The sequence below is a fragment of the Micromys minutus genome, assembly GCF_963924665.1.
Source record: "Micromys minutus genome assembly, chromosome: 6".
NCBI lineage: Eukaryota > Metazoa > Chordata > Mammalia > Rodentia > Muridae > Micromys > Micromys minutus.
The window spans coordinates 57,467,261-57,595,167 of NC_137975.1; the positions used below are offsets into that span (position 1 = coordinate 57,467,261).

Sequence of the window (127,907 nt, forward strand, 5' to 3'; positions counted from 1 at the left end):
CACCGACTGGTGGAAGTTTAGTCTTCTCAAGTGAGATTTTTGTCTCCCGCTCTAGCTGCATTCCGCCCCCCAACCTTACGGTTTTGAAGCTGAGGGCCTAAGAGACTGCCCTGCCACCTAAGCCCTAGCCTAAGACTTGTGGATAGCCGAGGGCATCTGCTCAGTGATAGCACATCTGCTCAGGTGGAACCAGTGTCTGGGTCTCATCTGCAACACCTGGAAAAAAAATGCAATTTCCTTGGATGCTTGATTGTTCTTATGTGCTGTTTCCTCCCCCCCCCTTTTTTTTTAAAAATTACTATTCTCTCTTATATTACATCCTGATCACAGTTTCCCCTTCAAGTCCTGTCCCTCCAACCCCTCTCTCCCCCCGACCCACGCCACCTCAGTTTCCCCTTAGAAAATAACAAGCCTCCCAGGTATACCAGTTGAACACCTCATAACAAGTAGTAAGACCCTCACATCAAGGCTGGATGAGGCAACCCAGTAGAAGGAAAAGGGTCCCAAAAGCAGGCAAGAGAGAGTCAGAGGCAGCCCCACTCCCACTGTCAAAAGACCCCCAAGAACAACAGGCTAAACAACTATAACTCACATGTGCATGTGTGTGTGTGTGTGTGTGTGTGTGTGTGTGTGTAGAGGACCTAGCTCAGACCCATGCAGGTTCCTGATTGATGCTTCAGTCTCTATGAGCACCTATGAGTCCTGTTTAGTTGATTCTGTGGGCTGTGTTCTTGTGGAGTTCTCCACATCACAGGCTCCTCCAATCCTTCCTTTCTGTCTCCTGTAGGATTCCCCGAGGTCCGCCTAATGTTTAACTGTGGGTCCCTGCATCTGTTCCCAGCTCTTGCTGGATGAAGCCTCTCTAAGAATGACTGTGCTGGGTTCAGGTCTACAAGTACAGTAGAACACCCTCAGGAATCTTTTCCTTGACCTTTTTCTTCTTTATTTTTCCATGTTTGCTTCTATCCTAGGTCCCCGGGCTATCCAGACAGTGTCAGGGTTGGGCCTCCTCTCATGGTCTGGGTCTCAAACTGGACCAGTCGTTGTTTGGCCACCCCTATGAGTTCTGTGCATTATGTGAAGCTGTTTTTGATTCCAAGTTTCTGTATGCATATACCTAAAGTGACATGATAAATGTCTTTATCCTTCTAATCACGAGGTCCCCACCCCTCAAAGAGCAGAAGAAAGCACTTGGTTTGTTATTCCTCCCGTAGTGTCCTTTACCTCATGTGCCATGCACACAAGCAGAACCACATCTTTGATGGGGAGAACAGCTCTGAGTGTCAACCTTCATGTGGTCCCCAGAGTGTGTGATCAGGCCATCAAAGCCATGTAAGCCAAGGTGGGGCACGATCGGGAAATGGTTTATCTGTAATCTGAGGGTTTCGAGGGATCAGTAACCCTTTGAGTCACCCATTTCTCATTCTCTGGGGCAGAAATGATGAAGGTGGCATGGCTCAGCTCAGACATTGAGACGTGGTTAGGATGGTAGCAGGAGATTGTAGCAAGAAACCTTAGCACCAGCCGTCATACTTATTCCCAATCACACGGGAATTATGTCCACTTTTCATAATGGAAGAGTGAGGCTCACAGAAGTTAGAAAATCCCCTGAGGTTATACAAACGGCCAGTACTGAGTTGTAATGAGAACCGAGCTCTGCCTGGCAGAAGATACTGAGGTTTGTCTGTGCTCTTTCTCCCCACCCCTCTTTCGGTTTAGTTTAGAGTCTCACTAAAACTCTCTCCTTATCCCCAGTTTAACAAATGAGGCCATCTATCCAGCCCTCTGTGTGCACCAAATCCCAGAAAGAAGGGATGAGTTATATATATACTCTGATTTCTTCTAAGGACTCTTACTCATTCACAAATGAAGAAAAGACAACTTTGGGAAGTTTTGGTCAAAGTTCATAAATGACCCGATCCACAGGTCCTGGGTATGACTCCTTTCCCCACCAGTGAGAGATGGCGATGTTCACCAGCTCTCTGCGACTATAAACACATGCCTGCAGTAATAAGCTTAAAAAGATGAAAGGTTTGCTTTGGGTTCGTGTTGAAGGTCTTGGTTCACAGCTGGCTGTCTCTAGTGCTTTAGAGGTGTAGTAAGGCATATTGGTGGGTGCTTAGCAGAAGAGGCCTGTCCACTTCCTGGCAGGCAAGTGGTGGGGTACATGGATTAATATCGGATGTCTTCCTCGGCCACTCTCTACCTTTGTCTTTTCTTTTTTGAGACAAGATCTCTCGGTGACCTGGAACGACCAGTTCAGCTAGCCTGGCTGGCCAGTGAGCCGCTCCTAGCATGGGTGGGTGTGACAGGCACAGACCATCACACTGGGCTTTTTATTTGGGTCTAGGGATTTAGATTAGGGGTCTTCTGTCTGTGCAGTAAGCACTCTACCCACTCAGTCATCTCTTAGCTCTATGTGTCTTTATTACTAATGATGTTCAAGTGCACGATGGCCAGAGTTTACCATTGTAAAAGCCCGAGGGGTGTGGTGGTCTTCTTATAATCATAGGATTCAGGAGGAGACAGGGTATCCGTAGAATAAGCCAGCTAGCTGGACTATACTAATCAACAGCACCAGGCTCAGTGCAAGACTTAAAAGTTAAAGAGGATTACAGTCAAGCAATGACAGTCAACCTCTCACAACCAAATTCACACAGACACACACACACACACACAGACACACAGACACACACACACACACACACAAACCACACACACACATACACACACATACCATACACACACACATGAAGTAAAAAGAAATTATTTCTTAGAGTTTTATTGAATTCCATCTTAGAAGTCTGAAGTCCAATTTTGTAGGCACTCAAATTGACTGGAGTTAAAATTCAGAAGCTAAAAACTTGATTTAGCTTTGACCATCATATCCAAAGCTTTGCAATTAACTAAGGTGGTTGTGGTATGTATGTATGTATGTATGTATATATGTATGTATGTATTTATTTATTTATAATATACATCAGGTCTCTCTTTGTAATCATGGCTGTTCTGAAGCTCACTATATAGACCAGGCTGGCTTTGAACTCACAAAGACCCACCTGCTTCTGCTACCCAGGTGTGCACCACCATGCCCAGATAATTCTATATATCATTTGAAATTATTCCTCACAATCAATTCTTTTCCCCCTTTAAGTTGCTTCTGTCAGGTACATTGTCACAGTGACAGGAAAATGAGATAATGCTGTCCTCATTCCACGACTCCCCGTAGGCAACTAAGGGGCTTTCTGTCTACTTCAGAGGAGGAAACGACCCAGCTTCCTTCAGAGAAGCAAGCTCACTGTATGGATGCTTGCTGGAAATAGACATCAGGGGTCTTTGCAGCTGTACTCAGGATGACCTTGAAGGGCAATGAAGGAAATCCTTCACATGGGCAGATTGAAAAGAGCTGCACTTTGAGTGGACAGGGGACGTGACCTGAGTCTAGAACAGACTCCTACTCATCAATGTAGAAGACTTGACTGGTTAGGGATGTGGAAGAAGTACTACTGGAAGACTGGGGATGAATAGGTCTCATGAACACGAATCATGAACACCTTTGTGGCTCATGCCTTTCATTCCAGAAAGCTTCCACCACAAAAGAGATACTAAAGCAACTCAGCAGGACACCGGCCAGTTATGGCTGTGGGTCACCAAAGTGCTGGCATGTGGTCACTGAGTGAAAGGGCTAGCATAGCAGACATGAAGGTCACCTAGGAGCCCAGGGGCACAGAGTCCCACCTACCTAGGCTGAATTGTACATCACTACAATTCCAGCTCAGGAGCGATTCTCTGAAGTATTGTCTCATGCATGCTGCAGGTAGCAAGGTCACAGAGGCATGGCTACTCAAGCCTGATGTGGTCTGGACATTAGACACAGAGCTTTGGGCTTGGTATCTGCCTGAGGTTTCAGTCTTGCTTTACCCAACCCTTCTGTGATCTACTTCATCCCCAACCCCTTTTAGAATAACTTGGTTTTTTCTCCCTCTGTATTTCATATTGCCAGCATGACACTTTAAATAATTACATTTATTTAGTTAGTTATTAGGTGGAGTGTGTGTTTGTGTGTGTGTGGTATGTATGTGTGTGTGCATGTGTATGTGTGGTATATATATGTGTGTTTGTATGTGCATGTGTGTATGTGTGTGTTTGTGCATGTGTGTATATTTGTGTGTTTGTGAATGTGTGTGTGTTTGTGCATGTGTGTGTGCATGTGTATGTGTGCATGTGTATGTGTGCATGTGTGTGTGTGTGTGTGTGTGTGTGTGTGTATGTGTTTGTATGTGTATGAAGACCAGAAATCCGAATCTGCCATCTTACTCAGTTATTCTTTATCTTATCATTTGGCACAGAGTCCGTGAATCTGGAGCTTTCAGAGTCGGCTAGCCGGGTTATCCCATGGCCTCTAGGGACACATCTGTCTCTGTTTCCTTAGCACAGGCTTCAGAGAGGAACACTATGACTTCCAGCTTTTTATGTGAAGGCTGGGGACCCTAACTCAGGTCCGCATGCTTATTCACACGTGTTACTAACTGAACTACAACCGCAGTCCCATTAGCAAGACCATTTTTCTTTTTTATGACAAAGGTAGAGGATTGGGAAATATTTAAAACTAAAGAGAAGAGAGATGGGGAGCTCTCATTTTTGCACTACCCTGGTAGTTAGGTACAAGTCGTTAAGTTGCTGTTTCTACTACAAAATGGTCTATGCAAATGGGCACGAGGCACACAAAGGGCTCTGTGGGCTGCAAGAACCCCAAATAAGTCAGATGGTGATTGAAGTGGGTAGCACCCTGAGTGACACCAAAGCTTATACCACACGTATCTTCAGTGATGGCCACCAGCTGCAATTAATTTTTTTTTAGTTCTAAAACAAATCACTATATAAAGAGCATTTAGAATGAACATATATTGAACATAACTTTTTTATTCTTCTCTCATATTTTACATCCTGACTGTAGTTTCCCCTCCCTCTTCTCCTTCCAGTCCCTCCCCCACCTTCCCTCTCCCTCCGTTTCCGATTAAATTACCTAACTGCAATTTATATCTATCTATCTATCTATCTATCTATCTATCTATCTATCTATCTATCTATCTAATTTAACTAATATTTGTACCCATAGAGATGTGTCCGTCAGGAACTGAGGTAAAAGCCTGCTTGCTCAGTCAAGTCATTTTGTCATCTTAACTATTAACAAAGTATCTATTTACAAGCCTGCTAGCTCTTCAGAAATCTTTTTTTCTATGTCATATTATTGAGCTAACCTTTCTCTTGAGCTCCTCCAAACCCAGGAGGGCTCCTCTCTCCCAGAATCCTGTTTCATCTGCATCCTGCCAGCTGCTTCTCTGTGGTTCCTAGAAGCCCAGAGAGAGAATTCCTATCTCTTATCCAGACCTTCAGTAAGGCTCTTCCGAGCTGCGAGCCAGTCCCAAAAGTGATCCAACAAAGAGCTCTCAAAGGTCCAATTGCTATAAAAGAAGTTTCTAGCTTCTCCCCTACACCCTTGGAAGGCTAAACCATGTCACCATCATGGTGAAGGACACCAAGCCAAGTTAGTAGAGCCCCCTAACCATTTCACTTCTGCAGTGGGGTAACTCGAGGCCCTCCAGTTGACTTTGCTTCAGGTCACAGAGCCAAGATCATAAGACCTCTCCCAAGCAATTTACCTTAAAATAGGCAAAAACATCCCGTCCTTTAGCATTGCTATATAAGGAGACCTTTCGAGGCACCCCCAAATCAATATCTTTTCAGGATTTCATGTTTTGCTAACAGGTTTTTCATGAACCATAACCAAATGTAATGCGACACATAATTTGTGAAACTGGCAAATTCTGGGACATTTGTGACTAAAACTTTCCACATTTGTCAATCCTGGTAAAGACCCCTTAGTGGTTCAGCATTGACCCTTCCATCATGGGCCAGATTCCTTAAGAATCTGTGTACTTTTGGGCTTCTGATTTACAAAGGAAAGAGGAACAAGAGGAGGGTTTAGGAGAGATTCATTTAGTGTCTAGGAGTAAAAGGCAGGGTTAGTCAGTAGTCAAGTAATCTTGTGTTGACCACTAGACCTTTGTACCAAGCCTCATTCAGCAAGAAAACAATGGCAAGCCCGCGTTGGGTGGGTGGAGCATCCTCTCCCTTGGACAGCTGGCTTGACCTTGAAAATGTCTTTCAGATCCATCTGGAGTTAGCTGTCCTCCTTTTAGCCTTGCTTTCTTTCTCACAAGCCACAGATGGCTCACGGGATTTAACTTTTAACATCACAGCTCTGCCCTTGGCTCATACACACCGTCTTCATTGGACATGCATCCTGAGGTCTCCTCTAGCACTCACACCAACATTAAACATGTCTTATTTTGCCTCTTTGGGAGCTCATTTTCCACTGTGAATTTTCATTGCAGAAGGCCATTTATGTCCAAGGTTTAGAATTTTGCATGCCGGACATATGCATGCATAGAGTTTAGACTCTTACAAAAATGTCTTATGCATGACAGACTAGCTGAAGTTGTAGGCCAAATTATACGTTCATCACTGGGACATTTTTATGATCTCATTGAAATGCAGAATGCAACTTCAGTCCTTTTGTCTGGGCTGCATTTTCCAAATGATCATCCTTGGCAGGCCACTTGCATATTTAAAATCACATTTTCTTCCAGTTTTGAAAAAGGTTCCAGTTTAATTTCAGGGGCTTTAAAGTTTCTTAGTCCATATTAATTATGTATATGACAGACTTCATTATACATTCATACATATATATCATATATTTTGATCTTACGTCCCATTCCACTTAGGCTAACACCCTTGGTCTTTTCCCAAGCCCATCTCTATTTTCGTATCTTTTTGTATGTGACACAATGAGTTTCAGAAGAATAGGTGAACAGCGATTTACAGGAGCATGGACACCTTAACTATTGAAGAAAATAGAAAACGCTTCTCAATTCCCAGCAACTATGAACTGCCTCTACATGCCCAGGAAGAGCCAAAGCCCCAAGAGCCTCTCTCCGCTCCATGACAGGATATTGACTATTCTAATCTTACATAGGAAAACATAGCTGCTGTGAGGTCAAGGATATAAACAGCCAGGTTATGCCCAGAAAGCAGAATTCCACAACACCCTCTTTCCAACCCTCACATTCTTCCTGTCTCATTTCCTCTGATTTTCCCTGGGCTTTAGAGGGAGTAACATAGTCCATTTTGGGGCGGGTACTCAACAGTCACTTCTTTTCAGGGCTTTGACAGACTGAGTCTCTGAAGTTAGCAGTGCCCAGTGCAGAGGCATATATAAACGTATGAACATAATATTTAGGAGTCAGCTTGATATCCACTTAGAGGAGGAACAGTAGCTTCCACACTAGGGTCTGTAACTTCCTCAACCATGGGCTTTGAAATGCTTTATTAAACTGTTCCGTAGTATGAGCTGAGAGTCAGGATGAAGAGCGTGCAGCCCAGAGAAAAAATGTCTTGCAAAAGTGATGTCTTCAGGACAAAGGGAAAGAAAGGCTTTGTTTTGGTTTCTCTCACCCCTGACACCCCCCCCCCCCGCCAGTGAAGTTCAAGGTAGGACAGAGAAGGCCTGACTGATATCAACATCTACCCATCATGCACCAGAGAGGATGGCCTTATCAGAACATCTGCCAGTGTGACCTTCAGAGAAACTGTGAGCACAGGTGAATTTCTTGACTTTTCCCCTTAACAGATATTTTCTTTCCCCTTCTTTGCTTCCTACCTCTCGTTTCCTTTCTCTTTAGAGATTTTCCTTGAACAAAAAAATAAAGGTCACTTCTATTGCAAAGAAAAGTTGAAGATCAGAATTTAGTATTTGTCTCTCTTGGAGTGTTGGTTTTTGTGTGCTCCAGGGAGGACATTTTGCTTATTTAGACATAACATTGTTGCAGAAAAGAAGGAGTCTGAAACATTTTCTTCACATCCTAATGGGGGCTGTCAGAAACCACCAGGTGGCTTGCCTCTGCACCATCTAGAAGGAAAGAAAGTCTTGGAATCTAGCATAGAGCCACATGCTGTTAAGGTGGAAAGCCTATGTATGTCCTACTATCTAGTTCAGTGTGAGATCATTTCTATTATACCCACAGCACTGGAACTTCACTGTGCTGTTCTTTAATGTGGTTTGTCCTCTCCAAAACTCAAGTTGAAATTTGGTTGTCACTGCGGTGGTGGTGGTGGTGTTGGGAGATGGGAACCTTCAGGAGGTGGTTAGACCGTTAATCATGACTAATGCCATTCTCATGGGAACAGGTTACCATCAAGTAGGTTGCCCCTCTCTGTCAGCTCCAAAAGTATCTTATTTCGTCCCCTTCCTTTTTTCCCTCTGAGTTGAAGCAACATGAAGTATTTGTGTGAAGCTTAAAACACTCTGGTGCCACTGTTTGGAATTTTCTAGCCTCCTAAATCTAGAAAGATTTAGAGAGGATTTTCATTGTGAGGTGGTAGAGAGCAGGCTGTTGAGACGAGGTCTCCAGTAGCCTAGGCTAACCTTCTGCTTATGCCTCTTAAGTGCTAGAATAACAGGCATGCATCATGACTCATGGCATAATCTCTATTATATCTTCAGGGTTTTTTATTTTTTGTTATAGCAACAGAGAATTGGGGAAGACAGGGTGCTCGGTAATTTCATCTCCTTTCTGACTAATGAAACTTTTGGGAAATAAAAGAAAAATGGAGGTTAATGTATAATTCATACTGGTGGTAAGTCTAAATCAAAAAGCATGATGGATCTAAGACATAAATGATTAGAGGTTTGTTACTTATATGTGGGGGTTGGAGTAGGGAGGAGACTCTTGTCAAGCTACTCTGTGGAGAAAGAGGCTTACTTCGACCCACTTCAGCACAGAGAGCCCACACCACCCTCTGTTCTCTTGAGAGCAGAAATATAGGCCAGTGCCCACTAGACTTAGCCCCATCAATGGCTTCTTCTTGGAGGAAGACTAGAAAGAAGGTAAAGAAGATGGCAGTTTCTATTTGATACTCCCAGTAGCTAGAATTCAATATGCAGATGCTGTCTATATCTAGACGTGTGTTTCGTACTTGAAATACTTGATTGCTAGGAATGTGGCTGCAAAGGATTGCACTTAAAGGATTATAAAATTGCTACAAATGGTTCATCACATCTAGTTGTTGAGGGCTGTGGACATGGTTCAGTGGAAGAAAACTTGCCAAGCATTTCCAAGGGCCCGAGTTCCATGCTTGGGAATAGGCCCATGCTTGTAATTCTAGAATTAGAGAGCCTGAGGCAGGAGGGATCTTGAGTTCAATACCAGCTTGGGCTTTCTGACATGACCCTACCACAACAAAAGCAGGGAAAGGGCTATATTGTCTATTTCTTTTCTTTTCCTTGGTACTGGGAGAAGGAGGGTTCTCTAAGGAGCCCTGGTTAGCCTGGTGATTACTATGTTGACCAAGCTAGCTTCTAAGTTGCTATGGCCCTCCTGATTCAGACTCCTACATGTTAGGATTACGGGCATACCGTAACATGCATGGTTTCATTCTTTAAATCCACTCCGAATTTTACACAAATATTTTAAAATTTTATTATTTTTCATGTGTATTGGTGTTTTGCCTGCACATAAATTGTGCACCATGTGTGTGCAGTCCCCACGGAAGTTAGAAGAGGGCTTCGATTCTCTGGGATTAGAGCTATACATGACTGTGAGCTTCTTTGTGGGTGCTGGGAATTAAACCTGGGTCCTCTCAGAGAGAGGTCAGTGCTTTCAGCATTGCTGACTTGAGAGAAGACTAGGAATATTCAGGATAGAATGATAGCAATTTTGGCTGCACCAGAAAATAATAGCAATGGAACTCTGGGGTGGAGAAATTCAGATTCATTGGCAGTTTATGGCCAATCACACACTCATTGAGAACACGAATGAATAAGATGGGGAGTTATGGGCAGAGCCTTGGAATGTTGATTCATTAAAAGTCTCTACTTCTTATTCTTCAACTCATTCAAGTTACCATACCTAATGATTTCCTTGGGGCTTGTGAAAAACTCCTGTACCCTTTCATAAATCCCCCCTCCTTTAAGTGATTTGTATTAAATAGAACAGCATAATTTAACATGCCTTGTCTTTGAGAAGGCTTCATTAGTATCTCCAACTTGATGTTCTAAAAGTCAAACCAAATGTATCTGCTGCTCTCACATTCTGGTGTGTGTGTGTGTGTGTGTGTGTGTGTGTGTGTGTCTGTCTGGTGTGTGTCTATGTGTGGGTCCCTGTGTGTGTGTGTCTGTGTGTCTGTATGTCTGTCTGGTGTGTGTCTATATGTGGGTCCCTGTGTGTGTGTCTGTATGCCTGTCTGGTGTGTGTCTATGTGTGGGTCTCCGTGTGTGTGTGTCTGTGTGTATGTGTCTGTCTGTGTGTGTCTGTTTGTATGTGTGTCTATGTGTGGTTCTGTGTGTGTGTGTGTGCCTGTGTGTGTGTGTATGTCTATGGATGTGGGTCTGGGTGTGTGTCTCTGTGTATGTGTGAGTGTGTGTGTGTACATGTCTGTGGAGACCAGAAGACAATTTCAGGTTTTTTCCTGATAAAAATGATACTTTATTATAATTTTTTTAGACCACAGAACTCCAGTTCAAACACACACACACACACACACACACACACACACACACACACACACACACACACATCTCTGGTATTGACTTTCATATCCCTCAAACTGGCTAACAAATTATGCCTCAGGGAATTTTTCAGTTTAACTCACACTCAACTTGGAATACCATGAGTCTGGTTTTTTCAGTGATGACAGCTGGTACATTTGCTGAAGAAATCATTTCTGCTGGCTCAACACCCAAGTGCTGTGGGCACTGTGTGGTGCTCTAGAATATGGATCTGCAGTCCACTCACTACCCTGAGGGCTTTGCTCTCTCCTCTCACTGTTCTGTTGAGTCTGTACAGGGGTTCCCTTAAATCCTGTAACAAAAAGGTATGTACTGGATAGCAGGTGGCTCAGACCAGTACCTGTGCTACATGTGAAGTCACTAAACCTATAGCTGTGGGGTTACAATTCAACATCAATATTATCCCAAAGGAAAGAAACAGATGTCTTGGCTGGCTAGGGAAAATGCTTGATTCTTTCAAAAGCTTGCCATCCACAGACGACTTTTGTTTAATTATACAGTCAAGACAATCATGAGGCAGTCTGTGTCACAACGCCCTTTCCTGTCTCCCTCCACAGAAATGGCTTCAGACTCTAGTTGTCACATCTGTGGCTTGGATCACTTGTGATTTCTGATGATGAGTTCCCAAGCTTGGTTAAGATCAACTATGTGCCTACGATGCTGAGATGGGGAGCCCACCTCAGAGGAGTGAGAAGATATCCCTTAGAATAAGCTAGGATCTGGGCCAGCTACTCTGATGCCAGCAAGAGAGAACTTGCCAATACTGAAATCCAAGTTAAGTAAGCACTACTGCTGGCTTCAAACCCACGTGCCTTCCCTCTAATCAGGAAACTGTCGTCAGGAGGGCCTGACCTGAGTAACCCAACGGTCTTCTTCATAGAATTAGGTGTTTTAGAGATAGGAAACACATTTCATGACGTCTGTTTCCAGGACAGACCACAGCCACAGAAACACTGTGCAGAGTCAGTCTGCTCCAATGTCTATCTCAAAAACAAAGGCAGCCAGCCTTCATGAGGTACTGACAGATGTTCTGCCAAAAATATTTTCCTTTTCCTAAACTTGTCTTCAAGTTCAACTATATTATACATCTCTTCTTTTCATCAGCGAAAAGATGACTTTTTTTTTTTTAAAACAAATGATGTTTATGTAGAATGAAGGAAGAATTTTGGTTGGTTGGTTTCTGTACTTCAGAACCTCGATGAAATCAAAAGCTCTGTAATGGTCTGCACATTCATGTCTTCCCGGGGTCCTTTGATCAGCTCATGTGAACTCATCAGAATCATTACCATCTTGATTTGAGGACATATTCTCATTAGTGATGAATAGCTCCTAAGTTCATCCATTTCCCCTTTTTTCTTCATTTCTTCTTTCTCTTTCCTCTTCATTTCCTGAATCTGGGCTTTCCTCTCATTCCTCTCTTCACAGTCTCTGCGTTCTTTCTCTGCTGATAGGTCCAGAAACTTCTACAATTTGGTCTTTTCTAATTGGTTTAAGATTTCATTTACTTTCTTCTCCACTGTCACAATCTGTCCTTCTGCCTGTGAAAGACGATCTGCGCTGTATCCATGTCAGCTGTTTTTTTCAGGTTAGACCGAGGCGTGTAAACCACACTAAGGTTGTTCATCTTGTAGCCTTGAATGCCATTGGCCTTCACAGGGCGGGCACAGACCATCAGAACCTCCTTGGGAATGTCTTCTATCTTCTCTCCCTTTTGTAATCATAGGTATACATGGGCCAAAGAGAGTTTGTCCCTGTGAAACCAAACATCTTCAGGCCAGCTGTACTTTATCAGATCTTCATTTTCATAATTATTCTTTCCAATGTAAATAGTGTAAGCAGATGAATTCACACTGCTGCCCCACCTTGAATTTTAATACAGGGTCTCTCGTTGACCTGAAACTCAACCAAGGAGGTGAGGTTGGCAGGTCACGTGGGTTCTGGCGACCCAGATTAGGTTCTCATACCTGTACATGGAGACTGTTACCAACTGAGCCATTTCTCTGCTCTTATTTCTCCATCGCAAATATCAGTTGCTAAGCAATACTCAAGCCATCCATTCAATGGAGACTCATTTTAAAATCAACAAGAACTTGATGATGCCTCAGCTCTGGGTCAATGTAGATTGAGTCTGAAACTCCATATACAGAGCTTAGTGTAAAAAGAAACTAAAGTTACCCAGAAAATTCTAAGAATTACCCGCAACTGGAAAAAAAACCTAGCATGTGACATACTTCATGCCCTGTCATTCTCAATAAAATAAGGCAAAATTCATTCTTTGCCATACACCTTGCCTGCCAATGGTTTCAACTTCAAGAATATCAAACACAGAAACATAATGATGTAGTCTTGTGGGGTCATCAATTGCTGAAGACATCCACTCTAATGAGGAAGGCTGATATCTATCTATCTATCTATCTATCTATCTATCTATCTATCTATCTATCTATCTGATAGATGTGAAATCTGTACCATTTGCTCAAGTTTGGTGTTCACCAAAATTTGCTCTGAAAAAAATACACTCTCCTCCCTCCCCCACCCTCAACAGGGTTTCTCTGTGTAGCTTTGGCTGTCCTGGAACTTGCTCTTGTCCTGGCCTTGAACTCAGAGATTGACATTTTGCTCCTGCACTGGGATTAAAGGTGTGAGCCAAACCCACCAGACTATATACTCTAGTTTTAAAAGCCTGGCTAGTCCCTTAACTCCTTCCTCTTCTTGTTTATATATTCTCTGCTCCACTACAGACACAATGTCTCTTCTGAGGTAGTTAGTCAATATGTACAGCATCTTCATTCAGATGCTGTGGTCTCAAACAGAAATCCTAGTTCGTACCCTCCTCATAACTACAGACTAGCCTCTACTCAGCTGCTCCTACTCAGGGAGCAACAACATCTCAAAAAAAAAAAATCACCATGGGCTGTGGAGATGGCTCAGCACTTAGGAACATTGGCTGCTCTTCCAGAGGACACAGGTTCCCTTCTCAGCTCCCACTTGGCAGCTCCCAGCCTTCTGTACCTCTAGTTCCAAGGAATCCAACACTCCTTTCTAGCCTCTGAAGACATGTGGTATACATAGATAAACATGCAAGAAAAAAACACACACACATGAAAAATGCAAAAAAAAGTGTGTATGCATGTGGGATGTGCATCTGAGTGTAGCCATGGAAACCAGTGGTGTCAGATCTCCATGGAGCTTGAGTTATAGGCCATTGTGAGCTTCCCTACATGGGTTCTAGAAATTGAACTTGAGTCCTGTGGAAGAGCAGAAAGCTCTCTTCAACACATGCCATCTCTCTGGCTCCAGAAGCATCTTTCATTTGTGAGTCAGGCAAAAAAACAAAACAAAACAAAAGAGTCAGAATTGATTCTTCTATTTTCCTTACACAAGCATCCTATGTAACCCAGAGAAGCAAGTGACTGTGGAATGTAGTGTGTGTGTGTGTGTGTGTGTGTGTGTGTGTGTGTGTGTGTGGTGCTAGGTTAAGAACTTGGGCCTCAAAGATGCTAGTCAAGCTCTCTCTCACTGAACTACACCCCCAGCCCTTGCTGGTTGTGCTGTAAAAACAGAGCCTCAAATGGCTACCACTCAGCATCTCCCAGATGCATCAGATTCTATTGTGACTCTTGTAGTTAGGCAACTGGGATAGTCTTACTGCATTCTTCCATAGCCTTCTTCTACCTGAGCCTCCCAAAACAGAGTAAAACCCAGACTCCTGGCCTACCTATAAGCCTTGAGACAATTTAGTCCTGTGCAAATCCCAACCTGCATCTCTCACCCACGTGCCTGGCTTTTCTACTCCCATAGACCTGTTCTTGCAATATTTGTTATGGTGATCTCTTTAGCTTGGAGGTGCTCTTCCCACAGAGAAGAGTATTTTGTATTCTACATCAGAGTATGATGTCTCCAATGAGCATTTATCCAACCTACTATACAGTACCTCCATTTTGTTTTTAAGAGGAATCTCATGTATCCCAGGCTGGCCTTGAACTCATTATGCAGTTGAGGATGACTGACTCAACATTGCATTTGTAATCCTAGACCTAGGCCAGCTTTTACTCAGGTCTCTCTCCAAGAGTTCCTTTGTCTACAGGGATTGTGCTACTGTGCCTAGTTTTATGAAGCGCTGGCTATGGAATCCAAGACTTTGTACATGTGAAGCAAGCACTCTGTCCAGAGTTACATCCCCAGCCCGGAGTCGGCAGGTGTCAGTATCAAAAACAACTCTTGGTTGTATGTCTTTCTCATAAACCCAGCCCAGCTTGCCCTACCCTCTGGCTTAGCAATCAGTAACATCTTTCGTTTCTACCCAAATGCACCTTCTCTGTGTGACTTTTCCGCTTACAAGGGCAGCCTCTGCACCCAGTCTCTGGCATAATTTGCCTACTTTAATCACCTTTTTTGTGATCCATATCACCACACAACATTATACTGCCCAATCCACTTCACTGTGTCTTGTCTGTTGGCCTCAAGCCAACTGAAGTGCCCTGGTGATAACATCAGGGGTTTGTGTGTATTTTCCCTGTTTTGCTAGTACTTAAGTGCACCTGGCACATAGCAGCTACTTGATAAAGAGTAGGGTGTCACAAGGTTCCAAAAATGAGCAGAAAATATTCTATATAAACAGGTAGGCTTGTCAACGGCACGGGGAAATGGGGATCGTGGCAACGGGGATTATTTTCAGCAAATGACAGATAGATGAGACACTTAATTACAACGGTGTCCTATCAACCAGGTGTGGTGGCCAACACCTTTAATCCCAGCACTTAGGAGGCAGAGGCAGGCAGATCTCTGTGAGTAGGAGGCCAGCCTGGTCTACAATACCAGTTCCAGGACAGCCAGGGCTCTGTTAAACAGAGAACTCCTGTCTCAAAACAAGAAAAGTGCCCTTTCTGAGCTGAAGCTCTGATTTACACCTCTAATCCTTAGAGACCAGATCTTGGCTTTAGACTCCATCTTCGAGAACCCGACCTAAGGTTGAACTCGTACCAGTTTCCAGGTTACTCTCTAACAAGCCGGCCCTTGCTACGTCACTTCCTAGCAACCACCAATCAGGAGGAAAGCAGAAGTTAAGTTTATGGTTTGGTTCCCAGCACTAGCCAATTATTTTAAAGGGCAACAAAATTTCCTAACAGCCCCCCAATCAGATGTCTGCCAGGCTAGAAACCCTCTTGCTCATTTGCTTGCCTCTATAAATGCTTACTTGAAACTGGGCTCTGGGTTTCACCTTGAGGTCCTGCAGCATCAGGGTCCCTGGGGAGCCTGAGCGTGAGTAAAGAGACCCTAATGTGATTGCATCATCGGAATCGGCTCCTGGGTGGATGGTCTTTTGGGGTTCACAATGATCCCAGCTCTCAGGAGGTAGAGGCAAGAGCATCAAGAATTTAAGGTTATCTGTAGTTGCATAACAAGTTCAAGGCTAGCCTATTCACATTAAAACCTACCAGGAAAGAAAACAACAACAACAAAAAGATAGAAAGGAAGGGAGGGAGGGAGGGAAGGAGAGAAGAAGGCAGTCCTTTCTCTACCATGGATAAATTCACCCAGGCTCTGCCTTTTGTGTATCAAATAAAAAAAATATCTCATAGTGGGTTAGGCAGGGAAAATGCGGTTATCCAGCCAGAAAAGTTTTCAGCTTCTCAGAAAAAAAATGAATATCATCGATTGGGGGTTCTCGTAATATGCCATCCGGCTATGACTGATGAACAGATAGTGGGTCTGAGAGTTGAGCCCTGCCCTGTGCTGCTCCTGGGCATATAGCAGAGTTTCTGAGAGATGGCTTCTTCTCTCTGTCTTTAATCTTCTAGGTTTTGTTAGGAGGTAGTCCTCTGGCATGACTGAGAAAAATTCCATGGTTTGTTCTTGATTTCTTTTTTGGACTTGTTTCCTCAAGTTTTAACATCAGAAGTAGAAGAAGCATGGTAGAAACAGAACCAATGGACATGGACAAATTGCTCAGAACCTAGAATGAACTAGAGATTATGCGACTGCCCTCTCGGGTCTTCCTTTTTCAGGAACTGTCTCTTGTATTCAGAACACAAGGCAGGTGTGCTCTAGTCCTGTAGCCCCATATGCTCTGTAGGAGAGGAAGGTTCAGAGTCCAAGGAAACCATTTCTGAATTAAAAAAAAAAAGTATTTGCATCAGCAGGCCCAGCTGCTGATTTATGGCTGCTCCTATGCCTGCCTATCTAACTGGATTGAAGTTTTCTACCAAATCTTTTCTTTTGTTTTTAATTTAAAAAAGAGCATTACATTTTAAAAATATTTCACATATTTGCATGTTTTGTTTGCATGTATATCTGTGTACAACGTGAGTACCTGGTACCTATGCCAGCCAGAAGAGGGATACCCTTTGAGTCAAGTTACAGATGGTTGTGAGCCAAATACAACATTCTTCTTTTAAGTTGATTTTATCATACTGACAGAAAGTTGTCTAACAAAACACATCTAGTGTAGAAACCAAGCAGTTTATTCAGAAACCCTTCTAAGTGGTTCTCCAAAGAACCATTAATTCAACAGGTATCGAGTGCTAGGTCCTATGTTCAGAACTGAGACTAAAATGGTGACAGTAAACGACAGGTTCTTTTTCTAAAGCCACACAGAGCACAGCTGGAATTCTCGGGCATGCACAGATCGATGTAGGGTACAGTTTTAAGTTGGCAAATGTTTTGAGAGTGATGACATGATGTCCGGTTTGAAGGTGATGTTTGTAGACACCACCCCTCACAAGCTGGGTGACAGTGGGCATTTTATAACCACAGTAACATGTGATGTCTTTATCAGACAATGAAAACCATGGCCATGTGTCAGCCAGACATGGCTGCTGTGTGAAAGTCAGTAAGGTAAGACATTCAAAATGCATGGCACAGAGACTGTTATATAATAACCATTTATCCAATGATCGTGGTCATTTCAGTACTGCAGATATGCTAAGGCAACAGCTTAGAGAAGAGAACACCTCGAGATAATGGGATCTTATGAGATATGACTTTTTAAAAATCTAGTATATGGATTGGCACTTAAAGAGGTGTTGATCCTCATACCATATAAAGACCCAGCAAAGAAAGAGAATTACAGACCTTTCACCCCTCTGTACATAAATGCAAAGAGTCTCAGTAAAATACTTGCCAACTGAATCCAAAAACACTTTAAAATATCATCCACCTCGATCAAGTGGGCTTCATCCAAGAGATGCACAGGTGATTCAGCATATGTAAATTGTTAAGTGTAATCCACCATATAAACAAACTGAAAGAAAAGGGAAGACTATGTCATCATCTCATTAGAAACAGAAAAAGGTTTTTTTGACCAGATCCAACACACCTCCATGATAATAGTCTTGGAGAAATTGGGGATACAAGGGAAATATCTCAAGATAATAAAGGCAGTTTATAGGAAGCTCATAGCCAATGTCAACTTTAATGGAGAGGAACTCGAAGCAATTTCAGTAACTCTGAGAAAAGGAAGCAATATTCATTCACTCCACACTACTGAATATAATACTTTAAATCTTATCTAGAGCAACAAGACGAGAGGAGATCAAGAGGATACAAACTGGAAGGGAAGAAAGAAGTCAGAGCATCTTTGTCTTTACATGGTGTGACAGTATACATAAATGACTCTAAAAACTCCACTGGGAATGTCTAAGATCAAATTAATAAGTGGAATCTTGTGATGGTTTGTGTACGCTTAGCCCAGGGAGCAGCACTATTAGGAGGTGTGGCCATGTTGGAGTAGGTGTACCACTACGGGCGTGGATATACCCTTGTCTTAGCCTAGAAGCCAGTCTTCTCCTAGCTGCCTTCAGAGAAGAGATGGAACTCTCAGCTACTATAACCCTGTGTTTTCCTGGATGCTGCCATGCTCCCACATTGATGATAATGGACTGAATCTCTGAACCTGTAAGCCAGTCTCAATTAAATGTCATTCTTTATAAGAGTTGCCTTGGTCATGGTGTCTGTTCACAACAGTAAAACTAAGTCACACAACCGAAAGGTAAATACCAACTTAGCCACAAGCCCTTGGATAGACAATATTGTCCTGCCTGCAAGACAAGCTAGTACAATGGTGTCACAAAGCTTGTGGGAGTTACCAACCCATGTCTGATTTGTCTCAATACCCACTCCACGAGACAGAGCCCATGCACAACTGCTCAGGTGAACAAGAGTCTAAGAGAAGGCTGTCCAGGGTAAAACCAAATGCTACTGTTCTAAAACAAGACAAAACAAAACAACAACCACAACAAAAATATCGCTGAAACAACTCCTAATGTTGTTCTTGCTGTTCCCATAGATCAGTACCTTGCTCAGCCACCACCAGAGAAGCTTCCTCCTGCAACAAATGAGAACAAATACAGAGACTCACAGACAGACATTACACAAAGAATGAGAGACCTTGGATCCCTAGGTGGGACAGTCTCTGGATGGTTTTCCTTCAGTCTCTGTTCCATTTTTTTGTCTCTGTTCATCCCATCTGCAGACACCCCCCCCACACACTATTGCTGATGCCAAACAGTGCTTGATGACAGGAGCCTGATATGGCTGTTCCCTGAGAGGTTCTACCAGCAGCTGACCAATACAGACACAGATACTCACAGCTAACTATTGTACTGAGCCCAAGGACCCCAATGGAAGAACTAGGGGAAGGACTGAAGAAGCTGAAGGGGGTTGCATCCCAGTACGAAGGACAATATCAGCTAACGGGACCACCCAGAGCTCCCAGGAACTAAATCACCAACCAAAGAGTACACATGGAGGGAGCAGGATTCCAGCCACATATGTAGCAGAGGATGGCCTTGTCTGACAGCAATGGGAGGGGAGGAAGGCATAGGGGGATGCTAGAGGGCTGAGGCAGGTGTGGGTGAGTGGGTGGAGTAGCGCCCTCATAGAGGCAAAGCAGAGGGGGAAGAGGGAGGATGGGATGGGGGTTGGTAGAGGGGTAACTTGGAAGGGGGATATATTTTGAAATATAAATAAATATAATGATTAATAACAATAATAAAAGAATGAGAGACCTTGGGATACTCAGCCCTAAGTGGGATATTCCCCATTAAGTGCATTCCCTTGGGGCTCAGGGAACCCAGCAGAAGAGGTGGAAAGAATATAAGAGCCAGAAGGGATGGAGGACACCAAGAAAACATGATCCTCTAAATCAACATGAGCAAAACACACGTGAAGAGCGAAGCAGCATGCACCCGGCCTGCAGGCGTGTGCACCAGGTTCTTTGTGTGTTTATCATGGCTTCCGGTCTGGTGTTTCCATGGGATTTTAGAATGTGCGAATGAGGGGACTCTGATTCTTGTACCTTCTCCTGAGCTCTTTTCCTTCCATTTGTTTGGTCTAATACAACGTGTTAGTTTTTGGTACGGCTCGGCACGGCGCGGTTTGGCACAGGATCATTCTTTAGAAGCCTATTTTTTTTCTAATGAGAGACAGAAAAGGAGTTGGTCTGGAAGGGAAGGGATGGGAAAGGGAATTGGGGGGAGTAGAGGGAGGGGAGAGGGAGGGGAGACCATAATCAGGATATATTACATGATGGAAAAATTATTTTTAATAAAAGGAAAAAATTAAAGAAAAGTAATTGGGGTATAAATATGACCAAGAATTTTATACGAATGTCTGAAAATGTCATAGTGAAACAGTTCTTTGTATAATCCTATACACTAACTTTTAAAAAAAGAGTAAGCTTTGGGGTCACAGACTCTTCAAAGACAACCAAAAGAGGGAGGGAATGCATTGAGGGGTGTAGGGAGCCGTTTTTGCTGCACCCAAACATGGCGCCGACTTCCCGCCGAGAACTCAGCAAACAGAGCTGTTGCCCAGCCAAGAGACTTAATGCGCATGCACCACATAAGTCACAGCCCACTCTTGGGGCACGTGATTGAGCTACAGGAGGATGCACCAATCAGGTAGCAACACAAGTCTCTTAGGCATATATAGCAGTGCATTTTCTCCCCCACGTGAGGTGAGAGAGGAAGACGTGGAGGGATGGCGGAGAGATACCACGTGGAGAGAAGCCCAATAGGGGAGGTTGCGGGAGATCCCACGTGGAGAGAGACTCGGTAAAAGAGATTGCAGGAGGTCCCGCGTGGACAGAGACTGGACAGAGAGATCGCTCGTGGGGGACTGCGCGTGAGAGGTCGATTAGACAGTAGAACCCGATAGGGAATCCCCGGCTCAGAGAGAAGTTTCCTGCTCAAGAAGCCCCCTGCTCAAAGTGCTGTTCAATAAAGGTTATCGGCAGAAGAATCTGTTTGTTGCACGCCTGTTCCTAGCGGCGGGAAGCGTGGGTGCGTGACAGAGGGGATAGTGATTGAACAGGAAACGTAGAGGAAAAGTGGGGAAGCCATGTGAAAGAGGGAGGTCTGAGGAAAAGTGTGAAAATATCAGAAAAGTGTAGATATCAGACTAAAGAAGCTGGGGTTCATTTCAGAAATGGCGATTTTGGCCATTTCTAAGATTAGCTTGGAAGAGGGGAGAACTGTGTTCTTCGGGAAGACTTGCCTGGAAGAAATGGATGAGACTGAAGAACGTGTGAGGGTTAGCTCAGTGGCCAGGCACCTGTTGGCCCTGCTTTTGATTTCTGGAAAAAGGTAGAGGATAGCAGAATGTTTGAGTCAGTGAAGTCAGTCGGGAAGTTATCGTTGCATAGCTGTCTAGACAAAAGGTGACACAGATGTGACTTCACCTTCCCCCCCAAACCCACAGACCAGTGCTTCAGAACCCCACAATCTTTGCCTCCAGAAGTCACCAGAGTTTATCGGTTCTGGCTTGAGAAACTGAGCTATACTATGCTCCACCCTTGAGCTAGACCCAGGTCAGAGGAGGTCAGTGGCCTTTCCTGATACCTATGTGGCAATGACCTAATAGAAAGTGTGATCATGGATCTGGATCAGGGGGGTGCATCAGCCAATGCAGTACTTGCAGCAAAAGCATGAAGACCTAGGTTTGGTGTTCAGCTTCAACATCAGCAGTGCCCTGTAATCATAGTGCTGAGAAAACAGACAGGGCTTGGTAGCCAAGTAGTTGAGCAAAACTTGGCAAGTTCCAGACTCAGTAAGGGACTGGGTCTCAAACTTTGATGAAGAGTGATTGAGGAATAAATTCAACAGCAACTTGCTCTGGTCACCAAACACCTGCAAACACCTGCACACACACACACACACACACACACACACAGAATCTGTCTGCTAGTTAACATAAGCTGCAAATGACAGCAAAGTTGACGTTTGGTTTTCAGTGTGGTCACTGAGTTTGTGAGTCTGACAAGCTATTGGTCTCCCAGTACTTTATTAGGGGAGCAAATCACCAGTCAGATACCCACATCTGGAGCTCAGCATTTGCACAGAGGACAGTTCCTTTGTGCACGGTGGATTCTGGTTTTCCACAGGACCCTGTCTAGTAAAACCTAGTGGAAATTACAAGCTGAGAAATTCAGCCCCATGCCACAATAACAGGATGCACCTGTAGATTTCACAGAATTGGCTGCCGTCTTCTCTTAATGCCAATCTGAGAGAAAGACGCCTGTTTGTCTGCTGCCAAATAGGGCAGAATCTGAAGTTCCCATATCTCTGTAAATAATGGAAGTTATCAACCACAGTGACATCATCTTTCTAGTGGTCACCTGACAAAGACTGAGGCTTGCTTGCGTCCCTTCTCCACCACGCTCCCTCGTGTTGTTACCCATTTGGAATGTGTTACAGTTAACAGGGACTTGTCTGCCCCTGCCTCCCCATCTCCATGATGAGACTGCCAGCTCTCTGAAAGTAGGAATCCTTTTCTATTTATTTTTGATTACACACTCTGGCGTAGGGCCCACTTTCTAGATCCTTAACTAGTATTTTATGGAATTGAATTCTAGAAAAAAAAAAAAAGAGATACTCACAAACACATGAACCGTGTAAAGGTGACATTGTGAGCACTAACATAGACATCCAAGACTGTGTCCATGCAATAAACACTCAGTGCCCCATAGGCTGAAACCCACCCCTACCTCACCCAGAAACGCAATAAATATATAAATTATGGGTTCCCTGAGCTACTAGCCATTGTCCAAGAAAATGAAAGCCCCTTCCTTCTCAGCTCTCTCCTTTTCAACTTTCCTCTCCTCACCTTCATTTCCTCCTCTCTTTGTACCTACTCTTTCCAGTCCTCTCTCCTATCCCTCCCCTCTCTATTCTTCCTCTCTCCTCTCCCTCATCCCTCCTCTTCTTTCTTCTACCCTCCTCTCCCCTTCCCTCCTTTCTGTTCCTCTTCATCCTCATTTCTGGTTTCTTCTCATCCTCTCTGCTTTTCCTCTCTTCCCCTCCACAGCGGCCCTTTCCCCTCCTCTTCCCTCTAATTCTGAGACCAGAAATGAGCAAGGGCTCTTCAGAGAGAGGAGTGTAATGACATCGTAAGGGAGCTTTTATGCAGCATTGCTCGAGTAGGACGAGCAAGTCTGATAGTGCCAAGGATCAGTGAGCAACTGCTTCCCTTTCAAGGGCCGGTTTCTTTTTCTCCTTTAGTAGATTATGGGCAGTGATGAGGCCTTAATTTCAGAGCCCAGTGTAACAGCCTGCTTAATTGCAGGTACCCAGTTAACATGAGCTCGTGGCCTGCTTGACAGAAATGAAACGGTTTGATCTGAGTTTTCGTTCTTTCTTTCTGTAAACTTCTCCTCAAGACAGCAAGAGACAATTAATGGGCAGAAGTAATGGGGAGGAGAGAGGAGAGGGAGAGACAGACAGAAATAGAGAGACAGCGAGACAGACAGGCAGAGACAGAGAGACAGAGACAGAGAGCTCATGAGATGCTGAGCTACACTCTTCCCTCTTATGCCTGGCACACAAAGAAAGCTGTGCTGTGAATTATATAACACACCCTCAAAACCGATTCAACTCCAGAATGTATAAGAAAAAAATAATATAATTTAAAAAGAACATCTTTGAAGTGTTGGGGGAAAGGGTTACTACTGTAAAAGGAACTATAAATAATTACTGTCAGATGATTTTTAGGATTATTTATTTACTTATTTATTTTATTGAGACAGGGTTTCTCTGTGTAGCCTGGGCTGCCCTGGAACTCGTTTTGTAGACCAGGTTAACCTTGAACTCACAATTCAGAGAGCTGAACTCACAAATCTTCCCCTGGGATTAAAGGCATGTGTCACCGCCACCCCCCCCCTTTTAGGATTTTTTTACTCTCTCAATTGTGCACCCCAAATTACCCCAGTCTTTCTACTCCTCCCACCACATTTCTTTTTCCTTTTATTAATTCAGTTCCTATGCATATATACGTATGTGGAGTACACACATGTGTACATGGTTGCATGTGTGTAGGTATCTGAGTTTCTAGGTGTGTGCATGTGTGCACACAAATGTTTAACATCGGTTGTCTTCCTTGCTCACTTTCTACTTCATTTTTTGAGCCAAGTCTCTTGCTGAACCCAGAGTTGCCCTGATTCAGAGTCTAGCTAGCCTGCTTGTTCTGGGGATCCCTTTCCCATCCACCAAATGTTGGCGTTATAAGCAGCCACTGTCTGCCTTTTCCCTTGGGTTTTGGAGGTTTGTGGTCCAGTCTTCACACTTCTGTGGCCAATACTTTTTCTGTTGATTCATCTCCCAGCCCTTCAGCATCTTTTCTATAGCAGAAATAGTCTTATTCTTTGCATCTCTAATTGGTGAAGCCTTACTAACAGGTTAAACATGCCAGCGAGGCAAAGAGACAGAGATATTCTGGGAATCAGCGCTTCATATATGCTAACCAAGTATGCTATTACTGAACTATGCCCCATCCTGAACCATGTCTCAATAACTGAAAGTAATGATAAAATAATCCAACGGATACCTGTTTTTAAAGAATATTATTTAGTTTTACTTACTTATTTTTATTTTATGATCACTGTTGTTTTGCCTGTATGTACATCAGTGTGAGTGCATCAGAACCCCTGGAACTGAAATTACAGATATTTGTGAGCTGCCATGTAGGTTCTGGGGATTGAGCCTTAGTCTTTTGGAAGACCAGACAGTGCTTTTAACCACTGAGCCATCTCTCAGCTTAATTATCTTTATTTTTTATATGTATGAGTCTTTTGCACTCTCTCTTCTCTCTCTCTCTCTCTCTCTCTCTCTCTCTCTCTCTCTCTCTCTCTCTGTGTATGTGTGTGTGTGTGTGTGTGTGTGTGTGTGTGTGTGTGTGTGTGCAGTGTCCTTGGTGTAAAGAGGGAGACAGATTCCCTAGAACTAGAGTTATGGTTGTAAGCTGCTACATGGGTACTGGAAACTAAACAAAGTGCCCCAAAAGAAGCTACTAGTGCTTTTAGCCCCTGAGCCACCTTCCAGCCCCTCAGGTACCAAAACACAGTTAGAGGGAAGAAAGCAGTCCTGCCGTTCTGTGGCATGGTAGGAATAACTGTAGCCTACATCAGTAGAGTTCTTAGTAGCATTGTCTGCAATAGAAAAGAGTGAATGAAGGGACTTCACCAGCCAGGAGAACCTGCCACTGTCTGAGCACTTCTTCCTTAGCCCGTGCGTGCCTTTGGGCTTCCTTTGATACTTCATACACATTTGTTTCTTCCTCTCCTAGGCTCCTCTATGCTTTCTGGGGCTGGAAGTGTTTCTGAAGTGACCTTGACAAGGCAGGGGGCCAGGAAATGAAAGTGACAGGGATCTGACTTCTCTCCTCACCTTGCTCCCTCAGTTCAAGTCCATCTTCCTCTCCAATCTCAACTCTGATCAACACAACCCTTATGTTAGAAGTTAGTGAGAATATTAGCCCAAAAGCTCAGAATACCCAAGATACAATTCACAGACCACATGAAGCTCAAAAAGAAGGAAGACCAAAGGGCAGATGCTTCAATCCTTCTTAATCAGGGGAACAAAATACTCACAGGAGGAAACACTGAGACAAAGTGTGGAGCAGAGACTGAAGGAAAGGCCATTCAGAGACTGCTCCACCTGGGGATCCAGACTATATAGTCATCAAACTCAGACATTATTGCAGTGCCAAGAAGTGCATGCTGACAGGAGCCTGATGTAGCTGTCGCCTGAGAGGCTCTGCCAGAGCCTGACAAATACAGAGGCGGATGCTCGCAGCCAACCATGGAACTGAGAACGGGATCCTCAATGGAGAAGTTAGAGAAAAAACTGAAGGAGCTGGTAGGGTTTACAACTCCATAGGAAGAACAACAATATCAACAACCAGAGCTCCCAGAGCTCCCAGGGACTAAATCACTAACCAAGTAGTACACACGGAGGGACCTATGGTTCCAGCCACATACGTAACAGAGCGTGGCCTTGTTGAGCATCAAATGGAGGAGAGGCCCTTAGTTCTGTGAATGCTCGATGCCTCAGTGTAGGGGAATGACAGGGTGGGGAGGTAGGAGGATGTGGGTAGGTGGGGGTGCACCCTCATAGAAGCAGGGAAAGGGGGGATGGGATAGGAGGATTTCGGAGGGGGAACTGGAAAAGGAGATAACATTAGAAATGTAAATAAATAAAATACTCAATATAAAAAAAGATCATCTTCAAAGACCTTCCCATACAACGAGTATGAGAGAACTGCCTACAGGGACCATTAACTCCTTCCTGTAAGTGGAGCTAATCTGTCTCTCTACCATTCATTTAATAACCATGTGGTTCACTCAAGCTAGTAGAATTGACCTCTCTCTACTCCCAGATTCATTTTTCCCTATGCAAATACTCTGTCAGCAAGCCTCCATGTTATTTGCATTTCTAATAAACTTATCTAGGTTTTTATTATTTCATGCCTTGGGAAGTATTTTAACATCTCTCAGCCTTCATTTCTCCTGAAATTTTACTCTTCCCAGCGTACCCACAGTTCTGGCATTCCTGGGTATCTTAGTTGGGATTGCTAGTGCTGTAATGAAGCAGCATGACCAAAAGCAGCTTGGGGAGGAAAGTATTTATGTCACTCACGGTTTCATATAACAGTCCATCTTCAGATGCAACGACAGCAGGGACTCAATCAGACCAGGATCCTGGAGACAGGAGATGATGCAGAGGCCATGGAGGAGTGCTTCCTCACTTGCTCATTATGGCCACCTCAGTCTGCATTTTTTTATAGCACTCAGGACCGACAGACAAGGATGACAGCACCCATAATAACCTAGGCCCTCCCCCATACATCACTAATTAAGAAAATGCCCTACAGCCAGAGCTTATGGAGGCATTTTCTCAATTGAGGTTGTCTCCTTTCAGATAACTCCAGCTTGTGTCAAATTGACACAGAACCAGCCAGTACACTGTTCCACCCTGTTTGTACACGTCCTGTGACTTAGAGTTCACCCTTCGATGTCCTCTTCACCATCAATCCGACTGACATTTCTACCCTCACATTATTTTTAGCCTCCCGCTCAACTGTTCTTCTGGTTAGCTATCCAGTACAGATGGTACCCGCAGGACCCACTTAAAAAGGCTACATTCACCCTTCAAGGACAACACTCATGTCTTTCCTGAACAAGTCATTCATAATGTTCCCTTTGTTAAGCATCTTCTGCTCTTCTTCATCATGGTCACTGGGCAATTACTACCTTCTACTGCCAGAAAGGGCAAAGGCTCACCTCTAACCTAAGAAGAGGCAATCTGGGTCAGATATTGGGTGTCTGATATGACGTGCAGTTTCTTCTGAGAAGTACCAAACATTTCTGTTAAGAGAGTTGAGCAACTTCCTGATGTGCTGAGGCTTAGTTTTATACAGTTGACCAACTTACCACCTGTCCTGAAGGAACATTGTGACCTTTAGACAAATGTTTCTTACATTAATCTGTTGGGGTTACCTAGACTACTGCATCTTCCTTAAAAGTCTTTGCCAGGAAAGAAATATTTGAAATGTACTTGGTGGAAACTACCCATTTTCATCAGGCTTGAAACAAAACTTGGACATGCGTTCACAACCATTTGTCTGAAATGGCTTGAAATGTATGCTTGTTATATATTCACGTTCATGTGTCTTAATGCATCACAGTTGAATACCCATATGTGTTATGAAATCAGTGTTGATTTCAAAAATATATTGGATGTAGCCTGTCTCCAGAGCCCATGAGGTACCTTCATCCTAAGATCTTCAGACTCTTAAGAGTTCAATGTGCCTGTGACACTCCTGTAAATGGTCTATAGGTTTATTGATTAGATGCTGTCATGCATTTTTCCCTCAAGGGAGGAAATTAAGATGCCATCAGATCTTATTTGCAAAACAAGAAGATCTGCAACCAGGATAGAGGTAAAAAGTCATGGTGGAAGACAAGACAGCTTGGTGACACTACGGGAGAACACAAAGGGTTTTGAAAGGCCTCCAGGGAGAAGTTAGACTCAAAATCTTCCATCGCAACTGCAGACACATCTGGACAACAGTTCTTCTTCTGCATTTGTGGATCCCATCCCCTTGGAACAATAAACCGTGCATCAGAGTTATTCAAAAGCACCTTTCGAGAACTGAACCGATGCAGACCTGTTTGATTACTGACATCCTCTAAGCCTACAGCAAGCCTTGAACTCAGTACACTTCTAGGAGGGATCTAGGGTCAGGCCAATTTGGACGAAATGCCTGTCTTTGGCTAAAGGTGCCCTTCCGCACCCTCTCACGACCTTGCTTCTCAGTCTTGGTCAAGTCTTCTAGAGGAGACCCCCCCCAGAGGACTCAGCTTACAAAACCCTAAGTGAGACCACTGCCAAGAAGTGCTTGCTCACCCCCCGCCACGGCAGGGAATCCCCCCTTTCCTTGTACAGGCAAAGCACAAAAAAAGGACTCATAAGTGAAGCCCGATCCTTCTCATCAAACACTGCCCACACCTCCCAGTAATTGAACTTGAAAAAAAAAAAAAAACTGGTTTGAAAAATTACCGCAAACTATATTGTCATCAAAAAACACTTCCTAGATGAGATCACAGAAGAGAGTAGGTAGGACTACGACTTCCTGCTGAGCAGATCAGCCTAATGCTTAAATAGAACAACTCCTGGCTGTCACTGACACTGTGTAAAAGCCAAGATGACAGACCGAGAGGACTGAGCCCTTGTTCTGGCATTCTCCCAGGAGGATGCAGAAAAGACGCTGACCCAACATTCCGCAGAGAATTTCATCCAGTTCCCTCCTCGATCCTGATTCCTCAAAGATGGAGCCACACTTGCTGATATTGGGGTTTCTCTCATTCACCATAGTACCCAGCTGTCAGGCAGGTAAGAAGCCAGGAATTGCTCTGGGAATTTTGGGAAGACTAATGGAATCTTGGTAAGCCTGTATCTCCCCAGCTATACAACCAGAGGGAGCAATTAGGTGGAAAACTCTGAAGGGGGAGTTGAATCATGGGTTCTGCCTCTTGTCTGTGGTCCACCAGGACCTATTTTTGTGCCTCAATGGTCCCTAATCTATCAGCCTTTCTTATAATAGCAGGAAGGAATTTCTCATTCATATTCCCTTTTACGTTTCATTCCCAGGGATGGTTTGGTTTTGCTGTCTTGGGGAGTTTCTTGTAAATGTCATTTTATGGCAATTTCCGAAAACATAAATATCCTCATTTTCAGAGCATGACTCTCCTCTTTTCCTCTGGGTGTAGCTTCTGTATATGCACATGGTGGACATGTATGTAAATTGTGAATTCCATCATCATGGATTTTGTCAGGTATTAATTTAAGAAATAAAACCACCATAACTCAGGCATCAAACAACTCTTTTTAATTGAGGGTGAATTTCCTAATACTATTTTTTTTTCTTGCTAATCCAGGAAGAGAAATAAGGTTTGTGTGTGTGTGTGTGTGTGTGTGTGTGTGTGTGTGTACATATACATATATGATAGATAGATAAATATAGATAGATAGATAGATAGATAGATAGATAGATAGATAGATAGGTGATAGATATAGAGATAGATAGGTAGGTAGATAGATGGATAGATAGGTAGACAGACAGATAGATAGATAGATAGATAGATACATACATACATACATACATACACACACACACATACATACACAGAGACAGAGAATTGGGAATGTCTCTCTATACAGTCTTGAGTTGACTGGAATATGCCACATAAACTAGTTTGGCCTCAAACTCATAAAGATCCACCTGCTTCTGTGCACACCACCACACTAGGCTGAAAATATATTTTTTGAAAGGCTACAATTTCATGTTCTTAATTTCTAGGAATTTAGTCTCTAACGACTCCAGCACAAATGTATTAAGAAGAGTAAAATTCTGACCTATACACAAAGCTTGGTTGCTTACTTGGGGGCAAGTAGTCACATTGTGTTGGGCCATTTAGGAGCATCTTGGCTTTGGAGTTAAGATGTTTATGGTTTTACAAGGCTTTTAATGTGATTTCTTTCTCAATAGTATCTTTCTTTCCCTCAACAGTGTCTTTGCCAGGTTAGTCCAACTCAGAGCAACCGAGTCTTTGCAGTCATGCACGTTCTGTCTTGGAGGGGTTCCTTCCCAGTAACTTATTTCATGAGCTGTGGTTGACTTCATAGGGCTCATTACTTGGGAGAAATGACAGGAACACAGGTGGGAGTTTGCCTAGAGCTACAGGGGTGTGACACTGTCAGAGAAGGCCTCACAAAGGTAGTGTTCATGTTGCCCTAGAGACTGGTGAATTTCTATAAGGGAAAGATTTTAGATGAGAAGGCACATGAATGGAGACACAGATGTGCCTGAGGAGCTCTGATCGGGGAGCTCAATCTTTTTCTTTTCTGTGTTGTTGGGGATACAAATCCAAGGCCTTGAGCAAACTAAGCAAGCATTCCAACCCTGAGTTGCATTCCTAGCCCACAACTTAAAATGCTTTAACTCATTTGGTAGACAACAGAAAACTACATTAAAATGTCAGGGAATGCCGTTTATAGAGTACACTTGATGAACCAGATGTATACATTTTATTACAACTTCTAACCACTTTACAGCGTGGGTGTCATGAATCAGTAGAAGTAACCCCCAAATCAGAATATCAGTGTTGCAAGACTCACATCCCATTTGTCTTTTTTATTAAAAACAAGACCAGAGGTGACTCTGGCTGAGAATAGAAAGAGATCAGGTGCAAGGAAATATGTCAAGAGGCAATTTGGTTTCCTGTGGGAAAGAGAAAGAAATGGCTGGGCTTGTTGAGGTCATCAAGTAGCTCAGAAACTACCCCAGGGCAAGAGATAATCTCACTTCAGCTTTTTTTAACCTCCAGGAAGAATCCAGTTTAAGCAATTAATGATGCTGGAGAGATGGCCAGGATGACCCCAAGACCCAACATGGTGGCTTAGAGACATCTATAACTTCAGTTCCAGGGGGTCTCATAACTTCTTCTGGCCTCATAGGTACCACACACATGGCAAATAGACATAGATGTGGGCCAAACACACACACATACATATGTGTGTGTATATATATATATATATATATATATATATATATATATAATTTTAAGAAAGTCTAGAAAGGTAAACAAGTTTTTCTATTTCTTGGGGGCAAGGGATCTTTAATGAAATAAGACAGACTGTCAACAGATACAATTTCTAGCTGATTCATAAGGTAGAATTTTCATTCTGAAAATTTCCAAAGCCACCATTTAAAGTTGTGATGTGGTTCAGGGGATGTATTAGTCAACCTGGGTGTTTTTAGTCTCTATATCACTTGGTCTTGGGATGTGGTTAAAAGAGAATTCTCCCTCATGTTGCCAACACAGCAGCAGCTAACTGAAGCCACCTTTCTTAGAATTATGGAAATTCTGAGCTGACTCTTGATCATTTTTCATTCTAGGAATTCTGTAATCAAATCCTTATCCCTCTAGAGTCAAAAGACCAAAGGTGTGGAAACGCATTAAGTTGATACATTTATCTAACTATCCCTTCTGGTAAAGTCTACTGCCCACGCTAGAATTTCCCGTCTTCAGCTCTGTTATTAAAATGCAGGCTTCCCAGTAGCCCTTCAGCTTCTTTACCATTTTATATAGCTATTGTGGCTTTGCTCATCATCCAAGAGACTTTGGAGACATGGGGCTTGGCTAAGCATTGGGAATACTTAGTGAACCAGTCATAACATTTGTTTCTAAGGGTCTTCAACCCATGTCTGTGCTCCAGTTAGCTTTGAACATTGAACAAAACAATCATTTATTTCATTCGCTCCTGTGTCGACTGGCCATGCTCTGAAAGAACAGCTTCTCACACTCAACCCCTCCATCACTCAGTCCTTCCCAAAGGCAAGGATTTTTGCATTCATGTATGCACATGTGTGTTTGTGTGGATGTGTGTGCAAGTTAATGAGTGTGGGGACAAAAATTTAACTTTGGTATTAATCCTTGGGTGACATTTTATGCATTTGTTTTCTTATTGTTTGGAGTTTTTATTGTCGTTGTCTAGAGATAGAGTTTCTTGCTGGTCTGGGACTACATGGTTGGCTGGTCAGAAAGTTTCAAGAACCTGCCTATTTCTGCTTTCCTAGGGCTAATACTTAAGGTATGCATTGCTTTAATATATATATATATATATATATATATATATATATATATATATATATATATATATATAATTTTATTTTAGATGTATCAATGTTTTGCCCAAATATATATATATATATATATATGCACCACAAATCTGCCTGGTACCCTCAGAGATTAAAAGAGGGCATTGGATCACCTTGGACTGGAAGTTCAGATAGTTTTGAACTCCCATGTGGGTGCTGGGAAGCAAACTCAAGTCCTCTGCCTAAGCCGCAAGTGCTCTTAACCTCCGCGCTATCTTTCCAGCCGAATACTCAGCCTTTATGTGGGTGCTAGGGATTAAGAACTGAGGTCCTCATACTAATGCAGCAAGCACTTTACCTACTGAGCCATCTTTCCAGTCCTGAACACACATCACCACACACACACACACACACACACACACACACACACACACACATACTCACACACATACATACACCACACACACCACACACTACACTCATACACATACACACATACAGACAAATTTCCCCCACACTACACACTCACACAAATATACACAAACACACACACACCACCCACACATCACACACTCACACACATACACACCCCCACACACTCACCACACACACATATATACACAAACACACATACACTCACACACATACATACAATCCCCTACACCACACACTTACACACATACACACAAACACACATACATACATACACACACCACACACACACACACTACACACACACATTCATACCTTCCCATATTCACCACACACTCACACATACATACACACACACACACACACACACTCAAAAACTTTGAGAATTCTATATACTTTTGTGTAATGTCTTGTGGAAATCATTGCTGTGGTAGCAATGAACACCATGAAGACAGGCAGCAGCCCACAGTGGCTGTTCATGTTAACTGTGTTTCCTTTGTCCGGTGATGGCCATACATTTTACAAATAAAGACCAAATTCCCTTAAGAAGTAAGAGCATGCCACCAGTGGTCAGTGAAGAATAGAGTTAGGAGGCAAATAAACTTTTAAAGAAGTGTACTATGAAACAAGTTGCTTAATGTTAGAAAAAACCAAAGGCAAGACCTAGCAAGTCACAGCTTTCAGAAAATTTCTTTCTGCAACAGGAGAAGGTTGTTGCAGAGATCTTGAAATCCCCTTCCATTTCCATCATTATATGTCAAGAATTCTGGAAATTAAAAAAGACCTACACACACACACACACACACACACACACACACACACACACACACACACACACACTCCTTTTCATGCTGAAGTACTTTTGGAAACAAGAAAAGTTCCCAACTGAAGACATGTCCGGTAACATGTGGACTGAAAAGTCACCTGGTATCAGCAGACCAAAACCTGATAATTGGCTTCTAGGTTATTTCCCACTCTCAAGAGTGCAGTGCCCTGCAGTATGATTACTAATTCTGTACTGCTCAAGTTGTGGGTGTAGGGTAGAAGCACCACTGTGTTTTGGTGAAGTCTTCTCCTGTCTGTTTGCTTGCTATGGGGATTTCTTCCACCAAACTATAACCATGTTTTGCAAAGGAAGTGGGAATCTATCTCTTTCTTCTCTTAAACTTGAGACATTCCCTAAGAGAGAGAGAGAGAGAGAGAGAGAGAGAGAGAGAGAGAGAGAGAGAGTATTTAATGCATTCCTTCAAAAAGTTATAAATCCCAGACCTGAGATGCCGCTGTAGTTAAGAGTGTATACTACCCTTGTGGAGTTTGGTTCCTACTACCCATGCTTAGGAGTCTTACAGCTGCCTATTTGGATCCAGTGACCTCTTCTGGCCTGCATGTACATATAGATACATACATCAATGAGAATAATTCTTTTTTAATTTGTTATAAGCTCTTTCTCTCTAAATGGATTTCAAATAAATGCTGGACTTGAGCTTAGGCCTCTTTGTTGTTGTTGTTTTTCCTGGCTGTCCTGGAACTCACCCTGGAGACCAGGCTGGCTGCCACCTGGGAGATCACCTGTGTCTGTCTCCACTTCTGCCCAGTAAACCCAGACCGTTCGATGACTTGATTACAATATCTCTTGTATGCCTTTATCCTGATTTTCAGAAGTGATGTCTCTTTATCCAGGCAGTCATCCACTCATGCATTAGAAAGACAGGGATGGAAAAAGGTACAAATAGCCCTTGTTCTCCAACACCAAGATTAAACATCTGCTGGGTGATTCGGATCAGGAAGACTGCCAAGGGAAAGCCGACATCTGCCAACGAGTCAACATTCGGTTCCCTTCCCAACTCTGCCACATTTTCAAGGAAATCACCCCTTTGAAGGGAAAACAACAATTAAGTGATCTCTGAAAATGTTGTGTGTTTTCTACTCTAATGTTGCCCACATTTTTTGGCTACTTGATTTTATGGTCATCCTGGGCTTTGCCTTTATCAACAAGAAAACACAGGTCTCACTGGGGACTCTCTGTGGAACCATGTTTCCCAACGCCAGCTGCAATGACAGTATGCATCTGGAATGTCTGTTAAAGTAGTGGGGACTGGGACTTCTTCAGACCAGTGAAGTCAGACTCTCAGGGGAGAAGACCAATGACAATATTTTTATGTCCCTCCAAACAATGAAGATGTAGTGAGGAGTAAATCTGTCTAATACTGTAGAGAAGTAAAATAGCAGGACATGGTGTTTGTGCACAGCTGTGACCATGTTACTTGGGAGACTGGAGCGGCAAGATTGTGGATTTGAGGCCAGCACAGAGCTCCACAGTGAGATTATTTTTTAAAAAAAGAACAAACAGCAAGAGAAAGAGAAGGGGAGGGAGGGAGGGAGGGAGGGAGGGAGGGAGGAGGAAAAATACAAATGGTTCCCATGCTGGTCTAATTCCATTGCCTCGTTTTAATCCCTTGAGAATAGAGGAGCACTTCTCAAACTTTACAAGACCCCTGGGAAGTTTGCTCTAAAGCATTCTATTTGGAGAAAGATTTGGTGGATTGAAATTTAGTTCAAACAGACTCTAATATGCGATGTGCGTTGTCAGTGCATGGGCCCAGTTCTGAGCAGCAGGCTAGCATGCAACAATAAAAAAAAATGCTTACTACCTATCCACAGAGCTTGAGGCTAAACTGGGAAACAACTCCAGAGAAGACCAAATATTGATCAAAGGTTGTTCAGTCTATATAACACAGTCTATGAATGTTATAAGTGGTCAGAATATAGAGAGCAGCATACTGCCTGTGTAATTGAAGATCCTCTGAGAAGGACTTTTGGAGAACCTAGCTCTGAAGGATACTTAAGAATAACAGAATGTTAGAAGACAGTATTGTGTGATGATTCTGCTGAAGCTGTATGCATGGACCATTATCCATTTGAGGCCAACTGAAGACTGAGGAGCTGAACAGAACAACCAAGCTGATTAACTATATCGAATATATTAGATATATATGTATATATGCATATATATGTATATATGCATAGAGATGTTTGAACAAAATGAGTTTCAAGTGCATAGTGTTTCTCTGATAAAAATTAATACTTTCCCCACATAAAAAAGCTGAACATGATGGCACATGTTTGTAATCCTGTTGCTGAGAAAGCAGAGATAGGCAGATTGCTAGGGCTTACTGGTCTACCAGACAAATCAGTGAGCTCTGGGCTGATAGGAAATCGTATCTCAAGGGAAAATATGGATGGCACACACAGACACACAGACATGTAGATGTACCTACATGGACATGTACAATAATAATAATAATAATAATAATAATAATAATAATAATAATAATAATAATAAATACTTTTGCTCAGACATAAGACTTTGCATATTTCTCATCCTTCTTAAATCCTCCAGTGCCCACATGCATTAGTTGTCTCTAGTAGATTTTTTAACATGATGGATTACTGAGTAGCATTGCCAGTACCACATGACACCCTGAATATAGTCAAAGAATTTTTGAGTCTTCTACTCCTACATCTATGTTCTTAACTCCGATGCAGCCCTGTTGACGTCATACCACAAGGCCAGGATTCCACAGCTTCTAAAATGACAGCCTACTTCTACTCTGCCAGTTCACCAGGCTTTGGCCTGCAATTCTCAAGGTAGCGTCAGACATCCTACATGCAGAAGGCTTAGGCTCACATGACTGGACTACCAACAGCAAATGGTTTCATCCAAAAGGATGCTTGGCCTGCACTTTGAGCATGCTCGGTGCCAAGGAGGCCAGAATAGGGCATTGGATCCTCTGGAATTGGAATTGTGGAAGGTTTTGAGCCACTATGTGGGTGCTGGGACTTGAACTCAGCTCCTCTGCAAGAGCAACAAGCACTCTTAACTGCTGAGGTCTCCCTCCAGTTCCAGAGGAAGCATTTTAAACAGTAATGATTAACAAAAGCTTATGCTCACTGTCTATGTACAATCTCTTAGTATTGTGTTAAATCTGTACCTTTCATATCTCTCTGTTCAATTTTCAAAATAAGGTAGTTGTACTGGGCACTGTGGTCTCTGCCTTTATGTTAAACATAAACCTTGGGAAACCAAGGCAGCGGGACTAGCTAGTTTTATGCTAGCTTCCTCTACCTAGAGCAGTGTTTTCAACCCTCCTAACTCTGGCCCTCTAATACAGTTCCTCATGCTGTGGTGACCCAAACCATAAATTTATTTTTGTTGCTGCCTCATAAATGTAATCTTGCTACTTTTATGAACTGGGATCTAAATATCTGCATTTCCTGATTTTCTGAGGCAAACCATAGCTTGAGGACTGCCGACATAGAGAATTCTAAGCCAGTTAGCGCTACATAATTTGTCCCGGAAATAAAATAAAAAACAGTTCTTATTATCTTCACTTTATAGTTGACCAGTGGAGTCTTTGGTCAGTTAAATCAGTAACTGGTGTAACACAACTAGGAAATCTCTAGAATCTGAGCTTACAGTATCTTTACCCACTATCCTGAGCCATGGCCATCTTACATAGTAATTCCACAGTCTACCAGAATGGCCTATCTGTTAAATCTCTTGTATTTGTGTGTGTGTGTGTGTGTGTGTGTGTGTGTGTGTGTGTGTGTGTGTGTGTGTGTGCATATTCATATATGTACACACATGTGAGATGAGGTCAGAGGTTCCCATCCCATCTTCTTTTATCTCTTTACCTTATCTTTTTTGAGACAGAGTCTCTCAGTGAACTGATTCAGCTAGACCACTTGTTCAGAAAGCCGCAGTGGTCCCTGTCTTCCCCAGGCCCTCTGCTGGGGTGACAAACATGTATCATGCTCAGACTTTGACCCGGATGGTAGGGATCCAAGCGTGAGTCCTGCTCTCACAGGATGTTACACCCTAGCATGGCCTCAGCCTCTCTCTCTTTTTTCCCTCTCCTTTCTGAAACATGGTCTTATGTAGCCCAGGGGGGCTTAGACATTCGTGATGTGATTAAGGCCAGCCTGAAACTCCTGATTCCTCCAGCCTCACTTGCATGTGTCTAGAGTTCAAATGTTTGCCTCTCTCAGTCTGGTCGGGACCCTTCTAGGCTTAAATCCCGATTTCTCTGAATCCTTCTGTTACCTTCAAAGAGCAGCCTGGGGGGGGGTTCCTTGCATCTGATAGTGTTTCAAAGAAGCTGCTGCAGCCAAGTCTGTGCAGGTGCTGGCAAAGCAGAGGAAATTCTGAGCACTTTTGGCTGTGACTCACCATACCTTGTTCAGGAATTGCCATCTCTGCCCACAGAATCACCCACTGTTTTCTGTGTGGGACCAAAATAGATACCTCCTTCAGAAACTTTTTTTTTCTTTTGTGCTCTCAGTAATAAAAGAAAACAAAAGACAAAGATGGGTATGTGCTTCTGAGGAAGAGTAAATGTGACAGGTGAGAGAACTGCTCCTTACTTCTGTCTCTTGCTTTGCTGATGTGTCTTCTCATTAATTCGTTCACGATCTACTGAGCAACTTCTCACAAGGTGAGAGAGGCAGAGATGAAGAAGACCCAACTCTCGGCCTCCAAGAGTTCCTCTTGCTTTGCTGATGTGTCTTCTCATTAATTCGTTCACGATCTACTGAGCAACTTCTCACAAGGTGAGAGAGGCAGAGATGAATAAGACCCAACTCTCGGCCTCCAAGAGTTCATTGTTGAGGGATGAAACACTGCCCGAACTCTTGCTACCCAAGTCAATGGCTGAGACTCAAGTAAGAATACAGCTAGGCCACTGTCCACTACTCTGTAAGCTAGTAACTGCCTCCCAGGACATGTGCATTTAGAAGAGAGGGAAGGACTCAGAGGGCTGTTTTGTCAGCATGAATGGCTGGATTATGAGAATCCAACACTTTCCATTTTGAATTTAGAACAAGTTGCACAGAGGTTGTGTGTTTTGTTTGGCTCAAGAAATGTGTTGCAGGACATTTCAGGTAGGAGACACTGGGAGCCCTTCAAGGGACAGACAGGCTCAGGAGTCTTAGAGGCATGATCTATAGGCCAACTACCACATGTCTGAGTTCATGTGATATTTCTTCCTGTCCTCAACGTCTATGGCCTCTTCAAGGAAGAAAGAAAAAAGGAGAGGGAGGGAGGGCAGAAAGAATGGAACATTAATCCAATTCACACAATTAGTGAGTTTCCTTATCTTCCCTTGCCTTTTCCTCTCCTCCCTTCCCCCTCCCTATCCCTAGCCTTACCTCTTTCCCTCCCCTCCCTTTCCTTCCCCTCCCTTCCCTTCCCCTTCTCCTTCCTCTCCTTCTCTCCCCTTCCCTCCCCCGCTCTTGCCCTTCCTTTCCCTTCCCTTTCCTTCCCTTCCTCTCCCTTCTCTTCCCCTCCTCCTCTTTTCCCTTCTCCTCTCCCCTCCCCTCTCTTGCCTTCCCTTCCCCTCCCCTCCCCTGCCCTCCTGTTACCTCTTTCACGTCTGGTGGTTCTAATAATGGAACCCAGGACCTTACCATGCTAAGCTAGGTAATCATTCTACCACTGAGCTCTTGTTTTTTGAGATAAGGAGTCTAACTCAGGCTGACCTTGAACTTCCCACACAGCCCAGGATGGCCTTAAGTTCATTATCTTCCTTCCTCAGCATCCCCCAAGTGTTGGGGTTACAAAGTATATTATCACACTAGACTTTGGTTTTTGTTTTCTGTGATGCTGAGGATAGGGCCCAGGATTCAATTCACACTGGACAAACACTTTACCTCTGAGCTTGGTACCCAGTTCTTACTCTGCTGTAAAAAGAAAACCAAACCAAACAAAACAAAACAAAAATAAACAAACAAAACAAAAAAATCCACAAAAACACAAGAACACACAAACACACAAAAAAACCCAAAAACCAAACAGAAAAACAAAAAATCCAGTGCTTTAAAGATGCATTAATAAACTACAAGACTAGTATGCATAATAAAGTGACATATGAAAAAAAACCATGATGAATATATGTAAGTGAAAGTAGCCCTAAAATCAAACAGGCTCATGTCCCCAAGGAAAAGGTCGGTTTATCATGCTGCGGGTAATGGCAAAAGAAATGTTTCTAAAAGTTTCTTTTGAAGTCCCCGACATCTACACTGACGTCAGCCTCTTCCTGCCCAGCACCCTGAGAGTTTCCAGGGAGTTTTGGGGCCAGTGACTTGACACCAGGTTGTATGTTTGACACTTGCTGACTGTGGGCAGGTTGCGGTGGCTTTCCCTGCCAAGCCTGTCACTCAGCTGAGTATCACCGTGGTATGTGCTTCCTGTCCTTGTGGTAGTAACACCTCTGCTCAGAGCTTGATTTAGAACGAAAAAGAACCTTTGTAAAGAGAAAACTCCTTGAGTAAAGGAAAGTAAACCAAACTTTTAAAGAGTCTTTTTAGATTAAAAGGGCCATGTCCTCGGGCGTCTGGCTGGTACCCCTGTGGGGAGGTGTGCCTGAGGGCTTCTAGGTTTCCCTGTCTGGTCCCAGGCTTCACTTTCCCTTTCTCACTGTCTCTTCAGAGGCTACTTCTTTGAGGTAATTTTTATCTATTGATGCTGAGGAACTATTGGCCAGCGCATGTTATCTTGCTCTTTAGAGAATATAATCTCTGCCATTGCTAACGTAGGCTGTCTAGCCAGTGAGCTCAGAGGTCCGTCAGTCTCTGCTTCCCGTATCCTCCTGTGTCAGGGTTTGAGTGTGCACAGCCATACACGTTTATAGAGTGCCGGGGAAATGAACTCAGGTTCTCATGCTTTTGTGACAAACCCATGGAACCATCTCCCAGCCTTGGTTTCATATATTTTAATACACATTCATATTACAATATATATGATATATATGGTATATTATAATATATAGTATATATGATACACACACACACACACATATGGTATAAATGTTTATACCTGGGTATTGGCAGTGATCGGCATAGTTGCTCCTGGGTATCTCAGATTTTCGTGACTTTTTCTTTGTTCTCTGTTTCCCTTCTAATCTTAAATAGCTGTCCCATACCATGGTTACTGCTCTGGGCTTTTATTGTGCTTTAGTTATCTATTTGTTTATTTTAGTGATTTGTTTATTTACGTATTTTATGTATGTGCATGCTGTGGGTGTATGAAAGAAGAGGACATCAGACAAAAGAGAGCATCTGATTCCATTATAGATGGTTCTGAGCCTCTCTGTGGTAGCTGGGAACTGACTTCAGGGCCTCTCTGGGAAAGCAGCCAGAGCTCTTAACTGTTGGGCCTTCTCTCCAGCCTGTATTTGTTTGTTTGTTTACACACACACACACATTTATATATTTATAGACAGAGTCCAGCTGTGTATCCTGAACTGACTCACTATACAGATAGGCTGGCCTCTAACTCTGGTAGTCAGATTTCTCAGCCTCTTGAGTACTAGAATTACAAACGCAGGGGAAATCCCACAGATGTCCATTTGAAACTAGCCCTCATGACTACAACTTACTTCTCAGAAGGCTCCATCTTTTTTCAGAAGACTGTGGGTGGGATTTACCAATTTAGCAGAGCTCTGCTAAAAATATGACTCCTTCCCAAGAAATCAGTTTCTAAGATTTGAGGGGAAAACTGTCTTTAGTTTTCAGAGAAAAAAAAAAAAGGAATATTTCTTCCCTGCTTGTTTTTTTTTTTTTTTTCTCTCTCTCTCTCTTTCTTTTTTAATCTGATAACACTTTAATTTAAATCAAGTTGACAGTCTGTGGTAAGTCTGTGGTTAACTCTTTCAAGTGCTGAAGCTTGTTTTCAGTGACTGGAGAGGTAGAAAAAGACAGGCCCAACCGCTGTACCACTGAACCCTGAAGAGACACAGACTCCAAGACTCGACAATGTAGAGGTAGCTGCGTGTGACAGAGGGCACGTCTCAGCTCGATGTCTGTTTTTCTTTCTAAGAGCAAATTCCTACTTCCTCTAGACCTACTGTTCGTCTTCTGTGCAATTACTGCCAAGAAGGCGCAGGATTTTCTCCAAAACCTGCCTTATGGAAACAGCTTCTTTGTTGCACCCTGAGAGTGCTGGGCCTCTCGAAACAGTAGGTCAAATAACATCAGGACTCAAAGTCCCCAGTTGGTGGAATTTCCAGTTTGGGAAGGATTAGGAGGCGTGGCCTTTGAGGTTTCAAAAGATTCATGTGATACCCTAGGACTGTCTCTCTGCCTCGTGGCTGTGGACAAAGATCTAAGTTGTCAGCTGTTCTTTTCCTCTGCCATCGTGGATTCAAACTCTCTGAAACCCTTAAGCCAAATTAAATGTTTCCTTTGTAAGTCATGGTGCCCTATCACAGCAATAGAAAAGTACAGGAAGAAAGAAATGTAAGACACCCTCTGAAATAGTCTGCATTAAGCATCTGCTGCCTGTTTTGTATATTTGTGCATGAGATAACCTTTCAAACTATTGATTTATTAGGAATAGTTCTCCTCTTCCTTCAGCTTCTTTCTCTCTTTCTAAGACAAGGTGTCTCCATGTGCCTCAGGCTGGACTTGAACTTGCAATCTGGCTCATTTTCGAGTGTTTGGTGGATCCGTAGTTACACCTCCCTTTTCTTTTTTCTTTTTTTTTTTATGTGTATTATTTATTTTTATTATTTTTTAATTGAACAACTTTATTTAAAAAACAGAGATAAATGTACAGATTTTAAAAGCATTTTTGCATAAAATTATATGAATACACTTTTGTCAGTACTTGATTTTTTTAAAGGTTTGATAGTATGCATTAAAATCTTACTAGTTACAATGAGCATAAAGTACATGTAAAACAAGATGTAACCTGGAAATAGTCAAAGTTTTCTTGGTGTGTAAAGATTAAACATAATGATTTTTCATTTTTTCTTGGCCTTTGTTTTTCTTTAACTTCATATAGTCTGTGAGTTGTTTCTGGGGTGTTCAGAGCTTTCTGGGGTTAGTATCCAGTTATCAGTGACTGCATATCATGTCTGTTCTTTTGTGACTGGGTTACCTCACTCAGGATGATATTCTGTAGATGCATCTATTTTCTTAAGAATTTCATAAAGTCATTGTTTCTGATAGCTGAGTAGTATTCCATTGTGTAAATGTACCACAATTTTTGTATCCATTCATCTATTGAAGGACATCTGGGTTCTTTCCAGCTTCTGGCTATTATAAATAGGGCTGCAATGAACATTGTGGTGCATGTGTCTTTGTTGTATGTTGGAGCATCTCTGGGGTATATGCCCAGAAGTGGAATAACTGGGTCATCAGGTTGTACTATGTCCAATTTTCTGAGGAATTGCCAGATTGATTTCCAGAGTGGTTGTACCAGTTTACAACCCACCAACAGTGGAGAAATGTTCTTCTTTTTCCTCATCCTCGCCAGCATCTGCTGTCATCTGAATTTTAGATCTTAGCCATTCTGACTGGTGTGAGGTGGTACTGGTACAGAGATAGGCACGTGGATCAATGGAATAGAATAGAAGATCCAGAAATGAGCCCTCACATATATGATCACTTGATTTTTGACAAAGGAGCTGTTAACATTCAATGGAAAAAGGACAGCCTCTTTAACAAATGGTGTTGGTCCAACTGGCACTCAGCATGCAGAAGAATGAAAATAGACCCTTTCTTATCTCCTTGTACAAAGCTCAAGTGCAAGTGGATCAAAGATCTTTACATTAAACCAGGTACACTGAAACTACTAGAAGAGAAAGTAGAGAAAACCTTAGAACACATAGGCACAGGAGAAAATTTCCTGAACAGAACACCAATGGCTCGTGCTGTAAGGTCAAATATCAACAAATGGAACTTAATGAGATTGCAAAGTTTCTGTAAGGCTAAGGACACTGTCAACAAAACAAAACGGCAGGCAACAGATTGGGAAAAGATCTTTACCAACACCACATCTGATAGAGGCCTAATATCCAAGGTATACAAAGAACTCAAGAAGTTAGACACCAGAGAATCAAACAATTCTATTAAAAATGGGGTACAGAGCTAAACAAAACGTTCTCAATTGAGGAATATTGAACGGTTGAGAAACATCTAAGGAAGTGCTCAACATCCTTAGTCATCAGAGAAATGCAAATCAAAACAACCCTGAGATTCCACCTCACACCTCCCTTTTCTTCGTACTGTTGTTCTGTTCTTGCTCCTTCTAGTCCTGGCTATTTTCAGAATCTACTTGAACAGCGTTTAATTGGGTTGACATTTCCTGCTGGTTTGTGTTGTTATTGCTGTTGACCAATCCTCCTTTGCAGTTTTGATCTTCTTTAACATTGTCTCACTGTTTTTAACTTCCTTCCGTTAGTATTTAATTTGGCAGTATTTGTCCTTTAGACATGTATTTTCTTTTGGTGTTGCAAACCTCCCTGGAGGTACTGTGCTGACTGAGTACTTCAGGGCACTGCGGTTACCATTTTCATTACCATTCAGGACAGAGTACTTTACAGAATGATTTCTGAGTTCCCCTTTGATCCATGGATTTATTTAGAAGTTTACGCTTTCTTTTCTAAAATGTGAAGTTCTATTGTTGTCCGTGGGTAACATCTAATTTCATCCCACCGAGGTTAGAAAATGAATCTGTGTGGTGCTTACTCCTTGATACCTGTAGAAACCACCTCTGATACCCAGTAGGAGTTCGGTTTTTGTGATGGTTCCGTGTATGGTGAAGAGAATGTACATTTCCTATATATCGAGCGCACAGCTACATAAATATGCATGAATCAAGCTTTCTGACAATTAACAGATTTTCTTATAGATTAACCTTTTCTTATGAGTGGTCTTTGGAACCTCAGTTTGTTCTGTAGTGAGTGTTGGCCTTAATTCTAGTTGGGTTCCTTCTTGTGGTTTTTGGCTTCCTTGGCTGTATTTTATAGCATCTGATTGGTTGACCTGATTTTACTATAGGATTCTAATGAATGTGGTCTCTTTGATAGTTCAGGAGTTGTGTTAGAGGCGTTGCAGTATGTGAGATGCATTTTCTCCGGTTATTGCTGTAGACTGCGTATTATGTAACTTGGAAGAGTGTAAAGGTGATTTAAAGCAGTACCTCTCTCTTGTGTGGAGAGAGTACAATGTGTACTTCTCTCTGTTGCATACAGTGTTGAGTTTTCAGCCCTGATCTCAACCCCATGCCTCTGCATTTTGGGTCTTTCGTCTCCTTTATTATTCTTGTTGAGATGTTGCCTAAGTTTGAGCAAGACTAAGTAATGAATGGAATATGGTGTAAGTTCTCTCATCCGGGATGGAAGTATATCTTACCTCCCACCTTGTGTGTTCACAGTGCTGGGCCTGATCTTTAGCACCAACAGCAACGCCAATGGCTCAGAAGCAAATATGTTGTACAATTCTTATATGTATTTATACAACAAAACCCTATCGAAATGGTGTCTACACCACCAATGACCATAAGAAAATGAAGAGCTAATATCAAACACACAAAAGATACACAATAATGAAAATAGGATATATATATTAGGAAATATAATAGGAAAAGTCCGAGTTAGAGAATTAATAAATACAACTAGATAAAGGAGTGAGAAAAGACTAGTGAGGAAAACAAGGCAAACTTGACAAGCAACATTAAGCAAGTTGAGGCTTCCCTCTTGCTTAGGTGATACAGATGCTTCTTATCCCTGCTTCTGGTTTCAGAGTTCACTGTGTGTGCATATACATGTGTGTGGTGTATGTGTTTGATTGTGTGGTGTGTATGGTGTGTATGGTGTGTATGGTGTGTGTGTGTTTGTACATGTAGTATATGTGCATATGGTATGTGTGCATAGGGTGTGTGTGCATATGCTGTGTGTACATATGGTGTATGTAGTGTATGTGGTGTGTGTGTGTGGTGTGTGTGCATGTAATGTGCGTGATGTATGTGGTGTGTGTGGTGTATGTGATGTGGTGTATGTGTGTTTGTACATGAAGTGTGTGTACATATGGTGTGTATGTGGAGGGATGTGTATGTGGGGTGTGTGTATGTATGTGTGTGTGCATGTGGCATGTGTGATGTATATGGTTTATGGTGTGTGTGTGTGTGTGTGTGTGTGTGTGTGTGTGTGTGTGTGTGTGTTGGGGGTGGACATAGTCTTCTAGTCAAACCAGACAATATGGCACAGAGACTGAGTCCCAGCCACCTTGACAACGACACTGCAAGGCTATATTCATATCCCTGAGCTACCCTAGCAAACCCCAGGACTCTAAGGTAGGAGCCACATGGGTGTTATTCTTGGTATGTTTTGTAATGCAGCCAGAGGGGGTGTGTTAGCGGGCCCATGCTGAGGCATCCACCCCACACCCCAGTATATGACATGTCTAGTATAAAATGGAGTTTATTTGGGATAAGGGAAGGGAGTTTGGGGAAAGGAGCAGAGGCAGAGGAAGGAAGGGGACAAAGAAGGACAGAAAGAAAGGAGAGGAGGAGAAAGAAAGAAGGGAAGAGGTCTGCCAGGAACATGCTGAGGGACAGAGAGAGAGGGATGGAGAGAGAGAGGATGAGAGAGGAGAGGGAGAGGGAGAAGGAGGGGGAGGAAGAAGAAAAGGGAGGGAGAGGTCCAACAATCCTTTTTATAGCAAGCCAGGCTAGCACCTGACTATGGCTAGGTAACTGTTGGGCAGAGCCTAGAGGAAATGCTAACAGTCCTCACTGGCCAGTCTTGTCCCTGTGCCTGCGGGAATGGAAAATGCTCGTCACTGGCTAATCCTCTGACTGTCTCAGAACCTCAGAGCAGGAGACCATGGCCAAGCCAAAGCACTTAGTGCTGAGGTGCAAGTGAGGCGTCAGCACTGACTACCTCACCACCTCCTCCAAATCCCTGACCGCTACCCCTCCCCTGCTTATTAATGGAGCACCTTCAACTTCCCTTTGACTGTGACATGCACACACTTTACATCCATATAGTAGAAAGCATAGTCTACTTGCAGTTTCCTAGGTCTACAGTGAATCCTGGTGTGGCCACACACTGAATCAACCAGGAGGGAAGATAATGCCTGAAGAGCTGAGTTCAATCTTGAGGCCCACCTAGGAGATCTAGTGTTTGCAAGTTCTAATCTGACCTCCACACTCAGACTGCAGCATCTAAGCATTTGTGTGTGTACACACACGCCATAAATATATATGTAATCAGACAAAAAACAATAAAAAGAACACATGGCCAGGCATAGTGGCATATGCCTTTAATCCTTTAATGCCTTTTAGAAGGCAGAGGCAGGTGAATCTCTGAGTTTGAGGCCAGCCTGGTCTATGTAGAGATTTCTAGGACAGTCAGGGCTATATACAGAGACCATTTTTCAACACGCACACACACACACACACACACACACACACACACACACACACGTGCAACAAGCAAACAAACCCAAACCACATGTCAGACCACAATGGCACAATGGACCACATTTAAAAAAAAAAACAAAAGAACAAACACAGTAGCTTATGGTCTCCCGAAAGGTAAGGTCACGTTACAACCACAGACAGAAAAGTGAGCACTTGAATGCATGAATGCTAGTGTCCCATTTGTTCCTTCTATTTTGATCATCCGAGGACTCCTGCCGAGGGAGCAATCATCTCACAATTAAGATGAGTCTTCTGATATCAATTAAGCACCCAAGACAATCTCTCACAGATGTTTTCCGAGGCTACTGTCTTAGCTAGAATTTCATTCCTGTGAAGAGACACCATAACCCCAGCAACTCTTATAAAGAAAAGCATCTTTTTGGGACTGGCTTACAATATCAGAGGTTTAGTCCAATGTCATCACAGTGGGAAACGTGGCAGTGTGCAGCTAGGCATGGTGCTGGAAAAGGAGCTGAGAGTCTGACATGAGAGAGATCTGCAGGCACCAGAAAGAGATGTGTGTCACATTGGTCATAGCTTGGGCATACGTGACTTCAAAGTCCATCTCCAAAATGATACACTTTCTCCAGCAAGGCCACACCTCCTAATAGTGCCACTACCTCTGGGCCCTTGGGGACCAATTACATTCAAACTACCACAGTGTCTTAGGGTTTCTATTCCTGCACAAAACATGAAACCAAGAAGCAAGTTGGGAAGGAAAGGGTTTATTCAGCTTACACTTCCACATTGCTAGGCTTGCTTCCCCTGGCTTGCTCAGCTTGCTTTCTTATAGAACTCAGGACTACCAGCCCAGGGATGGTGCCACCTACAATGGGCCCTCCCCCTCAATCACTAATTGAGAAAATGCCTTACAGCTGGATCTCATGGAGGCATTTCCACAAGGGAGGCTCCTTTCTCTGTGATAACTCCAGCTTGTATCATGTTGACACACAAAACAAGTCAGTACACACAGCTACCCCTAATATGCTGACAATTTCTCACTGGTGTGCCTCCTGTGTGACAATCAATAAGGACCACCACACTAACCTACTGTATGCAAGGGGGTGCAGTAAAGAAGCTGCTAACATGATTCCTCCCATGGTATGGTTAAGGTTTATACTGTAGACATGAGAAAAAGCAGAGAGGAAAAGAAGCAGACTGACCATGGCCAGGCCAAGGGAAGCAGGAGAGAATAGCAGTGATCAGGAGATACTAAGGATAGAGACCAGAGTGTCGTAAGAGGTAAGGAAATAGAGAGAGAAAGAAAAGTGGAGAATAGTGGGTTACAAGGAGCTGGGAACAGCCTGGAAACTGTCACGGGGGAGGAGGGCTTTGAAGTGTACAACTGGTTGTTGAAATAATTATTAAGTAATAAATTGATCCTGGCCCAGGTTATTTTCCACCTCAGTGGTTTGTTTTCCCAAACAAAAGACACACACACAGGCTTTATAGTTTTGAACTCCAGTCAAGGATAACCTCACACCTGGCTTTGAGGCAGGGCCCAGGATTCTCCCCAATGGGCACCAATGTCAAAAGCCCAGAAGGACAAACCCATGTGGAGAAAGGTGTTGTCTTAGAGCATTTGGGATGCTGTTTTCATCATATTGATGACTGACAGGTCAAGGAAGCAGCCACCTGCTATTTGACTGGTACCTGGATACTTAAAGTAGAAGCAAGAACGAAATCAACCTTCTTTGCCAAGAACTTAGCATATGTTAGATGAAAGAGAGGAAAGAATGGGGCTGTTTCCAGCGGTAACTCACCAAGCCAAAGGGCTGGCTGGGCTTCACTTCAGGTTAGTTCTTTGTTTAGATGGGATTATGCAGGCGGTTGGAAGGGTAGAGAGAAGTGGCGCCGAGGGAAATGGTAGGATGCTGTTGTCACAGAGGTGGGCAGTTGCTGCATTGTATGAGTCTTGAAAGTCAGCGGAGAGGGTGTATGAACTCCAGAGTGTGGTGTCTCTTGAACGTGAAGGTCAGGAACATGTGGAACTGGCCCAGATGGTAACAGTCACTAAGGGAAGCAGGTCAGAAGGGGAAGAGTGTATGGTTTTTGTGCTCATTTCTAACTTTTTGTCTCAAGAGCATTGGAGACCCACATTCTGTCCTCTTCCCTTCCTTGTTCTCTCCTAACAACAGGTGAGTTTTCTATTTGAAACAAGTTCATGAAGGTCAGAGGGAACTGTTTTTGTTTTTTAAAGGACAGACATAAAGGCAGCCATTAGACTCCTGGCTTTCAGTTCCCACCACTGTGAGAATGTGGTTTTAGGTAGCCTGGCCTCTTGGAACCTCAGTCTTCAGCTGTGTGAAGCCGGATGAGAGTATCTTCCTTTTGTGGCCGCACAGGGAGCATTGAAAGTAACATACACAAAGCAGAGCTCAGAAATTAGATCTGTTATTACATCTTAAAGAAAAAAAACCCAAGTAGAGGGGCCTGGGTGCTCTGACTTCATAGATAAGGATCTGAGCTGAACCACAACATCAATAAACACCACCTGGTACCCAGACAGCTTAGACAGATGAGATGTCTCCCTGCAAGTGATGGCTGTCAGATGGGGAGGGTGGGGGCATCATCTTGTCTCCCAGAGGTTCTAACTCTCTGCCATGGAAGGAAGATCTCTGAACTTGGAGAACTCAGGTCTTCTCTCGGGGTTTCCCACAATTCACAGAAAGGGCACAGAAAGGACAGTTTCTTCCTCATGAATCTACCACTCTGGGCATTTGATTGAGTTAAATGGTATTCGTCGTGTTCTATGGAATTGTCTTTCACACACACACACACACACACACACACACACACACACACACACACATATACAACCACTGACTATTAAAGCCCAACCATTGATTTGGGCTGGAGACAATCCTGACATTATCTTTGGCTTTCTTATTGGATCTGATGCAGGAGGGGATGTTTCAGGCAAAAACCAGACTGTTCATCAAGTGACTCACTTGTGAGTCCTTTATAAAGCTAAGTCAATGTCTGTCTAGCAGATATGATGCTTGGTGAGTGATTTCTAATCTCCCTCTCCACTCCCCATAAACAGAAAGGTGAAAGGGACCAGGGAGAAGCAGCTCTTTCCATGGGGCCTGTGCTACGGACAAAACTACCTATCCTTGACTCTCCCATGACTCTCAAACTCTGTCCACTATCTCTTTGGGGGCCCTTCCACTTTTCTATAACTTTCATGTCACTTATCTATGGCACAGGGGTCCGACAAGTTCTCATCTTAGACACAGATGAACAGTGCTACTGTCTCCCAGCCCACAGCGTTTCTCACTCGCCCATCTTTCCTCTGGCCACCGACTAGATCCAGAGTCAAAACACAAACCACTTTGAAGGCACATTCCAAAGCATCAAGGCTCTGCCCAATGTGTACTGGAGGGCAAAGGTCCTTGAGAAGGATGTACAGACAGAAAGTAGGATGCACCAGCCAGAAGTTCCCCCTAAACCTTAGCTACCCACAGTGTGGCTGTAGACAGAAAGCATCAACACCACTAGAGAGCTTATTAGAAACAGTTTGGTCTGCATCTTCAGGTGGTTGGAATGCTTGCCCCAGTGAGCTCTCTTGTTGTCCTCCAGTAGGGGCGCTGTATTACTGATAAAAGGACCATTTGTCTTCCGAGTACGCTTCAGCTGCCAATAGGGCCGTTTAATTCAAGGGACACAGAGGAACATCAAGGCACAATTAATTACAGTTTTATTCTCTTTCTAAAAAGCTGTTAAAAAAAAGAAAACAAGGGGAAGCTTTTTATTCCCCTTGGAATAAAAAAATGGGTGGAGGCGAAGCCATCAAACCATGTAAAGAGGATGGCAGTCAGGGTAAGACGTACTGAGTCAAGTCTGTGCTCCTTGATCTCGTTACTATATGTAGAGGTCTCTTCCTGGGAGCAGAAGGGGTTGGTGAGAAAAGCACAAATGACCTCATTCCACAGCAAAGCTTTATCTCTAAAGGTTCCACAATCGCCCAAACAGCGCCACCTGCTGGGGACTAAGTGTTCATACATAGGAGCCTATGGAGCAACATCCACATTCAAACCACAAGCACCGTTCTCTCTCACCCTTCACAGTGAATCTGACATAAGATGGGTCATGTTCAACTCTGGAAGAGCTTGGTGTCCACTTCCCCAGTGTAGGTCTTTGATCCAAATCCTTGATTTAGGTTGATTAACAACTGCATTGGCTGCTTCTTTGGCCCTGTGCCTACATGAAACGCAAAACCACATCCATATACCTCGGAGTCTGAGGTAGGAGTCTCCTGGGACTCATATTCCCATATTCCAAGAATTAAAGCACAAAAGGCCTGGGGGGTGAATTTGGAAGAAGAGGTTTTGGGGGATATGCAGGAGGCAAAAGTAGAGAGTGAAGACACATATCACCTGATGTTATTTTAGACAATAAATTTGGATTCCTTTTCTGAGTTGTGTACATGGAATTCTCCTTTACGACCTCACTGAAAACCTTCTAAACAAATTATTTTTTTATTCATTTTTGGCTGTTGTGCTGATGTTTCTTTTATGACACCAGAGGGAGAAGAGCTAAGAATAACCCAAATTTACTCTTAGGGGATTAAAAGGGAAAAAATCCCCAAGGCTGCCCTTCCCATGGGCTCTTCTGCCTCAGAGTCTTTGGATATCTTCTAGAACACATTTGGAAAGGCCTTTTAGGAGGAGAGAATTATAAGCAATTCTGAGAAATATTCTTTTAGAAATGAAAAAAAATCTGTCAGGATACAAAGTTCTACAACTATCTTCATGTCCCCACATGACCTCCTTGGACATTGGACTAGTCCTTGATGACTGGAAATTTCCATGGCATAGCTGTGACTAGAAAAACACCACCGTACACCAAAGAATGCCAAATTATCCCAAAGATAACTCATCTGACCCTTTTCAAAGTTATGCATTTGGCAAACCATTTGGCTTATGGTTTGGTACCAGATTCTAAATACGATTTAGACAAATCCTTGACTATTCTCGCTGATGAGTAGTTACTCAAGAACTGCTAAGTTAATTGATTTTGTCACAGTGAAATTAGTTATAAACAAATTATTCTTAAAAGGGTTTATTTACTATCTTAATTATTTAATGTGTGTATCTGTGCCTGTGTGACTGTGTGCACATTTGTTTGTATTGGAACTTATGCCTGAGTGTTATTAAAGTCCATAAGATATTTACCTGCTCCCCTTTGCCACCCTCTGCCTATTCCTTTGAGGCAGAGTCTCTCCCTGAACCTGAGGCTCATACTTTCTCAGCTAGTCTGGAAGCTAGTATGCCCAAGCTGTTCTCCTGTCTGCGCTACCCCTTGGGGCTGCTGTTATGGGCAACATCCTGCCTGCTGCATGGGTCCTGGAATAAAAAAACTGCTCCTTGTGATTGTGGGGTATGAGCAAGAAGAGCAGCTGATCCATCTCTTCAGAACCCAAACATTCAGGTTGCGTTTTGTTTTACTAATTATTATTGTGGTTGGTGGTGGTGGTGGCGGCGGTGGTGTGTGTGTACATAAGAAGAACTGTTTATAGGGATGCTGTATGAATAGATCTGAAGCAACTTGATGAGTTTTGACAACTGTGAACAAGCATATTAACCACACTCTATGTTATTTTGGCAAAAAAAAGCTCTTTTTGCTGTCTCCTCTGAGTTGACTCCACCCACCACAAGAAACCACTGGCCTAATGTCTCTAGGTTTAATCTCTCTCATGCTCTCTCTTTCTCTCTTTTTTTAAATTTCATGTAAGTGGATCATACAGAATAACTAGCTTCTTTAGTTCTTCTTCTTTATTTGCGATTTCCCTTGTGTGTGTGTGTGGCAGGAATTCTTTCCTTTGAATGCTTGGGTGGCATTTTAAACTTATACTCTGTTCTCACAAGGATAGGTACATATGTTATTGGGTTGGTTTTGTTGTTTTAGAGACTAGGTCTGGAGTAGCCCAGGCTGGCATCAAACTCATATTCCCCTGCTTTAACTTCCCAAGATCTGGGATTATAAGTATTTCACACCCTGCCCCAACATGGGTAGCTTATTAATCAGGCTGCTAGAAGTCTGTGTCAATCTTTTTATATGTGTACATTATTTCACTACTCTGAGATAAATCCCTCAGTGTGGAGCAGACAGGCAGTGCTGGGGGCACAAACCACCAGCTGAGTTTAGTTGAAGCCCTGAAAATTATTATGAAGGTACTCATGAAATGGTAGGTGCTTTTTAAACTCACGGATTGTAAACCCACTATGCCTTAACATACCACAATGGGGCAGCTGTTCAAAGCTCTAGCCATGCCACAGGACTCCACAGGAGAAGGTGACATAGACTCTAACCAGATCAGCTACTCCCTAAGTCCCTCCCCTGTACACACACACACACACACACACACACACACACACAGCCCTAGATAAACAACTATGGCCAATCTCAGAGGCAAACGAATGGCAAGAGGGTAGTTAGATCCCAGGCTGTTTAAATAGGACAGAACAAAGGAAAGAAGGGAGCAAACATGAAGCACATATGTTGAAATCTCCTCCTCAATTTTGGCTCCTTCTCCTCAGTGAATGCTCTCTTCAGGAGCCCTATCCCGGCTCTGCATTGCCTCTGAGAGCCAGGCTGGGGTTAGCACACCCCATGGTGAGGTTTTAATCTCAGCACCCCGCTGAGCATTGACCTGCCAGAGTTCACAGGCCTGGACTCAACATCAGCACCCTGTTGGTATTTGTTCCCATGGGTCCCAGTTTGAGTTCCTGCGTGCCTGCCTGAAAGCGACCCATGCTGCATTCCTTCAGACCAGCAATGTAAAACTTCACTCCTTCGGATGGGCTGTGTAGGACTGAATCGAGTCCAACACCTCAGGGTGGAATTTCTATACACATGGGTGTATATTTAACAATATTTGAAGTATATCCTTTATTTTTTAGATTTATGTTGTGCTTATGAGTATTTTCCCCACATGAATGTATATATATCATACTCATGCCTGGTACTTACAGAGGACAGGAGACAGCGTTGGGTTACAGAGAGTTTCAAACCACAGTGTGTGTTCTAGAAACCAAATCTCCATCCTCTGCAATAGTACCAGCTCTTAATTCCTTAGCCAATTCCCATTTTTAAATACCTTAAACCAGTGATTCTCAACCTTCCTAATGCCGTGACCCTTTAACCCGGTCCCTCATGTTTTGGTGACACCCACCCAAAAAAATTGTTTAATTGCTACTTCAGAACTGTCATTTTGCTACTGTTATGAATTGGCATGTAAATATTTTTGGAGCTAGAGGCTTGCCAAATGGGTCACAACCCACAGGTTAAGAACTGCTGCCTTAAACAGTTTGCCCGAGTAATTTTATCTTGTGGTCTCAATGCTATGTAAAAGAATTCCAGCAGCTCTGGTTCCCTTCACATTTAACATTTAGTGGGGTTTTCTGTCTTCTTTATTTTTTTTTTCTTTCATTTCACCCATCCTAATGGGCAATTTCATGGTGTTTCTTTTTCTTTTAAAAATATATTTGCATGTGTATGAAGTGCATAAGCACACAGGTGTTAAGGTCAGGGAACAATGTTCAGGAGTGGGTTTTCTCCTTTCTCCTTGGATCTGTCGATTGAACTCGGGCCATCGGATTTGGTTGTCAAGCACACTAAACCTGCCCATCTCTCTCTCCAGCCCCTGCGTTTTCTTAACAGCTCAGTGGGGGCCACTTGAGTTTGTGTCCTTTTGATGATCATATGTTTCCATGGAAACACGACTCTTCAAGTGTTTGTTCTGCCGCCGAGTCGTTTGCCCTTTAGAGTTTCAATGTAGGTCTTTATTCTGGGGAGAAAGACGGTCATATATACATTATAGATAGTTTTCTCATAGTTTGCCATGCCTTCTCCATTTCCCCCTGAAATTTAGGTTAGCTTATACTTTTGTATTTTTTTTCCTTTATAAAAATTTTAATCTGGAGGCAGGAGTGGGAGGGTGGGCCCACTGAAGCTGGGGTTACAGGTGCTTGTGAGCTGCTTGGTTCAGGCAGCTGAGAACAGAACACAGATCTTCTGCACAAGCAGCAAGCATTCTCAGCCACTGAGCCATCTCTCCAGCCCTGATTTGCTATTATACTTGGTGCATGTTGTGTCCTAAGAAATCTTTTACCTATCTATAACTTCTAAAGCTGTTTGCCTTTATTTCCTTCTAGGAGCTTTACAGTTTTAATCCAATGCTTGTGTGTAAGATGTGTGTGTGTGTGTGTGTGTGTGTGTGTGTGTGTGTGTGTGTGTGTTCTTAATATGGAGGAAAAATAAGTTTTATCTACGGAAGGAATTTCTTTTCCTTTACACATTTATCCACATGACTCAAGAGTATGTATTGAGAATGTTTTTCTCTTTTTGTGGAATTGCTTTGGCAAATAGAGGGGGAGTAGTAATTAAATATTCATGGGTTTCTAGAACTTACATTCTGTTGCTGTACTTGTTTTATTCTGGTCGCTTGCTGTATTAGTGACTAGCTTTATTGATGGTCTTGGTAACAGATTTGTTAGGAGTCTACAAGCATACACTTCATTTTACAATTGTCTTAGACACTTCCAAGGAACTTTGCAAACAACTTTCCAATTTTACTAAAATGTGCATTGAACCGATGAATTGGAGGTAAGCTGACATGTTTTTTAAAAACTCAATCTTTCAACTTATAAATATTGTATGTTTCTCTATTTACGTCTCGAAAACTTTCTCAGCAGAAATACCTTTGCCATTTTCAATTCCTGTCTTCTTGCAGGTTTGGGTGAATTTATTCTTGAGTAGTTTATGATCTGTTGTGTAAATTCAATTAACTTTAGGTCTTGTTTAATTAGCTCCGTATACACTTATGACATGCGATTTGAGGTGGCCACATATGCCATTATGTAGAATTCTTGGGACTTTGATGGGAAGAGGCATTTTAGCTATGTGACATGTCCCTTCCCATGAAACTGCTTTCTGATAGTAACATAGTCATATCAGCTTTCTTATGCTCATCTCTGCATATCTTTTTCTATTCTCTCACTCAATTTATTTTGGTTTTTATATTTAAACATTTTCTTCTATAGACAGCATGCAGTTGAACCCTGCTGTTTGTTGTAGTCTGAAAGCTCCTATTTTAGAAAAAAAAACTGTTCATTTATGTTTAATGTAATCACTGGTAATGGTTTGATCTTGGCATCTGCCTTCTTGCTGTTTCCTAGCTGCCCCATTTGCATTTTTATTTCTTTATGCTTCTTCATTTTGGCTAAACAGATATATATTTAATACATATTGGAATGTTCTGTTTAATTTATTCTGTTACTGTTTTATGTGTGCTTCCAGTACTATTTCATTTTGGATGCCTTCCCTGGAAATACTTACTATTCATTTGTAATTTTCTATGTTCTATTTAGTTAGCATTGTATCATTTTAGACATGCTAGAAAAATCAAAAAAGCTAAAGGCCCATCAACATCAACTTTCTTGCCAAAGTTGTCACATGTTTAACATTTACATAGGTGTCCAGATCTATCCTGTAGGGACTGGCAAGTTGGCTCAGTGGTTAAGAATGCATACCGCTCTTCCAGAAGTTCTGAGTTTAGTTTCAGGCACCAACACTGTGCAGCTCACAGTCACCTCTGTCTCTGGAGATCTCACGCCCTCTTCTGGTCTCTAAGAGAACTGCACTCATGTGCTCACCCTCCCCAACCCCCTACCCCTCCAACACGCACAATTAAAATAAATAGAAGGCCTACCACACAGTGTTATTGTTTTATTTTAAACAATTCTTTCGAAAAAAATCTAGAACTTTCTCACAAATATATACTTACTCACACCCTTCATTGTTTCTAATAGATTCCTGTTTTTGACTAATATAACTTCCCTGGGGCTTAGCATTTCGTACTTAGCTGTATTCTTACTTTTAATGTGCAATACAAGTGTGCTAGTGGGATTTTTGTAAACCTGGAGGGAGTGGTCTAGATGCCACACTTAGGAGCTAAGCATCCAACAGCCTCCCACTCTCAGCACGTAGATCATTTAGACATCTGTGCAGTTGCTAATAGAAGCATCTGTAATACAAAGATTTCTAAGGACGTATTTTAGGTAGGGTCACTATGGCCAAAAGCAACTCGGTCAGGAGAGAGTTCACCTGGCTTAAACCTCTACTTCATCACTGAGAAAAATCAGGTCAGGAACTCAAACAAACAGAACAGAACCTTGGAGACAGGAGCTGATCCAGAGGCCATGGAGTAATGCTGCTTACTGACTTGCTCTTTATGGGTTGCTCAGCCTGCTTTCTTATAGCACCCAGACCACCAGCCCAGGGTGGTACCACACACAATGGGCTGGGTCCTCTTCTATCAATCATTGATTAAGAAAGCACACTACTGGCCTACATCTTATGGAAGTGTTTTCCCAATTGGGGTTCCCTTGTCTCAAATGACTATCCTGTGACCAACTGGTGTAAAACCCAACCAGGACAGGAACCACAGTGTGAACTTCTGAGGCAGTGGAATACATACCAATCCTTAAATATAGAGACGAAATGTGTGAGCAAGCTACTGCACAATCAAACTCATGTGTCACCAACATTCTTCTTGCCTTTGCAGAGATGTGTCTGTCTGACCCACCAGAGGTCCCCAATGCCACATTCAAAGCCCTCTCCTACAAGAATGGCACCATCCTAAACTGTGAATGCAAGAGAGGTTTCCGAAGACCAAGCGAGCTGATCTATATAGTTTGTTTAGGAAACTCCTGGAGCAACAAATGTCAGTGCACAAGCAACTGTAAGTGTCCCCTTTGTAACCTGGGTGGGAAAGGAACTAGAGATAAAAGGAGACAGACTTCAGCTCCCCCCAAAATGGTGGCCAACTCTGTGTATAACAGATTTCAAAGGCTTCTGTAACATCTACTCATCTAATGTTATTTAATGAAGTCTACTTGGTCTAGGAACTAGGCTTGCTAAGTTCTTGACTAAACCTGAGTCAATCTGATAGATTCCATGGCTGTGCTGTTGACTGAAAAAAATTCCCTCCTAGCTGAGCTGAAGGCGGTAGCACAGGTCTTTAAACCCGGCACTCAGCAGCCAGAGGCAGGTGGATCTCTGTGAGTTTGAAGCCAGCCTGGTCTATAATGTGAGCTCCAGGAAAATCAGGACCAAATAGTGAGATCTCTGTCTCATGTGTGTGTGTGTGTGTGTGTGTGTGTGTGTGTGTGTGTGTTATTAAAAAAACATTTATTCTACATTTGCTTTACTTATTTGTGAGACAGGCAGAACCTGGTTTGATTCAGAGTGTCAGGAGTATGGAGGGTCTGGAAGAGAGAAAACCTTCTTCGGGAGATTTGGGCACTGCTCTTTAAGACCAGGGAGATGATCCTTGCTTGTTTACACTGGTTTATTTGACGGTAGAAGTGACTACATACTTTTTATTCAGGGTGAGCCAGTGGGGCTTCCTCCTTTTGTGGGAAGGAATACCCAGGAAGGGAAGCTCATTGCCCAATGGCTCAGGAATACCTAGACACCTCATTAGCAAGGAGAAGAATTCCAGGTGTCTGTGCTAGGGACCCCGTGCACATGGACCTCAGTGGGGTGTCATGGTTACATATTCCAGAGCAGGTAGAAACAGGCAGGGACTGGCTCCACTCCTGCCCTTCACAATTTTGAGATTCCCAGGGTTTGAGCTCATTCAAGCTTGCCATTTCTCATGCCTGTCTGGTAACAAGGTCCCACAAGCCCTACACAAGGGAGGCCTTGTTTGTTTATCTTTGCACACCCAGCACAGATACATCCCTGGGCACCAGAGAGGTGTCCCAGGGTAAATGACCGCACAGATAGCCTTTTCTATTTCTGAGCATTTGGGAATTTATTTGCCTCATTTCTCCCAAATTCTTTAGCCCATGACAATTCAAGAGAGCAAGTTACACCTCAACCTGAAGACCAGAAAGAGCAACAAACCACAGACGTCCAGAAATCAACACAGTCTGTGCACCGAGAGAACTTTGCAGGTAAGACAACTATCCTCTACCTGGCTCCAGGGAACTGGCCTTTGGTTACACAGAAAGGATGAGCCAAAGGAGGGAGATTAGTCCTGCTCTCAGCAGGCAGGTGCAACTCATTCTCCTCCTCCCAGAATTCCATGCACGTGACAACGCTGCCAATTGTTGGCAGATACGGTGCTTAGCAGTTCATGCCACCCTTTCTGATAGTAACATAGGCTATGGTTTGGAAGCAAAGAATTCAACTCCTACAGACTCCATTCAGTTCAAAACCATGTGCTGGGAATATGTGCAATCTAGGCTCTGCCCACAGAAGAAAGCAGTTGAGTAGACCAAGGTCCCTGCCCTTACGAATCCCTCCTATTTTCTCTTAAGCACAAACCAATGAACTTCAAGCAGAACCAATGATAGAAATTTGCCTTTTACAGAACAGTTGTAAAATGGATAACCCCAGACATGTATTCACTACTTAATGGGGTGTGGACGAGTAGGCTCAATGTCTGCCCACACTTTCCTGGATGAAATGATTATACTTAAATGAAGCCACAATGTCAGGAAGAAAGAGAGATTGCTAGTGTTAGACCTGAGATTTGCAGGAAACAGTGAGCCATAAGAAGACCCCATAGTCTTATGATAAAGTTATAACCTTATAAAGAACTTTATTATATCCTGTACAATCCCATTTGAATCCATGGCTGAATGAATTGGAGAGCAGGAAGAAGTTCTTGATCACCAATGAAACTAAGACACAGAGCCTTGAAATGGGTTAGCAGAAGTCATAACAGGGTGAAGACAAGACCTCTGGTCTCTCTTTCTTCTGAGAGCTTATTTTTAACTACTTGAAATCTACTCACAGTGTCCAGTAGTGTGTGTGTGTGTGCGCGTGCGTGCGTGCATGTGTGTAAAGTCCACTCTAGAAGCATTATTGCAGTGTGATATTTTCAGCCCCTTTCCTCCCCCAGCTCCATCCTGGAATAGTGTTCTCAAATACATTTAATGTTTGTTCTGCTCTGCTGGGAACCGGTGCCAAACTCTGCAGTTACCAAAAGGTCTCTGTTGGTGGGGTGTCAATATTTGTTCTTACTCAAGAGACAATCAGATAAACTGTGTGGACTTGTACATGTCTGTGATCCTAGCATTTGGGGAGCAGAGGTGGGAGGATGAGAAGTTCAAGGCCATCCAGAACTGTATGATACCCTCTTCAGCCCCAAAACAGAGAGAGAGAGAGAGAGAGAGAGAGAGAGAGAGAGAGAGAGAGAGAAGAAGAAGAAGAAGAAGAAGAAGAAGAAGAAGAAGAAGAAGAAGAAGAAGAAGAAGAAGAAGAAGAAGAAGAAGACAAGCTGTTTCTAGCTGAGGGATGTTTTCATAAATTGTCATAGTTTAGAGTCTAAAGAAAAAGATAGACTTCAAATGGGTTCTGCCAACTGTGGTCTTTCTCGATTTAAAAATAATAATTTGTTCTGAGACTAAAGCTCAGCCCCTGTGCTGTTTTGCAAAGTGCAGTGTAACAGAAAATGGCTCAGGTCAGGAACACCCAGCTTCCTGTGGGGGAAGAGAGCTTGTATGTAGTTCTTTGGTGGATTGTTTTTGGGTACTTGGGTGTTTTGAAAATCTTGAAAGTTCTAAACCTATGAATAATTATGATCCAGAGTTTGACGGCATATATAGTTCTGCCTAATTAAATGGAGGGCCATTGGTAGGGAATTCCAAGATTAATTTAGAATAGGTCATGATCTCTGGGGCCGAAGTCCTGCCAAGCCTGGGTTCATCCCATTGAGTGTGAAGTTGCTGGGTCTAGGGGCTTGACAGGGTCAGTGTGAGTCACGCTCCAGCTGTGGTTGAATCAAAGATCACGATCCGTTTCTCTCTGTCATGATATCCTCTCAGTGGCTGCCTCCTGCAGACATTAGCTTTAACCTTGGTCAACTCCCCCAAGTCTCAGGCTGACTAACCGCCACTCAGATTTGTTCTTCCTCACGTACTCAGTTTCCGTACAGAGACATCTGTCCGTATGCTCCATCTTGCTGCGTCTCTTAGCTGAGAACCTTGCTCGCTTATCTTCCAAAAACCTTCAGGGTCTTTGTGGCGTGGGTCAAATGAAAAGCTCACCCCCACCCCGTGCTCTCAGCAAGTATCCCCTCATCACCTGCCGCCCCCACTGCCGGTCCACCTACCTATGTCTTTCTCAACTAATCAACTATCAGACCCTGGCAGGAGTGATGATCATGTGACTTTTCCTGGGGAGACCTGAACAAACAGTGATAGAGCACTGACCTCAAACTAAAAAAAAAAAAAAAAAAAAAAACTGATTCCACCCAAGTATCATGTAATGAACCAATGAATTCATTGGGCTAACTCTTGGGAGCATGGATAACTCAAATCCAGCTGCATGGTTGAAATCCCAGCATGGATGAAAACCCTTGATGACTGTATCACCAGAGCTCCTTGCAGGACTGGCAGAAGGCTCCAATAGTCTGAGTCTCTTTTCCCTCACGTATTATAACTGCTTATGTAACAGCGAAGGAAGAGGTGGTGAGGTGCCAGAGCATCTTCACATCTGTGGAGGTTTGTTTATCTTTTCTGAGTCTTAAGGAGCCTTCCTCCGTGAGGGAATATTCCAACTCAGAGGAAACAGCTGCACAACCCTGGGTTCCATGCCGTCTTACGATGCCTACATTTCTGACAGCTGGATTCTGTCAACACTTGAAGGTCCGGTGAAAGAGCGAAACAAATAAGAACCAAGGTCCAGTTTTAGCCACTAGAGTTGCTCTGGGTGCATGAGGTAACCTAGAGGCGCTCCCTGTGCCTTCCCAAACTTGCCTTCAGAATTCTCTCCCTCGTCCAGGTCACTGCAGGGAGCCTCCTCCATGGGAACATGAAGATAGCAAGAGAATCTATCATTTCATGGAAGGACAAAGAGTTCACTATGCGTGTGTTCAAGGATACAAGGCTCTACAGAGAAGTCCTGCTACCAGCGTCTGCAAGATGATGTGTGGGAAGACAGAGTGGACTCAGCCCCGGCTCACGTGTGTAGATGAACGAGTACACCATCAATTTCTGGGTAGGTTGTTCCTTTCTTGTGTCCATCCCGTTTTTTCCTCATCTGGACCAAGGTGAGACTCCACACTGCCCTGGGACCTTGGGAAAGCCCCTTGACCCTCTGGGTCTCACCTTTTAAAACACAGAACACATGAAGTCCTGAGGTCCCCTTTACTCTAAATAGAGATGGTAAAAGGCAGGGAAATGAGGCTATCTCCAGTGCTCCAAACTATACAGGATGCTGTCTCTTAGTAACAGCCTGTGTCTAGCCAAGCCTGGGCCTTCACAGCTTCTTCCCAATGGCTAAGATATGCCATAGTTCACGAGGGAAAGTTCAGCGTCCCACCCACATGTCTCTTCTTTGTATTTATGTCATGGGTACAGTGCTCCATTGTCATTACAGTCCCTTGTAAAGGTTTCCCCTGATCTTCAATGAGAAGTGAAAGTATGTAGGAAGTGGTTTGCTTTAGCATGTGTTTTCACATACCCGGTCCTGCTCACATACAACCTGCCTGCACAGAGGTCTTCAGCCATCTTTGTTTGAAATCTTCCTACTTCCATAATCAAAAGCTGCTCATATTGTCTCATGAGTTTTCCTGGTTTCTTTGCTTATTGCCATCTGTCACATTTCATGACTTGCTCCGTGGTTCTCTTGGGGTGCCCTTTGCTCCTCATAACTTGCCTCCAGTGAGTCACCCTCATGGCCAGGGCATGACAATAATATTCCTTGAAAGATGTGGAATGGCAAGACCCTGGGTGTCTGACTTAGGGCTACTATTGCTGTGATAAAACACCATGATCAAAAGCAACTTGGGGAGGAAGGGACTTATGTTTCCACATCATTATTTACAATAGAAGGAAGTCAGGAAACAGGGCAGAAACCTGGAGGCAGGAATTAATACCAGGGCCATGGAGGGGTGCTGCTTATTGACTTGCTCCTTGCAGTTTGCTCAGCCTGTTCTTATAGAACCCAGGACCAGCAGCTCGGGGTTGCCCCACCAGCAATGGGCTGAGCTCTCCCACATCAGTCAGTTATTAAGAAAATGCAGCTTAGTGTTATGGTAGCATTTTCTCAACTGAGGTTCCCTCTTCTTCAATTGCTCTAGCCTATGTCAAGTTGATGTAAAACTAGCCAGCACTCTGAGTCACCGATCACAAAGGAACTGTCAAAGTTCCATTTGGTCATGGTGGTTGTTCTCTCTCTCTCTCTATCCCCCCCCCCTCTCTCTCTCTGTGTGTGTGTGTGTGTGTGTGTGTGTGTGTGTGTGTTATTCTGACCCCATTTCCAAGTCAAGAATGGAATCTAGGGCTGAGTTCAAAGCCTGGAGAGATACTTGTCCACAGTTCCATAGATAGTCTCTGTCTGGGTTAGAATTCCCCTTTACATGCTTTTCTATGGCTCATTAACGCTATTAGTTCCCCTGGTGTGGAGCTGTCCAAGAGACATGCTCCAAGAAGGTGCCATGCCTTAGCAGGTATATCTAGGGCCAGGAGCCCCAGATGGTGGGGGGAGGAAGGCATTAGGATCTTGGTTCCAAATACATTGCTTTCTTTCTTCTGCAGCTAGTGAAGAATCTCAAGGAAGCAGGGATTCTTTTCCAGAGAGGGAGACTCCCTGTCCCATCACCACCACAGGTATGGAGAGAACTTCCACAAACAGGATTTGGCCACCAGGCAGGGGCAGACAGTGGCTATGAGTGGCTATGAGGTTCTTGAATGGCCTCTCACGAGATGAATACGAAGAGGAGGGAAAGCCAGCCCTAGTTGCTACCTTCTCCAAAGCAATATGACCATAGCAATGTGATCAACCCAAGGCAGTCTGGGAAGATGGCTCAGTTGCTAAGGTGCTTGTCATGCAAAGCATGAGGACCTGAGTTTGATCTCTCAGAGACCACGCTCAGCTTTTTAAAAAGCTATGTAAGGCAGTGATTACCTGTAATTCTAGCACTGGGGAGGCAGGGACATGATGGCCTCTGCAGCTTGCTCGCCATCAGCTAGTGTAGCTGGGCCAGTGAGCTTCAGGGTCTGTAGGGGTGTCAAAAAATAAGGTAACCAATTAAAAAGGACATCTGATGTCGACCTCTGGCCTCCATAGGCACATATGATGCATGGGCACTTGCACACATGTGTGCACACACACATGTGCACACACACAAATGTGTACACCCTCTCCACATACACACAAACACTCTAAAGAAGGAGAAACCACAAGACAGAGGTCGAGGTCTCCAGACAGACTCTGCTTACCTGGCCCCTCACATCCCTTCCCCTAATCTGAGTGACTAACCTACCAGGAAGCCCCTCCTCTCCCAGCCTCATGCAGTCCTATGCTTGCCATAAAATAAGTATCTCCTTGTCTCTCTTTTCCACAGACTCCCCACAACTCACAGAAGCAACTGCAACTATGGAGACATTGGTGCTCACAGTGGAGTACCAGGTAGCAGGTGGGCCAGGTCATTCCATTCATGGACAAATGGGGCAGCATGCCAAGACGTGGATAGTTCGGCTGGTTGAAATAACCCCTTCTTTCACGGATGTTTCTAAGAGTAGAAGATGACATTAATTGCCATCACTGCTCAGAACCTCATGCATCAGTTGTAGTATGTTGGGAGTTGTGTCAGCTACCTTTTGTGTTGCTGTGACCAAAGGCCTGACAAAACAGACAGAAGGGAAGAAAGGTTTATTCTGACTCACAGTTCCGGGATCCAGTCCATCACTATGGGGAACCCGTGACAGCAGGAGACAGAGCAGCTGATCACAGTGCATCTGTGGTCAAGAAACAGAGAAAAGGGGCCAGAGAGATGGATGGCTCAGTGGTTAAGATCACTGATTGCTCTTCCAGAGATCCTGAGTTCAAATCCCAGCAACCACCTGGTGGCTCACAACCATCTGTAATGAGGATCTGATGCCCTCTTCTGGTGTGTGTCTGAAGACGGTGACAGTGTACCCACATACATAAAATAAATAAATCTTTTTTAAAAATCAATTTAAAAAAAAAGAAAAGAATCAGAGAAAAACTAAGTATCATGGTACACACCTTTAATCCCAGCACTTGGAAGGCAGAGGCCAGTCTGGTCTGCATAGTGAATTCCAGGACAGCCAGAATGGCACAGTGAGACCCTGTTTCAAAGAGAGAGAGAGAGAGAGAGAGAGAGAGAGAGAGAGAGAGAGAGAGAGAGAAATAAAAGGGTATGCTCAGCTTACCCTCCTTTTCACAGAGCCCATGAAAGGGAGCCCCAATTTTAGAGCAGGTCTTCCTAACTCTATTTAACCTAACCTGGATAACCTCTCACAGACATGCCCAGAGATTTATCTCTAATGAGACTCTAGAACCTGTCAATCAACATAAACCAAGAGCATCATCAGAGTTAAACCATAAATCGCCCAAAAGCAGTTTCTTCCACACGTATCTTCAAGAACAATAACCCCCTCACCAAACTTCAGTAAAGGACAAAGCAAAGATCCAGGGAGAGAAAAAAATATTGTCTATAAGCACCTCAGATATTCCTGGTAGGAGGCAAAGACAGGCCCCAGAGCTGCACATCCTGGACCACTGAATACGCTTCTTGAGTCGGCATTTGGGAAGTGGGTACACTTCCAGGAGATAATCAGTGTGCTTAGGATTTCTTATCTTGTTTCAGCATTTCCTTCATGAAAGATGCTGCTAGTGAGGACTGTCCTCTGGGGCTTCCTCAGGTGGAGCTGGACTGTCCAGAGGACAAGTACCAGCCTCTTTTAAGAAATCCCCAGGGGGAGGAGGAAAGAAAGAAGACACTGTAGACCCCAGGTGTTCAGGAGGTCCTTGCCCATCTTGGGATTTTTCTCACCCGCTCTATGGACCCAACTCCCTACCCTGTGCCTCCCCAAAGCATGACCCCAACCTGAACTCCCTTTCTCTCTTGACAGTGGCCAGCTGCATCTTCCTTCTCATCAGCATCCTCCTCCTGAGTGGGCTCACCTGGCAACATAGACGGTGAGTCCAACACTGGAAGGACCTAGCACCCCAATGTCTGGTCCCTGAACCGGTAGCATAAACGTAGCCTAGAACTTGAAGCCCTACCTATAACTATAATTCCAGAGCTGAGGGAAATGCAGAGGTGGATCCCACATACCCTCTGACTAGCCAGCCTAGAGAAACTGGTGGACTCCAGGTTCATTAGGAGACCCTATTTCAAAAATAATGTGAACAGTTTCCTAAGGAACAATACTCTAGGTTGGCCTCTATCCTCTACATACATTTGCTCCATGGCACACATACCCTTACCGAACATGGATGCCCAGTTCTGAGCCGGTTACATTAGCAAACATCAGCCTGGCTCTCAGAGATCTGTGTTGTTTGAAGATTAGGAAAACCTAGACTTCCCGAATGTGCAGATAGCAAGAGTTTTAGTCATGTGTAGATATTTTCCACCTTGCTACCCATCCATCAAGGTTTACCAATGTTGCGGAACAGATCATAAAATCCTGCCCTTTCTCCAGCTCTGCCAATCCTCCACTAGAAACCAGCATGGGGGGTAGCAAGGGATGGAGAGAGGGGACAGGAACCGTGGGTAGACCAGGCTTGATGATATGGATGAAGGTTTCTGGGTATTCATGAGGCTTTCAAAACAGTTTTAGCATTTAGTGTTAAATACAGTGGAGAGCCCCGGAACAGCAAGAGCAGGGGAAGCTCTGTATTCTGTCTGTGTGTGTGTCTACCTGTCTTGGAGTTCCTTCCAGTTTTAGGCTCTAAGAATCTTGGTTAGTAATATCTACCAGGGCTCATATAATGTCTTCTTAAGGATACACAAAATTCAAGCCTTGATTTAGTAAGAAGTTTTGTGTGGGATGGAAACCAGAAATCTCTCCCACATGCACACACACAATGCAGGGTGGGGAAGACTGTGTATGGCACTACCTTCATTGCTCTCAGCACTCAAGAGCTGAAGGCAGGAAGATCATGATTTTGAGTTTGAGAGCAGTCAGGTTGCATAGGAAATCGCATGTCAGCCTCAGCTCCATGGTGAGACCTGTCTCAAAATAAAGGAAGCAATAACATGCTGAGGGATCTGTAGTTCAGTTGGTAGAGAGGGTGCTGAGCATGCTCACCAAGCCTGGGCTTGATCTCAGCACCATAAGAAACCAGGTATGGTGGCATACACCTCTAATCTCAGAACTCAGGAGGCAGAAGCAGGGAAATCCAAAACTCGAGGTCATCCTGGGCTACATGGGATCTCATAAACACACACACACACACACACACACACACACAGAGAGAGAGAGAGAGAGAGAGAGAGAGAGAGAGAGAGAGAGTGTTAGGAATGTAAAGCCATCTTGAGAAAAGCCAAATCCATCCTCATTAGAGCCAACTGTGTGAGGTGTTCTGTCTTCTGTGGGTGTGATAAAATACTCCGACAGAAGCAACCTAAGAGAGGAGGGGCTTATCTGACCTGCACGTCCAGGATGCAGTGCACCCTCTCGTGGCAGCTAAGGTGGCTGGAACCTGAAGAAGTTACTCCTATCACACCTCCATCGAAAGTAGGGAGCAATGAATTCACCTGCACACTCGTGCCCAGCTCATTTCCCCTTTCTATACAGTCTAGGCCCCAAACCCATTTAGATTGGGTCTTCCCACGTCGATTGCAGTAATGAAGACAACTCCCTACACACATGCTCACAGACAACCTAATCTAGGTAATGCCTCATTGACATTCCCTTCTAGTAACTTCAGGTTGTGTTAAATTGACAATCAAGATGTCCAGGGTGTGCCACTCCTGCCAGAGCAGGTTCTGGCAGCCCTGGTACTCTTAAATAACATGTTATATTTAATAACATACCCAATGGATGGGAATCTTATTTCATGTGGTCTACTCCTAATTTTCCTCAAATGGAACAAGAAGCAGAAGTCATTGCGGTCCAAACGAGGATACCCTATAGTTGTTGCGCTAGGAATTACTCACATCCCCGACAGCCTACCTACTTCCTTAAGGTGTTTTTCTAGAGTTGTGGGAGATAAAACATAATGTACTATACCTGTCAGTCTAGGCCCACGGTGCTTGTGAGACCTTCTTCCTGTTCAGGGTGAGCATCTACCAGGCATGGACCTTTTTGTTTGGTATCTCGAAGACGAAAACACTCAAAAACAGAGGACAGTGCTCTTTGTGAGAGGGAGAGGCAGAGACCAGCAGATTCCTGGCTGACATGGGACAACCAGCCTAGCCTTCTTGGAAAGTTCCAGGCCAGGAAGAGACCCTGTCTTAAAAGCCAGTGTAGCTGGCTCTTGGGAAATGACACTCAAGTTGTTCTCTGGCTTCCACATCCAACACACACACACACACACACACACACACACACACACACACTTCATTAGCTGTACCAACCATATTCCAAGTTCACTACAAAAATACATTCATTGAGTAGACAATTAAAGTATTGACGATTCCTGTCATTGCAAAACTAGCTAGAAACAAGATGCCTCAATTCACACCAGTCACTCAGCATGTTTAATGGCAACTCTTATTCCAGCTCAGCAGCTATTATTCCATAGGACCAAATAAGGGAAAGTCCACAACTGCCAAGTGGATGGTGCCCCCCATGGACCACAGACACGCACAACATGCCTTGCTAGTGGAAACTAATAGACTGGAAGAGAAAAAGTAAACACTGAAATGTTTTTGTGGTGCTGAGGATATAGGTCAATAGTAGAATGGTTTCTAGGCCCTGGGTTCAATCCTTAGAATAGAAGAAAAAGTAGGAAGGGAGATGAGGAGGGACGGAGGGAGGAAGGGGGGGGTGGAGATTTGTTAAAAGTCTAAGATGGAGATATGTGAACAGAAAGGACATTTAATCTACATGGGATTCAAAGACAGTTTACTTACTGAGTGGATGTCCTCTGAAGTGTCAGGCAAAAGGAGGCAGGAAACAGCTCCTGGAAGAGAAAGTTGGGGCACCCTAGGAAGTGTGAAATCATGTGGCAAAGTCTGGGAGAAGGTTGGGCTATAGGATGATGATGCTGATAGTGACAGCACCTCAGATCACCTCACCTAGGAGAGAAACAGTAACCCTGGGCTTCTGGGTGATCTGCATGCCATGGCAATGTGCTGGCAATTTGGTTGCATCATGATGGAATCAATCTGCCTGGAGGTTGATGACAGTGATACTGTAGATCTGACTGAACAGAGGCAATGAACAAAGGGGTACAGAAAAGAATTTCTCGGATTACTATGATTGGTAAACGCTGGATAAAAATGGGGAGTAAGGGAGAGGTATGAGTCTGAGAGGGGCCCTGGGTTCCTCAGATAGGAGTTCTCAAGCAATACACTCCTTGGAGGATAGCCACAAGCACAGTCCAGTAAGACCTCTACTTGCTCAGACTCATTCAGCGCTATATCTCTGCCGTCCAGCCTGGGGTTAACTGTCTTGTGAGATGACCTTTTTCTTCTTTTTCTCAAAATACTGGGTTCAATGGCCAACGCACAGAGAACAGACTGAGTGAACAGCCAGTTCTGGGCTTCTGGAAGGATGCAGAAGTCTTGAGGCTGGTTTATGTCAGGTGGGGAGGTAACGAGGTTCTGAGGTAGAATTCAAAGTTAGAATCTCAGTCAGGGTTCAAGGGAGACTGTTCAGGTCACACGGGTTTGGGCGGAGACCGTGTCGTTCTTAGTATACCGTGGCATGCGTGGCTATGACGGGGTTAATCTTCTTCCAGCAGGAAGAGTAGAAGAGACATCTAGCAAACTAGAAAAGTCAGAGCCCGAGGAAAGCTGATGGGAATCGCGAGACTCAAGCAAAAGCCGAGAAGTCAGACATTCAACTCTGAGTGTGCCTGTGTCCTTTTGATTCCCGCCCCGGTTCTAAAACTGAAGTCCCGGGACATAACGGCACACCGGGAAACAGCGACTCCATCACTAAATTGGACTCTGCCATTGAAAAATAGGCTTTAACCATTTCAACACAGCCGTTCTAAAGTCTTTGGGAGAGAGGGCCCAATGGTGCTCTGTGTGTTTTGTTTTCGTGTGTATGCGTTGATGGGGACCTGGGGTGGTGTGGTCACTTTTCATGTAACATATAATATAGGGGGAAAAAAGTAGCTTTAGGTTGACTTCATTGTTACTGCCCAGTTAGGGAAGCCCGAGTAAAGCCCAGCACTAATGTAAATACTCCCTCCTCCTCTTCCTCCTCTTCCTCTTTCCTCCTCCCCTGTCCCCACCCATCCCCCACCCATCCACTTCCCTTCTTCCTTTCCGCCCTCACAAGCTCATCCTAGCTACGAGCATGGCCGGCTCCTTTCTCAACCTCTGTTTGCCCAACTGGTTCTTCCGACCAGCCCTTAAAACTCTGGGCTGGCAACGAGAATGCTCCATTCTCAGCTCAGTTCTAGAGGGAAACCCCCTTTCCACCGAAGCTTCAGTTTGGACAGAAACTGTGACAGACCGACTTTTAGATCACATCAAAACAAAGAGGAGAAGCTGTGGGAACTTTGGAGCGTCAATATTCAGAGGACTGTGTCGAGGGTCAGTGCCCGGAGCAGAAGCAAACGTCCCGGGACATGAACTCTAGGAACCGGATGCTTTGCCTGAAGCTGGTTTCCTTGACGACTGCCGTCAACTGTACTCTCAGTTCAGCCTGTACTGACCTGATACTTGCAGGTGAACACACAAGGTGCAGGTACGGACGTGGCATGCATCATGAAAACACTGGAAAGAAACGAATACTTTCAAGTTTACGGAAGGGAGGAAGAAAGAAGGAAGCAGAGGTGGTGAGTATACAAAAGATTAACTACAGAATGGGCGTCCCAGGCATTATCAGATAATACCCCTTCCAATCCCCCAATCTAGACCACCAGACTGCAGAGCCAACCCATCTCTGAGTCAGTAAATGTACAATTTGACACAAGTTCCTGGGTGGTGTCTTTTTTTTTTTTTTTTTTTTAAGATTTATTACGGATTCAGTGTTCTGCCTGGATGTACACCTGCAGGCCAGAAGAGGGCACCAGGTCTCATTACAGATAGTTGTGAGCCAACGTGTGGTTGCTGGGAATCGAACTCAGGACCTCTGGAAGAGCAGACGGTGCTCTTAACCCCAGGCATCTTTCCAGCCCCGGGGTGGTGTCTTTATGCTGATCTCTAGATCGGCTTTGTGAGGCACTGGGCTATCCTTGTGTGCCCTCCTCTCCCACTGCTACAAAAAGCAACTGGTTTTAATGCCCAGGCTCCTGAGAGCATTCTTGTTCTATCTCTTGCATAAAATTTCCTCTCAGATGAGTCATCAGAAGTTCATATTTCACAGTGTTTTTAGGGGATTCACAAGCAGCCTACACTCTAGTTTTTGTGTCTGAAAAGGCTGGAAAATGTTATGAAAATCTTTCAAAGGACAGACAGAGCCATTTTGAGTCTTTCACAAGACCAAGTATGAGCCAGACTTCTCCTATCTATGGTCTCCCCTTTCCAAAATCTTTTGTGGGGGTGCAGCAGGGAGGAAAGTTAAGTAGAATCTGAAGCTACTAATTTTGGAAAAGAAAAAAATTGTTAATATTTTACTAAAGAGCTGTGGGTAGCAGTACACACCTGTAAGTCCAGCACTCAGGAGACTGAGGCAGGAGGATCACAGTGAGTCTGTGGTCAGCTTCACCTACATAGCAAAACCCTGCCTTACCCCTCACCCGCTTCATAAAAACAGCCTTACTTATAATTTTTATATAAAATTAATTTTTAATGTATGTGCCTGGTGCCCAGAGAGGTCAGAAGAATATGTTGAATTTCCCTAGGACAGGTGGTTATGAACTGCCATGTAGGTGCTGGGACTTAAACTCCTGTCCTCCAAAAAAAAGCAGCTAGTTAGTGCTCTTAACCACTGAGCCATGGCTACAACCCCATTAAACTGAATTTTATTGCCATTACTCATTATGGGAGATGGGGTTATGATAACAATTTTTTATAATACTAAGATATTTAACTATTTTAACTCTCCTTCACAAGTGTAGAGTGGAATTTTCTAGAAGCTATATGCATGATACCATCACTCTGGTGTTAACATATAATGGACTTATCTTGTTGCTTATAAAAGAATTAATAAATAATATCTTAAATTTTTTCTTGGTTTTAGTTTTAGATGAATAATATCAGTAGATACTATTTTACATTAAGAAAGCCTTTGGGGATCCTCAATAGTTTCGAATGGTTTTAATAATTTTTTTAACAACATAAAGAAGGTCTGACAAATGATTCTACAAAGCTGTTGTGGTTTGGAGCCCCCCCCCCCCACAGGCTCCTGTGGTCAAACACCAGTTAGCAGTGCTGCTTTGGGTTTTGGAACCTTTAAGAAGTGAGGCTTTACTTATGGAGACAGGTCACTGGCGGTGAACCTTTGAGGGTGACAGCCCAGCCTTGCTTCCAGTCTTCCTCCCTGCTGCTCCAGGAAGATACTATGTGAGGAGTTCCACAACGTGGCAGAGATGTACCCCCTCTATGCCTTACCCTCCAAAACTGTGAGGTAGATCTCACCTCTCCTTCCTATGTTATCTCTGTTGATGTTGGTGCTTGCTGCCAAGTCTGATGACTAAATTCAATCCCTGGAACCCCATGTGTTTATCATCAACAGAGATAACACAGGAAGAAGGGGTGAGCTCTACCTCACAGTTCACATGAGTCTCAGATGGTCTGGAGACTCATGTGAACATCCCAGCCAGACTCAGGTATAGCTGAGATGTGGGAATTATCAAGCATGAGATGCAAAGCAATGGAAAATGAATCCTTATGACAGAAATTTCTATGGCGCCCTATGTCTACTCTTCCCTTCTTTCCACTGTAATCAAAGCTCCATGTTTTAAAAGAACACATCTTGCTGGTGTTCTAGGTAGCTTATATTGCCAATGTGGTATAACCTGGAGACATCTGGGATGAAGGAACCTCGGGTGAAGACTCCCCTTGATCAGATTGTCCTCGCTGATGATTAGTATGGGAAGGCCTAGCCTACTGTGAGTGGCACCAGGACTTGGGTTATATAAACAAATGGGCTGAGCATGAGCAGTGAGTAAGCAGTGTTCTCCCATGGCTTCTGCTTTAGTTTCTGCTTGATTTTCCTCAATGATAGATTGTGAACTAGAAGTATGAGCTAAAGTAAGCCATTTCTTACCCAGAAACAGAAAAGTAAAACAGAACATCTCCCTCCCGAGCTAGCGACGTTTCCCAGCCTCCTTTGCAGCTACATGTGGCCATATAATTAAGTTTTGGACACAGACATAGGAGTGGAAGCAGTGTGTGTGATGTCCAGGGTGTGCCCTGAAGAGAATGTTAAGTTGCATTTCTTGTCTTAGTTCTTCTTACCAGCAGGCACGTGGCCTTGTGGTGGGAGCCAGAACAGCCCAATGGCAAGAAGCCCATTTTAAGTTTGACAAAGAGACAAAGTGGAAGAAGTCTAGACATTAGTTTGATGCCAGGGAGGAGTTGCAACATGCCTGATTGTATTGGACTGTACTTTGATCGGAAAAGCCACTTCAGTTGAGGCCGCTAGACTTTGACCTTGTTAGGACAAAATTAACCATCACTAACACCTGCACTGTTATCAGCTATGGACATGTCCTCTTCCCATACCAAAATTTTTCTTATGGTAATGTTAGCGTCAAAATTTTTTAATAGAGCCAGACAGACAGACAGGCAGACAGACAGACAGACAGACAGAGTGAATCAACATTTGACCTAGAATGAACTCAAGTGTTAAATGACTCTCTGCGTGAGAGTTCCTCTCCAGCAGGTAAGTTTCTGAGATTAAATGTATGAGTTCCTATGGAGACATTTCTATCACATGGGGTTTCTGGGTAAGACATGAATGGGAAAGAGAAAGCTTCTAGGAGTTCTTTCTTTCTTTCTTTCTTTCTTTCTTTCTTTCTTCCTTTCAATGTGAGTACATTGTTGCTGTCTTCAGACACACTATAAGAGGGCATCAGATCCCTTTACAGATAGCTGTGAGCCACCATGTGGTTTCTGGGAATTGAACTCAGGACCTCTGGAAGAGCAGTCAGTGCTCTTAACTGCTGGGCCGTCTCTCCACCCTGCTTCTGGGATTTCTAAAGCCCTTCCTCTTATTTCCATTCCACTCTTCGAGGGTGAAGGATAACATACATTTCCTCTTCTGCTGTAATATTAAGAATTTGGATGTTTTCAGTCTGGTCTCTTGACCATATGTCAAAACCTCATAGAAAGGGACCGGTGAAATGAATCAGGAAACAAAGGTGCTTGCTGCCAAATCTGATGACTAAATTCAATCTCTGAAACTCCATATGTTTAGAAATAAAGACATGACTTTATTAACCTATCCTATGAACTCCACACTCACACCATAGTACAGTTGTTTCCCCAACACTTATATATTAGAGGCAGAACTTGGGGATACAGGCTTCAAGGAGCTAAGTTGGTCTTTGGATAAACCTAATACTACTGGTGACATAGAAAAAAAAAAAACCCTCAAATCTGGTGGTTTTTTTTTTTTTTTTTTTTTTTTTTTTTTTTTTTTTTTTTTTATGAGACAGCGTCTCACCATGCAGCACAAGCTAGTCTTGAATTTACAATCTTCCTGTTTCAGCTTTCTGGCATTTCATATGTGCATCAACTTACCCAGCAATTAACTTGCTTTTCTTGGGCCTTGAACTTCCTGTGTATTGAAGAATACCCTTGAACTTCTGGTCCTTCTGTCTCTACCTCCTGCGTGCTGGGCTTACAGGCACATACCACCATGTTCCACTTACACCATGCTGGAAATAAATCACAGGGCCTAGTGCAGGTTAGGCGAGCACTCTGGCACACCAGACTTTAAAAAAAAAATCTGAGTCAGACATCAGAATATTGGAATACTCTCGGGTCCTCCCTTTTTTTTCCCCTCCAAAATTGCAGCTAGAGTTGTATGTTGTGCCCCCTATGCTGAGCAAACAGCCCAGAGAAACCTGAACTCTAGTGGTAAATGTAGATGAGGAGAACCTTTGACCCACATATATAAAGATGGAGGTTTGGAAACTCTACGTGCAGAAACTCTGTAGCTAGAATGACAGGATACTGAGTGACATTCTGTATTTCAGCTAACGAGCTAAGGAACTGGACTGTGTGCATGTCCCTTGTCACCACCTATGCATGAACTGGGGGAGTTAAAATCACCATATATTAATCTGCTGGGTTGAAAAACATCCCACCTCCTGTGTGACCAGGAAAATGGGGAAGCAAGAAACAACAGAACTGACTTCCTTCCTACCTCTTCACAGCCTCTCTGTGATGGGAAGAAGAGAGATAGATGCACAGGAAGTGGTTTGGGCCAAAGCTCCAGTCATCCTCACAAAGATGCTTTGTGAGTTGTGGTGGAGAGGCAGTTATGATCCCCAAGTCCCTGTTAAACTGGTGCCTGAGAACTTAGAACTGGCTAGCTGTGTTTTGAGACCAACCACTATGAATACAAGTCCTGCAAAATGGACTACGAAAAAACAAGGGAGAATTGGAGACGACCCTCTGATTTTTTTCTTTCCAAACAAGATCCAAGTGTTCCTACCTACTCAACTTGTAAGGCATGGTTATGTGAGGGCACAAGCAGGCATACCTCTCAGGGGAAAGTGCTCAGGGACCCTGCCATGGGCCCACAGCAAAGAAGGTCTTTAGGTAGGCACTGTCCTGGAATTGACTGGACACCCACAGATATGCCGGCTGTTGCCTCCTCTACTCTCTCTCCATCACAGGACATCTTTGGCCCTGAGGTCAAATTGTAAACCAAATTCTAATTGAATTAATAATTAATCTAGGAAATTACTGAAGTGGATAAAGGAAATAAACTTGGGGTGAAAAATGTTCAAACAAGGACACCAAGGGCTTAGAATCAGACATTAACTACTCTGATTCTAAACTATGATTCTTACCCTAGGTTCTAGGGCCAGCTTGGAAAAAAAAAACACATGATAGTTTTGCTCCATAAAGGACACACGTGAAAGTTGTGGCCATTTCCTTTCCTCTCCAACAATTCCCATCCCTGAAGATGTCTTGGGGTTGACAAAAACACCTGCTACAATTCTGTATTTGTTATTGTGGTCAAGTGCTCAACAGGAAGCAACTTAAGAGAGGGTTTGTCTGGGATTGCTGTTCCAGGGAATGCAGCCCATCCTGGTATAAAACTATGACAAGAAATGTGGAAGAAGAAAATCACATCTAAAAATTCAGAAGCAGAGATGAATGGTAGTGGTTGGTTTGCCCATAAAATGGTATCGCCAACATGCAGGGTGGATCTTTCCTGCTCAGAAGCATCCTCATAGACCCACACAGAGATGCGTTTCCATGGTGATTCTAAATGCAATCAAGTTGGCAATCATGGTTAGTAATTAAAAATTCAAAGAAATCCTAAAAGACAGCTTATGGGATACATTGGCTACAAGAAGAATCCACCATATGATCTCAAAGTAGGTACAAATAAATGTTCATACATATTTGGCGGTTCACATGGGGGCCATACCCTCACCACACTCTTAAGCTCAAGCAAGGCTACATGAGTTGATTTAGCCAAGAAATCTGATAGATGCATACATATCCATTCCCCAAGCTGAAGCTTAAAGGGACAATACCTGCCTCATCAACTAATCTACCCTTCGATTTCCTTGCCTGGTAAATTTAAAGATAAGGTTTTTTTCTATCAGTGTGTCAAGGTGTGAAGATTGATTAGAATGTATACTGTTAGCCAATTTTGTACGGTGTAGCTCAAATACAAGACACATTTGTATGGCTACAAACCGTAAATAAGTGCGAGGTTTTTGTTACTGAAGGCCACCTGGCTGGTTGTGATTGATACACAGACTTCTGGACCCACATGGAAAAGTATAGCTGCTTCTTCCTTCTTGCTGGCTAGCTGTCATGGCGTTAGAAGGTGCTCTGTAGGCTGGGAGGGAGAACTCTCAACAACAATCTCACTCAGTTATAAATCCTGTATGTTATACCGCTGACTTTGCAGGCAGGATGTGCCCACTGGTTCAACAGGGGCGTGATTACTATGGCATGATCAACTACTTTATGATTAGATTTGAGGCCCGTTCCATTCAGCTCATGCCTGGTTCAGTAAACTTGATCAGAAGTCAGAGGCTGAGAAGGTCATAGGCTCTACTAGAGAAGCATCTGCTGTTGTTTTGCTCAATGGACAAGATGACCTGTCAAATTGTCTCCAGAATACTTACGTTTCTACCTATAGGACACTATTTGCTCAACTCTGGTCATAGAAGCTTCTTGTATTGCAGTGACAAGTAGTTATTGGCGAGACTTATAACTAGTCAAAGCTCTGATAATAAGACACTGTTGAGCTGGGTGCTGCTGGAACATGCCTTTACTCCAGCACTTAGGAGGCAGAGGCATGAAGATCTCTGTGAGTTCTAGGCCAGCCTAGACTACAGAGTACGTTCCATGATAGTCAGGGCTATACAGTGAAACCTATCAAGAAAGAGATAGAAAAAAACCAGACAGACAGACAGAGAGAGAGATAGAGACAGACAGAGACAGATAGAGACAGGGAAAGAGACAGAGAGGAAGACAAAGAGACTGTTGAATGATCAGCCACCAATGGGACATTTATCCCACCATGGCTCATGTAAGATTATAGAACAGAAACTTGAAGAAAGAATGTAAGGGCCAGAGGATAGAGTTGGGTGGAGTGTTGAGAAACACGTTCTTCTTACCAGTTGTTTCAACACTGAAGAAAATCTCTCTCCCTTCCCCAGCAATCATTAGCTGTCTATAAATGCTCAGAGAGCCCCTTACCTCTATGATGGAGTGTTGGTGGGCCCTATACAGGTCATGAGTGTGTAATCACAGCTTCTGAGTGTAACAAACACACACACACATACACACATATATATGTACACATACACACACATATATACACATACATATACACATACATACACATATATACATATATACATGTACACACACATAAATACACATACACACATACACACATACATATACACACATATACACATACACACATGTACATATATACACACATACACATACATATATATGTACAAATGCACATAAGACACATACACAAACACACATATATACACATATACATATATATATACATGTACACATGCACATACATACACATACACACATACATACACACATATATACACATATACACACATATACAAAAATACATACATATACACATACATATATATACAGACACATACACACATACATACACATATACATATATATGTACAAATGCACATAGACACATAGACACATACATACAGACATAGACACATACACACATACATACACACATAGACACATACATATACACATAGACACAGACATGTACACACATACATACACACATAGACACATACACACATAGACACATACACACACAGTGTGGAAATACAAGGGGAACTATCTGTAATGAGAAAAGGGATCAGTAGTAGAGGGATAAGAGGGTAATGAGAGTGAATATGACCCAAGTGCATTTTATATACATGTATTAAAATGTCATAATGAAATTCATTATTATGTACAGTGAACATATATATCAACTTAAAGCTTTTCCAAACAATAAATTATAGCTTCCTCGTTGGATCTGTAGTAAATATGGCCTCTTCCACTAGTTGGCAGGATAGCAAGTTCTAATAGGCACTGCTGGCTTTCTAATGAACAGAAATGCTTCTTTCAAATCAGCAAAACAGCTCAGCAAGGAAGGCACTTGCCACCAAACTTGACAGCTAGAATTTGACCCCTGGGATCCACGTGGCAGGAGGAGAGAAACAATTCCCACACATTGCCCATTGCCCTTTGACCTGCTTCTGGGCTTGCTTCCCATGAATCTATCAGCCCTCTCTCTCTCTCCCTCTCCCCCCCCCCCCTCTCTCTCTCTCTCTCTCTCTCTTTCTCTCTCTCAAAGATTCAGTTATTTATTTTTATATATAAGAGTACACCCTCGCTGTCTTCAGACACACTAGAAGAGAGCATCAGATCTCATTACAGATGGTTGTGAGCCACCACGTGATTGCTGGGAATTGAACTCAGAACCTCTGGAAGAACAATCAGTGCTCTTAACTACTGAGCCATCTCTCCAACCCCCAGCCCGCTCTCTTATAGCACCCAGGACTACCTGTGTAGGGATGATATTGCCCACAGTGAGTTCAGCCCTCCCATATCAATCATCAAACAAGAAACTCCTCAGAGGCTTGTACTTCCTCAGCTGAGATTCTCTGTTCCCAGTGATTCCAGCTTGTGTCAAACTGACACAGAAATCAACTAGCACAAACGCCATTCAGATAATGTAATCCCGAAACTGAAAGGAGTGCTTCAGATGAAGAAGTTGTGGTGGTTTGAATAAAAATGGACCCATAGGCGTACATAGTTGAATGCTTAGTCATGGGAGTAGCACCAAGATTCAATTCACAGACCGCATGAAGCTCAAGAAGAAGGAAGACCAAAGTGCAGACGCTTCAGTCCTTCTTAGAAGGGGGAATAACAATATTCACAGGAGACAAAGTTTGGGACAGAGACTGAAGGAAAGGCCATCCAGAGACTGCCCCACCTGGATTTCCAGCCCATATATAGCCACCAAAACCAGACAATATTGCGGATGCCAAGAAGTGCATGCTGACAGGAGCCTGATATAGCTGTCCCCTGAGAGGCTCTGCCAGAGCCTGACAAATACAGATGTGGATGCTCACAGCCAACCACTGGACTGAGCATGAGGTCCCCAATGGAGGAATAAGAGAAAGGACTAAAAGAGCTGAAGGAGATTGCAACCCCATAAGAAGAACGATATCAACCAACCAGACCCCCCAGAGCTCCCAGGGACTAAACCAGCATCCAAAGAGTACACATGGAGGGACCCATGGCTCCAGCTGCATATGTAGCAGAGGATGGCCTTGTTGAGCATCAGTGGGAGGAGAGGTCATTGGTCCTGTGAAGGCTCAATGCCCCAGTATGAGGGAATGTCAGGGCAAGGAGGCAGGAGTGGGTGGGTGGGTGGGTGGGGGAACACCCTCATAGAAGCAGGGGGAGGAGGAATGGGATAGGGGGGCTCTGGAGGGGAAACTGGGAAAGGGGATAATATTTGTAATGTAAAATTTTTTTAATCCAATAAAATATACATGAAAGAAAGAAAGGCAGAAAGAAGAAAGGAAAAAAAGAAAAAAGAAAGAAAGGAAGGAAGGAAGAAGAAAGAAAGAAAGAAAGAAAGAAAGAAAGAAAGAAAGAAAGAAAGGGAAAAAGGCCTCCTTTTAGGTGATGTTTTAGTCTTTGGCCTTTTTGCCCCTATCTTTTTGTTGTCACCACCCCCAACATTCCACCCTCTTGAGGGCCTGGCCTTAGGCTCTCACCCCCCCACATCCCCCCTCCCACTGGTCCTAGGTTGTCGGGCACAACCCAGGGCACAGGGAGGCTCCAACCTCTGCTTGCTCAGGAGGCAGCTCCAGCTCAGGAGCGTGTTGGCGGGCAGTGCGGCTGAGCCCTGCTCGACCCTTCAGCGTGGACACCGGTAGAAAAATACATGTTTACCTTTAGTGAACAAGAGCATGTCTCCAAACTCAAACTCACCCTTCACTCCAACCCACCAACAGCACAATAACTTCTTTGCTCTCTCACCAAAGCTTTATTCACACCAGCAACTCATAGATGCACAATTCAACCTTCAAAATGTAGACTTACCTAAACCTGTGTCCTTATGGCCTCTGACATACGGAACTGTCAGTCCAATACAGACCTCAGCATCCCGTTATTTAGAGGAAGGAAGAGAATAAGCCATGAAAAAGCCTTTCCTCTTGATGGTGAACAGCAGCATATCCATTCAGCCCACCAAGAGCCAACTATAACCAACCAGCTAGTGCCTTTATCAGGTCACCGGAGATATTCTATGCCACAGTTGTTTCACACACACCATGTACCAGACACAATCAGATGTGTTCCACCTCTTTGAGAAATTCCGCTGTTAGAACCTAGAGAAATCACACTGCCTGAGGCCAAAGATAAGTTGAGTCAGCAGACGCTAGAGTTCTTTGAAACCTGCCAGCAGCAGGCAAGTGACTTGAAGAGAAAAGAAAGAAGAAAGAACTCTGTAGAGCTCAGCCGCAGAGAGAGATCCAGCTGCCCTTCCCACAAAGCAGACACTTTTGGTTGGATCATCTTTAAATGGATTTGTTGCCCAAAGCAGTGATGGTGATTGATGCTTAGCTGTTAAAGGAGAACCAGTAAACCAGAGACTGAAGCTGGACACATACCCACCTTAGGCCATAAGCATTTCTGTACCCGGCCCTCTGGCTATATTGAGAGACCTCAGCTGATTCGTGCAAAAGTGCCAATTGTGAAGTTCGGGGATAAAGTCGGTTGTGTGGAATTCGACTTAAGTGTAAACAATACCGTTGGAATTAGAAACACGTTCTTTCTCAGAACTTATGCATACCCTGAAAACCGAGTTCGTCTATTTGTGCTGGTGATTAAGAAGTGAGCAAGTCACCATGAGATGAACGATGCTAGTCGAGGCACTTTAAGCAGCTATAGTCTATATTGATGGTTTTGCACTATTTACAAACCTTACATGAACCCATCCTCCCATCCCTCCAAAAGCTTATCCAGAATCTTTGAGGACTTCTGTACAGCTGCACCTTATTCACCACGCTCCATGCAATGCTCCTCTTTACCTCTCGAAGAATGAATCTAGTCTTGGGGACCTCTTCCTGGGCTTCCTTAAATATCATGCTACAGAATTTGACTGGAATACACAGATGGTTTCAGTTCGTGAAGTCAAAGCCATCCCAAGGCCTGAGGATATGGAGTGGAGAAATAAATACATCCATGTTGAAGAACCTTTTGATGGAACTAATAACACCCGAGCTGTGCAGAAGGAGAAGGTTGATATGATCAAGGATCAGTTTTTAAAGTCATGGCAGAGATCAAAAAACACGAGAGATCTGAACAGTTTTCTGCCTTTGAGAGCTGCTACCCCAAAGGGATAACGGGTCTCTAATTCTTAAATTTTTCCAAGGAATAAAGAAGAATAGTTACATCATAATTCATTTAGTTTACTTCCACCATGGTTTGTTTTTAAAGTTCTTGTTTTTATGTTTATTTTTTAAAGGACATGCTTATATAAAAATTGCATATTCTATTATGATATTTTATAATAAACTCTTTGATTTAAAAAAAATGTAGTTTTGAAAATGTTTACATCGATGACTACTAGTATTATGGCATGCCTTTTCAGCATAAAATATATTTTGAGAAATTATCAGAACTAATAAGGCTTTGATATAGTCTCAAGTACTAAATGTACCATGTGCTTATACTGAAGAACTATGTGGAATTTTGCAGCGGATCTAAGTAATACGTGCTCAGTGTGACTGGCAGTAGACGGTGATCTAGCTCAGTTCTAGTCAAGTAAAGATTCAAGTCAGCTATTCAGTTGCTTGAAGCAAATGAAATCTGTCATTCACTGAAATCACTGTGGAGTCTTCAGACACTGGACAATTACCTTGAGTCTTCACTTGACTCCCTGGGACAGACTGTCTGAGGTGTGTCTCTATTAGTGTGTTTATTAGCACCTGACACCTTACTATGATAGACTCTGGAGGCTGCTTTAGATTTTGTGGGAAACAATACATTTTGAATTGTTGTAATGGGAACACTAACCACAGTTAGTGACTTGTTTATGGACTGTCTGAAAGTCTCCGACTTAAATATTTTGAAAAAAAATGGAATCTCTTATGCTTTCTGATAGCACAGTGAACTGTTGCTTCACCTCCGTTTTCCTAGTTTTATTTTCCTCATGATAGGAAATGGCAGAAAAAAAAGAAACATTGAAGTTAAGATTATATTCTATTCGTAGAATCAGATTTCTGTGGATTTTAATCTAAACTGGAATTTTTAGGCAGTAAACCACTACAAAGTGTTTTAGATAAGACAATAAAGTTATAAATAAAAGTTTAATGTTTATACAAAAATCTTTTTTAGTATTTCTTTTCCATGTGAAAGTAGTAGTTCAGATACAAGCTATGCTGTTTAATAGGATTGGTTTTAGTTTATGTAAATTCTTGTTATTGGTCAGTTCTTGTACATTAAAATATAAAAGTAATATTGAAGGTGGTTTTAATTTTTTCAAAGACTGCAGACTTCTTGTAGGCCCACAGTGGTATGGTTTCTACCACTAAACTATTTTCTGGAGAGCAATTAAAGAACTAAAACTTTCACTTTGACTTACAAAGGGGTGCATATTTTCTTTTTAAGATTAAATTTTTGTGTGCTGTCAAATGGGATAAAGTTTATATATGGAAAAAAGCAAAAAATAAACAAAGAAATGATTGAAAGGATTAGGAGATGAGGCCTTGCTGAAGTGGGTCTAGCCTTATTGAAGTAGATGTGGCCTTGTTGAAGTAGATGTGGCCTTGTTGAAGTAGGCATGGCCTTGTTGAAGTAGGCGTGGCCTTGTTGAAGTAGGTGTGGCCTTGTTGAAGTAGGTGTGGCCTTGTTGAAGTAGGTGTGACCTTGTTGAAGTGGGTCTAGCCTTGTTGAAGTAGGTGTGGCCTTGCTGAAGTAGGTGTGGCCTTGTTGAAGTAAGTCTAGCCTTATTGAAGTAGGTGTGGCCTTGTTGAAGTAGATGTGGCCTTGTTGAAGTAGATGTGTCCTTGTTGAAGTAGGTGTGGCCTTGTTGAAGTAGATGTGATCTTGCTGAAGTGGGTCTAGCCTTGTTGAAGTAGGTGTGACCTTGTTAAAGTAGATGTGGCCTTGCTGAAGTGGGTCTAGCCTTATTGAAGTAGGTGTAGCCTTGTTGAAGTAGGTGTGGCCTTGTTGAAGTAGATGTGGCCTTGTTGAAGTAGGTGTGACCTTGTTGAAGCAAGTGTGGCCGTTTTAGAAGTGTGTCATTGGGATTTGGTTTCAAAAGCTCAAACCAGGCCCAGTGCCACTCTCTCTTGGCCTATGGACCGAAGTCTCAGCATCTGCTCCAGCCCCACAGATACCATCACGCCCTGTGCCATGGTGGTAGTGGACTAGACCTCTGAAACGGCAAGCAAGGCCCCAGCTCAATGCTTTCCTTTTTGAGAGCTGCCTTGCTCGTGCTGTCTCTTCACAGCAATCCAACAGTGACTAAGACATAGGCACAAGAAGAGGAAGAGTAAAACCTGATGTGTCAGAGGAAGAAATGGAAAGAAGATATGAGACCTTGGTGGGAACAACAGGAAGATAGCTGGTCGATGAGGTGACAGTGCCAGTTATGAAGAATGAGAAAATGGAAACAAAACTAACTCAAGCAAGAACATTCTGAAAGCCTCATGGCTAAAAGAGATGCTTTAAAACATGGCTCAAAGACACATTCAGATACAGCACAACTTTGAACTCGTCCTATAGTGTCTCAACAGTAGTTTATACTCTTTGCTTGTAAAGAAACGTATAATAAAAAAATACCCACTGGACCATTGTTTATAGCCCTCAAACAAACAAATAAACAAAAAAGACAGTCTGTGTGTCTGTCTGTCTCTTTCTGTGTCTCTCTGTCTGTCTTTATCTCTCTCTTTCTCTCTCTCTCCCCCGGCATTCATCAGTAACCAGTTGCTTCCCAGACAGCTTTGGGGCTATTATACTCAGCAAAACTATTATTAAAATTGAAGGAGAAATAAAAGCCTCCTATGATAAAAAAAAAACACTTTAAATAAATTTATGACCACCAAGCTATCTCTACATAAAACACCAGAAAGAATACTTTGGTCTGAAGATAATGATAAACACTCACGAGAGCACAGGGAACAAACTATTCCAGAACAGATAATCACAAAAGGTCCAGAAAACACCACAAAAATAACAAGATGACATAAATTAATGCACATCACTTGATCACTTAGAATTCTTTAATTCACAGTCTGTCCTTACCAATGGCCAACTCTAGGACAAAATAAGAAACGTTTTAACTTTATTGGGTTTTTTTTTTTAACCCTCTCTTCTGTTCTATAACTACCCCATCTTGTTAGTGAAATAGAAACTTTGATTCTTACAAAGACTACCTCTATAGCCTTTCTCCGAAATAGACCTTTGTCTTGCCTTAAGGCAACCATTCCTTTTTCTGATTGTTTTTCTCACCGACATTTTACTAATATAAAATATCATTATGTGTACATGTAGAGAGAAAGTCACTATAAAAAAAAGATCAGAAAATGAAGCTGGTTCCCAAGAGGAATGTGCCCAAGATAGGTTGAGGAGAGTTATAAACTGTCAATGCTGAACTGCTGGAACCTGACACCACAGAGCTGTAGCCCTAAACCCTATTGACACACACCCTTCAACTGAAATGATCTACCCTTAGTTTCCTGGTTCAGATCTGCATGTCAGAAGGTGCACAACTGAAAAGTATAGGGGTTCATGCCAACCTCCCAGAAGTGCATCCAGCCAACAACTAGGACTGTTCTCTACAGTTGTTCTCTGGTTGTTGCCTGCCATTTCCTTACAATCTATTTAATAAATATTTTTTGATTATGATCTAAAAGGCCATTTTATGATTTGCCTAATCAACACTATCACAGACTTTTTAAAAATAATATGTAGTTCTCCAGTTGATGAGCTTGAATTGAAGCCTATAAATTAATGCTGTTGCTTAGGTTGTTCTTATGTTTAGATTATGTATATTCAAGTTATAAATCATATCAGGTCATGTTTGCTAAAATAATTTATAATGTGTCTCTTACCTAGGATTTCTTTCTCTTTTTTTTTAGAGATTTATTTATGTATTATATGTAATTACACTGTAACTGTCTTCAGACACACCAGAGAGGGTATCAGATCTCATTACAGATGGTTGTGAGCCACCATGCAGTTTCTGGGAATTGAACTCAGGACCTATGGAAGAGCAAGCAGTTTTCTTAACCACTGAGTAATCCCTCCAGCTCCCTTAGCTGGGGTTTCTATTGCTGTGTAGAGAAACTGAGACCATAGCAATGCACATAAAAAGATATAATTGTAAATACACAAGTCCAAACATTGGTGCATTTAATCTTATAAAACCTACACTACCAGACATACAGGGACAGATAGCTCCAGATACAACAAAAGTAGTAGTACATTTCAATACCCAATTCTTATTAACAGATTATCCAGTCAAAAAACTACTGAGTAAACACCAGTGCTAACCTACTCCACAGATCAAATGGGCTTAACTGACATCTTCAGAATTTCCTATGCAGAAGCTGTGGATACACATTTATCTTAGTGGCCTCTGGAACTTTCTCCAAGATAGTTTACATTTTTGAACCATACAACAACTCAATAAATAAACAAAGAAAACATAATGAACTAGTAACTTGTGTCTCATCAGATCAAAATGAACTAAAGTAAAAAAAAAAAAATCAATAGGCAAAAAAATTGTACAGACATTTTGAGCCAGCATAACACACTTTCGAATGGTTAGCAAGTACTTGAAAAAATAAATCAGTGATGGAATTGGATGTTTGTTTGTTCCGGAAGTACTGGCGACAGAACCCAGGGGTTGGGGATGCCAGTCAAGTGCTCTACCACTGGGCCATAGTCTCTATCCCAAAGATGAGGGTCAAAAAATATAAAAGCTGTCGCCTTGCTCACAAGTACATTCTGCCCACTGAGATCTACAGAAAGAAAATTAAGTCTAAAGAATCTTAAATTCACAAAGTGTGGTTTGTAAAAAGATTGTGTGTGTGTGTGTGTATGTGTGTGTGTGTGTGTGTGTTTGTGTGTGTGTGTGTGTGTGTGTGTGTGTATGTGTGTGTGTGTGTGTTTGGACATGTGTACTTGTCCCTGCTGGTACACAGGTCAGCAGTTAATGCCAGAATGTCCTCTCTCAATCACTTTCCAACTTTATTTATTTGAGACAGTGTCAGTCATTGAACCAGAACTTACCATTTTAGCTACCCTAGCTGGCTAGCCAGCCCCAGGAATCCTCCTACCTCTGTCTCCCAGTTCGGTCTTTACAGACATGGGCCATACCATGCCTAGCTTTTACCTAGATCTTAAGAATCTGAGCTCAAATCCTTATGTTTGTGCAGCAAGCACTTTACCCAGGGAGGTGTGTCCTTAACCCCAAAGTACTACTGGGAGGGCAGTTATAAACCATGGTGGTTCAGCCCCACTGACACTTTGAGTTTGGACTATTAGTCTCTAGAACTGAGACAATACTTCTCTTGTTTTACTCCATACAATATCTCAAACCTGGAGTGTGTGTGTGTGGGTGTGTGTGGGTGTGTGAGTGAGAGAGAGAGAGAGAGAGAGAATGGAGTTTACAAAGCATTTGTCACAATAGTAAGGGCTTAGGTCACACACTAGCAGTCTTCTTTCTAGACATTGAGGGTGGACTTCTCTTTCGCACGCATTATCTTGATAACTAGGAAGTGAAACTTCAGTCTCTTAATTACTGGTCAGAAGATGGGATCTGAGTCCTCCTTTTAGCCTTGGATGGAAACGTGATATTTTAAGCTGCCCAAGATGCCACAAAATTACTTGTAAAGAACTATTTTCATCCTCTCCTCTAAGAGTTAAGTCAAATGGGCTTAACTCTTAAATCACCGAGGCAGAAAAACACCCCTCAGTAAGTTGTGTTCCAATAAGTTTAAGAACTTACTGTAAAGCCTACTCATCCGCTCGGTCTCTGTGCATTGCTCATGGTCACCTTGTGAGGGACATTTCCTCTTCAATGGCCTCTTCAGCCCTGTGACAGTGCCTCCCCTGGAAGCAGCGTCTTTGGTCACTGTCCACTCTCAATCCTTGACAGTCACTCACGAGAGTCTATACTAATTCTCACCGATTTCTGCTCCGTGTTCTGTGTCTCCTCTGAATCCAGTCTGTAAGGATCACAAGATCCTGGCAACAGTAACAGGGAAAACTCTCCGTCACTGGGCACAGAAAGCAGTCTTTTTTCAGGGTGGAGTGAGATAGGTGGATGTGTCTTTGAACTCTGGATTCCCCTGCCTCCATCCCCAAGTGCTAGGACTGTGAGCATAAACCACCACACTCAGCTCAGGAGTTATTATATTTTTATTATGTGTTCAATAATTTTATTAGTTTTATTGAAGAAGCTTGATGCTACTAAGAAATAGTGTTAATTTTTTTTTCATTTTAATGGATCACCCCCACATACACGCTTAAGTATTTAGGGAGGGACATAAAATAGCATCCAAGTTGGCCTCGGTTAGAGGGGTTGTTCTGTTCCTGCTTGGATAAAATAGTAGGCTTCCTGTGGTCACCATCTGGATGCGTGATGAGAAGGTGGGTTTAACTGTCTTGCTTTGCTTGTCTTTTACTTTTGAGACAGGATGTCATGCAGCCCAGGCTAGCCTTCAAATCCCTGTAGCTGAAGCTAACCTTGAACTCCTGACTCTCCCACCTCTAGCTCCCCAGTGCTAGAGCATGGCATGTACCACCATGCCAGGTCTATACAGTATGAAGGATAAGAATTCAGGGTTTCATGCACGCTGAGCAAAATTCTGCCAACTGGGCTAGGTCCACAGTCTTTTTGGTTTTCTTTTAGATTTTTAGACAGAGCTTGAGGCAGGCTAGAAAGACAAGAAAAATTAAGGGAACATGAGAAGGAGAAGGCGCCCCTCACTCTAGAACCTGGTTAAAGCTTTACTATCCAGGAAGCAAGAATTTCAACACAATTGGCATTTCCTGTAACTGTTGCTGACATAGAAATGTGCATGTCTAGGGCCTCATTTCTCCCCCTGGACATTGTGGGAGAATCTCAAAAAGACCATTAGCTTTGTGTAGTAAAGGTGTCTTGCCTTTCTACCATCTAAACCATATATATCAATAGGGTCCTCAACCTCTCTTGAAGAAAATAGCTTCAACACCCAAACTCTCTATGTGGCTCCCTGTCAGAGAACCCCATACCCACCCCTGTTCTAGGGTGTGCTTTAGCTCTCTGGGCTTCTCCATCTCTGAGCCCTAAATTTAAAGTAACTTATTACACCCAACTCTGTACCACGTTGTCCAGTCCTGGCACTTCTTCTACATTGAAGTCACAAATCCCACTTAGGCTACAAAAGATTAAGGACACTTATTGGGTTTGTGAGGGTGACACTAAGAAATTATGTTACTGTCCCCACACATCACACACAGAATCCCACGTGACCTGAGCTGGTAATGAAGTTGCTGTGTAGTAAGTCTGGCTTCTGGTCCTCTTGCCTCTGCCTCCCGTGTGCTGGTACTCCAGGTGTGTGTACTACCGTGCTTGGCTACTTCTCTAGTTTTGATATTTGAAAATGTCCATCATAAAAGGAGTGTTTCTAAGTTTGAAGCACATAAAATGTTTGGCATTCATTATACTTTTTTTCCATGTATGAATACTGACTATACATTTGTCTGTGCACTGTGAGTGTGCGATGCCCAGAGAGGAGGGAGCTGGATCCCCTGAGGCCAGAATTACTGACAGTGATGGGTGTTGGGACCCAGCTCCTTTGGAAGAGCATCCAGTACTTTTAACTGCTGAACATCTCTCCAGGTTTTCTCGTCAAGAGATTGGAACATGTGGTTTCTGATCCTCTCTCTGAATTTTTATTGGGTGTATTTCATATTTGTTGTGCCAATCTTAAAACTTTTTAGGGAGAAGGGGGCAGGTAGGGTGCTCACCTTTTCCTCCCATGCCTAGGGGTAGACTTCAATCGCATAGCTCTACATTCTTTCCAAACAGAATCACACATTCTCTCAGTAGCTTCACTATGGTGCCAGATTTTATTTAGGGAGCTATAGACTGAAAGCCGGGTGTATCTGTCTTCCTAACGCCATATCTACATATTTACGGGCATTTCTGAATGCGCACTCAGTGTTTCCCAGGGCCAGATCCGGTCCTCCACAGCATGGGATGTAACTTAAAATTCCAATAAAGTTGAGACAAAAAATAAACCCGCATACTTAAAAGAGGATGTCTTTCTTAGATTCTGAAAAGTTGTCTATTGGCTAAAGAAATCAAATGCGAGATACAGAGATAGATAATTTCCTTCCTACTCCTCTCCATTTCCCCTCCTTCTCCTCCTCTCCCCTCCCCCTCTCCCCTTCCTCTTCCTCCTCTCCTCCTTTTCCTTCTCCATACCTTTTTTCTCCTCCCCCTTCCTCTGCCTTTCCTCCTCCTTTTTCTATCCCTTCTCCTCCTATTCCCCTTCATCCCTTCTTCCACCTCAAACACTTGGCATTTTCTTGAATTGAAAAGGTACAGCTGGGAAAAAAAAAAAAAAAGTGTCCGGCCTGGGTCATTGCCAGGGCCACTGCAGGAAGGCAGCCAGGAGCTGAACCCGAGTGCACCAGGAAAGGGACATGGGTGTAGAATCTACCATCAGCCCAGAACTGCCTCTTGGCTGCACTGGGGAGACACTCAGACACTTACGCAGTCGCAGTGGACTGCCCAGGGACGCAGAGCGCAGACAGTCAAGCTCGGGGCTATCTAGAGGAAAACTCTCAAGTTGCGAATCGGAACTACTCAAGATCAGGAGCCAGGACAGATGACAAGTGACCGAGGCCGAAGTCAGGTGTGGGCGCGAAGCGGCAGAGTAGACCCAGAGGAGTTCGCCTCTGCAGTGAAGACAGCGTTGAGGAATGAAAACGGAGAACGCTGGCTAGTACGGGTGAGGGGTCCGCGCTTCAGGGGACAGGAGCAGCCTCACTGGGGAGGGGGTGCCACTGCAGGCTGCCGGGGCTTCTTCCAAAGTAGGGGTGGGGATGCTGAGTCACACATCTGTCACCACTTCGCACCTCTCTGCAATCCCGGGGGCTAAAGCAAAAGCGAAAGCGAATACTCCCGGTAGCCGGCTGGTCCCAGAGCTGAACTCGCCACCTCCCAGGGACCCTAGTCTTGCGTCCCGTCCCGGTGGGTCACTGTGAGGAACGATCGGCCATGGCCTCACAGCAGGTCCGGGGCTATGGAGTCCACGCCTTCCCAAGGTTGCTGCTGCTGCTGCTGCTACTGCTGTTGCTCCCGCTGCGAGTGACGCCGGGTAGGGAGCGTCCTGCGCCGGAACAGGGGAGCAGTGGGGGGGGGTCCCCAACGCCCAGCTGAATTTGATCCGCGTTGGTGGGGGGGGCATCACATCTTCCCGGAGAGGAGCCCGGAATCCAGCCGGAGAGGGTCTGGGGGATGGAGGGGGTGGAAGGGTGACACGTGGAGGGAACCTGGGAGAGCGCAGATAAGAGAGTGGCCCCTTGCCCTGCTCTAGGCTGGCTCCCGGGTCACACGTGCAAGGGAGTTGGGCGACCCCACTGGCATTTTGGTGACTTAGGGAGAGCAGGTCTGACAAGCTCGGCGAGTGTAAGGAACTTAGAGAAATGTGAGCGTGTGTCATTGCCAGCCCACTGGCGCAGCTGTAGAGTATCGCACCCCGTGGGGTTCCAGGAGGGGCTCCAGGAAAAACCACCCCTCATGACTTGCAGGTCAAAATGAATTAGGTGGAAGGCACTGGGCAAAGCACTGTGCTCCCCCAAGAGGGAGAAAATGTGTGGGGCAGGCAGGTTGCGCATCTGAACGCTGGGAAACAAGCCCCAGGTTCTCATGTGTGCTGCAACTCGGGGCTGGGATGGTTGGAAGGGAGAGAAAACTGTTCCCAGAGAAGGGGGAGTGTTATATGTTCCAGAATGTGTCGCCTAGATCCAATCTCGGTAAGAATGAGTGAGACTCCTAGTTTTGTTCTCAAACGTCTAGAGGGAAAGAGAAAGAACAGATGGGTCTAGCAACATCCCGACCCGGACCTTGCATCTTTTTATAATCATGAAATTCTTCAGAGTCTGATAAAAATCTACGTACGCCGTGTGCAGAAATGTGCGTGAAAGAACATGCTTGCAAATACGCACATGATTTGGGGACCAGGAACAGTGAAGTCATCCATGGACTGTGAGTTAGAAATTCCTTAGCCCTGAGTGTGTTTGAAAGCAGGATTTCCCGGTGGTGAGCAGCTGCTTCAGTCTCCTTGGGACTTGGTCCTCATCATCCCACTCAGACTTTGCGCCTGGGGCTGGCTCTGTAGGAGTGTTAAGGAGTTCCGTTTTTCCCAAGGCTGTGATTCTTCGGTCCCCACCCTCCATCTGTAAAGCTGGGTTTTGTTGATAAATTCCTCTTAACTGGGTAGCAGAGGATGGCAAAAGGCCAGAAATAACCTGCAGAGATGTCAGTCTGAAAGTGAATGTGGTTTTGGTCCGGCTCAGCGCATCCCCATTGCCTGAAGGTCTCTCTGCAGGTCCGGATGCCATCAGCTGCCCCAGAATCTTGGTTTTAAGAATAGCCTTACTGGGTCACAACTGACTCCAGTGAAGCTGCATATATTTAAGATGTACGGTTCGTTGCGTTTCAGGATGAATGTGTAAAACCATCGCCAAACTGACACAGATATGCCCATCACTAAGACGTCCCCTGTGTCCTCCAAAATCCTTCTCTCCTGCCCAACTCTGCAACAGTTTGTCTTTTCTCCTTTGGATTTGTTGTACTTTCTAGTATTTTATATAAATGGAGTTATACCACATATTGTTCTTTCTTGCATGGCTTATTTAGGTCGGTCCTTACTCTTGGCTCATTGCTGTAACTGTGCCAACAGCTAATTAGTACCGAAGGTAATGGAGTATTTTTTATCATCCCAGCACTCTGAAGGTGGAGGCAGGAGGATCTCTAGTTCAAAGATAGTCTGAGCTATATACTAAGACCTTAAAGCACAAACAAACAAACACATACATGGCTGGCTACAGAGGAGATGGCTTAGTGAGTAAAAATACTTGCCATCCAGATTTGAGGACCTGAACCCATAGGAGTGGATGCACAGCCCAGGACGGTGGGGCGAGAGGCAGGGCAAAGACAGGAGAATTCCAGGTGAGAAAATATGAGGGGGGGAGGGAGGAAGGGGGGGAAGGGGAGGGAAAGGGGAGGGGAGGGGGAGAGGGAGAGGGAGAGGGAGAGGGAGAGGGAGAGAAAGTCTTAAGCAATATGGCAGATGAAGAATGACTCCTTACTCCCTTACTTCAACCTCCTCGCTGCTGGATTGCAGGCGTGTGTGTGCTGCCATACCCAGCTAAACTATTATTTATTGTTAGAGCTATGTTCAGCATTAGTTGCCCCCTGACTGCTGGATATTTAGCTTATCTCAGCATAGCAGTATTTAAGAGGCAACATGTTGGGAAACTGTATTCCCTTTCCTCCTCCTCCTTCCTTGAGGTAGGGCCTTAGTGTGTAGCACTGGCTGGCCTAGAACTCTCTGTGTAGACCAAGGTGTCCATGACAGAGATCTGCCTCTCAAGTGTGCAACTGGTGTTTCTCTTTCTTATGGTGTATCATTTGTCACATATGGTGATAGATGATACTGGGAGGCTTTCCTCCTTGGGTGCCTTGACACTCTTTTGGGCAATACAGTCAGGGACATTTGAGTCTATGGAGGAAGTACATTGCTAGGCTGCACAGTGGACATGTGCTCTGGGCATGTAGGGAACAAACCAGTCAGGAGGGACTGAAGGCTGCAAGTGAGATTGCAGCTTCTGCAATAGTTCAGTGAGTGACAAAGAAACCCTGAAGCAGAGCCGGTGTCTCTGGGAAACGGGAGCAAGAAAAGTCCTGTTGGGTCCACACGGTACAGAGCAGGTCTCATTCTACAACTTGTGGTCACCCAACCTTCTGACCCTGGAAGCTGATTAGGAGACCTGGTTAAGGAACTTGAGGAAAGAGGAATGGATGAGTTCTCGGGGCGATGAACTAAGTGAGTACAGCCTGTACTTACTGCACCAAGAGGAAGTATGATGGGCTGGCTGGCGCTTCAGCCAGGAAGGAAAATAGGTTTCTGGAAGCCTAGATGTCCTGACTGTTTGGGCATGTCAATTCAGAGTGAGCCTCTGGAAATCAAGAGCCACATTTTCTTTTCCTGGTGTCTTAGCATGTATCGCTTTTCAAATGGTAGACTCGGGGAAGGAAAATGCCGAAATGAACGCTGACCTCATGTGAAGAATGGGAGGGGCATGCTAACCTGACCACTCTTGAACTCCAGATATAAGAGTAGGCCAGGGATCCTTGCCCATCTTAGACTCTAAACCAACTTGATAAAGGAGCCTGATCCACAGGTTCTGGGAAACAGAAAGAGGTGTAGCCTCATGCTTCATGCTAATGATCATTAGGACTGTCTGTGTGAGAACTTTGAAAGGACACTTTCAAAGTTAGTCCCAGTTTCCATAACTTTATCCAATATATGTATTCATAAGCTCCCAACTTAGAAATACCTGTAGTTATGGAGCTTAGAATGGGGTAAGGAGTACTAGGGAACTGTGAAATGCACTTACCATCTTCACGGAGCTTGAAACCTACCAGACAAGATGAGACTTGCTTACATTAGATATCTCCCATCCAAGTATCAACTAGACTCAACCTTACTTAGCTTCCAAGACCAGACAAGCCCTATTGAGTTCAGTATGGTATGGCTGTAGACTTACACTGGATATCTAAGGAGCTATATATCCTTAGATTGTAGTATTAAACGATGTAATTAAGGCCAAAGGAAATGAAAAGTTATCAATGCAATGAAATATATTGCTTCTAATGTAATTGTGAAACCATCCAGCCTTGCAAATTAAATAACTCACCACTATTTGGCTGTTTGTATTGGCTGCAATATTTTGATAAGCATGTGCATCCAAATATCAAGTATTCCTATATTTATCTTTGAGGACCATTCACTATTAAAAGACCTAATATAGGCTTTCTTTTATAGCAGAAACACAAAGTAGATAATGCAAAGATTTCTTAGTACAAAAACACTCAGAAAATTATCAGAATAACATAAATACCTCTTTGAATTGGTGGTTGGTAAAAGATCATTTTGCTGTTCAAAACAAAAATAATAACAATACATTGGTGTACTACAGTATATGTAAAAGAGAAATGGGGGATAAGAAGAGCGTGTGTGTGTGTGTGTGTGTGTGTGTGTGTGTGTGTGTGTGTGTTGTATGTTTTGTCTAAAGGAGAACATTTGGTGGCCTGATCAATAACTCCATGCTTTATTCCTGTCATATGGTCTCTTGCTGAACCTGAAGCTAGGCTGCCAGAGGTGCTCTTGTCGCCCTGCCCCCAGTTATAGGGTTACAGATGTACACAACCACCCCTAACCATCTATGAGTGCGGAGGATTCGAACTCAGATCTTCACACTTGGATATCAAGAGCTCCTACTGGCTGAGGCATCTCTCCAGCCCTGTTCAAGGTTCTAATATCACTTGGTGGCAAACAGTGATACCTTAAAGCAACTTTTAAAATAACTCAATAAGGAAGCCGAGTATGGAAGCTCATGCCTGGAATCTCAGCAAATGTGACCCCTGGTGGCTGAGGAGTCATTTCTATTTATTGGTGTAGCCCATTCTCCCATACATAATTCACACCTAGCTCATGCAAGCAACTGTGCTAAAACTCTATGTGCCATGGTTAAGCAGATAAAAATACAGGTTACTCTGCCCGAAGATTTAGGTTCACAACAATCTGTAACTCCAGTTCCAAGGCACCCATGGTCCTTTTCTGGCTCAACAGGCACACTGGGCACGTATATGGCAAATATACATCCACGTAGGTAAAATACCATATACATTAAAATTTTTTGTTTTTAATCATATATGTCTTAGGGTTTTGACTGCTATGATGATATGCCACAAGCAAAAAGCAAGTCAAAGATAAATGGGTTTATTCAGCTTTCACTTCCACATCACAATTCATTATCAAAGGAAGTCAGGACAGGAATCCTTACCGATAGGAACCGGGAGGCAGGAGCAGAGGCCATGAATGAGTGCAACTGTTTTGCTTGCTCCCTCATGACTTGCTCAGCCTGTTTTTGTATAAAACCCAGGACCACCAGCCCAGCCATAGCACCGCCCACACTGGGCTGGATCCTCCCTGTCAATCACAATTTAAGAAAATGCCTTACCCATGGTGGCAATGTGTCATCCTCTTCATATGCCTGTGGCTTCACTCTGTCTCCCAGCAACAGGACAGTCCCATGTGGCACACAATAACCCTCTTTCCCCTAGTTTCTGCTCAGATCTCTTAGCCAAGTGTTGGCTGTGATGGCTGAAGAAGTTGCCAAGGTCTGTGGTCAGTTTCTGAGCCACCATGTGCCCCACCTTGACCTTCTGCATTGCCCAAGAACTGACCTTATGCACTACTGTGTGACCACTTCCTGACTGAGCTGGGCCATGTAAGGCAGACAGGCTGCAGCTCTTAGCATGAAGAGGGGACAGATGTGTGGGACTGTACAACCTGGGCCGGGTGTGGACCACAACTGTGGGTTCTGATGTCCTCTGCTCAGTAAAAGCAGTATATGGTTACACCTGTTTGGGTGTGCCTGAGCACACCAATACCAGCTTCTGGGTGTGCCTGGACACACCAGCTGCTGTCCCATGGGCAGAAAGATCTGCCCAGAGCTCACTGTATGGGAACTGATTTGTTTTCCTCTAGCCTTGTTCATTTTTGATTCTGGATGTTCTAAAGACTCCAAATACCACAGGACTCATTAAATTGAGGGTAATAATTAAGTCTGGAGGCAGGGGAGGATGCACCAAGGAGTTGGTGGACACAGTAGGGCACAGTAGGTACCTGGATATTCATACTGTATCTGCCCCATTATGTACTTGTAATAAACTTTTGGACTTTCAAAAAAAGGAAGGAAGGAAGGATGGAAGGAAGAAAAGGAAATAAGAGAAGAAAAGAGAAGATGCCGTACTGGTCTGCCTACAACTGCTCTTATGGAGCATTTTCTTAGCTGAGAGTTAAATCAAAATATTTTTTAAAAATTAAACCTTTAGCACATCTGAGAAAAGCTGTACGAGACTGGTGTGCTGGAAGCTCAGGGTGAGACGGCTCAGCTGGCAAAGGTGTTTGTTGCTAAGCCTGAAGACCTGTGTTCAAAACCTGAAACCCCTGGGGTAGAGGGAACTAACTCCTGAAAACTGTCCTCTGACTTGCACACACACACACACACACACACACACACACACCCCACAGGCACAGGCTAAATACAATACAGACTGTAAATAGTATAAAACACTTTATAGAAAAGCATGAAAGACTACATCAAGGCAGATACTATGTTCTGGTTTTAAGGAGACTTAGCTGTTACTAAGGTATCAGTTTTTCCCTCAGCTGACCAATAATCATAACATTGTTGCTGTGGGATTCAGCATGAAGTTGATGTTCTGGGTTTATAATTCAGTAAAAGGCACAAAATCAGAGTCAACTTTGAAGGCAATAACCAGTGCTTGTGAACACACACACACACACACACACACACACACACACACACACACACGCACGCACACCAAATAAATAAACAAATGTTGAAAAAGCTTTTAACAAAAAGAAACGGTTGGAAATGTTGGTTTAGACTTAGGGAGGATTTTGCTGAGAAATTTATATAGCACCTCCTTAGGAAACTACAGTAGTAAATCCTTAGAGAGGGAAATAGAGATAGCCCTCAGGTAGTCCAGGTTAGACTCCAATTGGCTATGTAGCTCAAGATACCCTTGGATTTCTGGTCCTCTTGTTTCTACCTCCTGAGTGCTGGAATCACAGGCATGCATCACCATACCTGTCTTTAAAACCAGGCAGTGGTGGCAAACACTTTAATCTCCCAGCAGAGGTAGGCAGATCTCAGGAGTTAGAGGCCAGCCTGGTCTACACAGTAAACTCCAAAATAGACAAAGCTACACAGAGAAACCCTGTCTCAAAAACAAAAGAAAGAAAAAAAAAACATGCCAGGCTTTAATACCGCATCAGGATCAAACCTGGGGCTTCATGCCAAACACTCTCCCCACTAAGGAGATGGATGAAGCCTGGGGCACAAAAGGGGAAGAGGACTGCAGAGCGATATTGGGCCTGGACGTAAAAGCAAGCCATGCAGGCCACACTGAGGACAGGGGAGAGGATACAGGAGCATCAGGAGACTGCAGACGTGTAGCATCTAGGTCACGTTCACTTCTCTTCCCGTTAGCTCTCCCCTTTCGCTCATCTGCTCGTTTCGTTACTCTTTTTAAGATTTGCTTATTTATTTGTCTGTAGGTATGTGTCTGTGTGAGTGTCTGCCATGTGCTATGCATATACCCAAGAGGGGCAGAAGGGGTAAAAGGCACAAAATCAGAGTCAACTTTGAAGGCAATAACCAGTGCTTGTGAACACACCACACTCACTCACATACACACACACACACACACACACACACACACGCACGCACGCACGCACGCACGCACGCACCACCTTCAAGACTTGTTAGGAGAGAATGGCAAGTTAGGAGAGAAGGGGCAGAAGTTAGGTCCTCTGGAGCTGGAGTTACAGGTAGTCCGGAGCCACCTGCTGTGGGGTGCTGGAGACCGTATTCAAGACCTCTGGAAGAGCAGTGTTTGCTCTGAACCACTGAGCCATCTCTTCAGCTCCAACTTTGTTTTTTTTTTTTTTTAACAATTCCCATCCTATCAGGTAGGCTTCTGACATCGAGAGGAGATCCTACTTTCGAACAGTGAGCATGTTCTGCAGGGCCAGTGACTGAGTTCCCTCAGGAACAGTTTGGAAATGTATGCAGTCTTGTTGACTGGCCTGGACTGCTCGCCTTGCTTTTCCCTTATCCGTTTGGCTAATTCCTGCTCACCCTTGAACCTTTTCACGACGGTACTTTTTCATTGCAATTAGACTACAATGTCTCATCGCCCCCAGCTGTGTTCCTCTTCTTCATCTTCTACACCCTGTACACGGTGTTCTAGGAACAGGAGCACTCCAGATGTGTGGAAGGACCGAGCAAACTTTACAGCAATGCCAGCCATCAGGAAAAGGGTGTTCTGGGCAGTGTGTGTTACCTCTGCACAAACGGGGAATGCCCTGTGTGAGGAAGGGATTCTTGGGATCCTTTACCTTCAAGGTTTCAAAACAACCCATGGCAGGGTCTGCCAGTTCTCTGGGGGAGCGAAACAAACTGTGATGTCATAGGATCCCTGCTGGCTCAAGAAAAAGACAATAACATTAAGAAACAGGCAAAGAAGAAAAAGAGCAGTTCCTCTACATGTCTTCCTCTAGCCTTTTCCCTAGGGAGCTCACAACTCTCTGGAGATACCGATCTATGGCTGGAAAATGTCCAGCCACAAATAATGTAATGGCTCTCCCACAGGTCCAAAGGTTTGGGCATTCATAGTTCGGGCTTTCTCAGAAAGAGGGAACATGTTATAAAAGGTCAGGCTTAGTGTGTTTTACTGGATTCTCCATTCTGGTCTGCTGCCAAATGTTCCTAAGGTTATTTGAATTGATTTTTTTATGATGGTTCCTTCCCACCCCACACCATTACTCCATCCCTAAGTATTTCCCAAGCAATGTCACATACAACTAAGTGTTCCAAATGACGATTTATAAGTTTGGAAACACAGAGCTAAACACATGGAGCTGACAAGCTGCATGCACAACACACACATACACACACACACACACACACACACACACACACAAATACATAGATAGATAGATAGATAGATAGATAGATAGATAGATAGATAGATAGATAGATAGATAAAAAAAATTTAAAGTTAAAGCCCTAGAGTAGATGCTTAGGAGATTATATGAACAGGAATGTATAAAAAAAATCTGCATTTATGGAGTCAATGCCTGACCTGGAATATGGCACAGACAGGCTTCTGTTCACGATTTTGTGTTGTAACAAAAGCATCATTTGCTCTGCTGTACTTGTAGACAGAAGCAGTTCCCAAAACACAGTTCCTGGACCTGCAGGGCCTGTCCTGTCTGGAACTTGGAAATACAGAGTCCTGGGCTCTGCCTCAGATCCCCCAGCTCAGTAGCTGTAGGTTGGAGCCAGCAAGTCTTACCAAGCCCTTCAGATGGACCCACACACAACTGAGCATCACTGAGGAAGTAGATGGAGGAAGCAGGCGGCTGGGGCAGCAGAGCAAGGATTCTACACATCAGTGATGAGCTCGCCCTGGGAAACAAAGCTACGGCTACAACTCCAAGTGGAATTAACAATACGGGGGGATCGGGAGGCTGGTTGTGGAGGAAGGAGGTGGTTAATAAGAAGAGGGGGTGGCAAGTCAGCACTGGAAAAACACAACTAGAGAAGTAACTAAAGAAAAATGTCCTCTGCAGCTCACAATCTTGGCTTCGAGAAGGATCCTGGTGGAGTACTTGTTTAGCATGTGGAAGGCCCTGAGCTTGAGCCATAGCACCAAAGAAGAGAAGGAGGAGGAAGAGAAGAAGGAGGAAGAGAAAGGAGGGGGGGAAGGAGGAAGAAGAAGAGAAGGAGGAAGAGGAATAGTTAATTTTCTGTTACGATAATAGAATACCTGAGACTCCGTGGTTCATAGGGTCAAAATTTATTTAGCTTGTGCTGCTACAGCCTGGGAAATCCTGGCATGGGACAGTCTCCACATACTCTAAGTTATATAATGCCTTTGCAGTTATATGTGGAATAGTTATATAATGTCAAGTGGAATCATGACCTGGTTATTGTTTTCACTTAGACAGTGAACATGACATAAGAGACTGTGAACTGAGTGTCAAGTTGACAAGATGAGGACTTGTGATAGATGTTCTGGGTTGTCAACCTGATGACATCTGAGATCAACTAGAACCCAAGCCGCGGGCACACCCATGAGGGAGTTTCTTGGTTAGCTCTTGCGAGCCACACCTCTGGCGGCAGCCCACATAAAAGAACATGAAAGAAGGGAGCATTTGCCTTTGTCTGCTTGTCCTCACTCTGTTCTGTTCCTTGGACATTCCTTTGTTGGTATCTTTAGGGTTCCACTTTAGACTGAAGGCCAGCACCCCTCCAGAACTTCCCTGGGACTCTATTAGCAAATCAGGATGCTGATACATTCAATCTACTACCTTTCTGTCAGGAGGCAATCATTGGTGACTGTGTTATAATCATTGCTAACACGTTGTCCAGCTTAAAGCCTCTCCAGTGATAAGTCCTGAATGTTTTTATCTCGAAGGATGTAATGAATGCTAAGAGTTGAAAGACTCCTGGAAGAGAGTACGTCAAGACTTAGGAGATGTGAAATGTCGTGTCGATAAAAATCCCCAAGTCTGAAAGCGAATGAGAAAGCAGTGGAGACGAGAAGATGGTCCTGAAAACATGGGTAGATTCACACTCACACCATTTCAAGTTCAAACCCACTGAACTTAAGTAAAAAATGTTCTAAAAGGACATCAAGCAAGCTCTGTGCAATTGGGGGCCAAGAGGAAAGAAAGCCCAAGATGGGGCTGGAGAGATGGCTCAGCTCAGCAGGTAACAGCACTTGCTGCTCCTGTACAGGACCCAGGCTCAGTACTTAGCACCACATGGTGGCCCACAACCATCTCTAACTCTAGATTGCAAGTCCCAGAAGATCCAACACCCTCTTCTGACCTCCACTGGGCATAATGCACACATGTAGCGCACACACGAACCTTCAGGTGAAACCCTTAAATACATAAAATGACATTTAAAAATCCAAAAGAAATACTGGGTAAAGAAATGGCTCGGTGGTTAATAACAGTGGCTGCTTGTCCATAGAATCTGAGTTCGATTCTCAGCACCCACACAGGAGTTAAAAGTCATGTGTAGCTCTAGGAGATCTGACAACCTCTTCTGGACTCCCTGGGCACCAAGGATACAAACTCACATATATTCAGGCAAAACACATATACACATAAAGGTTTGGGTTCCATTTGTTCTGTTGTTGTTGTTTTGAGACAATATCTCTCTATGTAGTTCTGGCTGTCCTGCAGCTTGCTGTGTAGGCCAGGTTAGCTTCTAATTCACAGAAATCCCCCTGTCTCTGCCTCCCACGTGCTGGGATTAAAAAGAAGTCAAACAACTATGACATCCCCAGTAGAAATAGCCAACATTTTAAACCCCCTCATCTAGAACCCTCAGATATTATGTTATAAAACTAATTTCTATAACACAAGGCTCTCCCACCGCAGCCAGTTTTAGCTAGAGTTTTGCAGTGCAGGTCCAGTTCCGGCTACCATGACAGCTGACCTCTCTGGGGCAGGTTCCTTTATGGAACAGTTCGTAAAGTTCCTACTTTCTTCTGAAAATGTGAGATAATCAGAGAACCTGACTAAATATAAGAAATAAAACCAAGCGGACTAGATCATACCAGAGGGCCAAACTTCATCCTGTTATTGAAGAAAAGTGTTTATCCGCCATTCTTTCTGTTGTTTGTTTTAAACGAGGCCTCACTATGTAGCTCTAGATGGCCTGGAACTTACTAAGTAGACCAGGCTGGCCTCAGACTCACAGAGCTCTGCCTGCCTCTGCCTCCCGAGTGCTGAGAGCAAAGGCTTAAGGCTCCACACCAAGCCTAACTATAATTCTGTCCATACATATCTGAGCATCTAGGATTTCCAGGTGCTATACTAGGATCAAGAATACACCGCTGAGCAAAGTAGACTCGGCCGAATATAGAGGGGAAAGTTCACAGAACCTTAGGACCCAGGTTACCAGCTAAGCGAAGACAGGTTTTCTTAGAAGGTAAACATGGTAGTCTGCAAAGAAGTTTGGCTGGAGGCACTCAGCTGAAAGTGTGGTGGGTTGTGAAGAAGGAGGGTCATGGAGAATTGTGGAGAATCGTGGAGATTAAGGGGAACCAAAGGGGAAGACATCTAGAAGGGGAGATTCTGACAAAAACCTTGTAGGTTTCTTGATGCATCTTTTTTCTTCTGTGAGAGTAGCAGGCTCCCAAGGAAAGGTAAAGTTGAGTATACCTGGCTAACAGTTACGCTGGTTGCTGGTGGTGGCATACAAGGACACCGATGTGGAGACTCTTCCTATTAATCCAAAACAACAATGCGACATCCCTCAAACAAGCTTGATCCAAATGGAGAAAGATGAATAGCTTCAAGAGATCATGAGCTTAGAGGTGGATGGGCAATGGAGGGTAAAGGGAAGGTTTGCTGATGGCTCTTGGGTAGCCAGCTGCACTGAACGGATGGAATTTAAAGGAAACTCCTTGAGGACTTTCAGATAGTGGGTGTCCTTTCTCACCATACCTATGGGTTTGTGCCTGGGTTCTATACTATGGGGCCCCTGGGATATGCTCAACCCTAGCTACAGAGCTTTCCTTAGGCTCCCATGAGGATATCCATGAGTAAACCCAGTGTTCTCATCTCTCTCCCCTCCCGTGTACTTTGTAGGCACCACATGTCCAACCCCCATATCTATTGAACACGCAGACATCCGGGTCAAGAATTACAGTGTAAACTCCAGGGAGAGGTATGTCTGTAACTCTGGTTTCAAACGGAAAGCTGGTACATCCACCCTGACCGAGTGTGTGATCAACAAGAACACAAATGTTGCCCACTGGACAACTCCCAACCTCAAGTGCATCAGTAAGTATCCGGTCTCCACCCTGTCCCCATCTCCAACGGAGTATAGCCCATGTGTGGGAGCCAGAGAGATCTGTTCTGAGATCTGGAGCTAACTAAACCAGGAGGACATAAAGCAGCCCTCCTGTGATGGAAATACATGGGCAATGGGTTCTGTCACCCGATTGTGGTTCATCTCCTGTCTCTGCCATTCACACAGAATGAGTAACATCTTGTGTCCTTGGGCAAAACTCTGGCAGGTCAGCCACAAAAAAAAAAAAAAAAAAAAAAAAAAAGAACCTGATGTCAACAATGGTTTGTAGAATTAAGAGGAACCCGGTGAATGTCAACTATTACAACCATCAGTGTTTGTTTGGGGATGACGGTAGCAGTAGGTTTGTCTATGGATGAAGGTGTGTGCTCAAACTCACCACCCTGAGAGCTCTTTGGATCTCTAACAAGGCAGAAGTCTGCAGGAGAACATACACTGTCCTTGTTTGCTGAAATCCAGGAAGTTGGGTAAACCTAACAAACAGAATACCCCTCCATTACTCACCTCTGTAGTCACCTCCGTAGTATCCAATTAATGTTCAAGAACAACAATAACTTTTTAAAAATCTGGGAGGTGCTGGTGCATGCCTTTAATCTCAGCACTTGGGAGGCAGATGGACCTCTAAGGTCCAGCACCAGCACGAACAATAAAGAACAACAAAACAATGAAGGTTGTGAGAATCAACTTTAAAAAAAAAAAAAATCACCCAAGGTTGGATGAAAGCCAACAATCTTGAGATGGAAGCCACTTGGTGGTAAGCTTCCAGGAATATTAATCCTCATTCTGCTCCCTAGAAAAATAAAGTGCCTCGTGGTCCTCCAGGAGAGTAATGCTCAAGCAATAATCCCATGTGTGTGAAGATGAGCCCATGTATGTGAGGACCAAGGGCCAGCCTTAGGATGTCCTCTGCTGTCCATCTATCTTATTTTTGACATACTGTTTCTCACTGAACTTATTGATTGGCAGAATGTAAGCTGTGCCGAGCTGCCTGCCACCATCACTAAGGTTGCAGACTTGGGTCATCATACTCAGAGATTTTCAAGTGTATTGGGGATCAGAACCCAGGTCCTTATGCTTGGACCACAGCTGTCGCTCCAGCCTGTAACTGAAATCTCAGAACCCAAGGGCTGGAGGGAACTTTAAGGAAGTCTCATCTGATCCAAACGTCATGCTCCACCACCATGATACCACCAACAGTTCCTTTCATTGTTTTCCTCTAGCTCTTGTGCACTGAATATTTCCCCTAAATAAATGAACTCTGTTGAGTGATACTTTGTTTTCCCCCCCATGAAAAACAAGCATGATAAAACTGATGTCACATGTATCATTCCATACAAAAATATTTGATGACTGACCAGTGGAAGAAACTAGAAAAGCAGTTTATGGGCTCGAAAGTCTCCATTTGAGTTGGGAGACCAATCTTCACAATATTTACTTCCAGTGCTTTCTAGCCTTATCCCAGAAATAAATGGGCACTGACTCATTGATTATTTTTTATTGGTAGGTAGTTCTGAAACTGCCCCAGATTCTGCCCTTAGGAACTGTAAATGCCATGTGACTATTCTCTCTCTAGGAGACCCCTCCCTGGCTCACTACAGTTCAGTGCCAACAGTAGTGACACCAAAGGTGACCTCACAGCCAGAGAGCCCCTCCCCTCCTGAAAAAGGTAGGAACCCTGGGAACATATGAAGCCATCACCTGTCCTACTCCCTTAACATAGATGTCATGGTCCACTGCTGATCGCTGCAAGCCCAGGCCACAGAACTCTGCAAGAGTCAGAACTTATAGCTGGGTGGTAGTGACACGCACCTTTAATCCCAGCACTTGGGGGCCAGAGGCAGATGGATCTCTGAGTTCGAGGTCAGCCTGATCTACAGAGCAAGTGCCAGGATATCCAGCGCTACACAGAGAAACCCTGTCTCCAAAACCCAAAACCGAACCAAAACAAAAAGATTCGGAACTTATAGTGGCTTAGTTTTTTTTGTTGTTGTTGTTGTTTTGTTTTGTTTTTTTATTTTATTTTTTTTTAGCCAAAGTTACTTGATATTCAGAATTCACATGTGCATAATTCACAATGGCTTAGAATCGACCATTAACGTGTGAGACCATAGTCAGCTGTAGATACTCGCCTTCATCGAGAACTGAGAAGCATCTGAGATTTGATCTCATTATGGTTGTTTCCCCAAGGGCGGCTTTCCCACTCAGCACAGGAAAGCAGGGGCATGTGTGTATCAATTCATATCTCTCTGGCCCACCAGGCCACAGGATGAACCAGAATACAAACCCCGTATGTGTGGCAGGCTGAACTGTGCCAGGGGCCGTAGAACCTGAATGTCTTATAATTGATGGCAAACACGGCTGCTCTTTGTTCCAGAGGGAGGTACTGTCTCTTTCAAAGCACTTGCTATAGCATACATGTCCTTGGCAAGACAGACCAAAGAAAGAGTAAGAAGGATGGAGACAGTGTGAGAAACTACTGGACAGCCTTTTTCTTTTTTAACATGGCAGGGCTGGGGGTAGGTTGAGTCAGGGTCTCACTGTATAGCTCTAGTTGTCCTTGAACTCACTGTGTAGACCAGGCTGACCTCAAAAATCACAGAGATTCATCTGCCTCTGCCTCTTGAGTCCTGGCATTAAAGGTGTGTGCCACCAAGTCCAGCTTGCCAATCTTCATCTTTAACAAGTTAATCCGGATGCTTGTTCTAGTTTCTCTTCTGTTGCTGGGTTCAAATATCCTGACAAAAAAAGCAACTCAGGGGAGAAAGGGTTTGTTTAATCCTACATTTGCCAGTCAGAAGCCATCACTAGGAAGGTCACAGAGACAGAAGCTTGAAGCAGTCAGTCACATCACACCCACAGTCAAGAGCAGAAAGGAATGATTGTGTGCATTCATTTGCATGATTGTGCTCTGCTCAATTTCTCCGCTCTTGACCGGAGACCGTGACTATGGGATGGAGCCGCCGACAGTGGGGGCGGTCTTCCCACATCAATTAACGTAGGACAATTCCTCACAGAAGTGGTCACAGACCAGTGTAGACAATTTAAAGTGTCAAGTTACAGAAATACCACATACAAGTCATCTCTCTCCCCCTCCCTCTCCCTCTCCCTCCCTCCCTCCTTCTCCCCCTCCCCCCTCTCTCCCTGCCTTGCTTCCTTTCTGACAGGGACTCACTGTGGAACCCAGGCTTGCTTCACACTCACCCTCCAGAAAGCTCAGATCATATGTGCCACTGAACCCAGCCCAGTGATCTGTACTTCACTTGAGTGTTATGTTGGCTAGCTCAACGTCTTCAGCGTTTGTCTCAGTGTTAGCATCTGAGACCTGCATTCTCCACCCTGTGACACTCTAAGTGCTTTGTCCCCACGAAGTGCTTTGTTCTTTTTAATGGCACATTATTCTGTTTCTGGTTTCTCCTTGTTTCTTCCTCCCACTCCCAAATATGGAAACTTTTGTTTTCAATTATTCAAACTCACTCAACTGGTCAGACCTTCCCTTATGCTGGGGTTCAATCTTCAATACACAAGGAACTTAGAGACAAGCTCCAGTTGGTCTGGGGTAAGATCTGGTCCTGAGGCATCTCAGGGTGAGGACTTTTGTTAGAAGGCTCTAGCTTAAAAATTAATAGTAATAAAATAGAGCTGGCACTGTAGTTCATTGGCAGAACATTTGCCCTAGCATGCATAAGGCTCTAGGTTCAACTTCTAGTATTATTGGGGAAAAAAATAAAATAAAATAAAACAGGGTCTCTTCTGGTGAATATGTTGCATGTAAACAGAAGAAAGTGGTAGAAACTTGACTTATTTAAGATGGGAGCAATCCCCAAGTTCCTTTGGTATGAATCATGTGTTTACACAAGAGACAAAAATGATCAACTCATCTCCTCGGCCTTTCCTCTGTGTCCCAAGTACTTAGTCAGATGTTCCTCACTGAGACAAACATGTACAATCATAATCTCCGACGTGAACTGGAGTGGTCTCGGTGCTGGGATGTGAATGCTCTCTCTGCAGGGTTGGTGGTTTAGGGAGGAAGAGATACAAACATGCAGTACAAGGAAGGGTAAGAGCACTTCTTACATGGCGAGTGGCTAAGAGAGGACAGGAACAGGGCACACCACGCCTCTGGGGTGCCAGGACACCGACCACGCTTTGCTCAGACTAAGCTTCCCAACCTGGATTGTGCCACAGTGGAAGATCCATTTTCAGTGGGAAGGGAAAAAAGAATAGGGGGCCGGTAGGCCACTTTCCAGTTGAGGGGGCTCCATCTGCCGATGAGGAACAAGGAAGACAGGAACCTAAACCCGGGTACCCTCCATGCCAGCAGGAACGACATCAGAATAGTCTCCTCAGATGCTGCCTAGGGCATTTGGGGAAGCTGGGATAAAGCTGCTTATTTTAACACGTCATGCCAACTCGTGAACGGTCAGGTGTGATGGCGCTCAGCTTTGATCTCGGCATTCAGGAGACAGAGAGCCAGGTAGATGGGTCGGAACCCTATGAGTTCGAAGACACCCTGGTCTCCATAACAAGTTCCAGGTCAGCCAGGGATATGTAACAGACCCTGTCTCAAGAGACAACAGAACCGGAACAGAAAACAGTGTGCCAGCTGTCTTTTGCAAATACAGTTCCACTTGTCCTTGAGAATATAACATACCTTCTCCAGAGAACAGGAGAATATCTGCTCCTTTCTGTCTCTGTCTCTGTGTCTCTCTGTCTCTGTCTCTCTCTGTGTCTGTCTGTCTCTGCCTCTCTCTCTCTTTCTTTCTAATGTACCACAAATAAATGACTACATTATTTAGAGTTATCACAAGTACTATTGTCCAGTGGATAGCCATGCCATCTACTTAGGGGACAGTTTTCTGAAAGGATCTGAAATGGCCAGGCCAAGCTCATTAAAGTGAGTCCTTGGGTCCCAGGTCCTGGTCTGAATTTTGATGTCTCTGTCTTGGAATTTCCTGCAGAGCCAGAAGCTTTATCTCCCAAATCAGATACCACAGTGGCCACAGAGACAGCTATTATGCCTGGCCCTAGGCTGACACCGCCCCAACCAACTCCTGCAGGAACTACAGGGACAGACAGTCACAAGTCCTCCCGAGCCCCATCTCTTACAGAAACAATGACCTTGGAGCCTACAGCCTCCACCTCTCTCGGGACAACAGGTTAGCCTGAACTTTGCACAAGGGCAGGCCAGTTTCCCACGCTCTGCTTCTGAGACCTGGGTCGGGATCTTACAGGAAGATGTCTGCATTAGCTTTGGACCACTTGCGCTCAACTTGGGACCGACTGAGTGCGGTCGCCTGTTGCCCGCCATCATGGTTTACTGGTTTTTGCAATCCCCACTGTAAGGATGGCCAGAAAGGAAACCTCTCCTCTCAGATATTGATCTGAACAATAGACAGGGGCAAAAGTATCTGCCAGTGTGGGGCTGTGGTCTGTGGCGGGTAGAAAAGCCGCCGCCAATTGTTGCTTTCTAAGGCATGGCCAATGCTTAGATGTGACCAAATACCTCAGCAAATTAATCTGTTTTGCTAAGGCCAATTTGGTTATGTCAGCTCCAAGTCTTACATGGTTCTAAGAGAGTAGCTAATCTCCCCAGCTTCATGAGACCCTAAAGATCTTGGGAGTCCAGCCCTGACTCAGCTCTCTTCTTTCTGCAGAGATTTCTCCACACAGTTCCAAAATGACAAATGGTGAGTATTTTCTTTTGTTTGATGTGTTTATAACCAGGGCACTACAAAGCAGACCCAGCATGCTCAACAGCCTGGTCCAGGCCACTCTAGCCCAGTCGCCAGCAGGGTACCCTTTGCCTCTCTGAAATGTCTCCATTAGAGAATAACATGTAGACCTCCCTAGTTACTGAATCTGTCATCATGGTCAATTAAGGTTGGCAGCTTCTAACTGTCATTCTAGTGGCATATGAAGCAGGGAGTTAGTACACCTCAGAGGAGCATGATGGTTCACGCTCCCACTAGGCTTCACTCACATCCAGGCATATAAGGAAACCACGGGAGCCTGCCGCTGTTACTAAGATATCACCATTCGGCCAGAAGCTGCATGGACCACACCCAGGCTGGGGCACTGTGCACACTGTACAGAGAGATAGCCCAGACGGCTCCATCTAAATGATTTCCTTTGAAAAGAAGACCTGGAGCCTTACAGAAGCAAAAGAAAGCCATGCATAAGCCAGGCAGGAGGAAAACAACAGTGCTTGTGAAGAGATGGATGGAGACCTTGGCGGAGAAAGAGAAGAGCAGGAGAGAAGGGAGGGCAGGGGTACAGCTCAGTGACCGTGAGCTTGCTCAGCAAGTCCAAGGTTCAAGCTCGGTCTCCAGTGCCGTAAGAAAGGGTGTGGGGTGCAGAGAGGATGGCGTTAATACTTTAGTCTGACCAGCTTTAAAAGCAGCAGAAGGCACTACAGAAATGTTCAACAGTAGAGTATTTACTACTCTTGCAGAGGTCCAGAGTTCAGTTCCCACTACTCCAGAGAGATAGCTAACAAAAATTTGTATTGTATCTCCAGCTCCAAGAGATACAACAGCCTTCTCTGGCCTCTGGGGGCATCTGAATACTCATTAATATGTACACACACACATACACACACACACACACACACACACACACACACACACACACACACACACACACCACAAGTAAATATTTTTAAAGTGGATAAAGTAACATGATTATAATTTAACATGGACAAAATTCTTTTTACTTTCTGTTTCTAACTTTTGAATGGCTAAATTTTGCCTAAGAATGGCTCACTGGCTTTTGTGGTCCTGTTTTTACCTGCACTATATGACATCTGAAAATCAAATGTAGCTTCAGATATATTAAAAATTTGTTGGTTTTGTAAATGATCAAATGCAAAGCCAAGCCTAGTGGTCTGTACTCTCAGCTACTCGGAAGGTGGAGGCAGAAGGTTGCAAGCCCAAGCCAACCTGGACAACTTAGTGAAACGCTATGTCAAAATCAAAATTATAAAGAGGACTGGGAGTAGCTCAGTTGTAGTATAGTTGGTCAATCCTCAGCACTGGAGGAAACAGTAGATATACAGATAGGCAAGTGGATAGGTAGATGACAGACAGATGGACAGACAGACAAGATGGATGATTGGATGGATGGATGGATGGATGGATGGATGGATGGATGGATGGGCAGGTGGGCAGACAGGTGTGCAGACAGATGGACAGACAGACAGATAAGATGGATGCATAGATGGATGGATGGATGGATGGATGGATGGATGGATGGATGGATGGATGGATGGGCAGGTGGGCAGACAGGAGTGCAGACAGATGGACAGACGAACAGACAGATAAGATAGATGGATGGATAAAATCAAGATGATTTAGAAAGGCTCTTTGAAGAATATTTTCATGGAAAAATTCACTTGATTATGAAATTCACACGTAAATAAAACACATTCATGATTTAAGGACACATACAAGAATTAGCCAAACTAATTCCCCAATGACACATAGCACATAACTCTTTCCATGTGGTTTAGAATTGTTTTATTTGTTGTTCAAATTCTTAATAATTTTCACATGGTCTGAAAAATAAAATATTTAAACTGAGTGTGGATCTGCATGTCTGTAATCCCAGCACTCGGAAGGCCAAGGCAGGAGGCTTACTGCTCCTTTCAGACCCACCTGGTTACCTAGTGGGTACCAGGACCACTGTGGCTACACAGCGATACCAAACGTCAAAAAGATTAAAATTTTAAAAAGTCAAAAGTTGGCACAGAACAAACAGTAAAAGCGTTTGCCTCTGACTCAAAGCATCCTGGGAGACATGTTCCATGCCTCCTCCTAGACAGTCTGTGCAAGATCAAGCACAGAGAACCAGAGTGTAGGTTTCTTGCTGTTGCTGTGATAAAACACTCTAGCCAAAATCAGCTTGCATAGGGAAGGGCTTCTCTGGCTCATGCGCCCAGGTCACCGAGCATCACTGAGGCAAGTCAGAGCGAAAGCTCAGGAGGAGCTTGAAGCAAAAGCCACAGAGGACTGCTGCTTGCTCACTCCCCTTGTGGCTCATGCTTAGATAGCTTTTGTAAATTAATTTTCTTCTAAGAGATTAATTTTATTATTTCTAATTTTAATACTATATTATTTTTATTATTTTATTATTGTGCGCACATGGGAGTAAGTGCTCTGGAAGTCCAGAGGCATCAAAACCTCCTGGACCTCGTGTTGCAAGCATTAGTGAGTTGTGGATGCTGGGAACCAAACTCAGATCCTCCACAAGAGCAGTGTGTGCTCTTAATGACGGACTGTCTCTCCAGTCCCGTTATCTCGCTCTCTTACACAGTCAGGACCGCTGCCAGGAACAGTGCTTAATACAGTGGGCAGGACCTTCTACATCAATTAACGATCAAAGAAATCCCCATAGACATGCACACAGACCAACCTGATCTAGGCAGTTTCTCAATTAAAGCTTCTCCTTTTGGATGACTCCGGGCTGTATCAAGTTGGCATTGAAGGTTCACAACGATACTGGCTTATCTGAGAAACCCTTTATATCCAAACGTTAATGAAAACATGTTACTCTCTTTAATGGCTACAGAGAGGTATGTCTCCATATAGACCTGAGCACAATTTGTTCAGCCACTCTCCTTTTTGGACAAGTACTTATTTACTGTCTTGAGTTATATTGCCAACAGTAATTAGAAACACAGATGCAAGAATATTTCAGTAGATGCATACTTGGATTGAAAAAAAAATCTACATGTACAATTTTTATAAAGAGTTTCAAGCAATTTATGAGCTAACATTTATTTTTCCTATTCATGCAAAGATCAAAAATTATTCTCCCCGCTTCTGAAATGCAAATCAACAAACGTTATCTAAACTCCTACAAAGGGCAAAGATAATTCTGTGTGAGGCATTTGTAGGCAATGCAATGATTCCTAAACTTTAAACATGGCCTCATTTATAAATAAGGTTTTTCTCCTTAACTATAGTCATCAGAATGCCTATCTGTAAGAGGAGTGAAATTTTTAGCAAGAAAATGGAAGTGCGATATTGAGGTTTTTTATTGTCTGCTAATAAAGTGCATGTTGAAATTAAAATCAGTCTAGTTTTGTAAAAGCATTTGTGACAGTGCATTTAGTGTTTGTCATTTAAATGCCATCCAAGATCTGGTGAGTACGCCATTACTGGTGACACTCTGCAGATGTTCCTTGGCTCCTTAGACCCAGGGTGAAGAGCTTTTCCTCCATGTACAAGCAATCAGATGAGCACATCTCTGTAAGGCAATAGTGGCAAGGTTCGACCATAGTTGTTATTTAGTCAATTAACTGATAACCTCCTTGTATTTTGTTTTACTGCTTTATGATAAAAACAGACTGAAAAGCATGCTAAACTAGTGTTCCACGGTGAAGTATGTCCCCAGCCTACAGTGTTGAAAATAAGTGGTACAGACGGTTCTCACTGTTCGTTTTGATTTTTTATTTTTATGTTATGTATAATATACCCGCATGGATATGTGAGTGCACCCGGTGCATACAGGAACCTGCAGGGGTCAGAAGAAGGCATCACTTAGATGCCCTAGAACTGGGGTTGCAGGCAGTTGTGAACTCGGGGTGCTAAGAACTGAACCTGGGTCCTGGGCAGGAGCAGTGTGTGCTCTTACACACTCAACCACCTCTCTAGCCCCAGTTATCACTATTTTAAAAAGTTGTCTCTTTCAGTTCGACAGAAAACAGCCAATAGCCAGTGCACAGGGAACACTGAATGAGTTAGCAAATGGACACCAGAACTTATAAGACTTTAACCTTTTAGTAACTAGTAAGAAAATGTGCTTTACATTTCTACTGTCTTAATCATCAGCTGGTTCACCTGACAGTCTTTCTCATCAAAAACTATTCGGTTATTTCACTGTCTCTGAGCTTTGCCTATGTTGTTATTGAAGACTCCTGATTTTATTTTTAAAATATTTATAATTGCATTTGTTTACATTTGTGTACACACCATGCCTGCACACACAAGGGGGGGAGGGAGGGAGAGAGAGGGAAAGAGGGAGGGAGGGAGGGAGAGATAGAGAGAGAGAGAGAGAGAGAGAGAGAGAGAGAGAGAGAGAGAGAGAGATTGGTTCTCACCTTCCACCATGTAATTCCCAGGTATTGAGCTCAGGATGGCTTGGTGACAGTTACTCGCTGAGCTAACTGGCTAGCCCAAGATTCTTGATTATAAAATGCAGGCCCAGCACGCCAGCTGCAATATCACTTCTGCTGCTCTCTCAGCTTACTAAAAGTGAGAAGGTCATTTCTCTAGAATTGGTGCTATATCTTGACACGAGTTTGCTGTAGTCCACGTGCTCTGCACTTGATAGTAACTGCACCTCCCCTTCACCTAACGGTCCAGAGAATATTGAACTCTTTACCAGGGATGCTCCTACGTTGTTATGAAATACTGATTTTAAAAGATATTGGGGTTGGGAGGATAGCTCAGTTAGTGAAAGCAATCTACCAATGCAAGTGTAGAGATCTGAGTCCAACTCTCAGAAGCCATGCAAGGTTGGGCATGGTAGCTCATGTCTGTAATCCCTGTGTTCCTAAGGAGAGATAGGAGGCAGAGATGGGAGACCCCCTAGAAGTTCTTGGGCTAGCCAGCCTGACATTCAGAGTAGAGCACAACAAAGAGCCCCTGTCTCAAAAAATGGTGGACAGTGAAGACTGACACCTGGGATTGCCCACTGACCTCCTTACATGTGCCCTCTGACCTCTATATAATCACTGTGGAGCAGGCATGTCAATATTCATACAAAAGAACACACACACACACACACACACACACATCATCTTAAATTTACAATATTTTAGAAGCTGAGCTAAAGCAATCCATTTCTGAGTGTCCATTTTGAATCTAACATCTCTTTAATTTATTTGTTTTCAGTCCTAAGAAAAGAGCCTAGGGTCTCATTGCATGGTAGACATGTACTCTAACTACATCCTTAAGTCCTGAGCTCAACTCTTCTTATGAATCTAAGACAGTAAGAGAGAAAAACAACAACAACAACCCTCTCTGCCCGTGATTACCGAGTGGCTGCTCTTCCTTCAGCACCTTCCTCTGATGCAGACTCACAGTCCTGTGTGCCTGCAAGACTGGCCTGGTTTTCCTGGGTCTGTTGAGGAATCTGTTCCTTCTGATTCACACACAGCGATTAAGTCTTGGAATTCAAGTGGTTTTGTGATATCACTGGCCCAGGGGGCTTCTTTCCTGATGATGACTCTGCACTTGTTGACTCTTATTTGAAAAGCCACAGGGAAAGCATTGTGAACAGCTACTACCTTCTGTCAGGAATTCCTCTTTTCCAATAAGTCAGTCCCCAGTAGTCAGTGGATGGCCAGTGTAGAGACCGATTACATGCAACAAATCTGAAAGAAAAGAAAATCAACCTGAGACCTCAAAACATCATTCATTAATTTACTGTTTCCTAATATTTTTATAACAACATTGTCATGCTGAGTATATTGACTCTCTGAAGCAACATCTTCTTTCTGTGCTCTTACTGTTCCTGATACAGTGTCATTACAAAACTCTTGAGGGCAAATCCTCTTAGTGAAAGTAAAGAGTGTCCACAGTCTCATGGAGACTTAATACTTTGTCCCCAACGCCCATTAGACTTGAGAATGTTCTGTGCATATGGTTGTGACTTGTTAGAAATTTTGTAAGTGTGCTTTCAGCCAGCTTTCCTTTTGGTTTATAATTTTCAGATTTATTTTTATTGTTTTAAATTACATGGGGAGGGTGGACACATGAATGCAGAAACCCACAGAAGTCCAAAGAGGGTATCCGACTCCTTGCAGCTGGGATTACGGATGGTTGTAATCTGTGTGTCTGGAGGGAAACAGTATGTGCTCTTATTTGCTGAGCTTCTCTCCAGTCCCAAGAAATGTTACTAATGACAAGCTAGCTAGAAAGGCATCCGACCTGGGCAAGAATGGGAATTACCAATCATTTACCAGTTCTTGGCTATGAATGCCTTCATGGAAATCAAGTGGTGCAAGCTTAGTTCTGTTTTTCCCCCGCAGTGGTCATCCCTACATCGGTCCTCTCGGTTGGTGCAGGGGTTGTGGTGGTTTTCCTGGCCTGGTACATCAAATCAAGGTGAGCAGCACAGAACTGCAGGACCTAGTTCTTCCTTTCTACCAGAAAAGCTTGATTGTAACGATTCCAAGGGGCTCTCTCAAAAGAGGAGACCTGCTCCTGACTAAACTTTCAGTGGCTTCTGTAGCAGGGACGAGGAGCCCTGTGAGACCGAACCAATGACAATTCGCTTCTCCCACAGTTCTCAGACCACGTGTTCAAAATGGGGTCAGCAGGAACTGCGCCCTGTGATACAGGGTCATGCCAAAGACAATGTGTATCAGTGCCTTTTGTGACGCACTCACGAATAGACTCTCCATTTACTCATTACACATGGTGAATCCTGCTTGTAGCCTGGATTCTGTATTTCTAATAGCAGAAACTACACAGCTCAACTCCGTCACGAGTTCCCTCCGCTTTCTGACATTTCAGTTTATACCTTTCATTTTTCTCTAAGTTTGTTTATCATTCCTTCCTTAAAAACTATTCCTCACATGGCATGTTGGCTTTGACCTTGCACTTTTATCATTTAGTAACCAAGTAACACAGTGGTAATTCCATACAGTAAATGTCTCTAGATCCTGCTTCTGGATTCTTGCAATGAGTGACTGTCATCAGTATTCTTGAAACTGAGCATGCAGTCACTGGGAATGAAGTGTTAACTAACATATCAACATAAAATTATAGGACTTCATCTCGAGATGTAGTTAATTGGCAAAAGTATTCCCTAGCATGTACAAGGCCCTGGGTTTGACCCCTAGAACTTAAAAAAAAAATTATGATAGTTTGATCCCAGTTTTGGTAAAATGAAGATTCTCTGAAACACAGTGATGAATCCTGAAAAAAAGCCATTCACCAAAACTCCCCATAAGAATTGACAATTATTAATGCAAGATCAGTTAGTATAAACTGCAGAGAAAATTAAAAATCACTAACCTAGATTAGTATATAGTCAAGATTTTTCTTAAAAATCAGAAAAAAGCTACATGCTGACAAACATAGAGTGATTTTAAAGTATTTTCAAAATATTTTAATAACAGAATGATTTTTATCTAATATCCTTAATGTATAGTCTTGAGAAATAATAATTACTTAATATATTCAGAAATGTAAAAAATAAAATAAAATGTATATTCTATCTTCTTAATAAATAATATGTTACATTCTTTAATTAATTGGTAAATTTCATACATACAGCCAGTAAACATCATAATAAAATAATATTATTAACAATATTTAAAAATGCATCTCAGTGCACATTTAAAGCAGTAATTTTAATGTCTTGCTCATCTGGTGAGTCAATCCTTTCTATCAACTGATTTTTTTTTTTTTTAACAAATTGATTGGTGGTAGATTTGCCACTCCACAGACTGGCTTTTAGTGTGCTCGTCTAGATTTCACACAAAACTCTACTAAATCAAGGCTTGAATTTTGCTTATCCTTAAGAAGACATTATATGAGCCATGGCAGATATCACTAACCGAGATTCATAGGGCCTAAAACTGGAAGGAACTCCAAGACAGGTAGACACACAGACACAGACAGAATACAGAGCCTCCCCTGCTCTTGCTGTTCCGGGGCTCTCCACTGTATTTAACACAAAATGCTAAAACTGTTTTGAAAGCCTCGTGAATACCCAGAAACCTTCATCCATATCATCAAGCCTGGTCTACCCACGGTCCCCGTCCCCTCTCTCCATCCTTTGCTACCCCCCATGCTGGTTTCTAGTGGAGGATTGGCAGAGCTGGAGGGAGGGCAGGATTTTATGATCTGTTCCAGCAACATTGGTAAACCCTGGTGGATGGGTGGCAAGGTGGAAAATATCTACATAGGACTAAAACTCTTGCACATTCGGGAAGTCTAGGTTTCCCTAATCTTCAAACAACACAGATCTCTGAGAGCCAGGCTGATGTTTGCTAATGTAACCGGCTCAGAACTGGGCATCCATGTTCGATAAGAGATATGTTGTCTGGTCCTGATCTCTTTTAAAAGCCTGTAAATGAACTGTTTTATAGGCAAACTTTTCAGCCACGTCATGTTGAGACAGGAACCATGGAAACAATACCAATGACTGTGAGGACCAGCAGCAAAGAGGACAAAGACACTCAGGAAGGAGACCTGCCCAGCTGAGTGTGCAGGGAAGACACAGAGGCAGCTAGTCCAGCTACACCTGGACACAGGATCTGGCGCCAAGACAAATCCTATTATAATAATAGAAGTCTCTGGTATGATCTGTTTTACTGAGCCGGTGCCTCCCATATGCACGCCTGGATCCCCAGTATCCGGAAGGACACCTCCTTTCCTCCTGGCTCATCACAGAGGCCAACTTCCAATTGTACCAGCGGCTTGTGCTCTCCTGGGAGTCCCATGCTCTCTGTAAAAGCCTCCAACTCCGCTCAGACATCAACCCAAAGCAGCTTATTTGCTAGATTCTCTTTTCCATTCCCTACTGCGATTTACAGTTTACAGAGATTAGCAAGTCTCCCGTTGCCTTCCAAGGCTCTTCTATCAAAGGAGATGACTGTGAGGAAGACTTTGAGCTCCTGAAGACTTGGCTGCTTTGTTCCTATGGGAAGACAGCAGAGAAAGGCAGAAGAGATACTGAGCCCGTGAACCCTTTTGTATAGGATTCATGACAAAAACTGAACTCAGTGGCTGTGTGTGTGTATGTGTGTGGTGTATGTAAGAGTGGATATGTGCATATACATTTATATTTATACTTTCTTTTCTATTATATCTACACATTGTATACAATTTATATTTGAACGTGCCTTATGTAGACAAAATAAAATATCTATTTTCAGTATAAAAAGCATGAAAATTATTAACAAATAAAGGTGTTCCTCAAAGGAAAAGGAGAAAGAGGGGTGAAAGGGGGTCTAATGTGATTGAACTCAGGTTCTCTTTCAAAAAAAAAGAGACATGGGAAAGGCCCTTGCTTAGTGGCACAGACCACAGCTTGAGAAGTCTGAGGCCAGTGAGCATTAGACACCTCTCTCTAGACACCTCCCCCCATCTCTCTCCCACCCTGCCTTCCTCATATCTCCCCTTCCTACCTGTCTCCTGTCTATCACAACAATTTAAAAAGTCATAGGACAAATCCCACTCCTTCATTCTATTTATTATTATTATTTATCTATTGGAGAGCTGTGGGTGGGCAAGCATTACCCCCCCACCCTTACCCCCACCCCCACTAAATCATACTCCCAGTCTCCTACTTCCTAAATTTGCAGATAAAATACTCGTAGCCTGGAGAATTTGACCTTCCCAAAGTCACATAAGCCTAACTAATGCTATCTCTTGGACCGAACAGTGGTGGGACGTGGGGCAGGAAAGGAGTCAGCTTCCAAAAGGCCTCCTGCATGCCTGGGTAAAGGGGAAACCACCATAAAACTTGGGGAGGTGGGTTAAACACCTCGTTCACAAGCTACCATTCCTCACTGGCTTCTCCCAGTCATCACTGTAAGTAATTTCTTTCATCAAAACTAAAGGAAGCCTTTCCACATAGGTCATGGGCTTCCTCACAACATGGTGGCCTCCATCTAGTTAGGTTGTTTACATCGTGACCAAAATAGAATAGAAATTTTCCGTCTCCTTGAAGTAGCTGTGCCAGAAATGGACCCCTGTAACCTTTGCTATGATTGGTCAAAGTCACAAGGCAGACCAGATTCAAGGACAAGAGCGTAACAAAAGGGAAAGAAGGAATTCACAGACACTATCTTGGGTAACCAGCTGCTGTATTTTCTTAAGACAGGGAAGTATAATTTTCTTTTAATTCTCAGCGCTCAGTCCATGCCAACAAATATGAAAGGAAAGGGTGGATATTATGATCCGGGGTCAGAACCTGCTAGGTACTAAGAAGTCTATTTTCTACATTTAGTTTGAAATAGAAAAGGTACACAGAACTCTGAGGGACTCAAAAATCCTGTGATTATCAAACCTTCACCCAAGGTGACCTTCACGGCCTACAGGTCTAACCTACAGTTCCCTTTTCCCACGTTACTTGTCTCCCACCAAATTAGCCACAGGGTTGAGGAACACATGAATGGCTCTTCATTTTTTATTTTTTCCATTTTGCCTTGATGTCGGAATAAAACTTTTTTGCATCTTTTCTAGCCTTTTAGATGCTAGAGAGTGGTGAGAACAGGAAACAAAAGATACCGTTTTAGATGTATTTACTTCGTGTGAATGAGTATTTTGTCTGCATGTGTGTCTGTGCACTACAAGTGTACCTGGTGTCAGAGGCCAGAAGAGGGCAGCAGATCCCCCAACTGGAGTTACTGACAGTTGTGAGCTGCTATATGTGGGCCAGGAATTTAACACAAGAGCATCCAGTGCTTTTGCTGCTGAGCCACATCACTAGCCCCACAGCAGTGGGGGAGGAACAACTAAAAGCAAGCAAACAAACAGAAATATGTATAAGAATCCCCAGGTTCTAATCCCCGCTCTGCCTTTCCATTAAGGATCTTTTACTTTTCCTATTACCTAAGATTGCCTCATTCCCACGGAATGCTGGTTTTCATCTAACAGCCAGAAATCCTCCTGTGGTACAGGTTGAGCTCATTTCTGAATATCTGTACTGCCTTCTGGAATTTGGAGAACTGGACTTTTCTTTTGCACCTGACATTAGAAGCTCCGTGTTGTTGGAGTACCTCACTGTCCACTAATATGAAGGCCGGCTGCTTCCTGGTTCAGGCTACCTGGAGTAGGCCTCAGAGCATCACCTAGTACTCTGGGTTACTGAATTTGGAATGAATGAAATACAGCAGGATGTATGACCCTGCTGCCAGTGAACTGGCCGAGATTGTTTTTCTCTGCCAGATGTGGTGGCTTGAATGGCAAAGACCCACCCCCCTCCCGATAGGGGTCTATATTTGAAGGTAGTACCAAGAGTGGGGCATTTCTGTGATACAACTGAACATATCTTGTTTGTTATTTGTGTTTGTTTTGTTGGGGGATGTGAAAGACTTTAGAACTTTGGACTAGGAAAGTCCTTGAAAGTTATAAGTGTGCCTTAATGGGTCCTTCTAGGACCTTGGAAGACAGCAGTGCTGGAAAGTGTTACCTGTGGAGGTCTAGCTCAAGAGGTTTCAGAGGCCAATAGTATTAGCAACTGGGCTACAACCCATTCTTGGCGCATTTTGGCAAAGAATATAGCTGCTTTCTGCCCTTGTCCTATTAATCTGTTTGAGGCTGAATTGAAGTTTTTAACTAATTTTCTCGCAGAGGAGATTTCAAGACAGCCAAAACCCGAGTTTGTCACTTGGTTATTAATAGTTGCTCTTATGCAGATCTACAAGCAAAAGGAGCAAGCAGAGGAAACCAAAATGTGCATCTTGAGGAGAAAAAAGAATTCATGGGATCTTTATGTTGGAGCCACGACTTGTGTATGAAGAGATAAGAAAAATATGAGATGAAGGATGTGGTGTTCTCAGGGTGAGAGTCCACTCAGCTAACCCTGCAGCTTATGAAGAGGCCTAAGGGATTACCTGTTCTTAAAGAGCAAAAGCAATGTTTATGCAGATGTAATCAAGGATGGGGCTAGGCTCCATCCCACACAGGCATTAGAACTTGGCAGTTTGGGCCGACTTCTAGCTTTAGCATCATGAAGGACACAGGAGGAGAGGGGTTGTGGAATCTTAAGGAAAGCTACTTAGCAAGGCATGGAGGCCAGAGAGGTCATTTCAGGAAACGGGGAAAGTGAAGCCTGAATTGTGTGAGAGAGCCTCAAGCTTTTGGAAGGGGTGAGGCTGTGGGGTGCCTGCTAAGGAAAGCAGCAGACAGGAGTAGAACCAGCCTAGGAGAGAAAAGTGCGCTGTTGGTAGCAAAGGTGAGAAGGTGGAGCCAACTAAGCCCTTTAACATCAGACGTGACAGGATGTGGAGTTTGCCCTGCTAGGTTTTGATCTTGCTTTTGTCCAGTATTTCAGTACCATGCCCTCACCCCTCCCTTCTGTAATGGTAATGGCACATTCTGTGCCATTGTATGTTGGAAAAAAGGGATTTGCTTTTTGATTTTACCAGGGGTTGCAATTAAGAGATTGCTCTGAGTCTCAGAAGAAACTCTAGACTTTGAAATTATGCTGAGTCCAAAGGGCTATGGGACCTTTTAAAGTTGGACTTGGCACATTTTGCATTATGACATGGTTATAAGCTTATGAAGATTAACAAGTGGAATTTGGTCACTTTCATGTGAATGATCTCCAAAGGCTCATGTATCTGAATACTTGGGTCCCAGTTGGTAGAAGTGCTTCAGAAGGATTAGGAGGTGTGCCTGTCTTAGTCAGGGTTTCTATTCCTACACAAACGTCATGATCAAGAAGCAAGTTGGGGAGGAAAGGGTTTATTCAGCTTACACTTCCATATTGCTGTTCATCAACAAAGGAAGTCAGGACTGAAACTCAAGCAGGTCAAGAAGCAGGAGCTGATGCAGAGGCCATGGAGAGATGTTACTTCTGGGTTTGCTTCCCCTGGCTTGCTCAGCCTGCTTTCTTGTAGAACCCAAGTCTACCAGCCCAGGGATGGCACCACCCACAATGGGCCTTCCCACCCTTGATCTCTAGTTGAGAAAATGCCTTACAGTTGGATCTCATGGAGGCATTTCCTCAACTGAGGCTCCTTTCTCTGTGATAGCACCAGCTTGTGTTAAGTTGACACAAAACCAGCCAGTACAATGACCTTGTTGCAGGAGTTGTGTCACTAGGAGTGAGCTTTGAGATTTCAAATGTTCAAGCCAGGCTCAGTGTCTCACACTCTTCCTACTGTCTGCCCAAGGGGGTGTAGAACTCTTAGCTACCTCTCCAGCACCATATCTACCTGTGTGCTATTACATTTCCCACATAGTGATAATGGACTAAACTTCTGAACTATAGACACATTTCAATTAAATGTTTTTCTAAGAATTGCCATGACCATGGTGTCTCCTCATGGCACTAGAACACGAAAACACCACCCTATTTCCAGTTAGTTCTCTGTCTCGTGTTTGTGGGTCAGACGGGAGTTCTCAGATACTGCCCCAGCACCATGCCAGCCTGCCTGCTGCCATGCTCCCTGCCATCATGGCCATGGACTCACTCTCTGAAAATGTAAGTCCCAATAAGCTATTTATTCTATAAGTTGCCTCAGTCAAGATAGAGATCATGGGTAGATGAGAAACTTCCTGCATTGGGAGTGCTGGGCTCTTGAGTGTCCAAATCCTAGGGAATGGTCCATGCATACAAGCTTACAGCTTGGAGTTCCAGAAGTCTCATTGTTTGGGTTCTCAAGGTGGAAGCTTGTTGTTCTGAGAGTTAACCACCAGCGACCTGCATGTGGCAGCTATTTGACCTTTGCCCTTTGACAGCAGTGGGTGGTGGTAGCAGGCAGCAGGTGGGACCTTCGAGAGATATAGCTCTTATCCAGGCCTCTGATGCTTCAGCAACAAATGTTGGAATTCTCAGGCCTTTTGCAATGTCTAGTCTTAGAGCTCTCAGAATCAGAGTGTCTCAGGCTCTTAGCTCTTAAGTCCTCTAGAGCCCTTCCAGTGACCGGGACACATATCCTGTCAATGTGGAACATCCTAAACAGAGTAGCAGTGACAAAGGCAAAGACAAACAGGAAAGAAATGACCACGTTCAAAAAAAGGACAAAGTGGTTGGGATATTATGGAATATTTTAAGCATGATAGGTAAATTGAGTGGATGCAGTTAACTAGGGCCCAACCAGCAGGTTCAGGGCATTGGACTTCAGGCATGCACAAGTGAATTATCCACCAGTTACTGCAAATTTATTCTGGGTTCTTCATCATACTTTAATACTTGTCTGCAATACTGAAAAGCTAACATATATCCCCTTGCACAAAAATGCACTCTGGGAACCACCAACCAAAGAGCACACATGGGCTGAACTTAGATCACCTGCACATATGTAGATGTACAGCTTGGTCTTCACAGGTGTCCCAACAATTCTTGCCTGCCTGTGGATCCTGTCCTCCTGTGTTGCTGTGTCTGGCTTTATGGGGAGACAAGTCCTGCGGGGACTTGATGTGGCTGGGTAGGTTGGTATCCAGGAGAGACCTCTCCCTTCTCAGAGCAGGGGATGGAGGGTGGGCTGTGTGAGGAGCGACTGGGCGGAGAGGGAGGGCTGTGATAGGAATGTAAAGTGAATAAATAAATAAATGAGAAAAATGATCATTTGTGTGGCATGCTAGCTCATACAGCATTTGCATCTTACCCTGAGTATCATTCACCTCATGGATGGTCAGACTATATAAGAAATGCATGTGTGGTGGTTCGAATCCAAATGGCCCCCATAGACTCATGTGTTTGAATGCATGGCCCATGGGGTGTGGCCCTATGAGGATATGTGGCCTTATGGAAGTAGGTGTGGCCTTGTTGGAGGAAGTGTGTCACTGTGGAGACGGACTTTGAGATGTCATATATGCTCAAGCTATGCCCATTGTTGTAGTCTCTCCTTGCTGCCCGGAGATCAAGATGTAGAACTCTTGGCTCTGTCCCCAGTCACCTTGCTGCCATCCCTTCTACCATGACAATAATGGAAACTGAAACTGTAAGCCACCCCCAGTTAAGTGTTTTTCTTTATAAGTGTTGACTTGGTCATGGTGTCTCTTCACAGCAATAAAGCCATAAGACAGCATGTAAGAAAAAAATTTGCTTTGAAATTATTCAAACACTTGGTAGAATTAAAAACTTAAGTGTCTGGTGAATGTGGAGCAGGTGCACCATCTAATATACCTAGAGTTGTAACAAAGAAATGGGTTGTGTAACACCAAAGAGGCATTTGTAAGCTCACAGGTCACCCAGGTTTCAGATTCCCTTTGGCCAGTCCATTTGTCACCGTTTTTTTTTTTTTTTTTTTTTTTTTTTTTGGGATTCTCCAAGAGTTCAGCACATTCAGTGTCAGAGTGGTGAGATTTTGTCTAAGAACTGCTGTTATTACTTGAAAGAGGAACTGTCAGAGCTTCTCAAAACTGAGGCCTGGGCATCAACAATTACTCAGCCTGGAGCCAAACCAGTGCAATTCAAATCCACACATTCAAGCTTCTATTTGCGGGTGTAACCTGATAAGAAGGGTCCTCCAGTGTGCTATGGAATTGTGTTTAAAACATTTCATTCTGGCCCCAGAGGGGTAAGAGCAGGTGGGTTGGCCCTAACCCTCACCAGCTGTAGCACTAGGGAGAGCAAGCCCCACACCTCACAAGGGCATCAAGGTAGAGCTGGCCCCAGGTGGTGTGGGATTCAACCAGCCCCCAGGGAGAGCTCACCCTGTCCCTAGCCAGGACAGTGGTAGACAGCTGGACCTGTTGTTGAGGGTGCTCAAGAGCTGACAGGCTGAACAACTCAGCTACTCCCCAGGCCTAGATCCAGGGATTTGGGTTGGCCCAGCCCAACTCTACCCCATCTATGAACTGTGGGGGGGCTCAGTCCAACCGATCCAAGGCTGCAGAGCCTTCATGACACAGGGCAACAACAGAGTATCTGAGAGGATCCCAGTGAGGATCCAGTACTGATAGTGTAGAAGAAGCCAGAGGCCTTAAACCAGACCAATGAATGATTCATCGCAATAAACATTTGCCAAGTAAAGCTGGGCCAAAGGGTCACTGTGTGACACAGTGACACACTGCAGTTTCCACGGTGAGATGGGCATTTTATTCTTCAATTATTTTTTTTTTTTTTCTGTTTTCTTTTGGGGGGCGGTTGCAAGAGCAGAGGGAAGATATGGAGGGATGAGGGGGATTGGGGTATATGATGTGAAATTCACAAAACATAAAAAGTTAATTTAAAATCCCATTTTAGGGCTCAGTGGTTAAAAGCACCGACTGCTCTTCCAGAGATTCTGAGTTCAAATCCCAGCAACCACATGGTGGCTCACAACCATCTGTAATAAGATCTGATGCCCTCTTCTGGTGTGTCTGAAGACAGCTACAGATACTTATATATAATAAATAAATCTATCTTTTTTTTAAAAAATCCCATTTTGGTTTAAGCTAAAATCCCAGAGTAGAGCCTCACACTGAAGAAGGGAACTCGAGTGAGCTGTGGTCGTGATGAAAGTACCCGAGATGAAGACAACTCCACATTTGTCCTGCATGGATATCATCTCTGAGTTCACCTGTGAAAGACCCTTTCCTAACCGGGAGGCTCTGGAGGCCTTGGCTGACGCACTAAGACTGACAGCACAACAGATTGGGATGTGGTTCCTTCATCAACACCATGAGATGGAGCTCAAGTTGTCCAAGCCCCGCTCTGGGCTGGAGCCATGTGAACACACTGTTTAGCCTCATTTTGTCAGAAGAAATATGTCAAAGTGTGATGTGGTTCGTATAATGTTCTGTCGGCATGAATGTTGTGAAAGTGACTCCAAGGGCTTTGGATCACCCAAGGAGAACCTCAAGGAGTCCTCCCAAAATGAGTGGCCAAAGCTTTGGAAACCCTGAAGAATCTCACAGTCTTTTCTGGGTACCAAAGCGGGGGTGACAGGTCACAGGATTTCTGACTCCTGGCGTGCTTAGCATGTACTCTTTCTGTTAACGTTTTTTTCAACTTTTGGGGCAGGGGGCTGTTGGGTCTTACGTCTATAGACAGTACATTGATAATAAACCTAGCTGTTTCCAAAAAAAAAAAAATCCCATTTTAAAAATGGTCGCACTAGTTAATTAAAACAGTGTTAAATAAAATGTTGCAGGGAAAAGCAAAAGAGTGCTCAGAGTGTTTTACACCCGTGCTCCCGCTCTGGAGGCAGAGAACCAAAGGCTCAAGGCCAGTCTACAAAGGGCCGTGTCACACATACATCAGGAAACTGTAAAGCGGAAGTTGTGTGGCTCAAGCTTCTTTTTAGTAGGTTACTAGAGGGATTGCTCAAAACCTGTTAAAGAAAACTGAAACAAACTCTTAGAGAGCAAAGGTTCTGCAAGAACTGTGCACAATCAGCAGAACCTTGGGATCCCAGCTCTCCATCTCTGGCTTCATGTGACCAGCTGCTCCCCTGGTAGATCACTTTACAATGAATGTGGCTGCTTCCGGGCCAACCGCCAAAAAGCACTGATTACAAGACAAGAAGGTAGTCTTCAATTCCTCTACAATGATCTCTATGGATTCTCAATTTTTCCAGGACAAAGTGGTTCCTGCACATGGCGGCTGCTGTTTTCAGTGTTCTATGAAGTCTTGGAGGTTATACAGGCAAGAACTCTGAGCATCCTCCGTAGTGATTTCCATAGTGGCTACACTGGATTACATTCCCGTCATCCACACTGTGAGGATTAGTGTGAATTTGAAATGATCTACGATCACCTAGGAGACTATTCACCAGGCACATTTGTAAGGGATTATCTACATTAGGTGAAGTTCAGGTCATTCCTGTGAGGGATTATCTAGGTTAGGCTAGTCTCTGGTCCTGCCTGTGAGGGGCTGTTTTAATTAAGGTGAGGTGAAAGTAAGACTCGCCACTCCCCTGAATGCTTATAGGTGCCGCCACTCTGAGTTCTCCAGGATGGACTGCACCCTCAAATTGTTAGCCAGAATAAATCTTTCTAGAGTTGTGTGGGCCAGTTATTTATCACAATAGACAATTAATGAAAAAGGCAGACAAGGGCTCTGCCCCTCCCCCACCTGTATGTTTAGCAGGTATTTATTATACTCTCAATGACAGTAGCCATTCTCACTGGGGTGAGAGGGAAAGTCATTTAGGTTTATCTTTCATTTCTGGAGAGCTAAAGATGTTGACAATTTGTACTTTAATAACTATCTATTCTATTTATTTGCCCATGATTTTCAGTGCATTGAAGATGTCTCAATTCACAAGCTCCAGAAAAGAAGGCCATGAAACACCTTGCTGGTGTTCAGTAATTGGCAGGTGGCCTAGGTGCAAAGTCAGCTGAAAGTTTCAGGTTTTATTTACTTGATCTGGCCATGTCTGAATACAGTGTCTCAAATGCTGCTGGGGTCTTTTCTTCTCAGCCTTGCTTCGTGAGATGCAGAGGCGATATGTTTCATTGTCATACTCAGGTTTTAACATGTGTAATAAAGGCACCTTGCCATAATAATAATAATAATAATAATAATAATAATAATAATAATAATAATAATAAAAAACAATTTCACCCTACCTACTTTCTTATCTTTTGAGTTTTGTTGTTTGCGTTTTCTATGACAGGGTTTCATGTAGTTCAGGCTGGTGGCTTCAAACTTGCTATATAGCTGAGACTATCCTTAATCTCCTGATTCTCCTGCCTCCACCTGCCAAGTATTGGGGAGTACAACTACGCATCGCCATGCCTGGTTTCTGAAGAGAATATTTTAAAGTCTTTCTGCTGTCTTGGAGATGTTTCTCCTGGCATCTATGTAAGCTTGCACTAGCTTCTGCTTCCACTCTTTCAGACACTGTAACTGAATGTGGAAGATGATTCAGTTCATTCTTTCCCAAGTTCACATATTCCCAACCGCCAACACTTGTGAAGACGCTATTAAGGTTCCAGAAACACTGAGGGGTATGGTGGTAAGCTTTTAACTCCAGCTGTCAAGAGATGGAGGCAGGAGAATCAGGAATACAAGGTCACCATCAGCTGAGTTCAAACCCAAAATGTGATTCAAGAGATCCTGTCACACAAACAGAAATGTCCCACAGAACCACGTTTAGTAATGAGTCACTTCTCTTCTGCATGAATTATTGTCTTCCCAGATATTAAGAAATGCACTAGAGCTCCAAACAGACATAA

General features: G+C 43.7%; 2 protein-coding genes and 2 pseudogenes across 8 annotated transcripts; 3 read left to right on the plus strand and 1 right to left on the minus strand.

Moving 5' to 3' along the window:
• Positions 1-11,890: 11,890 nt before the first annotated feature.
• Positions 11,891-12,302, minus strand: LOC308422011 (coiled-coil domain-containing protein 25-like; annotated as a pseudogene). The gene has a single exon. The product of its transcript is annotated as a coiled-coil domain-containing protein 25-like (transcript).
• Positions 12,303-28,733: 16,431 nt separating this feature from the next.
• On the plus strand, positions 28,734-65,736 carry IL2RA (interleukin 2 receptor subunit alpha; the record flags this gene model as incomplete). The annotated part of the gene is made up of 7 exons (XM_080918492.1): positions 28,734-28,797; positions 57,334-57,510; positions 58,619-58,729; positions 61,566-61,781; positions 63,323-63,394; positions 64,132-64,203; positions 65,666-65,736. 7 exons carry the CDS (start codon positions 28,734-28,736, stop codon positions 65,734-65,736), a joined length of 783 nt encoding a protein of 260 aa, XP_080774618.1.
• Positions 65,737-80,288: 14,552 nt separating this feature from the next.
• Positions 80,289-81,725, plus strand: LOC308422013 (poly(A) RNA polymerase GLD2-like; annotated as a pseudogene). Its single transcript has 2 exons — positions 80,289-81,175; positions 81,304-81,725. The product of its transcript is annotated as a poly(A) RNA polymerase GLD2-like (transcript).
• Positions 81,726-90,574: 8,849 nt separating this feature from the next.
• Positions 90,575-117,357, plus strand: IL15RA (interleukin 15 receptor subunit alpha; the record flags this gene model as incomplete). 5 transcript variants are annotated; one of them, XM_080918052.1, is made up of 7 exons in its annotated part: positions 90,575-90,704; positions 102,885-103,079; positions 104,681-104,773; positions 108,066-108,263; positions 108,762-108,794; positions 115,142-115,217; positions 117,212-117,357. In XM_080918052.1, exons 1-7 carry the CDS (start codon positions 90,605-90,607, stop codon positions 117,324-117,326), a joined length of 810 nt encoding a protein of 269 aa, XP_080774178.1. In that variant the 5' UTR covers positions 90,575-90,604. The 5 variants fall into 5 exon arrangements, with proteins under 5 accessions (XP_080774178.1, XP_080774179.1, XP_080774180.1 ...); XM_080918053.1 differs by having other exon boundaries at positions 108,165-108,263; XM_080918054.1 differs by lacking the exon at positions 108,066-108,263.
• Positions 117,358-127,907: the final 10,550 nt, after the last annotated feature.